The sequence below is a fragment of the Nymphaea colorata genome, chromosome 1 (genome assembly GCF_008831285.2).
Source record: "Nymphaea colorata isolate Beijing-Zhang1983 chromosome 1, ASM883128v2, whole genome shotgun sequence".
Classification (NCBI taxonomy): domain Eukaryota; kingdom Viridiplantae; phylum Streptophyta; class Magnoliopsida; order Nymphaeales; family Nymphaeaceae; genus Nymphaea; species Nymphaea colorata.
The window spans coordinates 31,073,543-31,215,897 of NC_045138.2; the positions used below are offsets into that span (position 1 = coordinate 31,073,543).

At 38.1% G+C, this 142,355-nt stretch overlaps 11 protein-coding genes, 1 long non-coding RNA gene and 1 pseudogene across 22 annotated transcripts; 6 read left to right on the top strand and 7 right to left on the bottom strand.

Moving 5' to 3' along the window:
• The first annotated feature begins 7,194 nt into the window (after positions 1–7,194).
• LOC116259278 (transcriptional corepressor LEUNIG) lies at positions 7,195–17,081 on the top strand. Of its 3 annotated transcripts, none has more exons than XM_031637013.2 (18): positions 7,195–7,723; positions 7,838–7,935; positions 8,039–8,148; positions 8,465–8,881; positions 8,977–9,065; positions 9,414–9,501; positions 9,574–9,649; positions 9,938–9,987; positions 11,711–12,019; positions 14,258–14,470; positions 14,782–15,012; positions 15,134–15,275; positions 15,418–15,527; positions 15,681–15,830; positions 16,137–16,292; positions 16,381–16,497; positions 16,595–16,801; positions 16,877–17,081. In XM_031637013.2, exons 1-18 carry the CDS (start codon positions 7,692–7,694, stop codon positions 17,018–17,020), a joined length of 2,739 nt encoding a protein of 912 aa, XP_031492873.1. In that variant the 5' UTR covers positions 7,195–7,691; the 3' UTR covers positions 17,021–17,081. The 3 variants fall into 3 exon arrangements, with proteins under 3 accessions (XP_031492873.1, XP_031492890.1, XP_031492883.1); XM_031637023.2 differs by having other exon boundaries at positions 7,196–7,723; positions 15,158–15,275; XM_031637030.2 differs by lacking the exon at positions 14,782–15,012 and having other exon boundaries at positions 15,158–15,275.
• Positions 17,082–22,736: 5,655 nt separating this feature from the next.
• On the top strand, positions 22,737–26,854 carry LOC116252186 (probable 2-oxoglutarate-dependent dioxygenase AOP1). Its single transcript, XM_031626300.2, has 3 exons — positions 22,737–23,266; positions 23,456–23,792; positions 26,228–26,854. Exons 1-3 carry the CDS (start codon positions 22,896–22,898, stop codon positions 26,477–26,479), a joined length of 960 nt encoding a protein of 319 aa, XP_031482160.1. The 5' UTR covers positions 22,737–22,895; the 3' UTR covers positions 26,480–26,854.
• Positions 26,855–27,650: 796 nt separating this feature from the next.
• On the top strand, positions 27,651–42,328 carry LOC116262428 (uncharacterized). 4 transcript variants are annotated; one of them, XM_050075586.1, is made up of 10 exons: positions 27,657–28,119; positions 28,508–28,667; positions 29,578–29,754; positions 31,501–31,580; positions 34,629–34,668; positions 35,536–35,607; positions 38,642–38,749; positions 40,769–40,849; positions 41,614–41,736; positions 41,809–42,328. In XM_050075586.1, the coding sequence occupies exons 1-10, from the start codon at positions 27,926–27,928 to the stop codon at positions 41,857–41,859; spliced, it is 1,086 nt and encodes a 361-aa protein (XP_049931543.1). In that variant the 5' UTR covers positions 27,657–27,925; the 3' UTR covers positions 41,860–42,328. The 4 variants fall into 4 exon arrangements, with proteins under 4 accessions (XP_049931545.1, XP_049931543.1, XP_031497649.1 ...); XM_050075587.1 differs by having other exon boundaries at positions 27,662–28,119; positions 29,623–29,754; XM_050075588.1 differs by lacking the exon at positions 41,809–42,328 and having other exon boundaries at positions 27,651–28,119; positions 41,578–41,708.
• A 3,627-nt stretch (positions 42,329–45,955) lies between these two features.
• On the bottom strand, positions 45,956–47,327 carry LOC116262422 (gibberellin 3-beta-dioxygenase 1-like). Its single transcript, XM_031641775.2, has 2 exons — positions 46,789–47,327; positions 45,956–46,652 (listed from the first exon to the last, which is right to left on the bottom strand). Exons 1-2 carry the CDS (start codon positions 47,265–47,267, stop codon positions 46,076–46,078), a joined length of 1,056 nt encoding a protein of 351 aa, XP_031497635.1. The 5' UTR covers positions 47,268–47,327; the 3' UTR covers positions 45,956–46,075.
• A 22,834-nt stretch (positions 47,328–70,161) lies between these two features.
• LOC116258529 (protein TIFY 8) lies at positions 70,162–79,018 on the bottom strand. Of its 2 annotated transcripts, none has more exons than XM_031635715.2 (6): positions 78,385–79,018; positions 77,772–77,950; positions 77,067–77,530; positions 76,850–76,937; positions 70,597–70,843; positions 70,162–70,506 (listed from the first exon to the last, which is right to left on the bottom strand). In XM_031635715.2, the coding sequence occupies exons 1-6, from the start codon at positions 78,608–78,610 to the stop codon at positions 70,418–70,420; spliced, it is 1,293 nt and encodes a 430-aa protein (XP_031491575.1). In that variant the 5' UTR covers positions 78,611–79,018; the 3' UTR covers positions 70,162–70,417. The 2 variants fall into 2 exon arrangements, with proteins under 2 accessions (XP_031491575.1, XP_031491567.1); XM_031635707.2 differs by having other exon boundaries at positions 77,772–77,953.
• Positions 79,019–90,277: 11,259 nt separating this feature from the next.
• LOC116257090 (peroxidase P7-like) lies at positions 90,278–91,735 on the bottom strand. The gene is made up of 3 exons (XM_031633709.1): positions 91,474–91,735; positions 91,119–91,313; positions 90,278–90,947 (listed from the first exon to the last, which is right to left on the bottom strand). The coding sequence occupies exons 1-3, from the start codon at positions 91,687–91,689 to the stop codon at positions 90,396–90,398; spliced, it is 963 nt and encodes a 320-aa protein (XP_031489569.1). The 5' UTR covers positions 91,690–91,735; the 3' UTR covers positions 90,278–90,395.
• A 3,489-nt stretch (positions 91,736–95,224) lies between these two features.
• On the top strand, positions 95,225–96,691 carry LOC116257101 (peroxidase P7-like). Its single transcript, XM_031633721.2, has 3 exons — positions 95,225–95,514; positions 95,615–95,809; positions 95,966–96,691. Exons 1-3 carry the CDS (start codon positions 95,299–95,301, stop codon positions 96,515–96,517), a joined length of 963 nt encoding a protein of 320 aa, XP_031489581.1. The 5' UTR covers positions 95,225–95,298; the 3' UTR covers positions 96,518–96,691.
• Positions 96,692–99,178: 2,487 nt separating this feature from the next.
• Positions 99,179–100,679, bottom strand: LOC116257080 (peroxidase P7-like). Its single transcript, XM_031633699.2, has 3 exons — positions 100,398–100,679; positions 100,086–100,280; positions 99,179–99,963 (listed from the first exon to the last, which is right to left on the bottom strand). The coding sequence occupies exons 1-3, from the start codon at positions 100,611–100,613 to the stop codon at positions 99,412–99,414; spliced, it is 963 nt and encodes a 320-aa protein (XP_031489559.1). The 5' UTR covers positions 100,614–100,679; the 3' UTR covers positions 99,179–99,411.
• Positions 100,680–103,466: 2,787 nt separating this feature from the next.
• On the top strand, positions 103,467–104,822 carry LOC116257110 (peroxidase P7-like; annotated as a pseudogene).
• A 2,758-nt stretch (positions 104,823–107,580) lies between these two features.
• LOC116248302 (photosynthetic NDH subunit of subcomplex B 3, chloroplastic) lies at positions 107,581–111,772 on the top strand. Of its 4 annotated transcripts, none has more exons than XM_031621029.2 (7): positions 107,581–108,009; positions 108,109–108,222; positions 108,868–108,921; positions 109,478–109,540; positions 109,684–109,746; positions 111,350–111,418; positions 111,569–111,772. In XM_031621029.2, exons 1-6 carry the CDS (start codon positions 107,791–107,793, stop codon positions 111,383–111,385), a joined length of 549 nt encoding a protein of 182 aa, XP_031476889.1. In that variant the 5' UTR covers positions 107,581–107,790; the 3' UTR covers positions 111,386–111,418; positions 111,569–111,772. The 4 variants fall into 4 exon arrangements, with proteins under 4 accessions (XP_031476889.1, XP_031476897.1, XP_049931902.1 ...); XM_031621037.2 differs by having other exon boundaries at positions 111,350–111,404; XM_050075945.1 differs by having other exon boundaries at positions 111,350–111,399; positions 111,568–111,772.
• Positions 111,773–116,498: 4,726 nt separating this feature from the next.
• Positions 116,499–123,473, bottom strand: LOC116251082 (protein PGR). Its single transcript, XM_031625157.2, has 5 exons — positions 123,211–123,473; positions 122,976–123,089; positions 121,107–121,329; positions 119,544–119,792; positions 116,499–116,766 (listed from the first exon to the last, which is right to left on the bottom strand). Exons 1-5 carry the CDS (start codon positions 123,423–123,425, stop codon positions 116,635–116,637), a joined length of 933 nt encoding a protein of 310 aa, XP_031481017.1. The 5' UTR covers positions 123,426–123,473; the 3' UTR covers positions 116,499–116,634.
• A 2,179-nt stretch (positions 123,474–125,652) lies between these two features.
• Positions 125,653–133,057, bottom strand: LOC116246048 (uncharacterized). 2 transcript variants are annotated; one of them, XM_031617735.2, is made up of 6 exons: positions 132,759–133,057; positions 131,075–131,236; positions 128,657–128,894; positions 127,374–127,583; positions 126,429–126,709; positions 125,653–126,350 (listed from the first exon to the last, which is right to left on the bottom strand). In XM_031617735.2, exons 1-6 carry the CDS (start codon positions 133,002–133,004, stop codon positions 126,213–126,215), a joined length of 1,275 nt encoding a protein of 424 aa, XP_031473595.1. In that variant the 5' UTR covers positions 133,005–133,057; the 3' UTR covers positions 125,653–126,212. The 2 variants fall into 2 exon arrangements, with proteins under 2 accessions (XP_031473595.1, XP_049931622.1); XM_050075665.1 differs by lacking the exon at positions 131,075–131,236.
• A 3,547-nt stretch (positions 133,058–136,604) lies between these two features.
• On the bottom strand, positions 136,605–137,411 carry LOC116265659 (uncharacterized). Its single transcript, XR_004175156.2, has 2 exons — positions 136,972–137,411; positions 136,605–136,886 (listed from the first exon to the last, which is right to left on the bottom strand). It is a non-coding gene; the product is annotated as an uncharacterized LOC116265659 (long non-coding RNA).
• Positions 137,412–142,355: the final 4,944 nt, after the last annotated feature.

Genomic DNA, 142,355 nt, shown 5'->3' on the forward strand with positions numbered 1-142,355 from the left:
CCGCTCGACCGCGCGAGCGGTCGCAGGCGTCGCCTCCACCGCTCGCCTGTCGAACGGCAGGCGGGCGGTGAACCTCCATATCATCTAAAAATTCAACGATTTAACGAAGAACATAGGCTCTGATACCAAATATTGGGATTTCTCCCCATAACGCATATACAAAACCAAACGTATATACCCTAAACAGGATCATGCTCATGCTAAATCATTGAAATAAACGAAACCTTAAACTGAAGCGGAAGCGTACCTGAATCCATCTGATCTGGTGCACGGGAAAATCGCAGCAGGGTCTTCCAAGGTACGTGCGGTGCGCGTGAGGTCTCTCTCAGATGGGGAAGAGAAAACCCTAGAAACCAAAAGCAACTGTTCGCACGACCCCAGGGACCACTACCATTATATAATGAGGACAATTACGGATTCAACCCATCAAAGAGTCCGTAATTACGTACTGGTATCTATACATTTCAAAATTACCCCATACTATCTAAAATGACGTAATATCCCAAAATGCAATCACTTAAGCGGATATTTACGTTAAGACAGCCATAATGTCTGAAATTCCTCATAGACATATGCCGGCCCACCAAATGATCTTACAATTTCCACTACAAATCTTCCTTCCCTGGATCACACCCGATAGAGATTACCATCCTTCCCTTCCCTCTTCTTATGGGAACTAGCTGGATCACATTGAGGTCGGTTTCTATTTGCTCATTCACGTTACAGATCACGCATATGTTCACCCAAATATTCATCAGCAGTCATTCATTTGACTTCTACTTGATACTTTTGAAGCTGTCAATGCATGTTTTCCACATTGAGTGTTTTATCCCTCTCATTGGAAGTGCCTCAACAAATTCCTTGTTCTCCATAGTTGTCATGCTACCAGTTGGAAAGCTATTGACCAACATCTACGATCGGCCACCTTAAATTCGAAGACGACTTCTGCACCATAGATTTGGATCTCAAAAAAAAGCAGCAATTGGACAGGGAACCAAGATTTGTCCAGCTCAAACAAATCTGTAACTACCAAGGATAAAATAAGTGAGAAAATCAATGTAGATACTATCAACTACAATGAGAAAAAATCAAGGGAAGGAGGTTACGCACCTTCCCCAACTCTTGTAACCCATTTCAAATAGGAGACTGGGACCTCCTATCAGTGAGAGTTGAAATGGGAGAGAACACCATGGATGTAGGGGTAAAGTCTGAACCACGTTAAAATATTTCTGTTCCCTTTTTCGTTTTTATCACGTCACAACATGGTATCGGAGCTGGTCTCACAACATTGGTGTATGGAACCTCCTATCTCCGTTTTTCTCATTTGCTCGTAGATTCCCATGGCTACCAATCCTGGGTGGAGCTTCTACTGGACAGCTGAGTGCTCTTCTCCAAGCGCATAGTAATCTGCCATATTTTCTCTGTGTCGAACTTACCGTAGAAAGCTATATACTTTGGGAATCTCAGTTCACGCCTCTTCTCATGTCATATGATTTATATGGTTTCATTCATGGATCTAAGGAATGTCCTCAAAAATATTTATCTGATGGTGATAGATAGCACAAAAAATAAATCTTATGTACTACGGTTTCGGCAAGACTAGCTTCTATTAAGCTGGATTATTTCTTCTCTAACGGAACCCTTACATACTCGGATTGTTGGTCTAAAAACATCTCGTGAAGTCTAGACAAATTTGAAAAATATATATGCTGCTCTTCCTCGTTCTAAGGTTCTTCAACTTAAAGAGCAACTTCAGAAACTTAGAAAAGAAAATTTGTCTGTTGATTATTATTTTCAGAAAGCACGCATGATTGGCTATCAGCATGCAGTGGCAACTAAGCCGGTTGACCACGATGACATGGTATAATGCATAGTCTTAAGAGGTTTGCCATTTGAATATGAATCTTTCAAAACTTCTGTTACCACCAGAAATGAAAGCACCTCACTTACGGAACTCCACAGCCTATTGCTTATCCAAGAAGCCCAGTTGCAAGACCAAGAGAAAATATCCGAAAGTCTATCACCCGCTTCTCACTTTTCACCTGTTCAATCTTATGACAATAGAGATAGGAACAACAACAGTTTTTCTTGTTGTCTTCACAAAAAAAAAGTTTTTTTCATCACTAACTATAATTTTCATGCACGAGCAGCGTCAATAACCTAGTTCAATGGAGCGTTTAAAGTGTGCCGAGTGGTCAAACTCAAGGAAGGAAGAGTGAAAAATGCTACGAAACCTAATTTATCTATAGTACGTGCAGTAAATTCTTTTCTTCTGCATCTCCCCCCACTTCCCAAATAAAGATTTCACATCTGCAGGAAAGTATAGATGCATCTCGAATTCAGATGTCATGTCGCCATTCATGCATCCTTAGGTCCAAATTTTCTTTAGCTGACAGGCACGCCCCTCCATGACCCGTTCAAAATCGAAAGCTTAAAGTTTCAGATTCTTTTACGTACCCAAGAGCTCCCATGGCTTCCATCGAGAGTTACTAATTTTAATAAAAAAGGCCACGGACGAAAGACCCTGCATCATCCATACTGCATTCCAGACCCTAGCTAGCTTGTCTTTCTCTATCCAGGTAGTCGCAGCTTGGCCGCTTCCGGCCACGAGAGAAGCAGTGGGGTTCACTGGCGTGAAAAGTTCTTCGACTGGTCACAGTCAGTCCTAAACTGGTGCAGGCGATTGACGCATCTGCACGCGTCAGTGGCAGAGGCCTTGCATGCATGCACGCAATGGGGGCGTCAGCGCCGGAAGTGAAAGGCATACGTTCAAAATAGTACGATGGGGAATCGAAAAGAGACGCCGGCCAAGATGCCAACCATCCTGCAAACGTTTTCGGACTCTGTGTTCTTGAGTTGGTGACGTCCACACTCAGAGCAGAAGAAAGGGGCAGATAGAGAGGGAGGCAAGAAGATGACCCAGATGAGAGAGAATTTTCTTGGGGAAGATGCCTAGCTCCTGGCCAGGGATCGATCGACTGGCCCTTGCACGAGATAGGATCGATGAGGGCGCCTCTGCACTCTGCAGCAGAGGGTCCGCACCGCGCTCAGAGTCTGAATCGTGAAAATTGCCTGTGAATCCCGTTCTGGGGAAGGGGATGTAGGTGCAGAGATGTGGACTGCACTACATAATCCACCCGTGGAATGAACCAGTCGACCGCTTCTTCCCATTGATCTCCATTTCCTTTTTCTTGTATCAATTTTTTTCCAATTTTACATGAAAAGAAGCAGGTAACTGAGATGGGTACTGGGGATTGGTCTCTTTGATACCTTGGAGGATCCCTTTTCTTGCTCGATGAAAGAGACTTTTCACAGCCTACTGCTTAAGTTTTAGCAGGGAATGGCCATTGGTAGCCACATGCGTGCACGCCTTAGGGGCAACCTCTCTTGTTGAAAGAGCAGTTTATGGAAAAGAGGTCATTAAATGTGCACCGCCACCCTTATTCAACAGCTGCGCCTACCTTCGCATTAATGGCTTTCATGAAAAGAAACTTACGTATTTTAACAATGTATGAAACTTTCAATAAGGACATTATTCTCAAAAAAGAGACAATAGTTTGTACGGGACATTCTTCGTTTCTGTAAGCTTACTTCAAAATTCATGGAAATTTTAAAAATCTGGTTTTAGATTGGATATCCGGGCTGTGCTGATCCTTCAAAAAAATCGGATATGAAAAATTTTTGCCATTTACTTAAGTAATCAGACCATTGGTTCCGACTAGGAAATAACAGTTTATCAGTGTTGGATTTGGATTTAATTTTAAGTAGATATCCCATTTCCAAAATTAGTTTAACATATTGTAGTGAGGTTCGAATTTGGTTTAAAAGTCAGATTGAGGGCACATTTGTTTTTTCCTTTTCTTTTTATTCAAACAGACTTATGTAACAGTTTCTTTCGTTTTTTTCTTTCCTCTTGAATCCAATTTCCTTCTCTCTTTTTTTCTTTTCATCTATTAAAATAATTTCTTTTCCTAAGCCGAGAAGTTTCGCTTAACCATCTAATCTAAACCATTCATCTCCATCTAAAGCAAATACATGATTGAAAAAAAAATGAAAAGAAAAAAAATGTAAATTATTATTAAACGACAAAAACGTGTATCAACTTTTTTTTCTTATTTTAAAAAATATAATTCAAACCTATAAAAAAGAAAAAAAAAATCTACCTTCATCACTAGCTACCAATTGCATGGTTCTACTAATTCCCAGTCATGTTGGATATCAATTGACTCCAAGGCAAGTTGGATTTAAGGAGTTCATAAATCTTGCCTTAACACTACCAAATGTCGTAATTCACGGCCTATTTTCCATACAAGTCTGGAATCCTGAAGAAAAATCTCCCAGCCACAAGTCGAAGCAGCATTCTTTTTCCATTTGACACATATGCCCTTGAAAATTGTACTTGGGACAAAAAAAGAGGCTAAGGGTAAAAATGTCAAATCCTCAACGGAATACTATTTGAGGCTTGAGGGTTTATCTAAATGGGGCTTACCTAATTCCATCAAATTTCGGTTTTTTTAAATACATTAATCGAGTCCAATTTAATTTTTTGGCGTCCCAAACACTGGGAGAACAAAAGTGTCCAGCAAAAGACGATCCACAATAACGGAAAGCGCCTTGTCTCGGTTGTCCAGCGCTACGGGAACAGCAAAGCAAACATCATCGCCGTCACGTTGGTTGGTAACTGCTTGTTGCCGTTGCCCTGTCAAGATCAAATTGGGATAGACCATTAGACCCTAGGTAAAACCCTAAATTGGATCCACCTGACTTCATATAACCCAAAAGACATTACTACCCTTTTGGCCGACCCAGCTAACCTCGAGCCACCTAGCTCTCTCGAGGCTCGAACCTTGGTCACTGGACCCAGAACAAGTTAGAAGCGTAGGCTTGTTTCCTAGCACGTCCGGTTAGGACGCAAGCTGGTAATATATCAAAAACGTTTTATTGTTAATAATGTTTACCTCATATTTTTATATCTTATTATGAATTTAAGAAAAATGTAAAGTTTTACCACTTTGTCAATGTTCAACAGTATGATTTTCCTTTTTGTTTGGATTATGAAACTCGTTCTGCATGTCTCGAGACATGTATAGTTTTTATAAAGTACATTATTGGTTTATGTGGCTTTAAACGGAGAGATCACGTTTACAAAATTTTTTATATATAAAAAACTCTTAAACATGAAAGCATCTATTGAAATTAACGAATAATCTTGTTTTTTTGAGGCTAGGTTCAAATTTTTTGAATAGATTCATGGATACTGACAAAGCGCTTCTGTTGTCAAACAACCCCGAAAAATCTACAATTCTTTTAATTACTGCCTCTCAGCTTAAAATTTCTAACTCCACACTGCTATTGTATACCTCTCATTCATATTCATAATAACTTTGTTTTATTGTTTTGGTGGGTCTGTTTTGAGATCTGCTACCTAATTTTCAATTAATGCCTCAATGCCGACAAAAAATACTTTAATTTAAGTATAGCTATCACTCGAAATAAATGGTTGGTAGTCAAAGCAAGTCTTAATTTGTTTTGAAGGATATCCTAACTAAGTTTTTAACTAATGTTTTTATCTTGAGTATTGCATTTTTTTTTAAGTGTATTATCATTTTTATTAGTAAAGGTCCAACGCCTTCCGTAAGAAACTTTTTGTTTGAGGTTGTGCTTGATTGCCTTGGATTTTAGATCTAGGGCAGATTTTTCGGATATGAGATCAGATAAGCCATTTTTGATGCACTCACTTAGCCTTTTTTGTTTTGTTTTTTCTCGTCTACTCTTTACCTTGTTGCAAGGACAAGTCAAACACTCATTGGATTTGAGATCCATGGATTACAACATTCCCATCAACCTTAAATGTATGATTTTTAAATTTACAGTCAAACTTTTCAACAAACCTTAAATGAAGTTTAATTGATTCTTCAAAAAAAAAAAAATTGTCTCTTTTATATTGCTTGAACAAGCCCCGGTTCGGCCCATGGACTGCTGAAAAGATGCATCTGGCCACTTTTTTGTTTTTAAATACCCATAATAAACTTTCGAAATAATTGAAATTCCCAAAACACCCTTGATGGGCAATCTGGTCAAAGCACCACAACCCAATTTTGGACAAGTCGTAATTAAACCTTTTGTGGTAAAGTGTGGTAATTTAATCGAAAAAGGAGTGCTGTTTCCTTTTTTTTTTTTTTTTTTTTTTGCTTTCTGGAAAAGAAAAGACTAGCTTTTGAGAAAAAAGGGCGTCTTTCTTTTTCCATCCCTCGGTTGACCAACTTGCCCGATGGGGGCCGAGTCGAGTGACTTCTTGGAAAATTTTTTCGTTGGACATAAATCGCCTAAAAAATTTTATTCTTTGACTTGAAAACGCCATTGAACAGTTACATAGTACATAGATGGATTCTCTAAAGCAGGAGAAAAATTAGATGCATTCGGAATTCTCATGAACATTTGAAGTTCAAAGAGGCTCAATCTTAAATCCTGAACCTTACATAACAATGAAAGCAAGTGTTTCCATAAAGCGTCCCGTTGCTTTGATTACGAAGTCAATCAAACACGAGAAAAAAAATCTCCGTCAATCGAGCATGGCCACATTTAAGTATTCGAACCACATTGAAGTATTCGAATAACTTCCTAACTAAATATGCCATGGTATTCGAACCACATTGAAGTATTCGAATAACTTCCTAACTAAATATGCCATGGCATATTGCTAAGGTTGCAAGTAGACCCGGCGCATTTTTTCTATTTATATCGAAATCAATTCCGACCTAACCTCCAATATATTGTGATTTTCACCGATACATTCCAATGGTAAAATTTACCATAAGTCGAATCTTTCCACAAACCAAGAAGCATGGACTTCATTGGCAAGAGTGAATGTCTTAAAGGCAGATCGATAACTCCTCAAACTGGCATAATTTTTCTTTTCTCAAGTTGTGTTAGGTAGAACTTGACATGTCTATATTAAGAGAGTCTTGAATCTTTAACCCCTTGGGCACGATGAATTTGAAATGTTTAATCTTATGGTAAATCACCAACTGTTGCTGCAGAATCCTCGGCTTGGTGGTCTAGACGGATTCACAGACCGATCTTTACGACATTGTTCTTGACTGAGAGAAGGGATGTCTTGGTCATTGACTTGGAAAGTCAGTAGATTTTGTGGATGCCATGGTGCTGATCACTACCCAATTGAGACCAAAAAAGGAAAAAGATGATGGAGGAGGAAATGGAGAATTTGGGTTAGCTCCTTGTGCTCTTCTCTGTTGGTGCCCTTCTGCTCTCTTTCTCTCTCATCTTTTCTTCTTCTGTAGAGAGAAAGCGAGTGAGAGCCCCAATCCCAATCCCATCCCCACCACTACCAAGCCTAAATTCCTCAATCATCAGCATCATATTCTTTATTACCCAACCAAAGGAGAGGCGAAAATTGAGGGAGAGGGTGAGAGAAAGAGGGAGGCCACTGAAGGCTCGTTGTCTAGCTCTCTGCTGCCATGTGCAAAGTCGAGCCTTTCCCCCCGCCGCTCTTCACTGTAGATGTCTTCGTCCATGCAATATCTTGAAAAGAGTACAACCGAACTCAAATCCATGGCTCCTCTTTTGTACTTTCCCTGAGAGCATCATTCTTTTGTTCTCCCCCGCCCTCTTTCTCCTGTCTGTCTGCGACTCTCTCACGCTACCTCTCTGGTTATATTTGTTTTGTTATCATGTCTCAGACTAACTGGGAAGCAGATAAAATGTGAGCATCTCTCTTTCTCTGTTTCCTTCTTTAGGGTTTCTCTTCTTTGAGGTTTATTCGGTATTTGTTCTGCTTTTCTGACGTTGGTTGTTTCTGTTTCTTGTCGATGGATAGGTTGGATGTGTATATCTATGACTATTTGGTTAAAAGGAATTTGCAGGCATCAGCCAAGGCCTTTCTGGCCGAGGGCAAAGTCTCCTCTGACCCCGTTGGTAAGCAGATTCAGGGTAACCAATTGAATACATGTTAAAAAAACAAAAAGCTCCTTTTTTAGAGTTTCTTTGATGTAAAATTTGGGGACTTTTCCTATTTCAGCCATTGATGCACCTGGAGGTTTTCTTTTTGAATGGTGGTCGGTCTTTTGGGACATCTTCATTGCCCGAACGAACGAAAAACATTCCGATGTCGCTGCTTCCTACATAGAGGTGATAACTTCTTCGACAGTCTGCCACTTTATGCTTCGTCTTCTTCATCATCTATTCGGTGGCATTTGATAATTGATACATTACAATTGATTATTCTAGAAGTGGTCGTAATAAGTTATACGTGCAGTTATGATTGTTAACAATATTTAGCATCTAGTTGCTTCATTCTGTTCATATGAAAGATGTAGACGTGCTGAAATGAGGATACCATCTTCAAAAGTATTTTCGTGTATCATGTTGATGAAAGACTTTTGTGTGCGTAAACAAAGAGGACATGTTCTGCGGTCGGTCGTCTAAAGTTTGGTGCTGATGGCAGACACAGCTGATAAAGGCGCGTGAGCAGCAGCAGCAGCAACAGCAGGCACAACCGCAACAACAGCCTCAGCTCCAGCAGCAACAGCAGCAGCAGCAACAACAACAACAACAGCAGCAACAACAACAGCAACAGCAGCTGCAAATGCAGCTTCTAATGCAGAGGCAGCAGCAACAACAGCAGCAGCAGCAGCAACAACAGCAGCAGCAGCAGCAGCAGCAACAACAACAACAACAACAACAACAACAACAACAGAGAAGAGAAGGTACCCATATTCTAAATGGTACTCCAAATGGTCTTGTTTCTGCTGAACCTCTCCTGAAGCAAGCGCAAGGTGCAAATGCTTTAGCGACAAAAATGTATGAAGAACGGTTAAAGTTGCCGATGCAAAGAGATCCCCTTGATGATGTATCCGTGAAGGTTTTGTTTGAATTTTTCCTTTTTTCCTTCCGCTCTTTGGTGCCTGCATTAATCTATTGCTTGTCATTTATCAATGTCATCTATTTTCTCTACAGCAAAGGTTCGGCGATAATGTGAATCAGTTATCCGATCCTAATCATGCTACGATGTTGAAGCCGACTGGAACACCTCCACAACCCACAGGGTATGACATATCATATTTTCATAACTTATGTATTTCGTTTTTCGCCCTTCTCATTAATATTAAATTGGTCTAATGTTGGAGCGTTCGTGCTTGTTTTTGTACCCAATGCCAATAATTTAGAATTTTGGATGAATCTATTAAAGTTGTATTTACAACTCCATGCTGCGAGCTCTTAAGATTATTTGATCATATTACTTTCGTTGCTCTTTCCAGTTTCCTATTTTTTTCGTCCATTTATTTTTTGGCTTTTCCCTATTTCTTTTGGTTTTCTGAATATAAATGTGAGTGCAAGTTGTTGAACTTAATCGTGTTATCTAATTGGTGCTGCTTTCTTTTAATAATTTTCAGGCAAGTACTACATGGGACAGCTGGTGGGATGTCAGCTGCTCTTCAGCAAGTCCAACTACGGAATCAGCAACTCCCAGTTCCCACACCGGTGTGTAAGATATAGTCAACGATTGTCTCTTCTTGGTCTTCTTGTTTTGTTTCTAACAAAAATGTTATATAGGACATAAAGGGTGAAATGAATGCCATACTGAGCTCAAGAGCTGCAGGCCCTGATGGCTCATTGATTGGAGTTTCCGGTAAATTATTTTAAGTTCAACTTTTCTCTTTACATAGTGTTATGAGAGTATGTTAACTAAAGTCTCTGCAGCAGTTATGTTTCAAATTCTTCAGTTATCATTCGATACATCCTGCTCTCACATTGGACCCACTTTGCTTTAGCTTGACTTGACTGTCTTTATATTTTTCTCTTTTAGTTCCTTATTACAACGTGTTGCACATGTGCAACTTCAGACCTAATGCGTACAATTCCATATAAAGCATACTCATGAATTTGAACTTTCTAATGGTGGCCTTACTTGTGACAGGTGCTAACCAGGGCAGTAACAATTTGACATTAAAAGGGTGGCCTCTCACGGTTAGTGTTCTCTAGCATGAAATTTCTTAGATTATTGTCTCCTATACACATTTACTTTTGCAATTAATTTTGCAGCTGAGAATTCTATACTTGGGGTATTTGATAACTGATATGGGTCCTCTACTTTTGGTCTATGTTCTCTTCTTTCCAAGCTTGAACCGAAGTTGTTTTTCTTGAAAGAAATGACACTCATTCTCAAAATCCAATCTTTTCATCAATGGAATTTAGTTCAATTATATGTTTTGATATTTTCCAGTTTAGGCTTTGATCTTGTGATTGGTCCACTCTCACATCCAAATCAGGGAACTGATGCGGCTTCATGAAGATCATTGCTGGTTGGCATGGAATAAAAAGTTTTATTGATTTATGCTTCATTTATCTCATGATAATTTTTTTCCTATTGGTGCCCCCTTGCTGTCTATGCCTATTTTGGAAAAGCATTAAGCCATTGTTTCATCAATTCTCTGGCCACTTAGGAAAACATATTGGATTTTTTTTAACAATCTGCAATTCTTATTAATACCTTTAATTTCCAAGAATGCTTTGTTTCTTGTTCAGTTATCCAAATCCATGCCTATGGTGCTTTACCAACCTTTAGTGCTTTAATCATAAAGAAACTACAGAAATTCCATGTATATTCTGTAGTTTCTTTATGCTTTATGATTCTCTACTGATGATATGATAAACTTGATGGACGTCCATGCATGGAATCTACTATTAAAAAAAAAATGAAATGCGAAAACAATAAATACAGTGTTCTTGTGCAGAATTGAATTTTTTCCCTCATCCTTGTTGGTAATTAACTAGAGTAGAATAAAATTTGTGGGAAATGTTCACTGTTTGAAAATTAGAGATGGAAAATATCACATTTTTTATATTATAAAATAATACAGATAAATTGATAAAGTATGGGTGAACTATCTTGTCTGACTGTGGTGACTGAATTTTTATGTTATAGTGAAAGTCAATCTGAAGCCAGTTACTTTGGTTGGCTTGATACTGGCTTTGGGCTGCAAGTAGGTCTCTGAATAAACTAGAGCTACATGTAGGCCCTTGCCTGTAGAGAATGAAAGTGAGGCAGGTCAGTCTGACTTGTCAGGAGTCCACATGATCAAGTCATTTACAGCAAATTTGTTTCACTTTGTCTCGTGATTTCTTGATAGAAGTGACACACACACACACACACACACACATATATATGGCACACTAATATTTTAGAAACTATTGTCAATAAATAGTCTGTACACAAAGAGTAGCAAGTGCTGATTTGCTTTATATTCATTGATCAATGAGAGTAGCTTGATCAGTGGATTAATGAGGTCAATAAGACATGAGGCGCTGGTAAGCTAGTTTGTTTTCTTTCTTACGTGCGAGAATTTGTTCTTGCATTGCAATTGAGAACTACTCCTATATGGCCATTTCCATTTTCCCAGTTCATCTAGGTCAATATGTTTTCCTTGCATCCTCAGGCACCGCTAATTTGCACACTGACACTTAGTTTTTCTGCAAAGAGATTTTATGTCATGCTTTAAAATGACAAGTAGGAAAGCCTGTCTTTGATTTAGTGTGATATACGTCTCAACTTGTTGTTTGTTGAACTTTAAGTTTGTTCAGGCGTCATCTTTAAGCTGCACAATTGCAATTCTTCTGTTCTCTATTTTGTCCATGTTTGGTCATGTTATATCTTCTATAGTCAATTTGCTAGTCCTATCATGCATGACAGGGCTATGACCACAGCCGACCGGGTCTTCTACAATCACAAAAGCCATTTATACAGTCATCACAACAATATCAACAACTTCAGATGATGAATCCTCAACACCAGCACTTTCTAATGCAACAACAGAATATTGCTTCACCTTCAGCATCTGATCTTGAGAACAGAAGGCTGCGGATGCTTATGAGTAATAGGACTGCTGCCATAGCAAAGGATGGTCAGTCAAATTCTGTTGGTGATATGGTTCAGGGTGTTGGATCTCCAATGCAAGCAGCATCTCCTTTTCAACGAGGAGATCCAGATGCCTTGCTTAAGGTGCCTCATTTTCTCTCTCTTTCTCTCTCTGCCACTGACACACATAACACACTATTCCATTTCCCTGTTTGACCTCTCATTGGTAAGATCATGGCTGTTTTCCAGTTTGAATGTTTAGATTCTACTTTTGTTTTTTTTAATCATCAAATGATATTAATTGTTCCCTTCGTTCCCTTTATGTTGTGGGTTCCATTTCTTTGAGCAATGTTATGCAGCAATAATTAAAAGTTTTGGTGATGGCTACTCTATGTTGTGCACTGATAATGGTTGTTTAAAGCTTCTCTTTGACTTGTAATGAAGTTGATATATTCACTACTTGTGCTCTCACACATTTGTTAGATCACCTGATGAACCCCGTGTTTCTGGCTATCATACGATCAACATTTCATAGAATTCCATCTTTTAGGGCTTTATGCCTTTTTTAGATGCAGTACATTCCAATCACTTCAAACTTTATCCTTCTACTGCTACTGATTAAAGTTTTTGTGTTCTGATCCTAGTGAATGTTAGGAGGGATTTTTTATTCTAATAATAAATATAATGGTGGATCCCACATTTATTCTTTCACAACTAAACTTGTTTTATTTGCCTTGAGATTTGAATTTGCCATGAGATTGAAATTGGAGATTAAGGTTAATGCATATTGTTGTTTTGGTTACTGACCATTCTTACAAATTTTTGTTCATCAAACGACTAGTCAATTATTTATGAAACAGGTACCTGAAGATATAATTATGAAAATGTGTGGTTGTTTTAGGAGTTGCCGAGGCAATGTGTTTTTTTCCTTTTCCATGCATCTTTTATGAGTCCCTGCCTGTGCTATCTGCATAACAATGTCCCAGTTAGCCCTTCAGCTGGTGAGCAGCAATTTCTTTTGAAATCAGTTTGCCCTTTAGTGGTGTCTGCATAAACGCAACCTTTCTGTAGATCAAATACTACTATTTCTTTGTTGTTATTTGGTCTCAGGAATGTGATTTCAATCATGATGACAGAGACGTTTAAGGGGGGATGCTAATTTATTTTCTTCAGTATTCTTTCTCTTTCTTGCTTAAATTTTTTGAGCCTATTTACCTTTGAGTGACATTTTTGACCAAGTCACGTGGGTACTTTAATAAGGTCGCCGTACACGTACACAAAGTGGGTACTTGGGTACTTTTTAGTTTCGAAATTGATCCAAACTGTTTAATTTTATCTGATTTAATTTTTTCCAACTCAGTTTTCATTATATTTTTAAAGTTATTGTTCATGAACATGTAATGTTTTTATTTGAAAGCACTTGTTTATTTAAATGTAGTGTTCATTTTGATTTTTCTGTGTTATTTGTTATTTTAGGGGTGTGTGTGTGTGTGTGTGTATATATATATATATATATATATATATATATATCCTGCCATACACCGGTACCTACATTTTCTAAAGTTGCCATGCCCATACCCATGTGACTTAGCATTTTGATGTAAGTGTATGTAGTATGCAAGTTGACCAAAGGATCAAGTGCTTCTGGGCTATCAGTTCATGGTAGAAGTGGGAATAAGTTGTATTTGTAGGCTTATAGCTATTGTATTTTACTATTATTTAGTACAATCATGAAATTCTCTAATGCACTGGAGGATTTTGATGTGTTTCATGTACCTTTCAGAATTTTCAAAATTCATTTCCACTACAAAGTGACCATTAAGACTTTCTAATTTTTCTGCTGCTTATTGTATTCAAAACGGTGTTTTCCAATTATATGTACAAATTCTCTATCTGATCAATGAAATAGCTGCTTAGAGCTTGCATATTCCTCACCTTGAGGAGTTTTTTCTTTCCACCTCGTAAGTTTTCTAATGAGTTTCTGGAAGTTATAACCCAAACCCTTGTGTCTGATTCTATAGTTGAGATCTGCAGGATTATTCTTTATGCTAAATTGCAAATGGTTTCTAGTCTTCGTTTGAATGCTTGTTTGAATAGTGGATGCAAGACTTGCAAGTGAATGAAAATTGTTGTCTGATGCTCGTTAAGGTGACCTAAGTTTTAAATTTGCATATTAATGAGCTTATCTCAATGTGTCCTTCTTAGTCTTAATAGTTAGTCTAGATCAAATTCTTTTATCAGGTCATGAAATAGACGTTGCTGACATTTGACGTATTCACATTAAATGAAATTGCTTCTAACGATTGTGAATCTCTTCACTGTTATAATGTTTCCCTTAAAATTTATAATTTTTAACCCATATGGTTATTATGTTATCTGTAGATGAAGCTTGCACAATTACAGCAGCAGCAGCAGCAGCAACAACAGCAGCAGCAACAACAACAAAATAACACTCAACAACAGCTTCAACAGCACTTGCTTACAAGTCAGCAGTCTCAGAATAGCAATCATCAACTTCATCAACAAGATAAAGCTGTCAGTGGTGGTGTTGCCATGGATAGCAGCATGTCGAATTCCTTTCGAGGAACTGATCAGGTTTTATACTTGTTTTTCATGATAGCAAATTGTAGATTGACCATATTGGTAGGTTGGATTCTATTAGGCAACTTAATTGTAATTTCCCTTGATTTTCTGCCCCTGGCCCCTTAGGGGCTCTGTCTCCATTAGAGTCACAAATAGGACCAATATGCTGCAAGAGTTTTGCCGCTTCTCTCACGGAACATATTCACCTATACATTTCTCAGGCTAATCAGCCTATTTGTATCCTATCCGGTTGTAAGCTGACTTGCTCTCAGTTTAATCTCACTAATATTTAAAAAGCTTATTTTTCCCTTATGTGGATGAAGGCGGCTTCCAAGAATCAGAGTACAAGGAAAAGGAAGCAGCCTGGTTCCTCATCAGGTCCTGCTAATAGCTCAGGAACAGCCAACACTACCGGACCAAGCTCTGCACCTTCTACCCCATCAACTCATACACCAGGTGATGTAATATTGCAGCATAGTGCAAGCTCATCTAAGCCTCTAATAATGTTTGGTTCAGATGGAGCTGGAACGCTTACATCTCCATCAAATCAACTTGTAAGTAGCTTTTTGCCAAAAGGTTGGAGCTTGATGTTTATTAGAAATAGGCAACCTTTTTCTTTTCCAATCATGGCGTGGGTACCTCATACGCATTCTCATTAGCACTCCATTTTGTCAGTGGGATGACAAAGATATTGTGCAGGCTGATATTGAAAGATTTGTGGATGATGGCTCATTGGATGACAATGTGGAGTCATTCTTGTCTCATGATGATATAGATCAAAGGGACACAGTTGGGCCTTGCATGGAAGGCACCAAAGGTAAGCAAATTTCAATTGTTTGTTCAATTTCTTGCTGTGCCAGTCACATTGTCGCTGTTGTTGCATTCTTGTCTTATATTATTGACTGGTGACAAATGAGCTAACATGCTTTCTTCAATTTGTGAAACATTTATCCTGTCAGGCTGTACATTTAGTGAGATTAACCATGTTCGTGCAAGTTCAAGCAAAGTCACCTGTTGTCATTTTTCTTCGGATGGAAAACTTCTAGCAAGTGCTGGCCATGAGAAGAAGGTCTAGTCTGAAACTTTATGGTATTTAACTGTAGTAGGGATGATAAATATGGTCTTTAATTGGTCAACGAAGTTTTACATGAATGCAAGTGAAAATTATGAACCTGGAACAGTTGACCAATTTATTTTCTACCTTGCTTAACTTGCTATTCAGGCTGTCCTGTGGTATGCGGATACTTTGAAGCAGAAGAGTTCGTTAGAGGAGCATTCCTTGTTAATTACTGATGTTCGCTTTAGTCCAAGCATTCCACGTTTGGCAACCTCATCTTTTGATAAGACTGTCAGGGTCTGGGATGCAGATAAGGTATATATGCTATTCTTTTAACCTCCATTTGTCTTTTCTTTTTTGTTCTTGATGATTGCTGTCATTGAGGTGCAATATGGTTAGTATTTATTAGTTTGATCATGTTGCCTCGAGATGCTTGCCCTGCAATCATGTGGTTGCATATGGCATCTGTTTCCAAATCCTTCATTAGACTAAACACTACGCACGTGTGTGTGTGTGTGTGTGTGAGAGAGAGAGAGAGAGAGAGAGAGAGAGAGAGAGAGAGAGGTTCACCATTGCAAATTATCGATGCTTCAGTTAATTGTCTGACTTTCATATGTGCAGCCTTCCTACTCGCTCCGAACTTTTACAGGCCATACCATGTCTGTCTCATCCGTGGATTTTCATCCGAATAGAGAGGATCTCATCTGCTCCTGTGATGGAGATAGGGAAATTCGTTACTGGAGCATAAACAATGGCAGCTGCACAAGAATATTCAAGGTCTCATTTCTTCTTTTTTGGGGACATAATTTTACTCGGTAATATTTTGTTCTTTATCATCCCCATCAAATGTTGTGCTTTGCTCCAGGGTGGCTCAAGCCAACTTAGGTTTCAACCTCGCATTGGAAAGTATCTTGCTGCAGCTTCTGAGACTGTAATATCAGTTCTTGATGTTGAGACACAAGCTTGCCGCCAGACTCTGCAGGTTTGATTATCTGACCTTGTATTCTTTTTTTGAAGACAATTTGAAAACAGCGTTGTTGAATGAATTATTCTTTTTCCACCTGTGATCATGATCGCAGGGGCATACGAAAACAATTCATTCTGTTTGCTGGGACACTATGGGTGACTTACTGGCATCTGTGAGTGAAGACTCTGTGCGGGTGTGGAGTCTTGGTTCTGGAAGTGAAGGGGAATGCATTCATGAGCTAAACTGTACTGGCAATAAGTTTCATTCCTGTGTCTTCCACCCAAGTTATCCGTCATTGCTAGTGATCGGATGTTATCAGGCATGTGTCGCTATCACCAATTTATTTCCTTTTTTGGTAGTCTCTATTGTGTCTGACATAGTTGTATTTCTTCAGTCCCTGGAGCTTTGGAACATGGTAGAGAACAAGCGCATGACACTTAATGCTCATGAGGGCTTGATTGCAGCCCTGGCAGCATCGAGTGTCACAGGGGTGGTTGCTTCTGGAAGTCATGATAAGTCTGTGAAACTCTGGAAATAACAACTTTCTCATGTATCTCGTTCTTATAATCTATAAAAGTATATCTATTTACAGTCTCTAACCTCTTAGTTGCAGTTCTGGTTGCATGGTTTCTTGCAGGAATTTACTTAACATGTTGATTGGCTTTTCAATGGAGTTGGTCAATGCTATTCCCAGTTTAATACATATAGCTGTTGTATATTTTGAATCGTGCATGGAATGAATTATTTTTGTAGCAAACTCTTTTGCAACATTTTCTTTTCTTCTTTAACATTTTCTCAATCAATGCAGTGCTAAGGGGTTATGATTTTTTGCCACTCCACTCAACATCAGGATGATGCGTTATGTACTCTTCTGTCCGTTTGATTGTATCCCTTACAACTAACCTCAATGTTGCGTTATATCCATTTCTTTCGTATCTACGTAGCTCCATTACTGTGTCATGAACTTTTGTTTTGAGCAACATTTTCTTCTTTCCCCCGAAAGTCGGCCAAGGACGCAATCTCACTTAGTTTACTGCTAAACTCTGTTCTTCGAAACGCGATGATTCACGGAATCTGCTCTCTGTTCAGGAAAGACAGGTAGCAAACTGGGTTTGGCATCTGTCATTTATGCCTAGTGATGCATTCTGGGTATTAAGCTCTTGTACCCTTTTTAAGCTTAAAAGGTCTAAATGGGATTCCTCGGCTGGATGAAGCTCCGTTGGCAAGTGGGTCGTGATTTTATAATAGAAGAGACCTGCTAATAAGACTTGTGTCCACTTCAATGCTGGAAAACCGGAAAATTGAATCAAGTTGGCAAGGCTTTAGCAAATCAGTCGAAAAGAAAATATTGCAGAAAAATATAAAAAATTTTGTAGTACTTTAAAAATAATAAAAATGAATAATGGACGCGTGCTATCTCTTGGCTGATTATTTTAGTCAAGTTGCCAATTCAGAACAATTTTATTTCGACAACATGCATCCGCTTATCTAAGGTTGGCGGGCCTTCAAACTCAATCAGGTTAACAGATTAGCCACTTGGGTATAAACTAGAATTGGTCTGCCTAACACAATCTTGCCTAATCCTGCCATATCTGAAAAAAAAAAGGAAAGGCGACAAGGGAAGGACAAATATAATAATATAATAACGTTTCTCGCTAACCCCACAGACCAAAATAAATGTGGGTCAATATCTATAAAAGGGCAAATTGAGAAGGTGTAACTTCAAAAAGGACAAAGCTTTCTCTCTGTGTAACCCAACAAAAATGCACTCTCTTGAAAAATTCTTACATTGAGATGCTTGCATTAAATATGAAAGGGAGGGGTAAATGAAAGATTTTTTGTAGCTTCTTTTTCTATTCATGCACCACCATGCCAGCAAAGCATCTCTCATTATTATTCTCTACCATCATAAAGCAGCCTCCCCCTTTTTTTAGCTTGTTTTAGAAGCCAAAGAAAACTGTATTTTGTATTCACCATGCATGGCACACAGAGAGAGAACAAAGGAAAGGGAAGCCTCTCACAAGGCCTTCTGAAATCATGCATGCCTCCAGCTTGACATGCTGGAATCTGGACGACCCATGTCAAGTCACCAACTTAAGGGACAGTTGAAGCGTGTGAAGTTTGTCAACTATAACCTAATCTCTGTTTTCTTTTTCTAAAAAAAACCTTTGTTGAGAATCTAGAAGAGCCATCGAATGGGAAGATGCATTAAATAAAAAAGTTGGGTGATAAGTTTTCATCGGTTTTAGAAAGTTCAGCAAAAGAAAACAAAAAAAGCAGGAGAGAAGGGAGAGACAGAAAGAGGCTAGTTGGCAGCATGGCCACAGGGGTGGGCGTCACTCTATTATAGATAACGGAAGGAAATGGACAAAAAAAGGGCAGGTTTCATTTCTTCCTTTCACATGGATCATGTGTCCGATAAACTTGGAACTTACTGAACCCAGTCATTTTCTTGAATCCGTTTTATCTGATCTGGATGGAGAACTCGGGCAACGATCGGTTCAGGTAGAAGCTGAACCTCGGCAAACACTACCCACGACAGGAAATGAAAAAAGACAAAAGAAAATTGAAAATTTATCCTTCTAATTTCTGTTTTTATTGTTACTGCTGTATCCATTGTTGTTTTTACAGAAAGAGTTTGAAGAAATTGGTCAAGAATCTTCTTCGGAATCAATAATACTATGTTCTTGTTATAGAAACATAATGTAATCACAGATATGATTCTCAGATTCGACAAGCAAACACTGTTTCTTATTAGATGGTCAGTTTGAAACATGTCTCCCAGGAACATAATGTCATAGATTCGACTTGTTCAAAATAATACCGACACAATTTGAACCATGACTACCCACATGGCGGCGACGACCTTTATCGATTTCCATCACATACATAACACTACATGACGAAGATCTACAAATTTCTTTCCTATATTGTGTTGATAGGTCGGTCATGCATCGAAACGAAGTAATGGACAGACAACCAGAAACAATTCAATCCCTTTCATTTACTGAAAATGATAAATCCACCTTATCTTGAATATTGGAATTTCCAAAGGTAGCTGCAGATTTTACAAAATTTCATGAACTTAAAAGGTTGATCTACTGTCTTTCCGAGCAGGTCTGCTTTTAGTTATTTTAATTGTATGTCGGCCGTCCTTGTAAAAGTAGTTGTTGTGGATCATATCACAATAAATGAAGCAAAACTTGCATAGTGAATTTGTATCATGCTGCCTACATGGCCGAATCTATTCATAGATTCTTGTCCGGTTTGTCAACAGTGTGTAGCATATTTTCAACTTGGCAAGATAAACTCATTTGAAAAATTTTAGCTGCTTTTCAAACATTAAGGAAGCCCAATAATGTGCTCAAGAGTTATGTTTATTCTTATTATTCATGTATTATATTGACTTCCTAATTCGAAGGATGGATTTATTGGCTACAACCACAGCTAGGCAAGAAAAAATTAAATTTAGGAACCCAAAAGAGGGAAAATGAAAGGGTTTACTTCTGCTAACATATTTATGAAAGAAATGGATGGACATGAGAAGAAGTATGTACCCCTTTAAGAGATAGATAGGTTTGAAAAATGGAAGGACAACTGTAATGACCACTTATGACCATGCACTACTAATACCAATTCATATAGGCCATTAGGAACGTTAGGGGACAAATGCCAACTAAGTCAAGTACCCTGCAGGGAAACTGCCAACCCAAGAAGGTTGTATCAAGGTTCTTGACTTCTTGTGGCTGTCAAATTTATGAGGGGTGGCCTTTTTCTCATGAACATGAATTGGAAAATGTAAACGCTCCGCAAAATGTATGAAATTTAATTTCTTGTTTTTGTAGAGTTTTAATTTTTGCCTTTGAGAACCTTGTGTATGAAATTCAACCCCTCGTCCCTCTTCTTCATGAGGAAAAAAAATGCGTAAAATTATTCAGATGCATGTGTGCTGGTTTTGGCTTGCATTTTCTGCCAGATTCTATATATATATATATGTGTGTGTGTGTGTGTGTGTTGAAGGTCACATATTTCAGTATTATCACTATCTGCGAGAGCTTGATATCTAAAGCATGAACTCATTGAAATTAACCTTTTGGGTACATCACATTCGGTTGTGCTTGGGAGGACACCAATATTGCTGACAATTTGTGATATTCACTGGTGAATACGTGGGTTCATGCTTGTGGATTCTTTTCCCTTCGTCTTGCTTTTCTATCAAGAAAGGTAAAAGTGCTGCCATGTTGTATAGATTTAATGTACAGCTTTTTGGGAGGTTAAGGCAATCAATCTGGTTTCCAGCATCAATCCTCAATTGTTATTCTTCATCTCATCACCTCTAGAAAGGATCTAGTACTCTAGACTTGGACGACCCCAGCCATCTTCATGATCTCCTGATCTGCAGATAGCTTTACTGCTAGCTGGATCAAAAATTCCACTTTCGAAGTCATCAAAGTTCCAGCTGCCAAGCCAGAACCCGTACCATTGCCAGATGTTCGAAGCACCTTCTTGACTGATCATCCCAATTAATCCATCTCATGAAACTTTCACAACACAAGCTCTAAATGCCATCGACATCTCCCAACCTTCAGAAGCTTTCCTCCATGCCTAAAACCTGTTCCTCTACGGGGTTGTTTGGTAGCAAAAATACTTGGGGAGTATTCAATAGATCTGCGTTAAATATTAGAACAGATTTATAGAATACTAATTCCATGAAGTGTCCTTACTGCCAAACAACCCCTATGCACTACATTACAAAAGAAAATCAAGATGCGATCACCGACACCTTGTATCGCTTCAATGTTATTGAGAGTTTTAACATCATTGAGAGTTTTGTTAACAAAAGCAAGATCATAAATCTCCCTTCCCAAAGAACAGTTTTTCTATAATAATCCGAAAAGAGGAATGGCAATATTTCTTCAAGAAGATACATGACAACCAGTCCAAATCATAAAACATTGAATTGCCAACTGCTACCTACTCAAGATAAGATCATGGTTTCGAGGGAGGACCCATCTAATTTATTAGCAAGTCCAGCAGTTTTCACCCTGTCGGTCCTTTGTCTGATACATCTTTTTCTTAGTGTTGTCCTCGTCAGGGCTGACGTCTGGCCGTATAAAAGAAAGATCAGCAATCTATTTTTAATACCTATCTAGCAGAACCACATTACGCACGTTTTAATTTAGAATTTCTTGAGAGACCTGTATGTCATGGTTAGAAGAGAGTAAACATGAATCTGAGAAATAAAAGAAGACGCATAAGAGAGTTTCTATTGAAATGAACTTTGAAGAAAAGCCAAGTCCAAGTGTAAAAACCACCAAATTCAGTTGCTTAAAAGGAAATGTAGGATCATATGCGTTACAAACGAAGGAAGCCTAGAGCAGTAATTGTTGTACAATTTTTTTAAGGCTCATCTAGGACATTAAGACAGCTATTAGTGGTGCTTAGCAGCTGTTCATCGGTGCGGATGAGCTGCGTCCGGTGAATTTCTGACCTGACCACCTTATAAAATATTGTTCACTAACTTTAATACCTTTTGCGCGAAGAACGAAGCATTGTAAATTAATCTGATCTCTTGAATTTAATGGTTTGTTTTCTTTTTTCTTGCTGAAAATCGTGTCAACATTGGTCTAACTTTTTCTACAAGAAATTTTAGGCACCTAATGCATGCATTTTAATATGACACTCAAGGCACTATTGTGAAAATCAAATCGAATCCGCATTAACTGGCCGCCTGTCTGGACCAGCTCACTAGAAACATGATACAGGCGAACATCATTTAAACTTTTTTAATTAGCTTACAACTTTGTAGTTGTTTGACAACTCAAATTGCTTCTTTTTATATTGGTTCAAACTTATAATCCTTACTCACTTCACTTCCATCATTTTTTTACAAAGTAAACCTTTTGATTAATTTTATATCCATAATGACTTTGATTAATAATTCAAGATTTTAAACCGCTTAGATTAAAGTAACTTGAATCCCATATGAATTTAGATCGTTTTGAAAAAAGAATGCAATTGAAAAAAGGGTTTGCACAACACTTGGACCGAAAACGGAAACCTTGCCTCACACAAAAAAGGCGGGAAGACCCCTCCAAGGTAGCTTTACGTGCTCGGGATTAAACCACAACTACCTTTCTCAGAAATTTACGTATTTCAGGAATCGCCCTTTCTCTCTCTAAAAAACACTGGTTGGTTTGTGAATGGTATATATTCACATGATACAGATACATATAGAGCAGACGCATTATATGTGTGTGTGTGTGTGTGTGTGAGAGAGAGAGAGAGAGAGAGGGAGAGAGAGAGAGAGAGAGCAACAATATATTACACTTCAACGTCCAACAGAGAGTTGAAACAAAACTCAGTACCGCAGAACACAGAAGCAGAAGGGAAGATCCGGGAGAAAGAGAGAAATGGGTTCGTCAACATTATCATCCATCCCCTTGATAGATTTGAGCAAGAGCATGGTGCCTGGGACGGAGGCATGGCGGAGGACGTGTGAGAAGATGAGAGAGGCAGGGGAGAGGCTCGGTTGCTTCATGGTGGCGGGGTACGACATGCCGGCGGGATTGGTGGAGGACGCCTTCGGAGCTGCCAGGCAGCTCTTCGACCTCCCCACTGAGACCAAGAGGAGGAACACCTCCCACAAGCCATACTGCGGGTACGAGGGAAGGACAGAGGTCATTCCCCTGTTCGAGAGCCTGGGAATTGAGGACGTCGACCAACCCGAGGCTGCTCTCCGCTTCACCAACCTCATGTGGCCTGAAGGCAACCAGAGCTTCTGGTACACACATCACCATTCGCTCTGTCTCTCATAAAACTCTCTATTCTTACCGGAAACTTCCATCTAAACGGGAACTTCCCTTCTTCAAAAGCTAGCTTGTTAAAAGAGGCAGAAGATTAAGAAACCCATTTCATTTATGTGAACAGTGGACTAAGCATGTCGTTTATTTTCTTTATCATTTGTTGATAGTAAGGTTATCAACCGCTTCGGCCAAGAGCTGTTGACATTGGGGAACTTGATTCAGAGAATGATTTTGGAGAGCTACGGACTGGAGGCGCTCGTTAGATCACATATTGATGAGAGTCATTGTATAATGCGCTTAATGAACTATGAAGCAGCAGCGGCAGATGGCTCCAATAGTAGCCCCGCCGTCGGCCTCTGCAACCATACGGACAAGAACTGGCTTACGGTATTGTGTCAACAGGGGGTTGAGGGTCTTCAGGTGGAGTCCAAGCAACGCGGAGATTGGGCTCATGTTCCGTTCATTCCATCGACGTTCGTAGTGATTATTGGTGACTCTCTGATGGTACGCACTTCATCGCCTTTATAATTCAATAATTCTCTCTTTTCTGTTTGATCGTTGAGAGGCCCTTTTCTCAATTAATGAATGCTAATAATGTGCTATTAAAACAACATAATACTTGTTCTCAATGGTGTTCAAGGCGTGTTTGAGTAACAGTTAGAACTGATCAGTTTGTGAAAAACTTGTTTTGATAAATCGCTTTGAAGCAAATAGAGAGATGATTATGTGGATCACGGCACATTCTTAGGGGCATGTCATGCATATGTACTTGTGCACGGTATACAGACTTATGCATATAACCAACTTAGAAGTAAATAGTTTGCCCGTTGAGCTATTCATAGAAAAAGTCTTTTTTATTACCACCCATGCATACAAACCATGTTTTAGAACATGCTAAAAAATGACATTATCACATTACCTGGTTTCCTTATTTGGAAGGTGTGATCCAAACACAACATAAGCATATTTTGTTTCATTAAATGTTGTTGATTATAAAGTACCATAAATATCAAAACTCTTTTGGAACCCTGGCCTATGCAATTTATTGGCAAATAAACTTGATACCCATTAACCTATACACGCCATGATTAGAGTACATTATTTTACTTTTTAGCTTTTAGTGTATTGTTCAATAAATCACAAATTGGAGAGAGAGAGAGAGAGAGAGTGTGTGTCTCCTCTTTGCGCTTCCAACCCACCTTGTTCATGCCTTATTTCTCTCCATTTATTCAAAGGCTTTCCAAGATTATGAGATAAAAGACGAGCAAGCAATCTCCCTTCTCCCAATTCTTTTGCAAGGGGTCTTCTTCCTCGTTCTCTTTCCTTCTTTCAAGGTTATGAGGTTCCTAATTCTCCTTCATTTAAGTTGCTTCAGTTCTATACTAGAGCTAGCTAATCTGGTAGGATTAAGACACAAAAGAAGCCTTAGAACACAGCTGATAGAGTACTGTAACTACGTCCTGACCTCCGCCATTGATGGAGAGTTTTCTCGAACTGCTGCAAGACGCAGGAGAAATCGTGAGCAGCGATTGCTGTCAGTCATGAGGCCGCCATCATCTAGATCAGCCTACAACACATCTTGAAATATTCCTTCCTTAACCGCCACACCTCCATCTTTGGCAGTCCTTACAGTTGGACGCCTCCAATATCCCTTCTCAAAGGAAAGGAAGAAGGGCAACATGCCCATGACAGCGCAGTACAGGCGATACTGTCGGATATAACCTGGCAGTGCAACGTGTAATCAACCAGTATGAACCAATAATAAGACGATGCATGTAAAATGAACACTGGCTGATACTTAATGCGAAGAGAGTTAGATATATTAACAAGCACTCGATGAAGAGAGATATAAACTTATTTTTTTATGAGTGGGTTCTAGTAATGATTATATATTGTATTCTCTAATTAAGCGGCCCCAATAACTTTTGTTCATCCTCGAAGATGTAGGGCCTTCTTTGGTGTTTAAAGTGCCGCCTTTGCCACACTTCAAGTTGCACCTTGATGTCTCCTTTTCAAGTTGCACCTCGATGTCCCTTGTTTACAAGTTTACAACAAACAACACAATAAGTTCAATATTCAAAAGGATTACTGTTGTTTTGTTTTCACAAATTTTTGTTTTCACAAATTTTATCATATCCATGACGTGCACATCTCCACCATCGTAACACTAGAAAAAGAAAGGAAGAAGCGACTGATGTATACATCAAATTTGACGAGGATTTAAATTGTTGTTTTTTATTTTTTTAACTTACAATACTTAATTGTGGTTTTCCCCTAAATTTTTGACAACTTTGACAATATTTTTCTGCAATTGGATTTATAAAAGAAAAACATAAAAAAAAATATCATAGCACATGTGTGTAATGTATGCATAATATGTATATACTTCAGTTGGTTGATTCAACACTAGTTGCAATGAATCCAAAAACGAAATGTTTACAACCAACTGCGGAGACAACTCAAACAACTAACTCTGTTTCTTACTTCATGAAATTCTCAACTGAGCATTTCATAGCAGAAACTGAAAGCTATTTAAGTTATTAGTGGGATTACGTGAAGGTCTATATAGTTCAATAGCAATGTCGACTTAAAAGCAAAGTGCTACTTATATATAAGTTGAGTGGCATTTTCTTCAAAAGTCACCTTATAGATGCACATGATTTAATTTGTGATTTACCCAATCACATTAATTAGATAGCTGAGATTGGTAAGGGTGACTTGTAGGCGCTCATATTCTAAATGCACACTAATATGAGTTGTATGGGTGAATAAGATTGATAGCCACAAGTTGCAGCTTGTAAAACTAAATTTCTTAAAAATGGAGAGGGAAAATAGACTTCTACTTAAAAAATAGCTTCATATATGGCAACTCCTATAGTACTTACGAAAATTAAACAAAAATAAAAAATAATTTTGTTTACACCTGGTGATTGCTACAGGCATGGAGCAATGGCAGGCTTCACTCTCCCACACATCGAGTCATGGTGTTTGACAAGGAAAGGTTTTCCATTGGATTATTTTCCACCCCGAAGGACGGGGCGATCATCAAGGTACCAGAGCAGCTTGTCGATGATGGACATGCCTTGCTCTTCAACCCATTCAACTTCTCGGATTTCCTGTACTACTTCAGCACCACAGGCGTTAAACTTTCAGAGTCAGCTATCCACGTGTTTGCTGGGTCACACGACTAGAAGATCATGCGATGGTTGGAGTTTGCGGTGCCTTTCTCTTGAGATATGAACGACATGCATACAAATATATATAGCACATATTAGTGGAAAATAAGCGTTTGAGTACAAAGATATTGTACATTAAATTAATAAAGGGTGCTTTACGCTCCCAAAAACATTTGGACTGTTCTTCGACTTCGAAGTTCTAAGAGCATGTTTTGGTCTGTTTGATTGGTAAGTAAGCTAGATCGTATGTCAGAGTACCCTCACGGTAAAGAAATGGAAACCAATAAGTTACTTAACCTTCTTTCCTTTCTATGGGACAGTCCAGTCCACGCAAGTGTGCGTGTATGTGTATGTGTGAGAAAGAGAGCGAGTCTATAATCTTTAAGAGAAGTATAGCATAATTGGTTGAACTGAGAGACAGACTAATAAAAGTTCGGTCTTTAGTTTGACTCTCAAGTGCTACTCCTTTATACTGCACACAATGAACAGATGATGCCTAGTTGACAGATGTCTCACTCTCCACTCTAATCCTGAAGTAGCTCGGCAAAGACGAAACATTTCTTACGATCATTCTTAGGTGCATTTGTGCTCAATCGCCAATTAAAGGCTTAATTTGTCGCAGAAACGATCAATACAACACCAATTACCAAGCTAAGAAAGTCGAATTGCAATTAATCTTGAAGACACGATTGGCAACGAAAGTTTCTTTGTGTATTGGATCGTAAGCGAGGGCAACCACTAATGCACCTAAAAATGGCTCAATCTTTGTAAACCTCAAAGCATCCAACCAGTGTTGTATGTATCATACGGTATGAGACCGTATAGTACGATATGTATCGTATCGTTTTAAATTTACCACACGATACACCACCTGTGTCACAAACATGTGCATCCAACACATTAGCAACCTTCGGCACAAGTGAAATGGTTGGAAGCAAAAAATTGTCTTTCTACGCACAACCAAAACATACATTATTCTTATTGCGATGGATTAAAAGAAAAAATAATGCAAATCAAGGAGCTGCAAACAACCATGCTAGTAGAAATGAATATCATGTGGTTCAGGAAAAAAAAAAATCGCCGGGCAAAGATCATCAACGAAGAGAATACAAACCCATAATCCTTGCCCATTAATACTACAGGAGCAATATAGGAAGAGATTTTTGAGATGAAGAAAGAAAAAGATACCGGTTACCTTATTCATGGTCTGCCAACATGCAGTCTGGTTGTAGTTCAAATTTTTCATTTGATTGATCCTTGGAATATCCATGTTGAACTACAAACGTAGCTCGGATGCAATCTGATTACAGTCGGATGCTTGGAAGCCGCCGTGGGATTAAGCATCACTATGATGGATTGATGGCCGTCCATGATCTGACCCGAAGTCCTCGCCTAAGGCGGTGTGATCCCCTTTGACCCAAGTCTAACACACACACACACACAGTCTCTCTCTCTCCCCCGATGGAGTTTGAATCCGATCTCCCGCAGAAAATTGTCGACCTGTTAGCTTCCGCGGGTTATTCGAGGGCATGCGACTCTTCTCTCTCAGTTCTTGACAAGGTTACCGGTGGTCTGGCTTGGTGCATTTCCCGCTGCAATACCAACTCCGATCTCTGCGTCGCTTCTGATGGCGCCGCCTGTCTGCAAGATCAATTGTGAATACTAATTTCATGTTTTCTCTGGTTTACTCACTGGGCATCTCTTGTTCCGACCCTCATAAATGTTTATTCTCTACTATCAAAACTATGACTCCTTTGAGGGAGGCGAAACTGTTTAGTGAGGACAGTTGAATTGATGATGTTATTGTGATGAATACTCGTCTTTAGGTTTAACGTCTATTCTCTGAATTATGGATGATGTCTATAACCGTATGGGGAGTTTTTAGGGTTCTTACTTTTGTAGCCAATGATAGCTTGTGGGCTTCTTTCTTGTACAACGAATCACGTGATTTAGATAGTTTAGTTTGTCGGCTTCTTACTCATACGACCAATACAGCGATTTAAATAGTTCTTCAGTGATTAAATTCAATATTTTTTGATGCAGAAAAGTCGGTGAGATTATTGGGGTTGCGCTGCGGTCCGTTGGGTGTCCACATCCTCTTGAAACTCACCAGATTCAAGGCCTGGATTACGATCACGTCTATCCTGTTCTAGAATGGATCGTCAATCGGATTACTTCGATGCGGGAGAATATGAGAGATGAGGTGAATTTCCTTCATGTTTGATTCATAAACTAGGATGATGGCTAATTTTGAGAAGTTGGACGCTCATTTACGTTGTAATTTCCAAGACTATTGTGTTAAAAAAGGTGCCAACGGATTTTAGGCATTTCTGGAGAACCTTCTGGTTATAAACGTTCCAAGCAATTCTTTTAGAGTGACGAGGGATATCCAATCTTTTAGAGTTGGGTTTCGTTTTAAAGAACAAGATGTTGACCGCTCAACGATGTTTCAAGCTTTCCTTCAAATAATTGTGGTTTTGGTGTTGATGTGAAACACCAGCTTCTCAGACATGAACCACAACTTCTGAGTTGGAGAATTGTGGAAGGATGCTATAAGTTTGCTTCTACTTCTGTCTGTATTCAATAAATTGCTTCATGAAGCTAATGGTTGACTCGTGGACCCTTTAGGACCGAGATCATATTTCCTGGGAACGTTGGGAACTTTTTAGCAGTTGTATGCATGACCCTTTACGCTATCTTTTCAACATGTACCATAAAAGTTTTAAAGTGTGGAGCCCTATGAATCCTATTTTCTTGATGAGTCAGGCTTCCTGTTGGCATTGGAGATCTTTGAAAACAACACTACTTGTTGAAAACAAGATCTCATCTAATTTTCTTTCTATTGATAACCTAATCCATTGAAAGCCTTTGTTTATCTCTATACGTGCAAAATGCCAAATGTTAGCATCAAGAAACATTTGTTTACACATTTAGGCGTAGTTACAAGTTAGTCAATTGGAATATAGTATTAGCCCTGGTGTCTCTTATCTGTTGCAGAATCTGGACTTCTCCACAAGCTACAAAAGATAGTCTAAATACTCAACTAAAAAACTACATTGTTTCCCTGCAACATTAGGGAGTCTGGGTCTGATGCCTGATTTCCACATTTTCAGAATCTAGTCAATGCAACTAATCTCAACTGGCATCTGCTTATGCAGAAAAATGCTGATCCACATGCACAATCGAATGAAGCAGGAGAAAAGCTTCATACAGATGAGCATTCCTCCGATTTTGAAGGTCTAGAACGTTTGTTCGGTGCTGCAACAGAAAAACGGGATAGAGCACAGCAAGTAATTGTTTTAATCATAGACCCTTGTTTATTGAGATTTGTTGCAGTACTTTGTGAATTATTTGGATGCTACTGTCACTTGAAGGTTGCTTATTGGGAAAAGAAAAATGTACTCATCAGTTGGAATTCCAGTTTTTTCTTGTCATTCATTTTGGTGCTGTACTTCTTCCATCTCATTCTGTTAGATAGATAGAAGGCTGGAAATGCATAATGCATGTAAAGCATGTTATCTATTTGTAAGGAAACTTTTTTCCGACAATACAAATTCTTTTGTTACCTGTTCCTAGTGACATTTCAAAGTTCAAATATATATGATGCTGGTTCTGTAAGTCAAGAGTAGAAAAGAGTTAGATGCATAAAAAGAGGTGCTTACAGGGAAGGCTTGGTAACAGTCAACCAATTTCATTTCATGATCCAGGGCTCAAGTGGTGTTTTGGTGTTTCCTTTGCATGCCTTGTTCTTGCCAAAATCTTGAGGTTACAAGTTTGGACAAATATGGAGAAACTACTTGCACTATGAAATGTTGCAGGAAGGAACAAAATATGCTAGATACAAGAGGATGATTGGCAATGTAAAATGGTCTTGTATGTAAGCAAGTGAATATATGCCATAGTATCTCCATGAGTACCCATAATGCATTTATGGGCTGAAAGAGGTCTGCTTCACATATATGGTTTCAGAAAGTAGATTAAAATAGCACAATGCTGCATCTCAACACCAACAGCTCTTTACTATAAAATGTTTTGTTGCTATATAGAATAGGAGACGGCAACAACAACAGCGAGAACATGGATGAAACCTAAAAACAGAGATGCTAAGGATGTCTCCTTCCAATAGTAGGAGCAAACTTTTCATGCTTTTTGCTTCCAAGAGTTGTCCATCAGCATGGTGAAAAGGAAGGAAAGGAGAGAAAAAGGAAAGCTAAAGGAGTGTCTGGAAAATGAAAACATTTCCGCTCAATTCAAAAGGAAAGTAAATATACAGGAGGGCAGCAGTGATCATGAGGACGAAGACAATGATAGTAGAAAAAGTAGATTCTGTTTGCCAATTGGAGAGGAAAAATAACTTTTGTCTTATGGTTCTTGAGGAACCTTTTTTTTTTCTTTTTCATCAATGGGAAGGAAAGGAAGGGAAGAGGAAGTAAATGTGCTCGAGGATAAAAAGAATATTTGCAGTAATATGCTAAAACAAGGCAATGGACATGAAAAGGAAAGGTGGCCTGATTTTATGGGTAAGGGTAAAAGAGTTGGACGAGGTTTCTTGTTAGGTCTCCTGGTTAGGATTTTTATATGGAAGTTCTTCCAAGATTGATCTGGGCAGATAGGAGAAGCTTGAAAACTTGATAAGGTAGTTTTCCTTTTGGTTAATTTTGCTTCTTCTCGGGTGCAGTCTCATAAGCAGCTTATGCTCTTTCTATTAAAAGTAATTTTGCTCAGAATATTTTAAAATGTTATTAAAGAAAATATATAGAGGCTTCATATGCATGCAGGAAAACTAGCTGTTGGTTGCATGTTATGTGCCATAGGTGGTCCTCTTTCCTCATCAATTATTTCATGAGCAGCTGAATTTGAGTAGGTGTTAGCTGCTTCAAGCATGATAGTGGTTCAATTACATATAAAAATGTTGTGGCTGTTGTTGCTCTGCCTTCTCTAATTTCTGCCATTGGTATGCTGTTCCAGTTCTTATATAGCATCTTATATTGTGTTGTAACCTTATGTAAATGATTTCCATAACCATCTGTATGCAGCTACTTACTTCCAGGTTAAGGAAAATACTACATTTGAAGCATCAGGTTGATGATATGCCTACCCAGATGGAACTTATCCAGTAAGTAAATCATTTGCTTAGTAGACAAAATGATCTGGCTCATTATAATTATTCTTTCGTGTTGTTAAGAATGTTCATCACTTTATATACCTCAAGCAATTGCCATACATCTCTAATCATTTGCTTAGTAGACAAAATGATCTGGCTCATTATAATTATTCTTTCGTGTTGTTAAGAATGGTCATCACTATATATACCTCAAGCAATTGCCATACATCTCTAATCATTTGCTTAGTAGACAAAATGATCTGGCTCATTATAATTATTCTTTCGTGTTGTTAAGAATGGTCATCACTTTATATACCTCAAGCAATTGCCATACATCTCTAATTAAAATTTTTGATGAATATTATATACTTCAAAATTTTGGTCGTGATGTTTGCGCATCACTTCACCTCGTTTCACATTGCCTCGTTTCATAAACTCTATGAATCGCCTCATCTCATTGCATTTAACAACATTGGTGTGGATTTCAATGTAAGGTAATATAATGATGGAGAATGATGACTGTCAAGGGTAGTGCTTGTGGGGAGAAGCACTTGCACAAGGAGAAGAGTGGGAAACACGCTGTGGAAATAAGAGAGGTGGACTTTGAAAATGTGGGAATGAAGCAATGACGAGGAACACACGGAAAGGAGGGAAAGTATAACATAGAAGGGAAGAGTGCAATGAGAATGCACATAGTTCAAGGTGGTGCTCCCTCCAACATCCTTAGGTTAACTTAATTGAGCACAAGGTGAATCATTATAGTGGCAGTCTCTTTTTAGAGAGGTAAATTCCATGAAACCACTTGAAAAACTTTGGTTTAGACAAAATCACTTTTTTTGTGGAAGGCACATCCATGTGCACCAGCATTGCAGGAATTTACTGTCTTACCAAAGAATGCCCTGTTGACTGGCCCTAAGGTTCATAGTAGCTATTTCACCAGAATGGTCCTCCCGTATACAAAACCTCTCTATTCGGTTATCAAAAGCGATGCCTCCCCCTGCCAGCCTAAAATGCTTGCTTGCCTCTGTGTCATCCTTTCAAGGGTCAGACTGGACCTGTCCTCAATGTGGCACCACCTTGGTGAATCGGGGCGTGCCATGGTAGCCCTGCATGTGTGACCTCCTCCAACAATAACCCCTTTCCAATGGTGTGTTCATTTTTCTGTGCAGGCCATTTCTCTTTTTTGTTTCACCAGGAATGATGATCATGCTCAGTCTGCCAACCCTTTTGTTCAGTCAGCCGGAATCAAGTCCTCCATGTCATTCTTTTCTGAAAATGTCCAATAGTAGATTGTTCCTAGTTGCCCCTTGACCACGTGCTCCCATTTCAGCAGCTCACATGGGCTTTCTCTGTCACTCTGATTGAAGGCCGTAGCACACACAGTCTTACCCACACTTTGCACCTTGTCTGACCTATGATGCACACTCCACAAATTGCTACTATCCTGGGAATTCGGCTCAGAAGCTTGTGGTTTATTGCATACCATAGCATTAGTCTGAGTAGCCTCAATGTGTAAGATGGGTCCTAGGTCCTAATTCTTGTTAAGACCAATTCTTTATCATGTTTACATTCATGTGAATATAAAAAACGGTTAAGTGCACATTGGGTAAAAATGGTTACTTGGTGTGGCCTGAATTGGCCTATACAAAGAGTAGAATTTCCATGAGTTGCCATGTAGTCACTGAATTTTGTATCAGATCTTTAATTAGATCCAAGCTGAATTGAGCATCATTCGAATGATTCTCCAACCATTATTTAGGTTTTTTGGATGATGAACTGACTGCCATCTATTTTATGGGATGCTGGGCCAACCATTATCCAAGTCGTTTGGATGATGCACTGGACGTCATTTAGAGAATTTGAGTGATGAAGCAGCTGTCAATTGCTGACTGTCACCTGTTATATTTGGTAAACACCAGCTGCCACATAATCCATTTGGTGTTGTTTCTTCCCTGGCTTAGCGCTTTCAGCGTCAGACTTTCTGTTAAGCCATTACTTAGCATATGTGAAACGGTTATGCTTGTTGGCCTTCTTCTGGTAGGGAAATGAGATAGTGCCTGCCAGATTCACTGATGACATGGTTGTTATCTGTCATGTTATGTTTCAGATGGTTGTAATTCAGGCTTTTCCAGGACACGTCAAGGCAATTCACCATATTTTTAACTTTTCAAGACTCGTTTTTCATTAAATTTTTCTGGGGTTGAAGGATTGCATCAACTTGTATTGTAGGTCCTCCCAACAATCACTTGTTCATAAAAGAATGTCCTTTTATGGAATAATTTCTGCAGCAACCACCCATGCAAAATTTTCATGTGGGTTGTCATGCAATATGTTTCATCAATAATCAAAAGATAGGTCAAGGGCACTTCTTTTGCTGAGAAAGATTAGTATTGTACTATAAACTGCGGTTACAAATATGGGCAATATTTTCAAAATATCAAGATATATTACTAAAAAGTAAAAACAACTTAAATAAGTAAAAATGGAAATATTTTGAAAATATTGCCAAAACGAAAATATCATAAGTCTTCTAATGTATTATAAACTTTCTTGGTTTTTATTAGCATTGTAATAATTATTTAGAATTTTTTGTTTGTGTTCATGTAAGAAAATTAGTAAAATTCTCATAAAAATTTCATAATTTTTATTTTATTTTATATGTATTATTTTTTGAATCACTGAAAATTTTCTGACGAAAACAAGCTTTTTGGTTATTGCCTGATATAGCCTTGCTGATAAAAAGCTGAGAACTGTACTTATGACTATGCAATGAACCATGACATAAGCAACTGTATGTTTATGGTATTACTTGTGAAAGATGGTTGAAATGTTAAATTTCTCTTGTTTTTCTTCTTAACATTTCCCCCAAAATGCTCTGCCTTTGCGTGGGTGTATAACTGCCTCTATTTTGTTCTTTCTGATAATAGCATTCAAACGGATTGCTATTACATTGTTGTTGTTGTCATCATCATCATTTTTATTTGGATAAATGGTTAGAGATGTGATATTTTAGGAGGCTAGATGGTGCTTAAGGACTTTCTTTCAAATTGATATTCCCAGGTATGAACGGCGGTTTGCTGAATTGTACATGCAAATCCAGGTAAAGGAAATTACTCGATAATTTGAGTTATATGTGCATTTCCACATGCATATGTGGAGCACTGTCACATTGGTTTCCACTTTTTCAGCATATTGCATTAAAATTCAGAAGGAAGAAGAAGAAAAAGAAGAATCATGATATTTTGAAAATATTGCCAAAATGAAAATATCACATTTTTGTTGTGATATTTTTCATTTGAAAACAAAATTTTAAGTGTTTTTTTTATAACTATTTTGAATTTCTATGAATGTTTTTGTAAGAAAATTAACCAAAATTTGATAATTTTTAATTGTTACTTATAGTTTTATTTTTTTAAATCGCAAGAAAAGACCAACTATCCAATTAATGTTTGAAAAATTGTCGCCTATAAAAACTTGGGAATGATATTGTGAGTCGGTGACAATGGTGTAGAGAGAGAGAGAGAGAGAGAGAGAGAGAGAGGCATTATTTTAGAGTCGAACCCAATGCACCTTAGTTGTGTATCTCAGCTTTGAGTGCACTTTTGGCAAAAAAATACCTGGATGTGCTCTCCATGTTTAAAATCCTTAAAATTAACATAAGATTATGGTTTTACATCTGATGTTCTTGATCAAAAGGAGGTAGTATTACAGTTTTACTTCACTCAATGTGATGCTATATAGTTTAAGAAAGCTTTCGTTTGCAGCAACATTGACCTGGAGGGAAGATTGGTCAGTCACTGAGCAAGGCAAAATAACTCATTGTATAAGTCTTTGATATGCTCTAACTAGCCAATCTATTGCCACTTGCAAACAGCTTTTGCATTTGCCTACTACCTTATGGATTGCAATTCCGCATTTTATATTACTTGACAAGTGAAAAGTGGGTGAGTTACCTCATGGATTGCAGAAAATGGATGAGTTACCTCATGGTGGGATCCCACACTTCGGAAATACTCCTAATGGTCCTGAAGGGGATAGGGTAAAAAAAGCATCTTACCTTTTCCATAGAAGTATGCCACATGCTTAGTGGAATCCACATTAACACTGTCCTCAATTTTAACTTGATATGGAGTGTATTTTGTAGGATTTAGGGTCTTTTAAGAATCTTTAAGCTTCCTGATGTGGAAAAAATTTTTAAAAACTAGTCTAAAATGTGATCCTGCACATGAATTTCAAAGGAAAGATAGCATGTGATTGTTTGATTCTGGATAAATGTACTTGTATGGTGGCAATAAGATAAAAATAGTGGATACCTGTAGGTGAACAGAGAGCTAGTGTAGTGATGTTTCGATATCTGGTGGATTCAAGCAGGAGAATGAAGTTGAGTTGACAATATCTGCTGCTCCCAAATGCAAGAAGCTAGATATGAGTGCTTAGCCAAGTAGAAAGTCTAATGGACGACGATTGGGGCTACACACCACACTGATGTTTTGGCAAGTGACTTGGCGGGCCATGAGTTCGAACCATCCTACAGCTCAACTAAGAAGAAAAAGAAAAGAAGTGCAAATAAAGAAAAAGGGAAAGAGAAAAGAAAAAAATTTCTGCTCAAAAAGAAAAAAAAAAAGTGAAAAGTCCATGCATAATTGTGTGAGAAAGATTGAAGGAAGAGAATGAGATAGTGCTTGGTTTTGAGAATGAAGTATGAAAAGTCCATGCATAATTTTCACAAGTCCTCATTCATCTACTAAAGTGAAACCTACGGTTTAAAGAGCTTATTGCATACACTAAATGCCACCACAATTCCTATGAAAGTGAGTTAGGATAGTTAGGATGTTGATAATAGTTTGTGTGCATTATCTTTGCTTTCTTGCCTTATAGTTTGCTTAGTTAAGTTGTTTATTCTTTTATATAAGCTTAGTGTTGCTCAAGGACTAGCAACATTTAAGCATAGAGGATTTTGATGATGCACACAATGCATTACATATTACACTTAATTGCAAACATTTATTATTGTTTTAGTGTTTTTACACCAATATTTATGTTGTTTTAGGTTTCATGGAGTTGTTGTTCAAATTGCATCAGACTTAGGGTTAAAATGATTGAGTTCGTGCCAAAATAGTGTATTTTGAAGGTTTAGGGGCAAAATCATCTTTTTACAAATGAAACAAAACATATAGAGTAACCCAAACTTTAATTTACCCTTAATTTACAATGTAAATTAAGTGAAATTATCCTAAAAGTCCTTGGTTGTGGCTGAAACCTAGTTCATAAATAGAAAATAACGTAGAGGTCGATTGTAAATAATTCCTAGGTATGTTTCTTTTAGGAATTTCATGAAATTTTAATTCCTAAGGCATTTATTAGAAATAGTAATATTAGCTACAAATTTTGCATCTCATTTGGTAATGTTGCAGCCTTCATCCATCTTTTCGCATACTTTGGTGATGCATCTTCGAGAAGATCTCCCTCAACCATGCTGCCCTTCTTTGTTCCTTATTCTCTATACTCTGAGACCTATTGTTGTGCTTGGAGGATGCAACCTTTGAAAATTTAAAATTTTGAAGATGATTTCATTGGATTCTGGCAGCAGCTGGCCCTTTCTGACCATGGGCAAACACCTAAGACACCAATCTGCACAATCCATATGATTTTTAGATGAAATAAAAATTGAAACATGAATGGAAAATCGATTTTGAACAAGAACATGCACATCATGTTCTTATGTTCTTGTCCCTTCTACACAAAGCATAATTAAGATAATCAAATCCTAATTCTAAATCAAATCAAAACTAAGCCAGGCTAACAATGCTGCCAAATTAGAGGATGTATTGTTCTACACTAAACACCACAGAAAATATGCAGAGGTGCAGCAATTTAAAAAAAAGGAAAAAACCTACCTATCAATGCATAATGAAAGCAAATATGCATGCATGAATTTTAAAATCTAAAGGTGAGAGGACTTGCCTACAATTGGGGGTTTGATCTCGACAAGCGGCTGCCACTCTCACCATCCAGCCACTACTAAACATCCGTCTTTAAGGGCTGCACTCCTCCACGCACTATCAATAGGTTTTGTGTGTAGAAAATGAGGAAGAAGGGACTCCATGGTTGAAAGTGCTCTTCTCGAAGATGCATCACCAAGGTGTATAAAAGGATGAATAGGGATTTTAGCATCACCAAGTGAGATGCAGAATTCGTAGATAACATTACCATTCTTAGTAAAATACCTAAGGAATTGAAATTTTAAGAAATTTTAAAAAGAAACCTATTTAAGAATTATTTAGTATTTACGATTAACCTCTGCTTTATTTTATAACTAGAACTAGGTTTCAGCCACAATCAAGTACTTTTAGGACAAATTCACTAACTTTACATTATAAATCAAGGATTGGATTGTTCTGGGTGTTTTAATCTACTTGTAAAAAGATGATTTTGCCCTTGAACATCTAAAGTACACTATTTTGACTTAAACTCAACCATTTTAACCTTCATCTCGGTGTAATTCAAACTGGAGATCCATGAAACCTAAAACAATATAAACATAGGTGTAAAAACACTAAAACAATGACAAATGCATGCAAATTATGTGTAAAATTTAATGCATTTCATGCATCATCAAACACCTCAGCCCACAAAGTAGTAAACATCAATTTTCCTCTGGGACCCCATTCTATTTTTTCCCAATGTGTAGTGTGGAACTATTCATTTTTGAAAGCTTACAAAGTTTTTATCTCACATCTAAGCAGTAAATTTACAAAAATGCACTCAAAGCAGAGACACTCAACTAGGTTGCGTTTATGACCTAAAATTGGATTTTTATCAAGTTTGGTTTGCTGGTCTTGCTTTTTTTTTTTAATCAAATTATTTGTGGCCTTCATAGATGCATATATATTGAAAGATCAATGTGAACTTCAAATGAAAGAAAGAGAAAATTCCAATAAATATGCATTTTATGTCTGTTATAAACATTTTGGGTCTAACTAACTGCCAAATTTAAGTCATAGCTTCATTAACTAGTTTTGACAGAATATATGTAACCCGGACTCATTTTTCTGCACCTATACTTTTTGCAGGAAAAACTTCAACATACGCGAAGACTCTATGATACTTATAATGCTCTGCTAGAGACCAAGGAATTGGCATCAAAAGAAATTTCATTGTTGAATTCAATAAATCAACAGGTTTGTCGAATGTGATCTCTTTACTTTTCTTGAGGGTTGAACTTGCTCAAATTTTTGCTTCAGCAAGTTTCACGACATCTGCAACAGTCTTGTAAAATTTGACGAAGTGCACAAACCGACTTATAATGTATTTCATGCCTAAACTAAGAGGCTACACTTTCTTTAGCTACAGTTGTGCACATTTCTGGCCTTGATGGTTCAGTTCGATGTGTTTTCAGATTTCACTTCATGAGTTTCAAAGAATCATCACATAATGCACTTGGAAGTACACATGACTGCAATTCATAAGAAATGGTGAATCTTGTACAATAGCAATTACATGGAGATATGTAAACTTGGAGGTGGTGATTGTAAAGTGTAAGGACAAATAAGTGAAACAGAAAAAGTGATGTGTAAAGATAAAAATGAACTCTCTATGTTGTTTACAAAATTATTCCAATAATTACATGGGGATATATAACTGTGGATATGGTGATTATGAAGTGTAAGGGCAAATAAGTAAAATATGAAAGCAGAAAAAAAAATGTGTAAATGAAAAAAATTAACTCACTATGTTGTTTACAACATTATTCCAATAACTAGCAAGTTCATAATATAAACTTGTAGAATTGATAAGGCTATTTTATTTTCAAAAATAATTTTATTAATTTATGCAAATACGTCCACTTCAACTAACCTTTGTCAAATGTAATCAGCTAGTGACATGGGGTTCACTCATCCAATATCACTAATCACTTATTTTTTTGGGGATCTAAGTGATTCACTTTTAGTGAGAACTTTTACTAACATAGCAGGCCACAACAAAGACTTCTGAATGCAGAATAGTTGATTTTAAGAAAATTGACAACTAATGACAACCTAAGTCACGTGGGTTCGAGTACGATTCGGGTATGAGTATAGAGATATGGGTACAGACACAGTAACTTTAGAAAATGTGGGTACGGGGACACAACATGATATATATATATATATATATAACTAAGTTAGAAAAAATTAAATCAAGTAAAATTAAGTAGTTTGGATCAGCTTCAAGCAAAAAAGTACCCAAGTATGTCCAAGTACCTATTTTAGGCATGGGTAGATACCTTTATTCCCATGTCTTCCAGCTACTTTATCGCCCACTTTGATTTTACGTTTCTGTGAGATATATACACGAATCATTTCTGGATTATAAATGGAACCCCCCTTTTTCTGGCCCCACCTGACATCAATAACTCGACCTCTTCCGCCTATAGGCAACTTTAGACAAGTTTCTTTTGCAGTGGATACCTGAATGCCAAGTATGGCTCGTAATAATCTATCTTCTGGAGCATAGGATGATTCTTTCGCTGTCTGAGGCGTTAATTTACCTACTAAAACATCACCAGTTTCTACCCAAGATCCCAGCATCACAGTTTCGCTGTCTGACACGGGTACATGGACCTTACTGAAGTACCCATGTGGTTTAGATGATAACAATCTAGAGTAATTAATATAGAATGTACCTTGTGTTATAATAGGAGGGTCTACGTACATGCTTGTTGAACCGTATGGTGTCATATGATAAGAACAATGTCAAAATCTCAAAATCTTACTGCAATATCTTAGTCTCTTGTTAGTCTTTAGTTACATGGTTTATCACTATGTATATGTTTAATTGTTCATCCTTTAAAATAGTTGAAAATGCGTTTTTTGAATTTTTATTGCATTCTATGGGTTTTTCTTGTTCTCATGGGTTTTTTACTGTATGCGTGTGTGTGTTCGTATATATATGTCCATGAATTGCTTTTCCCATAGGTTCTTACATGCTTTTATTACAACATTAGTATTGCCATGAGAGAAAAAAATGCACCTAAGACAATGAGATGTTGGCCAATTTACATACTTTTTCTGTAGTTTTGAAGAGATTACTGACCTTGTCAAAGCTGTTGATTCCCTTTCGTTCTTTCATGGCCTAAGTGCCAACTTGATTTTTCATTTTTCATTATCTTGTCCATTATGCTATTTTCATGAACTTTCCAAATCACTTTTTGTATGCAGTTTCAAGATGCCATAACCAGTACAAGTGGCCGTATTAAGCTTATAAATTCCTTGGAGAGCATCTCAAATGGAACTCAGCAGGTGTCTCCTGTAACTTTTGATAGTGATGCCCACATGATTTAATATGCAAATTTATTAAAACCATGTAATTAATTCTATGTTTAACCGCAATTGCAACTCCGAAGTTCATTTTTCTGCATTTGTTTCATAGAATTTAGTCAATGACATGAAAACGGGCATGCAATGGTTCTGTAGTTCTGTCTTATTATTCACTTCTGTTTGTGTTTATTTGTTTGTCAAAAGGGCAGCTCTTCCTTTGTGTGGCCTACCATAGTGATATTCTTGAATTTCTGCTGTCTTTCTCATGAAATTCAGTTTATATTCTCTCTTAAGCAATTAAGATATCTTTTTGTAAATGAAAGTGTAATATTGAAACAAATGAAGACAGATGTGAAATTTGTTTTTTTAACCTTTTTCCTTTTATTTGATTTGATTTTATTTTATTTATGGCTGTGAATTTCAAACTTTTTTTCTTGCACTTACAAAATGGTGCTTATACTGCAGAAAATAGTTTTATTATGTTTGTTGATTCTCTGTAAAGCTAATGCTCATTTTTAGACCATACTTTAGCATTGGTTTGTCTGTTTGCTGTTCAAGGCCTTTTTGCCCATATGATTGAGAAGAATCTTCCCTCTCAAGGGGCACACTTCATTGACTGTCTTATATGCTGAACACTACAACTGACTAGTAGTAATGAGAATTTTGACTTGTATGCATGCTCTCTTGAACCCATTTGGATACGCATGCAGCCATGTGAATGCTGACTGATGCCCTCACATGACTAGAAATTGGACAAACTTCGGCTTAGTTTGGAAGAGGAACAAAAGATATGTTCAGGCCTCAAGGAGAAGTTAGCTGCAACAACTGAAGAGCAGCACCGTTTCTCTTCCCTTTTAAAATCTTTCCAGGTTAGTACAACTTTATTTCACCTTACAGTGTTATTCTGCTCGACTTTCTTAACCCTTATGCATCTTGGGTAGGATGAGTACGCCAAGAATGAAAGTTTAAGGACTGCAAGGGCACCAACGTAGAGAATTGTGAAGAATGAATGATTAAGAAATGCTAGGGAACAAATCCAACTTGCTACTGATCTATTCTTGGGGAGAAATATGATGTCTGGTTCAAGTGATGGACTGAGGATGCCGAGGTGATATTGGACTACCTATTAGCTTATCCTCTGCAGAGGGAGGCTGGCTTTGGGGAAAAAAAAATGCCTACTGCGTCCCAAAAAGTAAAGGAAAGAAGAGCTAATGGTCACCAACAGCCTGTTTATTCTATTCTTGTGAACATCAAGTTCTCTAGAAGCCATTCTTTGTAACTGTAATACCATTCACTTTTACGGCATGTAGCTCTAACTGTTGATTATGCCAATACCTCGGCATATCATAACTTTTTCATGCTGTTAGTATATTTTCCAATTTATCAAATCATGGGCTCATTAAACAAGCGTTTATGTATTGGAATTGTTTGAAAGTAGTTCGATATCGGAAGTTTCAACGAGATAGATGGTCCTGCATGTAACAGATAGCTTCTTGGCATCACAAAAGATTTATGAAATATAGTTTTAACCTTAAAAGTTCTTGAACTCTACCGTGTTTTTGTAAGTATTGCTAAGATATTACATCAGAATTTGCAACTGATAATACATGTAAAAAGTATACGACTTAGTCTTGCTCGTGTTTCAAATAAAACGAAAAATGGATGTCCGATGGTTACAAGATTCGTAGTCAAACTAAAAGTTTAAAATAGTTCAAGAACTAGTGAGATCAAGGTATTATGGTTATTGGCCAGTGGCAAGCTTATAATTTTCTTTCATGACCAGGGGTGGATTGAAATAAATTATGCCAACAGATTAACTTTAGCTAATGAGAGTTAAGGATTTTAAATACCCAATTAATGATGGATTAGAGCTCTTAAGCTAAAATTAGACATTAAACTAAGCCAGAATTGAAACTAATCATCTAAATCTAATTAATTGAATATACCTCCTCAAAATAATATATTATTGTTTTTCTAAACCTCCTCTCTTCAAGATAAAATAATAAAAAGTATAATAAGTAATAAAAAGATAATAGCTTTTGGCTATAAACAGGGGTTCCCCCCCTCTTGAGATCTAACGTAAGGAAGACAAGGAAGAGAGAGAAGAAAAAGAGAGGAGAGGGGAAGGAGGGAAGAGAGGCAGAAGAGAGAAAAGCAGAGAAAGAGGGAGAAGATGGAGGGGACGAGGAGAAAGAGAGAAAAGAGGGAGAAGAGAGGGTGGGGGGGGGGGAGCGAGGAGAGAAAGGGAGGGTAGATAGAGAAAATAGAGGATAAGGAAAGTGTCTATCAGCGATATTGGAGTAGAGATTTCACCAAAATATTAGGTATGATGGAAGTCATCGTAATTTTTTTAATCACATGTAAAATTTTAGATTGTTTATTGTAGAAATTTTAATTGCTTCTCTTACGCTGCACTTTGCAGCTCTTCTCTACGATAGACGAGATGCTGCTAAATTTTTGTTAGAAACCTTGAACCCTCTCGTTTTGCACGTAGCATATACAAGCAACGAACAAAACTGTGCAAACAGTGTTTACGTAGCTCTAGGTTGCATTGAAATTCATGTCAACCATGCATCAATTTACCACATCATGAAACTTGACAATGGGCTAGGCTAAGCCGTGAGACTTAGCTTTCCTTAATCAACCATGATTACTAGTAAATCTTGGTCAGCTACGATCCAACTTCAGTTAGACTACCTTGGCCATGCCTAGAATCGAGATGAAGCCAGGCGGGCGATTGACCATACAAAATTTTAGTTAAGATTTAATGTTAATAATACATAATTAAATTAATCATGTAGTTTATAAAAGTGCTTAGACCAGCAAAGTTGAGATTTAGTAGACTTGAACTAAGTTGCCAATTTAAGCAAATGACTTAAGTTAATTAAGTTCAGCTTGATTCTTTGAATACATGTTTATGCATGAATGCATGTATGTTATTTAGTTGTATCTGTTTTTAAAAGTACGTGCCACACTCAAATAGGGAACTTGAGCTTTGTATATGGCAGAGGCTCGATAATGAGTTTCAAGAGTGAATTGTTTAATGATAAACTCGTGCTTTAGCTTTGATATGGACATATTTGATAAGGCAAATAGGGTAGTGATGATAGATATAAAAGTATGCTCACACATTAGATTGATTGAGCATGATTTGTTGCTTATTTACTTTATTTACCTGCAGTGATAATACTCATTCATTATTATTTTAATAGTCAATACAATACATGAACTTTACACTCAAACGACATATAAAAAATCTTCTAATAATTTTCATTGTATTTAGCAGTAGTGTTGATGCCATGATTATCTGCCTTTATTTGGTTCTTCCTATGTAATAGATAATGCCCGATCAAATCTTCTAATAATTTTCATTGTATTTAGCAGTCGTGCTGATGCTATGATTATATGCCTTCATTTGGTTCTTATCATGTAATAGATAATGCTCGTTGATCGGGCGCCCGAAGGGATGAGAGATTGTTGCGAAGTAATGCGACAATGTCATATACGTTTTTCTTATTTATTTTTGTTGGTGTTTGAGACTAAGACTTGAGAGCTGTGGCTCTCCAACATATATATAAAAAGTAATGTGTTTTTTTTAATAAGTATTTTTCATTAGCAACATTAATTGCTAGGACAGATCATGTTGTGCGCTAATTACGCCCGACGCCAACTACATATGTGTGTGATTGTTTTGCTTTCGCTACCAAAAAAAAGAAAAAAAGAACTCTGTATGTATTTCTTTTACACTACATTTCGTCGCCATACGGTTGAGCCTAAGCTGGTTTTGGAGGTATATATATGGGGTTCAACCAGTCCCATTTGGGACTGTTTTAGTCAACCATTTTTTCTCTCACCTACTTTTTCTCCCACCTTTTTCTACTTTTTCATTTTTTCTTTCTGTAACCGCTTATCCACCCTAATTTTGCAGGATGCATTGCATTGGGCAGAATGGTAAATTGGAAAACTGCAAGGTTTAAAAGCGGTACGTGTAAAGATATTTTTTCAAAGTGTAGTTGTCTTTCATCTTTTTGAAAAATAACTTTTATTGGTCTCATCAGATGACTAATAAGCAATACATAGTCTTTATATTCACACTACTCAAGTTGGTTTTTGGTCAGGCCATTTTAGGACATAATAACCATCTTAATCTTATTTCCACTCAGGCTAACTTTATTGTGCAAATGCTAACCTTGAACTTTGCATACATGCATAATCTTCCATCACAAAAGTGGGGTTTACGACATCTACGTGCTCTTAATTCCTGAATTTTACAGTATAAATTATGGCAAGCTGTAGTACTAAATAGTTATGCCAAACTCGTGCCCGAATAAGCTTAAACCCGTCCCACTCACATTGCACTATCATTTATTGTGACTGGTAATATACGTTATTTCCGGAACTCTCTTGTATGTTCATAATTTTTTATATTTAGTGTTGGCTTGAGTGAACTTGCATCCAACTTATAACACTCAAAATCTGTGGCACAATAACGTTACATATATATATATATATATATATATAGTTCATATCAGCAACTCATAACTTGGGAGAAATTTTTTGCTTCTAAGTTAACCATGTGTTCATGGTCAGTGTCCTCAGGAAGGAAGTGTTTTCCATGGTAAAAGATTCTAAAAGAAGTAACACCAAATCAAGCGTTCACCATCAGTTTTTACTATCCCCCACCATGAGAGTAGATGAAGATTTAGCAGGCTGGGTTCGTGTCGTATGTGCAGAAGCCATGCCCGCATCTCTGCGCACATTTTTTTATTTGTTTCCTTGTTTTATATGGCCATTTATTTATTTTTGTCCTTGCTGATGATCTTAATCCTTGGCAAATATGCATGACATTGTCCGTTTCTGTGCCACCTTCCGAAATAATCAATTTGATATCTTTTTATGCTTCCCTTGGCCAAAGACAAGAAAAATGAACAGCAATCTTTTGTTTGCATGTGGATGCATGATTTGATGTAACTTAGAGGGATAGAGCCTTGCTTCTAGGAACTAACTCAATCTCTTACATTTTTATCCATCCACAACAATCCAAATGATGGGAGCCCCGCCCCACCACCACCCCCCCATCCTGAAAAAAAAAAAAAAAAAAAAAGGCAGCCATTTCCTTTTGTACTTCTTCCTCCATGACAAAACCAGCGTATTTACATCATCAAAACCCTCTAGCACATGAATTTTCTAGGAAAAAACAGATCCCTTCTACGCTGTTCCTGGTAGCAGCAATGACGGCAGTGCCTTGTTGAAGAGCTTGGCCTTGAGTTTGAGGTAGTCATGCCATGTAATGGACTGATAGAGAGGAGGATTGTTCAGGCTCAAGAGACGAGGGTGTGGGAAGACGTTGGTATCTGCCGGCGGCCCCCAGAAGTAGGCGAACGACAGGCGATGGTGGGTTTGGCTCACCAGAGCACGGTGCAGGGGGGCGGTGAAGCATGCATTGGAGAGGATGTGAAGGAGGTCGCCTAGGTTGATGACCATGGCGCCGGGGATTGGAGGGACTGTGATCCAGTGCCCGTCTTTCATGACCTGAAGGCCTGCGATGCTGGTCTGATAGAGAAGGGTCATCACTGATGAGTCAGTGTGTGCCGCTAGCCCCATGGCTGTTGTTGGTTGTGGGCACATGGGATATGAGTTCATCTGCAGTACGCCATTCGTGTGTTCGAAGCCGTTCTTTGCCCACTCGACGTCGTCTTTCCTCAGCCCCAGCGATGAAAGGATCAGCTCCATTAATCTCTCTGCAAAGTGCTTCATCTCCGTCTCGTACTCTTCAATTACAGCACTGAAAGAAGGCAGAAAATGTTAGTTAGATTCATAACTAGCGGTTTCCACAGCTCTGAATTAAGTTGGCACATTAACAAGAAATCAGGAAAGAAAGATCATAGCGAGGAGAAGAAAACTCTTAATCTTCACAGTACCAGAACCGATCATAATTGTCCGGCATAAGGCGGCGAGCGTGTTCTAGCGGTGATCCGACGACTGTGAAGCCTTCGTTCCACATCATCTTATCAAAGAAAGGCGATATGCGGGCGACGCCATAGCCGGAGATGCTATCAGGTGCGCGCAGGGCCTTAAGCTTCTGTTCCATGGGAAGTCCAAAAAGCTGGTGCCCCAGTGACTCTAGTTCTGCAAAAAGCCGCATAGGGATGCCATGGTTTACAACCTGGAACATGCCCCAAGTCTTACATGCACGTGAGACTTGATTCATGACAGCAAGTTTGGGCTCTGAGAGGCTGATCACAGGTATGATGCCATCCTTGGAGGGCACATCATCAAGGTAGTCTTCTAGGGGTGGCCATGCATGAGAGTCTGGGACCTTCTCCATTCTGGTGAGGTCCATGATAGGGTTAGGCAGGGTCAGAGGCTGATCTTTGTATACTTGGGAAAGGGAAGGCATGATGGGCAATGAGAAATAAAGAAGAAGAAGAAGAAGAAGAAGAAGAAGAAGAAGTTGGGTTTTGGTGGGAGGAAAGTAGAGGCAATGTATCCACTTATATACAAGTATGAAGTAAATACGGTGGTGGAGGCCAGATAAGATTAGGTTGGGAACCGTTACATATCTGATCCAATGTCTATAGTATTGGAGCGGATCGAGGATGGGTACAAATGGATTAAATTCAGACAGGTTCTGGAAATTTAAGATCCAATTTCATGCATATTTAGGTACAGAAGGAACTTGGTTTGAGATTTGATGTTTATTGGACGCTGTCCACATTTTCTTTCTGTATTGCACGCATAGATAAGGTGGTGAAGGTGCAATTTGGAGGGAAGTAGGCAGTGGGGAGAGCGTTGTTGGAAAGAAGACAAAGAATGAGAGGAAAGTGCAGGAAAAGAGATGGAACAAAAATAAGAAGAGCTAAGAGACATGCATGGCCCCCGTCACCCTCCTGTTTCTGGTTGGACGGTATATAGAGACAGAGAGAGAGAGAGAGAGAGGGAGAGGGAGAGAGATAGAGAGAGAGAAAGAGAGAGAGAGAGAGAGAGAGAGAGTGTTTCTTTATAGTTTCATTTAAAAAAAAATTCCCATGTGGCGATGTCTTGTCTTCAAGTAGGAAAGACTTCCAGTCCGTGCTTTGGATGGCCCTGTTCCTTTATACAAACTGGAGAAACACAACCTTCGTTTTTGCTTACAACCATATCCAGCTCCTCTCCCTCTCTTGCATGAGAAAATGACCTTGCTTCCTGGCATTTCCAAAAGACTACTAAAATTCTAGATTTTACCCTTTCCAGCTTTTCCTTTTTGTAGGCCACCAGATGAGTTTCAGGTTTCCTCATCGCCCAGTTAAAGAAACAATAGATTTTGTTTGCTTCTCAAACAAAACTTGTGGAAAACAATCTTCCTTGTTCCAAATATACATGTACCTAAAATAAAGGCTTTGAGTTGGCAGATTGCAAATAACGTAAACAAAATCGGGTTTTTCCTCTTATGAAACTCTAACACTGTGTTTGGATGGATGGATGGAAAGCAAAAGCAAATGATTGTAAAAGATGAAAAAGAAAAGGTAGAGATTAATGATAGGGAGGAAAAGGAAAGGAAAAAAATGAAATACAAAGAAACAAAGTTTGTATGGGGAAAAAATTGTCAAAAATCTTGCTTGTTTAACTATCATATATATTTTTATACTAATTAAATAAACGAGCCCTTTCTTTCCTATAAAAAAAGAAGAAGATTTTTTTCCTTTCCATTCCCTTCTTTTCCTTTTTCTTTCCATCCCAACACACTTTTCCATAATTCTTTCTTTTTCTTCCTCACTTCCTCTCGATCCAAACACCTTCACCTCTATCAATCAGTGGCTTAAGTGCTTATTTTTCTGTTTACCACAAACATGAAACCAAAAATTCGAACAGCTAGACTCCAACAACATGTGAAATAACCAAGTTCTATTTCGAGAATGAATCTTTTAGAACTGGGGACAAAATTGAAGTAGGTAGTGCCAAGATGCCAAGTTTACTTAACTTGATGTTTGACAAGTGTGTAAGCACATGGGAAGTGCATATATATGGCAGGGCATCCTTCTCATGCATCACAAGGGTTTTTCATGGCAAGGACCTTGATAGGAACCCCAATGTATCTCAAACACCAACTCATTGATTGTTGTTCTTTGTCCTGTAGAAGTTCTGTTGTTTTCCCCATGACACACACACACACACACATATATATATATATATATATATGTATGTATATATGTATGTATATATATATATATATATGTTTGTTTGTATGCATGTACTTGATACTTGTAGCAGGGCTTGGCCAGACAGCATTCTCACAGCATGTTCCCCTACCCCGATGAATGCATTAGGGCACATGCATGAAAGGAGGTTGTCTGATGAAAACCATGAGTGCAACAACAGATTAAACAATTGCAATCATCCATGGCTGTCTACTTCACCAAGTTAGTTAAGGGCTTGGGATCGACTAATGCAGTTTCTTAGTGACCTTAAAAAGAAAGTTATGTATAACCAACTTGGTAGCCATATATTACTTAACGGACCCCTGGGCCTCTTCTCTTTGTTCATGAAGATCGAGAGCCACGCAAGTAAGAGAGCTGACAGTCACCATCTGAATATCTTGTCCATTGTTTAGTCACACGAGCAAGAAGAAGAAGAAGAAGAAGGCCGACTAGAGGAAGGGGCAGACCCCGGGCTCGCTGCCATCAATGCATCAGAGTGGTGGAGCCAAAAATTTCTAGTTATTGACTACTTTAAATTTAAATTTCAAATTTTAAGAGGCATTTATTTATATGTACAAAAAACTAAAAATTAATGAAGTTTTCACTTGTAAATAAAGCAAATTTTGCATGCCGTTGTGAGCAATTACCCACAGGAGCGGCGACAACAAAGCTCGGCCACAGCCTGGACATGTGAAGGGACGGTGCTGTCAGCTTGTGGGCTACCCAAGTAGGGGCAATACTTCCAATGATCAGCAACTGCCCAAGGCAAATACGGCCAACATGGACTTGGTAAATCCGCCCAATGGGTCCATTCAACTCTCACTTAATCTCATTCAAAGGTTTGGCCGATCTTGTGATAAAAAATTCACGACATTCCATCAACAAGCCATGGCATACCTAGTGAACGCTTTTAGCGGGCATCTTTCATCGCTAGTGATGTGTGGGTCACTGATATTGGTGCAACATACCATCTCACTCATGTTTTTTCCCTTAGCCAATCTCCTCTTGTTTCTTGTCCACCAGTCAGCTGTTATGGTGCGAGGAAAAAAGTTAGGGGCCCTATAGACACATTTTACATATTTTAAGCTGGGGATTCTTTATATTTTCATGCATTTAGAAGATGTCAAAGAAAATCCTATTGCAAATATTGAGAATTTTTGTGTGCTGACAGGCTACCCACTTGGTGATTTTGATTGGGATGGATAGACTTAATCATCAACAACTTGCACGTCTTTCAGGAGGCTAACATCAGTGCCCACATCCTGATCAAGCAAATCTTTGGCATCTTTTATTGGGTGGAGATCTTAGGGTTGAAGCCATGTTTTGGCCTTTAAGACATGTTTAAGGCGCAGATTGAGTTGTCTGCTCATCTCTGTGCACACAATAAGTATGCACCAAAGGGATGTGGATATTGTTGAAATTTTTATAAAGTAAGTTGACATTTTAGACTTTTTCACAATCTTTTTTTTTTCCTTCTAAAAGTTTTTTTTTTAAATTTTTAATGGAGGCATTTTGGTCCATGCACACTCCTGTGCACAATTTTTTCTACACAAGAGTGTACACATAACTATATTTGGGTTACCTAAACGGGCTTTAAAAAAAAAAAACAAAAACAAATTTTTTTTTGACAAAATAACGTCTTCAAAAGGGCATAAGTACTCCTCTGGTTTTTTCATAGAAGACATCATTTTTTGTTCTTGTCACACAAACACAAAAAACCAAGTTTCAAAAATTTGTTAAAAAACCAGGTTGTCATGACACTTGGACTTCACAAATGTCCATGTTTGATGAAGTCATTCTAACACAACCTTACAAATATTTTAATATTTAATTTATTATCTTGCTAAAAAATCCATATTACTTTTGGGAAGAAAAGAGAGCTTAAATTGAAAAACATAGTTGTGCACAACTCCTGGGTTAATTCTAAATGCAAACATCGAGATGTTCTCAATATGGCCCATGCCAACTTTAACTTGCAAGCAAACCATCCGACTATACAATTTTGAGGTTGTTTTTAATGAAACTTTATCTTTTAAATTGTTTTTTACTCACGCCCAATTTCAGTCACCTTAAAAAAAAAAACATAATCAAGTATTTATGTTATGATAAAAATATACACGAGTCACATATTTGATAGACGGGCTATAAAGTGCGTGTTTGTCTTTGGTCCATATATTCAAGCTGCTTTCAAAGTTTATGATCTTGAAAATGGCAAGGTTTTCACTAAAAGGGATGTATTTCTACTAAACATGAATTTTCCTTTCAAAATATCAATCAGCATAGGGAGGAGAACGTCATTATTCCCCTTCTATCTCACGATCACGACATGATGGGTTTCCAAAGACCTCTCGCTATCATTGAACGCCTTCTTGCCATTCCTATGAGGCCATATACATAAGTTGATGTGACCTCACGACATAAACAATCACTTTGACCATTAGTTACTTTTATTTGACTAGCCCAATTTTAATTCAAATAATTAAGTTATGGAATTGCACACAGAAATGTTGCACATTATTTTGTGACTTATTGTCACGAATAAATTTCACTCTCGCAAGAGTTTCTTGGTTGGCTCAGTCCCAGGTTGAAAAGCCCAACACTTTTTACCAAACTATGCAACATGCAAGATGCCATGAAAGCTGAAGATGTCATTATGTATAAATTTGGCGAGTTTAAGAGGTATAATATAACTGGTCAGACATGAAAGCACATATGAGGCACATCGTCTGTTCAACTCCTGTGGGTGTTATTCATCAGAATTGTAAAATGTAGAAGCACGATACTCTAGTTGATGGGTGTATTGTACTTCATTAAAATCCGAATACAGCTCAAGACTTTAGAAGCAAGGGGAATGAAAAGGGAAATGAGATCTTTATATCTTTTTGGGTGGTTGGTTGTTAACCTCCTACTCATGGGTGGTTGGTTGTTAACCTCCTACTCACTCCGACTCACACGAAGAGTAAACGTAACTAGAACATATGCCTGATATGATGGTTCTATAAAACATTAAGGGTTGGATACAAATAAGAGTTGAGTACGACAAGACCTACACGACCAGGGTTTTCTCGATAGGACGACAAAGTCTGCTATTGAAATAAGTCTTTAACGGGTTAAAGCAGTCTTTGTGCAATTAGTTTTCAGAATCATTAGATTTTCAAATAAAAAGTTCCGTTTATTTAGCCAAACGCTGATTGCTCTTCTAGTATATCAATAATACTAGCAAAGTCTTTGTTATTGCCTATGTAGGTGGTACTTTTATTGCAAGGAACAACTATATATGTAAAGATTCACTTATGATCCATATACATAGGAATTGAATTGTACGCTCAAAAGGATATTCCTCTTTCAACAAAAATATGCACTTGAAATTTTACATGATGTAGGTTATATGTGCAGGACTTTGTGAGCTTCTAGCACATCTGCATAAAGCACGACAACCAAGTAGGAAAAATCCTAAAAAAGACAAAACCAATATGGAAGATTTGTTGGACAATTTATCTATTTTGACCAGGACCCGCCAGCTTGATATTGTTCACAGCGTCTACATGCTTAGTCAATTTATGCGTCAAGTTTGCATCAGGATCCAGCCATGCTCAAGTTACACTCTGTCGTACAAGTGAACAGTGAGTTCTGTTCTGTGCTCAAATTGGGCATCTTGGAACTCACTTGGTTTAGTTGCTCATTTGTGATTTAGGGATGTAGCGTGATAAAACCATGAAACTATATTGCGATAATCAAGCAACAATGTACCTCGCAGATCCAATGAACATTCCAGGCAGACCAGACACATTGAGATTGATCGTTACATCACTCAGGATAAGATCTAAAATGGAGAGATTAAAACACGTTTTATACCCTTTGCACAATAAATTGCAGATATTCTTACCAAACCAATCTTTGGGTTGTGAAGCTTTCGTCCAGTTACCTGGCAAGTTGGTGATATGATATGTCTTGAATCTGCCACTTGAGTACTGCAAAAAAGCTAAATTTACCTTCAAAAGCAACTTGATTTCATATAAGTGTATACACACATAACAAGGGCACATTTATTGGCAAGCAATATTCTTTGCACGGTAGGCATCCTCTTGCATGGCAAGAGTTTTCCGCGGTAAGGATCCTGTTGTATCCCAATCCATCTCCTTAGTTGGCCTTCCCCATCTAGTAGAAATCCTGTTGCTATCTTCATTTGATTGTATCATATACTGTAAAGTGAAAATGAACAGAAAAAGTTGTTGCCTTCACTTTTATTGTCTTCATCCCACTTCACTGTTAACAGTTAGTTCCACCGAAAAAACAGTACCATGAATAAAATATGGGCCACAACCATGGGAGTTCTCAGTTTTGAATATATAGGAGATTTGATAGAGCATAATTATGTGCCACGCCATGCAAGTTGAGTAAAGGACAGATTTCAACACAAATATGAGAAGGAAAATGACCAAAAGAAAAGGAACATTAAAGAACATGAATTTAGCAAAATCCGTGGCATTATTTGTCTCAGTTTACAGAAAATTTTCTTCAATTATTTGTTTTCAAAATTTATCAGGAGTGGAAAATGTTGGCGGGGAACGACAAGATGAAAAAATTGGAAGAGCACATACATATGTTTGGTTTCTTTCTCAGTGGCACTGCACCAGAAATTGTGCAATGATCATGACTGAAAGGAGCATACAAAATTATATTTTCTACCTTTTGGGCCTAACTTGATTGAGGAGAAACACCTGTTGGAAGGCACTTCTCTTCATCAGCTGATGAAGAAAGTGACCGTGCCTTGTTGGTATTCTAAGTAGCCACACAATGTGTTTAGTGTTAGTTCCACTAGTCACAAGATATGGGGATGATGCGTAGTTGGCGGCCGGCCTACATTATCTAAATACACCCCCATGATTTACCTTCCAAAACCAATTGTCGGCATCAACTTTGTAAAAGAAGAGATCTAATATGGGTTGACAAGAAGATGTTGGTACAATAAGATCCAAACCTGACCCACCCAGCTTGTACAACAATCTTAATGGGCCAAATTTGGTAGGACCAAGAGCATAAAATTGATCAATCATCGAGTTACAGTACACCATAGAGGTAAACCTCAATATACAAGAAGCAGGCAGCTTACCCAATTGAGCAGGCTCCATGCTGTACAGATGGACGAAATTCGGAGTTCGATATAATACGAACTCTGTTCGACCCGGTTCCAATCCCTATGGTCTGTGTGCCATCATGTTGGTTCTTGGTCTTTCCTGTCTTATTTATTTTGTTGGTTTTCAGAAGCCAAGCATGGAAATAAATGGCTACTTTGTCAGTTTATGATACGAAAAATTATTCTGTGCATGCGTTCATGTGTGCGCATGTGCTCATGTAGGCTTGCCCTCTAACGCCATGTACAAAAACTCAGTCTTCCATACTTGTTCGTTTCCTCCTCTGATTGATTGGTGACTATATGATTTTTTGTTCTATTCGGTAGAAAATATCGTTTTCCCTTGCCATCCAAGGTTTCTTACAGTTCCTTTGTCCTCACTAGCTTACATAAACAGTGACTGAAGCAGTAAAATCATTCGAACAACGTAAAAGGGAAGAAGTTGCAAATCAAAATATTGAAAACAGATCGTGAAAACAGCAAGTTAATAAAATCCTAAAACCTAGAACGTTGTCTTCACCATGCCGCTGGTCATAAAAATTTTTTGAGATCAAGATCTAAGATTCATCTCGAGTTTGATCCACATTGCAGTAAAATTGAATGTTATCTTGTGATTGATGGCTGGTCCTGTCACTGTCTCCAACCATGCAGAAGATTGTAAATGTAGTACCATTTACGTGTCCAATTCTGTGCGAAACTTATTTTATGCATATGTGGGTAGATGAATCCCAATCCACCATTTTCCTTGTGTCAAATGTATTCAACTTTGGCTCGTTCTACTATTTTCAAGGACAGCACCGGGATCAACCCAAACAACGTTGTCGTTTCATTTGCATGTGAACCATCATCCCTTTCATTAAGCCCATGATATCTCCTATTTAGTATGAAATCATTTCCGATCTCCATGAACAGACCACCATTTTTGGGAGACCATTGAATATTTTGTTCATGTGAGGTACAGTAGCAACTTGTTATTGTTGCCAAACGGGTCCTTGGATTCCCAAATTGATAGGTTGCATGTACTTATCAGTGTGGTTTCCGCTCTTAAAGGGAACAAATTTTTTGAAAGACCCTGGGTTGTGCTCTGGTGGGCTGGTATCCGAGATCCTCTCCACGACCTATGTTGAAGCGACATTTATATGATCTGACTGATTGCTAGCACCACAGTAGCAATGGGACTGAGCAAAGTATACAAAAAAAGACAGTCCTTTTTTATTACCTTAGTATTAGTCAGGATCCCGCCGCCATAAAAATTTAATTGACAGTAGCATTTTTTTTTTCCTTTCACCAGGGAAGACATACCTGAATATTGAACTCGCAACCTCATTCAAACAACCAACCCAGCCAGATATATAGGGCCTCTGCAATCATGGAATAGAACACTTGCAGTAGTAAAGTTCTAGATACAGATGTTTAATTCATATAGCATGTGCTCTTCTAGCAGGATTGCTTGGAATGTCCATAATCTAGTTACATTAGCCTAAACTCTTGGCCACAGACTAAAGGTTCAGTTGGCCAATGTACATCACAACATTTAAAGTTTCACATGATGATAGGCTTGTCCTAGAAGCATTACCATTCTAGACATATCAGGAGACTAGCTAGCTAGAGCTCCTCACAGCTACAGTCAAGATCCCGCAAAATCTGCAAAAGCTAAAAGAAGCCTAAGAAATAAACCTTAGTCTTATTCATTGATTGAACTCACTGTCAAACTGCTTGAACAATGACAGATCTTGCCTGAACTTGTTATCTGGGTCTAAAACTCAAACCCAATCATGCTCCTGATGGGTTGTCTTTCAATGTTTGAACTGAATTGCAACTTTTACCATGTTGAAGTTACATTTACTCAAGTAAAAAGACGAATAAAAGAAGTAAAAAAAAACTTGGAAAAGGAGAGACCAAGGCAGAGACGAAACAGGATGGTTGCATATAGCCGACAAAATTCAATCTATCGTCTGTTGTCGTGACTAGGGCACGAATCCAATAGTGAATTTTGGTATTATCAGACCAACTCAAGACAAACTCAAGCTCTGAGAATGAAGGCTTGGGTTCAGCTCAATATTCAATGAGACAGGAATCAGAAGAATATAATGATAATGCAGGCATCAAGCTCTTTTATGAAGAAATAATACAATTTTAGAGAAGAGTGCCCTCAACAAGTTGATTTGAGTTATTTTATCATGGAAATGATAAACAAATATATAACTAGAAACAGCAACAATCAGTTTCATGCATTACAATTACAGTGCTTTCTCAGAATTTTGAGTTTTTTTTTTCTCTCAATTTCAGCTAATTAAGTTTACAATATTCATACAACCAACCGTTTCACCAGATTTGGAAAAGGAAAATTAAAAACAAAATTTCCACGAATGCCCTTTCCTCTTGAACAAAGCTGAGATGAGGGAATGAGGATGAATGGATGATTGTCCAACTTGATCAACTGCGCCTGTGTTTCATGAAAGGAGCTTCCTACTGTTTGTTATCTGCTACAGAGAGTTGGAAATATACAATTAATTGCAGGACAAGAACGATGGGAGTAGGTCAAAATTCTTTGGTTAATGGTTTGGTGATTATTTGTCCGCACCTAACCATACTGTGATTATCATGATAAGATAAACTAGTACTTCAGCAATTCGTGAAGCACCTTGAACATAAACATATTTTCTTTGTCTTGAGCGATACTAGTTTTTCATGAGCTAATTCAGCATTCCATTCACTGTGAAGAGTTTTTTACTTCGATTTTGGAGTCTGAAGATCTTATGTTTCCATGAGAAGTTTGTTTTTCCAGGTTTGACTCACCTCATGCTATACACTATTCTGCTTTATCCCTTACGTTTCCAATTTTCAAGTTTATGCTAATTTTTCACATTTTTATTGCACTGCATTATCCTTGGTCTTTCGGTTTTTCTATCTTCTTTGTGCCCAAGTCATGGAGCTCGATCCAGTACATGGATTGCCTTCTTCGCTTACGTAATCAACATCTGCATGATTGTGTAATATTCTGGTAAAAATTTCATGCATATCTACTTCAGGATTTGTCAGTTTTGTCTTATATCTATAATTGGATGCCATTTTACTATTCTTTTTGGTTATGATGATATCAACCCCTTATGCACTGTGGTGATGATGCTTAAATGCATGCTTGTCCTATTCTTCCCTTGATGATTTTTATAATCTGCAGATTAAGGCCATTTTGTTTTATTGTCCTTTTTCATTGTGTCCTTTTTGATATAGCAAGTTATTGACTGATTACTCCTGGAAAGGACGCTACAGTTTAATCTCTAAAAGTTTTGGCATCATTAATGGCGTGATCAAAATGGAACCTTGACCGAAAGTACTTCTTTAGCATTTTGGTTTTATCTGATACAAGTTGGCGAGGAAAATTATATTTGTTTCAGCACTTTTAGTCCTTGTACCTATGTATTGAAGGGGATAGGTGAGGAAAGCCGATGTTTGATTTAGAGGACAACCACCAAACTAGTGAAAAGGCAAGATGGGAAAAGAACAGAAAAATAACGTTTTCCTACTGCGAGCAGGAAACTACATTCAGAATGGGCATATATATATATCAAATAATGGGAAGTCTGAGAAGTGAGAACATCTCTGCCTAGCTATTAATTAATGTGCCCAAATAATATGAGATTAATGGCCATGTTACATCATTTAGCACTTCATATTTCCACTGCGTGACCATAGAAATGCATATAAGTACAAGCACTTGTATTCATGCATCATCTATGCACATAAATACGTAGGTTTCCCTTCCATTCTCTTGAACATATAGTTTATTAAGATAGATTCTAAGAAGACTGTACTAGAATTCAGCAATATGCATATAAATACGTAGGTTTCCCTTCCATTCTCTTGAACATATATAGTTTATTAAGATAGATTCTCGGAAGACTATACTAGTATTCAGCAACAGGATGAGAAGAAAAAACCCCAAGTCTTGATTAAATCCTCTAAATTAATTTGTTGGCAGGCTGCGAACGAATGCTATTTCCTCGACATGAAGAGGGACCTCCCATTATCCAACTTTTCCGACCAAGGTACGATGTCTTCTAGCACGAAGTTGAAAGAAAAGTGGAGAAAAAACATACAGAAAATCGGAATCTCACCAATCTTTGAGATCTTCGTCTTGCTATATATCAAACTCAACGTGCGAAGCCAAAGTACGAAAGAAACAAAAGAAGGGCACCAATTGGCTGAATTCAGTGGAAGCTGCACTCCCCCTCTCCCTCCACTCTACTAACATAAAAGTTTGTCTACAAGTTGGTGCGGTAATTGCATTCCGGGCAGTGTTTGAGTCCAGATCGAGTGGTCCCCAGCTCCATGTTTTGGGGTGTTGAGTCATCGCTCAGACCTTCTTGATCCTGAGGTGCTCATGAGGCCTCAAAGTGCCTCAGCCCATGTCACTCATCCTGGTGTCAGGAGAATCTTGGGCAAGGACAATCCTGCACTATTTTTTATCAAAAAAGGTAAAGAAAAGAATACATGTAAATGCATAAAAATCCAAAAAGAAAAGGCATCGTGATAATCTTGAAATTTTAAAATGGGTACCTTGAAACTATTTGTGGCGCAGGAAATAGTATATGACGAATTCGAGACATGTTCATATGATTGCTGTTATTTGGTCTGCAGGGCCTGGAATTCATACCAAATGGGCCAAGTTGGTCTTTAACTTTTAGCGTTTCTTTCTCAGTGAGCCAGGTTTGGCAGATGTCAGTATGGGTAAGAATCTACGATCCCCAATCCCCACCCTCAGGTCACAGAATTGAGTGTGAAAGAGCAGAAGAATAGATACAGTAAGCTGGTAAAAATTATTGTTACTCGAAGCTAATTGCCTTCCATGAGGAAACTTATTTTGAAATGTGAAACTATGCTGTTCACGTTTTTAAGACTTTATAGCAATTTCACTACTGTGGTGAGCGTAAATGGCAACAGCAGATGTCAAGTCGAAGACTCTGGTTCAAGTCGAAATCCTGTCATTTTGCTACCTACGTTTTCGTATAATGTTGTGATTGTAAGGCTTAGTGGTCAGGCTTCATCCTTGTCATAAGAAAATGAACAAACTTTTACAACAAATTCGTCCTCAAAATATAAAGTTGGGTTTTCTAACAGTCATACTTCCCTTCTGTCTCGTGAAGAGAGTTCTCTCCTCTTTCTAAAAGCTTAAGTTATTATCATGAAACATGTGAATTCGGTATACATTTCTAATACGAATCCTCTTCCACTTAGAAAAGGACAAAGCTTTTCTATGTTATTCACATCCATTTTCTTTGTTAGTCGTATTATGGGTTTCCACTTGCGCTTCATATTCACACCAGCATTTCTTAAGCGCTTAGCTTTCTTTCTTCACTCATCACCATTTACTGGACAAAGCTTCTTCCAGTAGTAAACCATGTGAGCAAGACAATGTCCAGTTACGTCCCATCTCTTTTATTGTTCGGGAGTGATCAGGAATCTAGATGGACAAGAGTTTGCCAGGTTTTACAGTAACCAGCATACTGGTCGTGAAAATTCTTTTCATGGACCTTCTGCTTCCTTGGCTGATTGAATAGTGTTGAACAATGAAGCCAGGAAATGCTTGACCAAAAACAAGTTAGAAGTACGCATGAGGAGGGCTCGCCATGGATTCCTTGTCCTGATCTTTAGAAAGATGAATGCATTGTGTCCAAATAGTTTGTCATGTGTTTTAACTGATCATTTCCTTATGTTCATGTTATCATATATGTATTATATGGTTATATATACATATATATGTATAATATGTGTATGTGTATATATGTATTATGCATACAAATTTTTATATATACATACGTATATGTATATATACATTATATTATATGTTATATGCATATGTATAACATATACATATATATACAAAATATTATATATGTATGTGTACGTATATATCATATGTACTATTCAGTTACAAAGGGGGTTCGCACGGTGGGGCTGGCCGTGCCTGTCATGTGAGCAGATGACTCAAATTCTATGGGCGTCACTCTTTGTGCAAGCTGAAGCTACTGGCGTACAACCAAAGGGGAAGTAGGTAGGGCCATGATGTTTACCACTGTGCTCCAAAGAGGGTTCAATCCAGCTCTCTTCCGAATGTGTTTCAGAGGACAAGTAGATATTGTTGAAAATATGAATAAGCAAGAGAAGAGAGGAGGCTTAACGTGGTTTGTTGAAATGTTCACCTATGCCCATGGAAGGCACATGTGTTCCATGACATCTGGCATGATTTTTGAGGATCATGCTTTCTTGAATGATAGCACGGCTATCACTTTTAGGTATATCCAAGGGGTTTTTACCGCTGTACTCCAGCACTAAGTTTCCCTTACTAACGTGTACCTCGAAAAAGGAAAAATTGCCAATGTGACAAGAGAACCACCCACTGTGCCCCTCACTTACAGAGGTCCTCTGGTAGAATATTTAGGTGGTTAATATCCTTTTGGCTTTGACTTGAGAAATTCATATTTTTCCTTCATAATCCTGATCATAATTGTTTCACTGCAAGCTTCGGAGACTGCTGCAGGCACCTTGGTACTTGATTTCTCATTACTCATATCTGAAGGCGGGCTCGAAGAAGCGATATGTGAGGCAGAAGTGAGAAAGCTTAGCTTCAATATATGGTTCTTTCATCAAATTCAGTCCTGAACTATAGGCAGTTGACAAATACATTCTTGCTTAATCTTAGTTGACATATCCATCCATGAAATTTGCGATTTCGAAATAAATTCAGCCTTTCTCTAGTCGAATCATGATTAGAAACCTACTATGGTTCTGTTATAGATGTGCATATTTGTGTCATTTCTAATTTCCTAACATTCATCAAGGTGCATCATGGCCCTCCCTTTTTCTTCGAATATATTGGACGTCCACACATGAACCTCTTCTCAGAGCACACAGAGGACCTCTGGGGATGAGTGTCAAAACCTTTAGATTTACCACTTCAGCAGACTCAGAGAGCAGTGGTAAAACCTTTGGATTTACCTCCTCAACCGAAGTAAGGGGCAGCAATAAAGTCCCAGCATTTTACCTCTTCAACAATCCAAGTGAAGGAACAATGATGAAACCTTTAATTTACATCTTTAATGCAAGCAAGTAGGCTTGCTTCAACTTTTTAAAGACAACCCTCATGATTTTCCAATTATAACTGCCAGTTTGGCAGCCATAGTTTGCCCCACTGTCCCAACTCCTTTAGGTCTATCATGGGAAAAATAAGTGATCAAGAAACTAAAAGAACCGACTTAAAACCAGTTGAAAACTGACTTCCAGTTAATTTTGCTTTTACTTGCATACTGCGACAAAATTCTTGCATAATAGCACAATCAATCATAAAATGGTTGGCATGGAGGGGAGATCCATGATTGTTTTTGTTTCTGTTTTAGATATGGAGGAACTCTTCAAAAGGTAAAAACCTGAATGAGTTCAAGCCACTAAGCCTTACAAGGAAAACACCATGAAAAGATTCAACCAGTAGAATAGCAGGTTCATGGCCTGTAGTGGTAGGTGGGCCTTAAAAATTTGATGGGTGTACCTCTTGAGTTTATCACTCATAGAACTGCTTCCATAAGATCTGAAAACAGGGTTTCTCTTCCTGTCCTTTGCGATGATAAAACAAGTGTTCCAATTGATTCATCTTCTCCTCTTTTCCACTTTTGTGTCTACTGGACTTAAATATGGGTAAAAAGGATAAGGTTTTTGAATAAAATCAGACATGCATTTTGGTGAGAAAGTCCATGAAGGAGTAAGGGAAAGGCTTTGGCACAGCTGAGTGCATTATTGCAGAAACAAGTTGGCAACAAAATTCCTCCTTTGTTTGATGCTTCCTGTACACCTACTATTTGTATGTTACACATCTTATTATCCTCCATATATGCCGAAAGGTTTTACTGATCCACATTAAAAACACCTTTAGTTGGCAAGCTAGCTGGCACTTGTTCCACAGCCAAATTGCAACTGAATTACCAAGGAAAGAGAGAGAGAGAGAGAGAGAGAGAGAGAGAGCGAGAAAGAGAGATCTTGGCAATATCAAGTACCAAGTGGTAGGCCGAATGTCATAATTCCTCTAAAATATTAGCAATCACACATTCCTAAGAAAAAACAGAGCTAAGGGACCATTGGCATGATCATTAAGTAAAACATTTACTGTTAATGAAAAGTTCCCACGCCTAAATGAAGTGGTTAGACCCTAAGAGAAAAGGGGCCCTAGTGACTCAAAGCCATTGGGGGTCTGAGGGCCAAGGGCCCTAAAGGCATAGACTGGGAACAAGAGAATGCTTCCTACTTATCTACCTTGTCAAAAAGTCCTTAAGACTAGTCATTTCATATTGGTAGTTGCATGCATGAGGACAAAGGGTCCTGAGCTTGCCAAATCCAAGACAACTAATAATGATCACAAGCAAAATGTCGCTTTGGCCTTTCCTCTTCCAACCATTACAGTGGCTTCACATGCAGTTGGGCCTTTTATCTGCTTTCTCAGCTAAGTTCCTGCCCATGGATGTCTCCCTGATCAAGGCAATGAAGTTCCAATCAATTCCAGTGTGGGTTACACATGGCTTTGTCTCAATGTTTAGCTCTTTCTGGTTATCCATGTAAAGCCTGGCCTGCAAAGACCATACCACAACATTCACAGACACGATCCGCAACAAGATAAGAATTCGTGAATGCGCAAACATAATTTCGCAATACAAGATTTTCTTGGTTTACTGATTCTAGTTTATTGTTTATTGATTTAATTTCCAAGTAAATTCTATATTGTGGTCTACTCAGTAACCAATAAAACCAGTAAATGCTTGCCTATATGTGTCAAAAGCTTGCATTTCATTTATTTTGTCATGCGGTAAGTATGATGCTACTCTGATGACAAATCTTTACTTGGACAACGTTTATTTAACATGCAAGTGTGACAGCCTGGTTCTGAGCAGGTCCTAGTCTTTCCTTTTCTTTCCTTTCGCCAGGGAATCTGGGTTATGCCAGGCCCCTTCCGGATTCCGCCAATAGAGATGGAGACTAACTATTGAACTCTTTACCTTTTCCAACTTGAACGAGCACTCTAAAGTCTAACCCCTTAAGCCAAGACTGAGAATCTTTTTGACTGGACCATGCCTAGTTGTGAGAAATATGTAATGTTTTTCTAGATCAGGAATGTAGAAATGGCTGTGGCTTCACAAGGCTCTATAGTGTAAGCTTTTGTCAATCTCTTTGTGTTAGGTGTATGCTCTTTGGATGATACAATACTTGAAAAATTAAACAGGGCATAGATGCAATCTAATGAAACCTAAAACTCTAGAGAAGCATAAGAGAGGAAAAAATGTATATAACGTTTAGCAAAACAGAAGGCAGTATATGGTGTAAATTAATAGAGGATTAATAATTCTCAGAAATTTCAATATTATGATCGTTGATATAACAAGATGATAGAATTGATGAAAACATCATTAGAAGCATTCGACTCATCTTAGAATGAAGACGGGCAATCAGCATCCCATGTACCTGAGAAATTAAAAGGGAAAAAGAGATGTTGCCGCAATACTGCTCCTAGTGCTGCTTTTTAGATTATCGACACTATCAGATGAAGACAATATGAGCAATTAAGAAGCAACCTGAAGAATGAAGTTATGAGATTACCCTGATTAGCAATGAAGGTAATAGAAGTCATATAAAGACTTCACCGGTAACACAAAAGAAAAAATAATACCATTTAAGGTCGTTGGGAGATACGGTGCAAAGGCTGTGCAATTGGACCAACAAAAAAATTAAGATGAGATCAGTGGAAGGAAAGGGAAACAGCAGAAACGTTCGATGGCATGAATACTTCTAACAGAGCCAGCAAGAGAGAGAGAGATATTAAGGTTTAAAAACTTTGATCAGCCATAAAAAGTTTGTCTAGTCATCCAAACAAGTCAATTCAGACAAGTATTTGTAGGGTTTAGAGTCTCAGACTATGCAGATGATATCAGTATGATTAAAATTTTTGAAAATGGGTCTAAATATTTGACTTTTGAAATCTAGTTGTGCACTTTTTATATTCACATCGCACCTGATTCATGCTCAACTTTTATGGATTAATGTCTTCTCGTATTCTAACAGCTACAGCAATTTGCAGACTACCAAAGCATTCCTTTAAAGAATTGCAGCGTAAAATGGTATACCAAGAAGATGGTGCCCCTTTCTGTTACTGCATAGAGACGGATGCTTCTTCTGGTGGTCAGGGCCGGAGTTCGCTCGAAATGATATAGATCCCTTGCCAGTTACCCTAGCTCGAAATGGATTCACATGCCAAGAGCCTGACAAATGCTTGACTTGTTGTGCATCCCCGCAACATATTGTTGCAGATAAATTTCTCATGACCAAGGCACCCATAATCAGGTGTGAGTGAAGTTTCACTAACATGTTGAAACTTTGAATTCAAAGGGTGGGGCTCAGCACCTTTCAGACATTGGTTTCATTCAGCACTAGTGTGACTTGGTTTGGTGGGGCTTGGACTTGGGTCCAGGCTTTTGTTTTTATGTTTCCCCTTTTCTTTTCTGTACTGAATCTGGCTTAATCTAAATTTGAACAGATGACATCCATATTCACCACCTTTTTTTTTAAGGGCTGAAAGAATGGTACAACATGGATGCATTAACATAACAAAAGAATCGGACTGACCTGTTCATTTTGCCGCACCAATGCTTGTACAGTTCTTTCCAGGGGAGGATCCACATCTATAGGTGTCATCTCCTCCATGACAAGATCATGCATATACTGTTCATGACTTAGCCATGCCAAAGTCACGTCTGGAGATGTGATGAATCATATAATTTTGTCCTCTTGAAATCAGGACAAGAGCAGCAGAGCTTATTTGAGTGCTACCAAAGCTTATAGAATCCAGCAATCATATCGATCTTTCATCAGCCAACTGGATCAAATTGGTGCACATTTTACGAGTTTTCCCCTCCATTTGACTGTCTATTTGACATTGACAACGATATGAAGATTGATCCACCTAGTTGTTGTGATATTCTGCACAAACCAACACATCGTACCTAATTGACTAATTCAGGAGAAATACCAAAATCTGTAGTGTATTTTGGATATCTCCTTTAATACCACAAATTTCGAGAACATAGCTTGACGCCTTGACCAGAGGGAAAGTTGCTTTTTTCAACATTTTCACATGTTGATTTATGAAGTATTCGCCATGCAGCTTGTAAATTCTAGTTTTGATTCCAGAATCATGCTGGCTTCAATTTCTGTGTAGCTTCCGACATTCAGTTCCCAGAGTAATAACAGAGGACCAACTAGTTTCAGGCTTAGCACTTGGAATCCTGCTTGTCTGTAGTTTTTGTAGCCTGTTTGTCAATGCCAACTTGGATACATCTCCTTCAGTAAGTCTAGTAGCTGGTTAACTGGGTTAACTCGATAGTTGGCAGAAATGTTTCATTCAGAATAAGGTTTTTGTCCAGAACATAGCAAATTCAAGGTTTTTTTTTTTAAAAAAAAAAAGCAGAACTCAAATTTTTGACCTGAACATCTTCAAGATCCAAATAAATTTCTTCGATACCAGCGCTCTGAACACCTGGCTAGGACCGGTAGGTAGATCAGATTGAAGGAGGTGTAAACTTCAATCCTCGAGATATGCATCCTTGGACATAAGTCCTCAGTAATAAGGATCAAGTCTTTCCTGGTGGTCAAAAAAAGAAGTATCCGAGAGTTCTACAACGAAGGACAAAAGAGAAAACCTGGGTTGGTAAGCAAGGAGTTCCTGAATCATGCAGCATAAAATGTGGTGCTTTTGTTACTTTAAACCAGTTTTCCACTAGCTTTTATTGTGCAATAGCCAATGGAGCAACTAAAATCTACATTTAGTGCAACCTATGACTTGCAACGGCTGAAGAGCAGAAAAGAAATGAAAAACCACTACTGCCTGTCCAACTGAAGAAAAGGAAAAGAAATCAGTAGATGACGAAAAAAAGAAAGAAATAATATATGTCTCACTGAAGAGAAGGAAAAAGAAATGAAGAGATGTCCTAAACCTGAACTGTAGGAGCATGATGTAATACAGCAAATTTCCTGCATATCTATCATGTCTGATGCTCTATTCACTAGAGCTGTCGTTTCTTTAGCCCTCAGTTCACACATGAAAACAAAGGGGTTCACATGTTAACTACTGTTGCAAGAAATTACGTATGACAACAATGGTGAAGGTAAGATCTCTTGATTCACTTCTCCCTTAACGGTAAAAGCCATATTAACAAGTTCAAATGGAAATTGGTCCTTGCAGCCTTTTCTCAGTTAAGTGCTGCACACACTGGGTGTCCCACAGAAATGAGGCAACGAAATGCCAATCAATTTCTAGATGTAGGCCATCGTGGAACATGTCTGCACATCTGTCTCTTTGCATTGTTCAGGTTGGACAAGAAGATCATAAGTAATCGTTGCAATATCTGCTTGAATTGAAGGTCCAAAAATTCTGTGGTTGCAACATTGCAGTTGATTTGGTCCCCACTAGGTGCACATGTAATGGGTTAAACCTACCAAAATTTCCATCTTTGTCTGTTTCTAGATTCATGTAGAGATCGAAGTTGGCATACAATTTATTCAACCAGCACCATAATTGGCATCCAGGATGGTTTTCTTTTCGGAATATGGACATCCTAATAATACACCAAAGTTTTTTATGCATGCCGAACTTTTTGCTAACTAATAATAACCAATAATCGACACTAGCCCAACTTGAGTCTTGAGCTAACGAGTTAGAATATCCAAAATACTCCAAAAATCGGCGTTTCTCTTATCCATTGCTTTACGGCGTGTTTAACTACAGTACAGGTTTGGAAGGTGCTTTTTATATTGTATACACGTATCTTTGAATGTTTTCTCAAAATTTAGGTGCATTTTCTGTTATCGACAAAACTTAAAGGTGCATTCACGTGAATCTCCTTTTAGCTAGATTTAGTAACATCAATAGGGATATCACCTGAGGAATGTGTTCCTTGGTGTTCTTCTTTAATTCTTCCCTGCTGTAGTCATAGAACCAAGGCTCTTTCTTTGGTGGATGACACCCTCATAAGAAACTGTTTTGAAAAAATTGGTTTTGTGAAAAAATGGTTTTTTTTTCATTTTTTAAAAATTGGTCTGTGTGTATGGATCGCACACCTAAAACTTTTTTTCTTTTGTATATAACATGCGGGGAACAGGGTTATTCAATCCCTTTTGAAAACCAGGTTTTGTCAAAAAGCTCAAAAGTTTTTTGAGAAAAAATGCTTTTGGTGTCCTCCAAACGTTCCGAAAAAAAGCCGTTTTGGAGGCCAAAAGTTGGTTTGCCTTCAAAAATATGTTTTAGAGTGTCATCCAAGCACTAAAAGTTTTTCTAAATATTAGTATGTAAACACAGAACACAAATGTAATGCCTCTCATGGCCAGAAGCGTGCAGCAGAGCTCCTTGAGGGTCAAATTAGAACTTGGGCTCTTGCCTTCCACTAATGAGTAATGACCCATCTCTTCAGATCCCACCTAAATGTTTCTGGTCTATCCAAAGATTCAAAACCTTATTATGATGTGTCAGATCTGTAGAGCAAAATGCAGGTCAGTATATCTTGTGCTAATTACGATGCACTCTGCTAGTACTTTTTTCTGTCGCTCGATATTTTACTGGGACTCTGCTGTGCTGCAGTAAAGCGGAAGAAAGAGACGGATGGAGTTTCTCTCAGTTTTGGCGGCCTGCAGGACATGGCGGCATCAACTTGGAGCTTATCATCAATTTAATACACCAAGCAGTAGTTTTTATGTATGATTGATGGAGAGAAGGATAGAGGCGTAGGGATTCGAGGGATTGAGTAATGACCCATTAATTTACCATTGAAGGTGCTTTTGGTTACCGTTTGCTCACGTAGATGACCAGCGTCTGACCACCACCCACGAGGAGGTCCCTCATGCTTTAAAAGTTGCTGAAGCCTCCTTAATCATTACGTGGGAGCAGAGTGAGCAATCCTCTGCTTGCCTCTTCTTTCTCAACCAGCCATGGAACTGATGACCGGACTTTAACTGGCTGCCAGTCCGACCAGCTAAGCTACGACCGAACTATCCACTTAACATCTTTTAGCCATCAAACTGTGCTGGTTGGATTATCAGATTGCCCCATTGTTAACCTCATGTGTTCTGTCTTTATTGATAAGGCTAAACCTAGTCCTGCAAAGTTTGATACATCCATGTCCTGCCTTTTTGAGATTGAAAAATCCATATGCGACATTTGCTCTGTTAGACAAATTCGTCTTTCTGCTATCTTAACCATGATTAGCAGCTTACCATGGCCATGGAGTTACCACAATGAGTTCACGTCATTCAGTCAGTTACTCTGTTCTTTCATTGAAAGAATCTTAGTTTACAAATTTATTCTTAAGGGCTAACTATTTGAAACCTACAGGTAAAAGGCAGGAACCGTTTTGCCAGTAGAAATTAAGCATGAATGGATTTGTCAATAGCATATATGCATGGATAGAATTTGAAAACGAAACTAACATGTAACTTCTGTTTTGGGCAGGAGCGTAGTTCTTAATTATATAATCCCAATCTTGTTCTGGAGTTTGTCCAGACCCAAATTGTGGCAAGCCTTTTTCATTTCCAATCTTCCATGCTCCTTCGCACCTCATATGACAAACTAAATCAGGATTCGGCCAGATATTTTATTCTCAATTTCCCTCGTTCTTCATTATATCCGAGGCGATCAGAAATTCCAGTGGATTTGAAAACCCTGGATTTCAGACCCATGCACCTGAAATCCACTGGTTAAGCAGTGGATCTCTCTCAACAAGGATCTTAGATCAGTTTCTTATCTTAGACCCGAGACTATCAAACACCCCCTTTATTACATCGAGTTTCACAAGACCTGTATTAATACCCCCTTCAGCAACCAGATCTTATATGGCACAGTCCCTCCGTTAAAATTTCATCTCTACCATTTATCCAGAAGCTCAACCAAGAATAGAATCGATGAAGAATCTTCCTATGCATGGGAATATTTGGAAAGTAAATAAAGGGTAACCAGATGACCATTGCAGACTCCTAACAAATGCTTATCTTCTCTACATATTTCACAGTGTTTGACAGCCTATAATTGGATTTACGCCTATTCAGTGTCCATCAAGAAGGCACTGGGTTGTTTTTCAATAATATGCTACGCTTAAGAACCAGACCACTTGATAGGCATTTACTTCGTGAAAAAAAACGGTGGGGCGATCCCCAAAATATAAACAAGCACAACCCCATGGAAAGGTGAGACCAGCTGCAGATTCAAGCTCCCTTACGTTTCCATCTTAACTACTATCTTAGAAATGAGAATCCTGACTAGCTTTTTTTGACCCTTGAATCTTCCGGTGAATTTGACCCTTGAATCTTAGTTAGCTCTTCAGAGATAGCAAAAACATAGTTTCTATCCGAGGGATCACAGTGTCTAATTCATGCAAAAACTACATGTATATGGTTTATCAACTTCTTAGAATCTGAAGGAAAGCTTCAACTATCATACATCGAAAAAGGTTGAATATCATAGAAGCTGAGCTCCGAATATTATAAATAGATGGCAGAAGTTATGAACTTTAATAGTGGCACAAAAAGACTTTATCAAATGGACTCGAAATTCGTTTGACAAAATTGCTTTATGCCACTGTTTTCGAGATGGTTCAAGTCTTCAAGACAATAAGAACAATATAAACTGCAAACCTGCCTTTTATTGATCTATTACAACATTTTATTTCATGTTAAGGGGAAAAAAATCTCCTAAATTAATCATTTGTAAGCATACTTTGTGTATTTATTTAGTAAAATTTCAAGTTAAACCAAAATGTGTGAGCACTTAAATCTTCAGCTCTTGACTTTCATCTCTCTCTCTCTCTCTCTCTCTCTCTCTCTGTGCGTGTGTGTGCGTGTGTAAGCATGCCCCTGACTAAAGCAATGTGAAGCAGGATTATGATCACAAAAGAATTCCTTCATGAACCAAAAGAAAATCACATGAAGAAAGTGGATTAAATAAGACTCTAGATGCAGATCACTTGGAAGCCAAGGATCTGGGTGTGATTGAATCATTGCATGAAAAGAACTAAGAAAGCACGTAACTGATGGTGACAGTGGGTTCTGTCTCATCTCGCTTGCTGACTTGTTCAACTATTCTACACCATTCACAAAATTCATGTTACATCTGACCTAATGACATACAAAATCAGATTTTACTTTACAATGTATATCTTCTTACACTTCCTTTTTGTCCTGATTTGCAGGAGTGTCTGCTTGCACCATTGCGAGCTTCGCATCTTTGTCAGAAGCAACATCTTGAATCCCTAAGTTGCAACAAGTAAAATGAGAAAATGATAAGAGTAGAGGAGAAATGTCCAAGTAGTCATAATATTTGGTTAACTAGAAGATTATACCAGGTACAGCACTAGGAGCTGACAAAGATGAACCCTGGCCACCGTGGCTATAGCCACGGGTAACAGTGCTGGCCATAGAGGGCAGCCTCCCTTGAAGATCATGAGAAAGTGTCCTTCTACCACTTGTTTCACTATCACTGCCCATTTTACAAGCTTCACTTAAGGACACAGGCCTGCTACTTTTGGAAGAATATGTTGTAGACCACGATCGCCCATTAGATCCAGCTAAAGCCATGATAGCATCAGCCTAAAAGTGATCACATTAATTATTTTGTTAAGAACCTGAAAAGGCAGAAATCAAGCCAACAATGATAGAACTCCGACCACACATACAAGGAGTTGTTACCAGCTTATTTTTTAGTCTGTAACTGAGAAAACTGCATTCAGGAAAAAAAGCTTTGTCGCTTGCCAGGTGGTGCAAAACCTCAAGGCAAGCACCTCTACCCCCATGTCCGACACTTGCTTTAGCTTATGCAGGGCGCTGACACCCAGAGAAATTGAACTAGCAACTGGCCTTTTACCAGTCGCTGGTCCAACCAGCTATGTCAAATCAAACCCCTAGGGCCACTGGTTGTTTTAACACTTTACTATCCTGGCATGCACCATATCTACGAATGTGGACCGTGCCACTTTTTCTTCCCATTTCTACAAGAAAAACCACTCACAGGACATGAGACCTAGTCACACTCTTCCTATGTCACCTGGGTGTGGGGTGCAGGTGCGGGGTGCGACAAGTTCCAAAAAAAAATTGGGTGCGGGTGCGGTGAGAGCACATATATATATGTTATTTGTTATATAAGTAATTTTATTTGTCTATATTTTTAAACTTTTTTTATCATAATCTCATACAAAATTCAAAGTTTTATTAAATAAAATAAAGGAGAGAGAGAGAAGAGGGAAAGATAGGAGAAGGAAAAAAAAGAAAAAAAAGAAAAACAAGAGGAAAGAAGAACGGGTGCGGTCAGCAGCACCCAATTCGGTTTGACCGAGTCGGGCGCCGTGTCGCGATGCACCCACACCTATGTGACTTAGCACTTCTCACAGCGTGAAACCACATGGCTAGACCTACTTAGGCTTGTGAAAACTGTCGAGCCAGTGAAATTTTTACTTTGACTGCTTTCCTGAAAGTCAAAGCCCAATCTGCTGCACCAACACCCTTGATGTTTGACCACATCAGTTGTTTACTAATATGTTTTGGATCCTGGAATTGAGACTCGTAAATTAGCCTGAAATTTTGAAAACAACAGCCCCAAAGTAATGTGAAGAGAAAACAAGAAACTTGTATCAAAATAACAATTGAAAGTGTGCTTCCTGCTAAATTACATAGTGTCAACAACATTTATGGATTAGAACAAGAAAATAGTAATCATAACACTCATTTTCCTAACTAAATTTGTATTGGTGATGTGGCCAAAAACTAAAGTGTACACGTACCACCACTTAAGATGAATATAGAGGCCAATATTTCAGTTCGTATGTATAAAAACTAATGTTCACGGAAGAAAATAACCAACAAAAAGACCCAAAATGCATCGTCCAGACCTAATTATTCCAGTATCCTTTTCAAAAGTTGATTACCAAGTTAGATACGCCACCATTTTGGATGCCCATCAATCTAGTTTTCTTTACAGATCGGAGGAAGTGCCAGATTATACTTATGATACTGATACCTTTAAAATCCACCTTTTCAAATGTCCTATGCAAATGGAAGTGATAACGGATAACAAGCAAGAGCTAGAAAGATGAAATAAACTTCATCCAGTCTTCTTGGATAAGCAACATCACGTTGGTAGAGAGAAACTGATGTTTCAAGTTCTCACATGTTAGCAAATTGTTGGCCATTGAGTGGTTGCCAATCACTTTAGTACTTCAGTGTCAGCCACCAAAGCTATAAGAGATCAACCTCCTACACTTCAGCACTCTTTTTTCTGCCTTCAAGGTTTTCACCAACTCGTGGAACTATGAATATGAGCAAGAAAGTGTGACAAGAGAGAGAGAGAGAGAGAGAGAGAGCTCAATTACATGGGGGAGGCATTCATAATTCAAAAATATAACCTGCACATAACTGTATTCCTTGCAAAATTAGGCCTGTGCTAGATAAGGTGCAAACTGCAAAGCCTACAAAATTAGGCCTGTGCTTTGGTAGTTGGTGTTTTCTGTGAGCATTTACATCAAACTTGTCCACAACTGCAATTTCGTTGGGTTCTCCCAGGATTCTCTAAAGTTAAAATTCAAAAACCATTGCATAATCTAGTGAACATCTACTATGTGATAAGGTCTTAAAGATATTTGGAAATTAAGACCAAAAAAATCCTAAAATTGGTTAGCTAGATTAGCATTTCTTTTGCTAGTATCACCTTTCAATAAACCCTTTGGAAAAAGATAACCTGTGATACTAACCTGAACATGTCTCTCTAGAATTTTATTTCAGTCATTAGAGATGAAAATTGAGCTGACCATATGCTAAAGTACAATTCAATAGCTGGCATCGAGATACCATAACCAATATATGTGGGTGTATCGATCTACTATGTTATACGGAAATTGAAAATGACCAGGTTAAATCATTTACTTTTTAGTATTACTAGAGACTGCACAGAATACAGTAGGTCATGTGTCACCTTTGCTTCCTTAAAAATCACAATATGGCATGCCAAATATGCTAGGCAGGAGGATAAGCAACACCCCTTGTCTAAGACCTTTTTTCTCATAAGCAACTACTAGACAGGCTCTTAAACCATTTTCCGCATAGTGTTTGCTGATCATCTTAACTAAAACTGCAAGGTATAAACCTGTGCAATCAGCATCCCCTGCGCATTAGAAGTGTCCACCTTTTTTGACTAATGCAAACTCAGATGGTACAAAGAATGTCCTCATTACTGGTAGAAAAGCATCCCATTGAAGGAACTGAACATTTTCTCAAACCCGTTCATCAATAAGAATGTATATATGGAGCAATGCTTCTTGTGGTCCGTATCCAGCATTATATTAATTTCAATGTCTTGACTGTAGGATATGAACCAAAATTTTAGAGAGATGAAAAACAGTAAAAAATAGAAACAAACAGAGTTACATTAAAGCTTTTAGGTGGCCTGTTAAAAAAAATATGTGACAGTTAACATTTAGGTTCAGATGCAACATCTTTTGTCCAGCATCCATTGCAATTTCTATCTAAGGAAAGTAGGATAGGATCCCTAAAAATGAAGTATCCCTCTCATATATGTTTTTGAACAAAAAGTAAGTACTTTTGATCCTCCAAAATTTGATTCATTATTTAGCCGTTGATTTTGGACGTCCAAAAAGTCCTGCTGGTCCATAAACATTGGATCCTGGTAACTCAATCTCCACAAAGACCAACCCTATAGACAATATCTGTAGTGCTGGATATAGAAAAAAAAATATTGAGAAGGAAAACTATAATGCAAACTAGTTTTAAAACCTTTGTTCACAGCAAGGGCAAATAAACTTTTCCATGTCCACACCTCTTCTTATTTGACATAGCATAAGATCCACCTTCTATAGAGTGCATGATAAAAAACCAAGGGTATGAACAAGATTGAGGCCACGTACAGAGGTATCCATTTCATACTTGCAGAATTGAATTTGCTACCCAGTGTCTATTGGTCACATTGTGATGCATCCTTTAGCACAAATGTGATCCAAGAGATTGAATTTGATATCGACAATTTATTGGTCATACATCAAATTAGAAACTTAAAAGTCATAAAATAGTCAAAAATTTACAATTTCAGTGGCGCAGAGGTTTTATGTTAGAAGATTGCAGGATACTTCAATCTTTCTAATTACCAGATTATATTTCTTTCCACACAAACCTACATATTTGTGTTCCAATCCTCAAGACTGGGTTGTTCTTCATATCTTAGTGCATGCATCCCCCTTTTTTGGAGTGTCATGAACTGTTCTGCTTGGTCGTTTGTTTGGTGACGCGCTATCATTTTCCAACATGTATTGCATACCTTTCTATCAACTTTTTTGGTGACTTGTAGCATTCATTCATTTCTTACTCTAAGTTATGAACTGTTCTGCTTGGTGATTTGCTACCATTTTCCAACATGTATCACATACCTCTATCAATATATTTTTTTTGTGACTTGCAGCATTCATTCATTTCATGCTCTAATGCCTTCCTTTGCTTACATAATTTTTCATGTGGGCATTCAATATTCCTCTCTAACTGACCTACCTTCTCATGTGTGGTACCACTGTCAATTCTTTTACAGAAAAAACATCTCATCCATTTTACGTATCTACTTAGTACAAGAAAGAATATAGTGGACTTTTCAGATGTTTAAACATTAAACAAATTTATGATATGCTTGCTTGCATAAAGATATCTAAAATAAAGAATTCTAATGGCAGTAAAATAATTGCTCAAGGAAAAAAGTGAAGCAGTTAAAAAGAAAATAAAAGAGTGAAAAGATAAAGCATAACTGAACAGCTAGAGCACAAGCTTGAATCTCGACAGGCAACAACATGGTCTTCCCAAGAAGGTCCTGTGAACAGGTCCACCCCAGCTACATTGAAGTTAAGAGGCCAAATTTTGAAACTCAAATAGTAAAAACACTTTCCAGGGATCCTGTTAAAGAAATATTCTAAAGGCTAGCACCTTCTGAAGAATTATGGACTATGACCTTGAGACAAAAAGCATCTGTGTAAGCCCTATAAAGGTTCTAAGTCTTAGGCATGTACTGAAGATATTCAAGATCCAGGTTAGCAAGTTAAAACGAAGAAAAGAAAAAAGTTCAAGATTAGAATCTTTAGAAAAAGTAATGGCTTTGGTTCTATGTAAGCAGTTACAGATTCTTGTTTCTTCCATTGTTTAAAAACTCATCCAAGTGAGTAAATTGGGTTCACTCAGGCTGACCTGGTGACTTGGACCTCAACCTAGTCGAGAAAAGGAAAACCAGGAAATGGAAGAACGCCAAGTCATAGAATGATTACGTTGAGTACTCGAGTTTTTTCTGAGTCAAATGGCTTAATCAAATTATTTGTTTACATGATAATGTGTGTATACACAAGAAACTAGGTAAATGACTACATATATATAGGCACGCACGCACACACACACTCACACTACAAAATTTTCACTATAGTAGGGTGGGAATGAAAGGAATGCACCAGCTTCTGCCGATCCTCTCACAATAGACCCAGATGCAGACACATACACATATACTGATAACATAAGTATAGTAAATATATTACCAAATTTTGCATTTATATGTGCATATGCATTATTATATGTAATATATCAAGGTTACAGTAAATTAAGAAATTATACATATATACATATATACATATATACATATATATATATATATATATATATATATATATATGTGCAGATATACTTTCTGTGAGAAAATAAGTTGTCAAAGCCAGGACGAGCCACTGAGTTGACCAAGTGAATCACAAGCCAATTCACTCCTAATGGAATCTTGAACCACTGGATTTTAAAACTTTGGTTTCTTTTCCTTATTGACAGAAATCGTCAAATAATCGAAGAAAAAATTTGTAGAGGTATAAAACATCTTTGAGCATCTTCAGATACCAGTCATCAGCTCGTCAGAGAGCCACTGACATGTTGCCTACAGTTTCACATAAAGTAACTAGCAGTTGCGAACAAAAGTAGTGATTTCTGTCTAGGCCCTATTAACCAGGTGATGATGGACTTTAAATTGGCCAACATATCAAATATGCTTACTATATTGAATCCTGATGTTTCAAGTTAATTCAACAACTTACCCTAATTTCACAAAAGCTGCTGCATCTTGTTTCATATGGGTATCCCTTTCATATGGGTAATCCCTTCATATGGGTATCCCTTCATTTAGCATCATAATAGCCTATTATAATTCAGGGAAATAATGCCATGAGCAAAATTTCATGCAATAAACTTAGTTCAGCATGGAAAACTTACAGAATAAAAAGACACTAGAAACGGAATATCCACATAAAGATTATGACACATAATGCTGGAAAGAAATGTAGAAGCAGTGGCTGAGCCAGAGAAATTTTCTGGAGAGACACTGCTTCACAGGTTTTCATACTTGAAGGGGAACTTACATGTACAACAAAGTAAATATTAAACAATCTTAATGTAAAAATGAAAGAAAATTGAAAAGCTGGTGTGGGCAACTGCCCACACCAGCCTATATGTGGCTCCGCCACTGTGTAGAAGCGTTAATGGGACAACCAATAGCACAAAGAACATATAGAACTGGCAGCAAGATACCTTTTTTGGATGAACATCATCAAATACATGTGCTTGTCCAGCATAAAATATGGTCATTTGGCGATTAACTGATGATAGAACCTTGTGACTGTGACAATAAGAAACAGAAATCAGATGGAAAGTTTCCTTGGCCAACTCCTTCATTTTTTTCCACAGACCATAAAAATTACAAGCTTCAGACAAATCTTCAAAAGTTTTAAGTTCCACTAACACATACCTCGATGGACCAACATATTCAAGCTCAGTAGTTTGAGGTCCAAGCTTTTGTCTACTGCAGCTTGGTGTCATGCCTGTTGGAATCCGATCAGCTGCTCCACTAGCTGAGGTGACAATATTTGCAATCCCGGAACCCTTCATTCCAGTTCTTGAACCTTCATCTGCAGCAGGCTGTGTAACAAGTGAAGGACCTCCGCTGCTGTCCCCATAAACACTTGAGGAAATCTTATCAGCAAATGACCCATACTGGGTGTACTGACTAAGGCGAGGATGGAAGTTTGCTGCAGGCATTGCATTGGCCGGCATGATTCTATCCAAGTTTGACGCAACAAAGTCTCTCACATTCATTGGTGGCTGAGAAAGAGAAGAACCACCAGAAACAGTTTTTGGTGGTTGCATAGAAAGGAGAACTTCTTCATGATGTTGCCTAACTAATCTGTCGTTTCTTGCATCATTGTGGGCGATCTGTTAAACAACATGAGCGTTACCACAAAAATAAATTATCAGTTTCATTCAAGCTCACAACGGTTTCCAAACCTAAACAAGGAAGCCGCTGAGTTGATGTTTATGCCCTGTAAAACCACGAACCGTTCCCAAACATCTCTAAAGCTCTATAATAGTTAACGATGACATACAGAAATGGAAGAAGCCAGAAAAGGATGAAAGGCCGGCCAAGTTAAATTGACCGTGTTTTAGTCAGCTCTACCTTCATAAAATGCGCCCCTTCTAATGAATCTGCTCCGATTGGTAACTTTCTGCCGCCCACTGATCCGATGAAGCCCGAGTCCGAATTGCTCCTCTTCCTTCCGGAATATCGGTCGAGCATTGAAGAGCTACTCATTTGTCCTTGTAACTGAACTCCAATGTTACTTACACCTTGCCTCTCTGCTAAGAATAGAGAACCAAAGAGAGGAACAGTAATCAGATACCATCAATAAAAAGGTAAATGACAATAGACACTTCCGATAGGCATGTACAATTGAGAGCCACAAGTATGAGCTAGAAGAGGCCTACATAATTCTCTGTGCATGACAAATACAAAAGGCCCCAATCATGAAAAACAGAGCGATAACAAACAAAAATACGGATACCACGCTCTCAACCCAAAAACTAAAGGGAAATTTTTTAGGTACCCATCAGAAAATAACACTTAAAACAGAAAATTTGAGGTTAAGAGAAAACCAATTCTCACGCACCAACAATCTCTCTAGAACGAAAGGGTCCAAAGGGGGCATGAAAACCAATTTGCCCAGCACCAATGAAAAACTTGAACTCAAAGAAACAAAAAGATCAGAAGAAGAGGCAGGAAAAGGTGGTACCGGGAGAAAAGCCGGAGGGAGGGCAAGCAAGAGGATGGCTAGAAGATGCTCCAACTGACGAGGCCTCCGGCGGATCCCCAACAATGTTCTTACTTGTGGCCCGCAGCGCTGCCGAGGAGTCTGTACAGCTCATGCCAAGGAAGTCGTGGAAAACCGGCTGCTGCTGTTGTTGCTGTTGCTGCTGCTGCTGCTGCCCGTCGCTCGCCATTATCACACTGCTCGCCATCGGCCACACATACGCAGTCCGCCTAGCACGCCAACACCATCCTTCTCTGTCTCTCTGTCTCTCTCTCTCTCTCCTACCACGCTAACACTATTCTTCCTTCCTCCCTCTTCTTCCTCTCTCTCTCTCTCTCAATCAAAGGAGAGAGGATGAAAGGAAGGTTTCTGCAATCAAAGTAATTTAAAAGGAAAAAGCACAGGAAGGGATTCAGAAACAGAGACAGACCTTTCCTTTCCCTCAGAGCGCCATTGCCATTCGCCAATAGCGGTGTTTCATCCTCTGCACCTCTTCCCGTTTCTATTCTTTTTCTTTTTCTCCTTTCCTCTCAAAATATTTTCTTTTTCCACCTATTCCACGTCGCCGGCGAGAGAAAGCGGAGCTACTGGCGTGTCGCGTCTGATCGTCTTAGCAAAATTACGGGTCTTTACCGCAATCATTGACTAGGATCTCGTTTCTTTAGTCTCCCGAATCTGATACGAGCGGCAGAAAAGAAAAATCAGGAAGCGTCCATAAGCGATAATAAGACTCGGTCGACTTGCCTGTTACCGTTAACTGCAACCAATGTACTTTGGAAACATACATGCCGCTTAAACCAGTGCTACTTAAACCAGCAACCAACCATCCACCAGATAGGTACACTCAACCTTTTAAACTCTTAACCCTTTCCAGCATTGGTTTATGAATCTACTCCAAAGATTGAGATACATTTATATGTCCAGGTAATATAATGTTCTAAAAAATTTTGAAACAATAACAAGTTATTACTATTGCTAGATGGGCCCTTAAGGGCTATACACTCACTTGGTAGTAGAAAACTTAGCACTTGAGACTGGTTTGTGTTTGGACCAAAATAAAGAATTTGAGCCACGATGGGCACATAAGCATAATTTGTTGAGATAAATAATTCTTTGCCGGGATTTTGTTTGTGACACACAATGGGCGGAGTTGAAACCCATGTGTTAGCTTTGGAACACCAAGGTTTTCATGAATGAGATGATGAAGTGGTGCTAGTGCTTGGGTAGTGTTGGTGAAATCAGAAATTTGTAGTTGAGAGACAAATCCTTTGAAATATCGCAAGAGCATCAATATATGAATAAATAAATGAGATTATCATACATCAATGCATACAAATTGTGTGAGTCAATATGGACATGCCCATGCAAGCCCACCACTCAAAACATTTGACTCAAGCATGAGAGACCTGATGTCACTTTATTCGGGTGAGTAGGAGGTTAACAACTTATTGCCTAAATAAAACTCGAAAACTCTTTCATTTTTCATGTTTTTGAAGTCTTAGATTGTGTCGGGATCTAGGTGAGGTACGGTACATCCTTCAACTTGAGTGTCACAATCCCACCTTTTACGGTGTAAGATAATAGTACCCATTAGAATTTAATAGGAGATGTGCCTTGTACACGTCTACCTACCTGACCAACTACACTCCTTAAGGCAAAAGACCCCGTACCACTTAAAAGTGAATATGCTTGGAACATGCTTGTTCTTGTATCTAAAACAGCGTATCCTACCCTCAAGTAATAAGCTCTAGTGCTTAACTCTCTAATATAAAGACCTAAAAGAAACTCGATTTGGGACTTCAATGTCCACCGTTTGTATCTTCTATTCTGTTTGTACACCAAAACGACGAACCGAACATATTCTATAGAGTTGAGCTTTACACCTCAAAGGAATGCACCATGTTGTGTTTGTCTTCCAACCTTCTTTCTTAACTTGATTTGAAAAAGTCACTTTTAAGGTGGATTGAGAAGTTAATCTAACCAGGCACTTAGGTTAGCGTTAATTTTTTTGCTAAAAAAAATATTTTGAAGAACATATAAACATCCTAATGTGTTTATAAAACCTATTTTAATATAAAACATGCTTTGAATCAAGTTGTTTCTTTGAAAAATGTTGATATTTCTATGATCAAAATATAGATGTTACGAGAGCCCTTCATTTCTGTTTAATATAAAAATACTATTAAAACCCAAAAATGATAAACTTAATATACATTTTGCATCAAGATCATATTGGTAAAGGTTAGATTTTCAGAAACAAATATTTTAAATGGCATATTTGATGGGTTTGGTTTTTGTCCTTGACACAAGTCGAATAATCCGACCTGTATCGGGGGGTCCGAATCGGGCAAGAAACATAGGATATGTGGGCCGCCCTTCCCCTCGCGCCGGACCACAGATTTGTATGTGATTGTGAAAGTCTACCGCTTGCTTCCGCCACGAAACGAACGTAGAGCGGACGGTACGGTGAAGGGGAAGTTTCGTCGCTATAGTATGAAATCTACAGAGCCGTTGCCGTTGCCGTTGCCGTTGCCGTTACTTTTGAGACAGAGAACCCTTTTAGTCCTTGACCAGAAAAAGTAAGGGTATTTTAGTCAAGCGAGCTAAGACCGGCGGGGAGGAGAAGAAGTTGGTGAAATTTTGCACGCGATCCTCATGCACTTCTGCTTCGCCGCTATGGCCGCGCATTAATTCTGGATCCGAGATTCGGATTAGCTCTGGAAGAACCGAACCTGCTCGTTAACTAGTCTCCTTCTTAGGCTTTTCTTTTTCTTTCTCCTTGTTCTTAACTTGGGCTACAACTACAATACAAGCAGCTAAAAGCTGCAAAACTTTGCTCCAAGATCCGATCCATTTGCATCCTTAGTTAGAACATGATTAAGTACCAAAGATTATATTAACCATGTGTACAATACAAGTTGACTAAAGCAATATGACAAAGCTTAAGCTTTGAAATGATGATTAAGGTAAGACTAGCAGATGAACAAAATAAATATAGTTTTCTTTCCCTGTTTCTATTGCTTTTTTGTGTCTTCCAGGCCCTAATCATATTGTTTTCTTCTTCTTGTTTCAGTTTCCTATGGACATCTTGATTCGTGTGCAGCTTATGTTAGATGATCAACAAGGTTCTGACTTTTGCGAATTGGCTTCTTCCCATCGTTGTTGCTTATCCACCAGTTAACTCCTAAACACTTTTCAATAACGGAGAGACAATTAGAAAGCAACCATCTTGTCTCATATATATATATATATATATATATATATATATATATATATATATATATATATATATATATATATATAGCTAAATGTAAATCTATTCAAACGTAAGTGCATTTTAGTTGTTTCGTCAAATTGCTGAAATATGTTCTGCTGGTAAAATTTCTCTTAAATATAAAAGTTAGGTGGCTGTAAATTACTTTACATAAACCAGTCGTGTTCCTTTTCAGGCATTATGAATCTACTAGAGTCAAATTCCTAGAAGGTGTTTTGTCATTGCCTCTTCACATTTGCAAAAAAGTTAAATGAATTTTCATCAGATTCACATGTGAATCCTAGTTACGTGTAGTTCCAAGAAACTCACCCTTTGTCTACGAGAGGTAGACACAATGGTGGGGGTGGGGGTTGGTAGGCGGTTATTTTCTGATTTTCTTACATTAGTGCCTGTCGGCCGCAAATTTTGGTCACGTTTTCATGTTTCAATTGAACACCTTCCATTTTGAATTATGATCGAGGGAGAAGATTATTCTTTTTACCAAACAAGCATATGCGGATCAAATCACGATCTTACCGAATAGGTTAACCTTTTGAACTGCTTCTGAATCCATGGGCAGGCAAGAAACAACCTGGCGAACTAAAACATCTTAGTAGCCAGAGGAAAAGAAAGCAAAAGCGATTATTCCCGTAGTAGCGGCGAGCGAAATGGGATGAAGGTATGTTTCCGCAAACTTCTCAATGTTTAGCATGATCAATTCTTATATTTTGAGCCTGCCTGAGGGAACAGTCCCCACCTTTTTTTATTTCTGGCTTCACTGTTAAGAGCTGTACATGACAATAGAAGGCATATACGGTCAAAGATATGGGGAAAAGCATCGCCAAAACTTTAGTTACTGTCTCAAGTGGAAAATCAATGCCTCGCAACTAGTAATAAACTACAATATCGTTCCTTATTAAATTCCCCACTCCACTGGAATTCAATGTGCAAGTGAGTGGCTGCGCATTCCTACAAATTAAAAAATATGGAAGAAAGGAATTAGGCAACCAAAAGGCGATCAGCTTTTGTATTAACATATGAAAGGGAGAGGAATGCTTGTCATTTTCACAACTTGGAATTTGGAAGATGATGATTGCTCGAAGCATTAATCTATGTGATTTGTTTTTTTTATTTGGGGCCTCCAACGAGTTTGTCGTTGCTATATATATATATATATATATATATTATAATTAGATGCTGTTGGTCTGTGAGAATAATGGGGAGGAAGGTTTTAATTAAGCTGTTGTGAAGAATATAAAACAAAATGGGGTCGGATTGTCCGGATTCGGTTCGATGATCACTTCTCCTTTTTCAAACATTCCACCATGAAACTCATCCGGCATATCGCCTTTTCTTCAACAAGAGAAGTCAGTTTTCAGAAACGCACTTATGATTCGGTGATATTAAAAAGTAGACCTTACTGTTAAATATTTTGCGGCTTACACTTAATTTTTCCCCAAGTATAAATTGATCCATAAACTAAAAAACTTTTGCTTTGTATTTAGATCGTTTTATGATATCAATCTGAGGTGACCTAAACAGGCCCCGTTTGCCTGTTTGAATGCATGGAACTAAATACCCAAGCTTAAAACTGTTGGGTATTTAGTACCAGGCTCCTTCAGTTTACCTCATTTGTTTGATTTCATAGAGTTTTTATTTCGGGTATTTGGGAGTTGACAAACAAAAGATTTCTTACAGTATTAAAGTTAAAAGTTTTAAAAATGACTCCAAAACTCTCTACACTAAAGTTCCATGCTTGCTTGTAGCTGGCGCTTTTTATCGGATTTGAACTAAAGTTTCAAGTATGTAGTAAACTTCCATGCATTCAAACGGGCCATCAGGGAAATCGAACCAACAACTGACCTAATACCAACCACCGGCCTAACCAGCTATCCTAAACTCCTTGGGTTTGTTATTGAATGATGATCACGTCAGAGCTATTATTTGAAGAGAAGATTTCATTTCAGTGTGGGCAGGATGGAGCCAAGGGAGGCCGCAGGGGCCCCGGCATCTCCCTCAAAAAAAAAAAAAATTTACATGTAAATATTAGTAAATTTCACTTGTCCTACATAAAAATTTTGAAAAATGATATTTCAGCCCCTGTTAAAATTTAGAAACTTTTATTCGACTCCCTTCATGACTTCAAACCCTTCGCATTTTTCCTCAAAGAAGCGGTGAATATATCCACAAGTTGAAGAAGAAAAAGCAAGAGGATGAGCTTCAATTATTTAAAAGGCAGAGAACCAATTTGGAATCGCTAATGCGGCGGAAACTATCCAAGAACAATACGATTAATTAATTACGGAAAGAAGACCTTGTTTATCGACGTTTTGTTAGGTTAAACAAGGTCTGTTTTGAATTGAAGTAGATAACAACAATCTCGAGGGATTTGTCTGACATGAGATTGGACTTCAGGCTTTCAAGATTTGCATATTCCAAGTATGTCTTTATCGGGGTCTTCTTAGACTATATAATTTAACTTTGAAGGTTTTTTTATTTTACTATGCTCAAGAAATCCACGAGTAGAGAAAATATTCAATACATGTACAAGAGCCAACGTCATGTATAGAAAATAATGCTATTCAATTATCTTGGAAGCTGATCAGCATACCACAAAACTCTAGGAGTCCAAACTAAAAGTATAATTATAATTATACGCATGCAATGAGTGTGGATTTGGAAAAGATATCGTTGCTGCTGTCGCCCGTGAAATGATGTGAGGGTTTCGTTCGGCGCGTGCTTGTAATTTTTCTTGGTTACATGCGCTTATTAAAATATGATACTGCCGATCTAAGAGGTACCTTTGTAATCGTCACTCACTATATTTCATTACACAATACCTATATATACATCAAAATCACCTTGACTCAGAGTGGCGAATCGCTTTCATTCATTGGCCGGCCGATTCCAAAGTGCCTCGTGCATGCATGTATTACTATTATTATTAGCATTATATATATATATATATATATATATATATATATATATATATATATATATATATATATAGAGAGAGAGAGAGAGAGGGAGAGAGAGAGATTGGCGGATCCCAGACCATTAGGTCAGGGGTAAAAAAAAAAATCAGGCCCTTCAAAGTTTTGCTAAAAAAGTATTTCAAACAAAAATTCTTTTGGTATAAAAAGTGCTTTGATGTAAGTTGTTTCTATGAAACATGTGGATCTTTTTACTATCAAAATGTTGATGCTATAGGAGCCATTTATTTGTGCTTATTATAAAAATACTATTAAACTACAACAAATGTTTAACTTAATAGAAGTTTTGTCAATATATTCTTAAGATTGTACAGTAAAATTAGATTACAAGAAAAACACTTTAATCATCACATTTAAGCGATTTGGGTTTTGTCTTCGACCTAACCTACCAATCTTTATACACACATATATATATATATATATATATATGAGAAGAGTGCCTTGTGGGGTCGGGCGCGTGCTACTTCTTTTGTGTTTTGTAAATCACCGTTCATGATTGTCATATGGAATGGATGAGGATATTGGCATTGACAGGAAGTCCACTAGAGAATGACCTTATCATATATATATATATATATAAGGCCAACCTATCATTATGTCACAGCCTCTATGTACCTGGAGTGCTCTGGAGACCTTTTAGCGGCACTTTCTTGTCCGTTGTGCCGCTGGAAATATGTGAATTTGCACATCATTATGTAAGCCACAGTTAATTAATGAGCCTCCCAGGAAATTTATCTTGCTTTTTGAGTCTCTTGATTAGTTCACAGTAATTGTAATCTTATTCTTTTACAAATTAACCATATAAGCGAATGTAAACTTACCAAATTTATATGACAACAAAATCATAAAGTGCATAAATGATATTTTATGAGGTCTCAAACATTGAAGTTCTCAACTTTCTTGGACCATAAAATCCAATCTAGACATTGAATTTCATGATTCATGTTATTAATTTCTACATTTCAATATATTTTTATATTCGGAGTGCCCAATTCAATGCATTTTTTGTTAAACTTTGATGGCTAGAGCAGATTTTGCAAGGGTGCAAGAAAATTGACTAGCCTTAGATTCAGTAAGACATAAAATCTGAATTACATATTTGATTTCTGTGATAATTTTGAACCTATATATAGTTATATATGGGTTGTCAGCCTTTTGAAAAACAATATGAATTATACTTTTGTGACTAGCCTAACTAAACCTTGTTTTTATTGGCTTCTGAAAATTAATTAGTAGTGTGTACTGATCATTTGCATATTCAAAAACATATAAGCTAATGACATAAATATTATGTTTTTAAATAAAAACAAGATGAGCCTTAGAAGATTAAGAAAACAACAGTTTCTTTTAAGAATTGTAAACTCTTATCTACTTACATTTTGAACAGCATCATTTTTTTATTGACGATAATCATCTAATTTAGTGAAAAACACACTAGTTAAATGTAAATACTACATGAATTGATAATTAACCGTATGTTAATCAGTATTCCGTTGATGATTTTCAAAATGCCACGTTATTTTCAAAAAAAAAAGGATGACATACTTATATTTCACACCTTTAAATTTATCAGTCAACTATTGTCTATTGCAAATATCTAGATCTGGTATCCGACTGAACCTCTCATAAACGAAATAGGAGACGAAACTAATTTTTACATCCGGTTAAAAATTAGATCGGATTCAGATATATGTAAGAACCGATATCCAATCAGATTTGAATTCACATTCGAATTTAAGTAAATTGACTAGGTTCAAATTCAAATTCAGATTCAATGTAGTTTTAAATAAATATACTACACACAATGCCTATAATACGGCTTGAATTCAGCTTAAAAACCAGACTCTAATTCAAATGTTAATCTTAAAATCAGATTCATATTATGAATTTGGATGTCGGATTCTGATATGGTATAGATTTTTCTTTAATAGAGTTTGAATATGAATTCAAATCCTGATTCATAGATATATTTAATTAAAAACAAATATCATAAAGTATATATCTGATTCGAGTCCAACATCTATCGATATCTCTAATCAACATGAAAAATTTATATGAACATAGATTTATTATATTTACTTAGTTCATGTATGTCATTAACAAGATATAAACAGAAAATTATTTATGTTAAAACAAATTCATATCTTGGTAGATGTCGATTCAGCACTTCTAAATTAAAGAGAATATTGTGCTCAACTTTAGAAATTATTTGAACAAATTTTCTTCCTTTTTTCATGCAGTATAATTACAATACGTCACACGTAGAAATGGACTGAGGTGGAGCCTACGCCAAAGCAAAGGCGGGACAACATTAAATCATTGTAGCATTGAAAGTTATCTCGAAATTAAAGTACATATCTTTTGTTACAGCAACCCCAATCTCTTCTTATCTCCAACAGCTTAATATGTCACAATAGTCAACAACAGTGTTCGATGAGTATGAAGCAACTTTCCCTTACCATACATTTACTTTTTGGCTGCATTTTATGCCATTATTTGGGAGGTCGACTCGGCAATGTTCGAGATTGACTCGATTAAGACTCGACAAACTCGTTTGAAAAAAATTGATGTTCATCATTACGTGCTGAGCTCGAACTCGACTCAATTAAAGCACGACAAACTCGTTTGAATAGAATTGATATTCATCATTATGTGTTGAGCTCGAACTCGACTCGATTAAGGCACGACAAAATCGTAAACTTGTTTGAATATATTGATTTCGCTCGACTCGGCAGTTACGTGTTGAGCTCAAACTCAACTCAATTATTTGAACGAGTCAACTCATGAACTCGAGTTTGACTCGTTAAGCAAATGACTTGGCTCGAACTCGTTCATGAGCGAAGCTTTAACGAGTCAAGCTCCTTGTTCATCCCTAGTTATGAACCTATGCCACTCATATCAGTGACACAACCGCCTACCAATCACAGGTCCAAACAAGTGCACCTAAGGGCAAACTTATTACCAACTAAGTTGGAAGGGGATCTCCCAGATGTGTGATTGCCTAGTAACTAATATTGTAATTCTTCATTCAAATGGTTTGGACAATATGGCTTTTCTTCGTGCCAGAAAAAAGTAAAAAGGCAAGAATTTATCTGGATCCAACACAACACGTGAGCGCAAATCCAGATAAAGCACACATGGATGGATCCAAACACTAAAATAGGCCAGAAACTATATGCTGAATTCAGGTCGTGTCGGCCGGTAAAATATCCAAGCCAATTGACATGAAAGTGGCAATTAAGTATGATTTTTAGGGGCATATCTATAATTTTCGTTCGGAAAACCACGTCTTTATGTGCCAAGCTTGTATCTTGTTCTTAAAAGAAAAAAAAAAGAAGTCTGAGGGACGGTGGCCATATTATGGTTAATTTTCTGTGAACCATGCAAAATTGATCTCTGTAATCGGTATTAGATCAGTGTTCTTGGCCATATTAGCTCCAATGCTTCCTGAGTCAGAAGCCAAAGAAGCTTCCATCTTACCAAGTTCCTTGACCATTATTACTGCAACTCTATACATATCCTAGTCCAAATTTGACTAAAACTTAACCTACCAAATTTGAAAGTGAGATTTTTTTTATGAGAGCCACTGGGCACCCATTTTGGTGGATGGTGCTTCGAGTTCAACTTCACAATGAGCAAAATCAAGTTGAAGAAAAAGGAAAAGGATAGCCACCATTTATTTTAGGTGAGCATAGGAGTATTTCATCCTATAGCTTAAAAGTGAGTCAAAATTTCTCACCTAACTGCTTGTCCTTGTCCTTTTAGGGTAAAGAACATGCTTTCGGTGCTTTGAGATGCTGCTTCTACTGCGTTTCAGCTTTCACGTCGGTGGCCTTCCTTTTACAGTATAAGAGTGTGAACATTCTTGGGATATGAATCCAAACTCATTACAAAATGTTAAAAGCTGGCTTTCAAAATGTACAAGCTTTGGATTTAGGATATCCATTTGAAGCTAAATCTGATCTGAATCTGAATCAGAATATGAAACTGATTGGCAATTTGTAATCTAAATTTGAATTGGAATTTTAATAAGATTAGAAGCCAGCTCTTAAATCTCAATCCGATTTCTTAATTGGATCATATCTGATTTTCTTGGAGCAACATAGTTTGATGTTGGACCAAAATCGGATGTATTGACAACCCTAAGTGTGTGTTTCTCCACTTTGAACCTTCTCCTAGATAAAGCGAATAATGGCAATCGGTTTCAATGTATTCTGTTTGCTCATGAAGACAAGACACAAAATTAGCTGAGACGTGTATTTTTGCACTATGATCACAAAATAACTTGTTTGTTTAACAATATGAAAGCACATTTTAGTGAGAATCTCCCTAGCAAAAATGATTTCACTTGCAGTAGTAGCCCAAGGCATAGCATTCAGCATCTACACTTGATCAAAAAACATCTTCATGTTTTTTTTTTTTTTTTCGTATAATCCATTGTAGAAGAAATAAGACTTTCTTGGGTTGAGAAATTTTAATTGACAGAAGATATACCTTGGAGCTATTTAACATCTTTCATATCGAACATCTTTTTTCCAATATGTTTGCGTGTCTGAAATGATTGCCTGTAATCACAATTCCATTAACATAAACTAAGATCATAATAACACATTGTTGTTCTCCCCAACAAGTCAATGACCTTTGCTCTGCCTCATTCACTAGCACTCGAGGTTGACTAATGCAACTCCTTCTCCTTTTGCTTGTTACACAAATTTGGCTCTTGTTCCTAATGTCTGTGATTCTTGTGGATTTTCAGTGTATTTAGGTGCAACATTCTGACCACAATACAGTTCTCCGGATTTTTACATAGCAAGAGAGAATAAAGTTAGCCATTGCATTATGTATGATGAATAGGCATCCGATTTGGATTGGATATCCGACTGAACTGTTTAGAAAAAATCAGAGAAACAAAAAAAAATAATATCTGATTAAGAAGTCCGATTGGACTTGAATTCAACAGATGACATCTAATCACATATGGATACACATAAATATCTGATCAGATTTGGATTTGGATCGGATTTAAATTTAAATGTCATATAACCAATGCTTGTACATTCAGAAGATTGGCCAGATTCAGTTCAAAATTGGGAGTTTGATATGAATATAAAATATCAAATTCAGATTGGACTCAGATTGTGAAATTGGATTTCAGATTCGGATTTGAATATGACATTTCTTTCTTTGTATTTGAATTCGAATTCCAATTTCAATCCGAAAAATAGATATAGTCAAAATATATCCAATTCAAATGAAATCCATTGACATTCTTAATGATAAATATAGAGATGCTCACATTCTACAATTCGGGATGGCCACCGTGACAGATTTTTTTTTTCTGAGACCTGTTTTCGTCGTTTTTCGTCGGAATTGGGCTCATTGCAAGATTCTCTTGGCTAGGATTCTCTCCGTCACTGCAATTATCTCCATGCGTTTGTCCTATGGAACCTCAATTTAATCTTGTATGAGTTGTAGATTGGCCAAAATAGTTTTAAATCTATTAGCCATCTTACTTTTAACTAATTAAATCATTGATTGTAAAAAATACCTCGAAAATCAAATACATTTGAAGTTGAAACAACCGGAAAAAATATAGTATTTTTGCCTTTGATATTGTTAGAAAGGACAATGATAGAATAGATAAAAAAAATACAGAACTCCAAGACAAGGGGCACAATAGAAAACGTCTACAAAGAAAGTGATTGAGGCGAGGGATCCACAATCTTGGAATGTTCTCCCCCACCATCTCAGTTGACCCTCCTGCAGTTTTGTCGAATCTGGCCATTGGTCCCAGTGAGGGGGCTTAGGTTTCCCATCTTAACCATCGCACTAGCAAAATCTGCAGAGAAAAGACGAGGGTTGAAGCTGTAGCCTCTCACTATCTGATCCGTCGTTCCATTGTTGAAGAGCTCCTGATCTGAATGCAGCAACCCTCTCCTTGACATCAAGTTCCCAAAGTATGCCCCGTCAAATCTCGCGGGCGTCAAGCGATCCAAGGGAGAGAGGTTGTTGTCTCCGCCAGAGGCAGGACACGACGCTTGCAGCGAGCTTGCGAACTGAGGATCAATGTTGGTGTCGTTGTAGATGCGGGTTCTGAAGACCCTGCACTGTGCTTGGCCAATGGTGTGAGCTCCAGAGAGTGCAACCAGGTCTCTGGCGTTCAGGCCTTTGCTCTGGAAGCTGGAGATGAGGGTGGCGAGGCTGGAGAAGGGAGACGGAAGGTTGGTGTCTGCAGCATCTTTGCTGGCAGTGGTGGAGTCTCTCCTTCCCAGTTGCACCCGCCATGATGGTCCTCCTAGCTGCACATATATTCACGTGTATATAAGTTAGTTTAGACTCTAGAGACCAAGACTTTCTCAAGTCAAGTGGTTTAGTGTACATTTTCCTCATGGAATCAAGTGGACGCTCATGATCAAAATGCTCCACCATGATAATTAATAAGTTTGTAAGGGCGAGGAAGGAGTACTCACAGCGACGACGGAATCACGGGCAGCAACGGCCAATATATCAGCACAGGAGACGACGCTGCCACCACAAGCACGGTCGACAGCCGACTTGATGCTGTCGATGACCTCAAACCCCCTGGCCGAATTGGCGTTGGCCAGGGAGTTCTTCTCCCCTGTCATGGTCGGCGTGTCGTCCAAGAGGACGGAACCATCGCAGCCCTGTAAACACGGAGGCAACCTGTTAAAGTCATGTCCGACTACTTTTCCGGCAAAAGTGAACCATTAAAACAATATTCTACGCAGGATTTGCAGTAAAGGAAATGGGATTTTGGTGTTCAGTTTATGGTTGAGAAATGAGAGCGTGTGTGAGTAGAAGTACATTGACAAAGCAGTCGTGGAAGTGAAGGCGCAGCAACGAGGCTCCCATCCTTGGCTCCTTTGCGACGGCAGAAAAAACTTCTCTCCTTATGACAGGCAGAGCCTGTGGGCAAGTTCTGAAGTAGAAGAAGGGGGAGAGCTGTTGACAAGTAACCCCTGAATCAAACACCAAAGCCATCACCACCACTAACACTGATAATAGAGAAAACTTGGCCATGGTTGCCAATTAAACTCACAGAGAGGGAGGGAGAGAGCGAGAGAGATGTTGGCTATGGGAGTTTGTTGTACTCCTTGGATGTGGTGAGTATTTATAGACTGAAGATTACAGTACTCTTGACTTGCTTTCTTGAGTAAAACAAAGATAGGTCAGCTCGGAGGCATTTATTGTTCGACAGTTAGCCGACAAAGTGACGCTTTGATCGTATTCACGGGAGTACTCGGCCGCCACACAAATTTTCGTTCGGTCAAACTTTGAAATGTTCAACCCTTCACTCGATCATCTACTCGTTTGTCCGCGGCATGCATGAACCACAAACTGTCAGTTCCTGGAATTGTTCATCATCGGCCGGTGCTCTCCGCGGCCGTCAACACACCAGGTCGGTGCACCGTCTGAGTGCTCCACACTGTCAACGAAACGGAGCAAGTTGGTAGGCATTTCCTAGCAGCTGGCTACTCACTTGCTAACGGACAGTTGTTCGTAACAAGGCAAAGAATTCGACGTTACTGACATTATCAGGTTAAAGTATATTTTCACTTGTAACGTAGAGTCTACGAAAATTATGATGAGCATGACGGTATCGCGTCCCTCTACACATTAGATACATATATGCCTTTATACAAAGATCTTTAGCTGCTTTGCATGCCAGAAAAACATTTGCATATGAATCATGGAGTGGGGCGAACCCAGTAAATTCTGACTAAAGGGTAATACACATAAAATTTTATATTTTTAAGGGGCACCAACATGTAGATGATAAAATTTTGTTCAGAAATAACAATATAAAATAATAAGTTTTTATAGTCTGCGTGGGAAATTGCCCACACATAATCCACACCTACCCGAGAGAGAGAGAGAGAGAGAGAGAGAGAGAGAGAGAGAGAGAGAGAGAGACGATAAAATGAAAATATATAGTAAAATTGAGGGACAAGAAGTCCCCTAAGTATATAAGCAAACTGCAGAAACGAAATATAAGAAGAGAATATACAAGTTAGTATCACAATAAAATGTAATAAGAGAGGTGGAGAGAGAGTGGACAGACGGAACAACAGAATCACCCAGCAGTAGACGAAGGACGGCGCCATAGCCGAATAGCAAAGTGAACATCTCCCTGCACAAGGCGTGTCACAGACTCCGACGTTGGAGAGAGAGAGAGATGTTACTCTTAAACTTCTCAAAACAAAGTTAAAAGTTAGAAAATGCATCTCCAGTTTAGAATAAGAACATTACTTTTGTTTAAGCATTTTATGTGTTGAAAGTGGGGCTCCTTATTTCTTAGCAGCCCACTTCAAAGTCTTATTCTGATCAGCCATACAAGTATATGTATTAGAAAGGACAGTAATCCAGAATCATGGTTATCGTTATTTATTTTTTCTATGTATTAGAAAGTTTTCTTCTGATCCGCACCATTCTTTTTGCTTCCACACAAGTGGGGATCCAGTGAATGTCAAATAAAGTCGGAAATTATATCTGCTCGCCCAGAAAAGTCGACAGAAAACGTTATATAGAAATCTGTATATATTGATAATATATTGTATATAAATTACATGAAGAACAAAATGTTCGGTTGTCAGTGCACGGTAAGTGTTGCTAGCCAGCTACGCCAGCTAGAAATTAAAAAGTCACACACACACATATATATATATATATATATATATATATATATATAATATATATATATATATATATATATATATATATATATATATATATATATATATCATTTCTCAGTAATAAAGGACCAAATCGATAGTCACTTGGATAAGCAGGTCATTTAGTGTCCGCTACTTTACTTGGACATGAAAAAAAAAAATTAACATTCAATTAAGAAATTGGATTGGATTAAGTTTTATGAAATGACATCTGAATGCATTTAGATTTAGATTTGGATTATATTTACCATAAGTAAATAAATCTTATATCCAATGTTCATACATTTTGAAAATTGTTCCTTAAAATATGTAATGGGGTTTTAATTTTCAGATTGAAATATCCATTTAAGAATCATATTTGAATCGAATTCAGATCGTGCATTCAAATTTGGATTTAGTTATGGTATTGGTCTTTTCTTCGTTCGTATTCGAAGCCAAGTATATGAACATTTGAAAAAGTAAGATATATAACATGTAACTTAAGCCAACCTCCTGATTGTCATAGGTGGCCTAATTTTTTTCCCTAATGTTTGAATGCTAGGTTTTTTTTTCAAAGCTGGGTTACATGCAAATGCATATGTACTTGTATAATGTATATTTTTATAACTTATATGCATGACATATACCCCAAAAAGTAGGTCAAGGAACACATGTCATGCACTAAAGGCTGTGTATTCCAAAACTTTAAGTTAAAGCTTTCTCACTCTAAAGTCTAAACTACAACTGGCACGAGAAGTTCTTCCACAAAAGGCATTTCTCATTTTGAGTACTAACAGGATGAGAGGTCTCCTTCACAAGATTAGTCAGCAGCTACGACGGTCAAACTTTGAAACTTCAACTCCCTCCTCTCCTCGAGATCTCGTGAAAATTTTTACTTCACGTTGATCGGCTACCACTTACAGTTACAAGCGATGACTTTAATAGTATTTTTGGGGTTTTCCGTCCAAGGGCTCCAGTTTTGCTAATGTTACTGACGAGGTACGTCCCGAATTTCTGATTTTCGAAATGCATTTCTCACTTGGGTTGTCGTCAAATTAACAAAACCAAAACTCTTAGTGTGGGATTAAGTGGTTCCGAGTCAGGTCGGAGTCGTTGGATCCATTTCTTACCGGATTCAATTCAAACGAACCTTATGTAATGGGATCGAGTTGAACATAGATTCATATCCTGGTTCAAAAAAATTAACATCTTAAGCATGCTTTGGAATTTAATTAGAAGTAGAAAGTGAGACTTTAAATGGAAGTTGCACTTTTAATTAATTTTCATAAGAGGCTCATGAAGTTCAATTCAACATATGACCCACTAAGAGCTTAGAGCTCCCTTCAAAAGTCTAGGGTCTTGAGTTTGCTTTGGTGTTCCAGCGGGGTCTCACTCTTTACGGATTATTGACTAGGCAGGCAAGTGGTACTAGGGCCAACTTTTAAAATGTTATGGATGAAAAGAACAGTGTAAAATTAACTTCATGTGACACATAAAAACAAAACATATATGCAATAAGAAGAAGCAACTATATAGTAAATATTCGGATGTTGCGTAGAAACTTGTCCATCTAAGTCGGTGGACGGAGGCGCCAACTGACTTGGTTGGCCCTACCTACAAGAAGTCAGAATCGGCTTTTCGGCCGGCGATGATGAGAAGTTCTTCAAAAGTCGGACCACAAATTGTGGGTTCAAGCGACTCTCGTCCTCTTACAGTCACGGGCCTTTAATAAATGGCGTCTCTTCGTCAACACACTCTTTAAGGAGTCCAGGTGATGAAGTCAACAAAGTTGTGCCATAATGTTCAAACCTCAAGGTCATGCTCTCGTGAAGCATGAACGTGGCTTAGATTTTCCTATAAATATCGATTCCTTCATCTACTGAACCGCATCACCATCACAACTACAATCTCAATCTCCCTCTCTCTCCGTCTACTACATTCTCTGTCTATCGGTTGCTCCTTCTGTTAAGCATTTAGCATGGCCAAGATTGCAGTAGTAACGATGATGGTGGTGGTGATGGGATTAGTGCTTGCTGCTGGAGTTAACTGTCAGCAGCTCTCTCCTTTCTTCTACTTTAGAACCTGCCCGGAGGCACTCCCTGCCATAAGGGCAGCAGTTTTCGCCGCTGTTGCTCAGGAGCAACGAATGGGAGCCTCGCTGTTGCGTCTTCACTTCCACGACTGCTTCGTCAATGTACCTCATCTTCTATCCAGAGTCAAACTCCTACCGTAGATCAAGTTACGCTTGATCTTATACTAACATGGTTGCAATTTTCTGCTGTGTGCATCTACAGGGATGCGATGGTTCCGTCCTTCTGGATGACACGCCGGCTATGACTGGGGAAAAAGGCTCCCTGGCAAACGCCAATTCTGCCAGGGGGTTTGAGGTCATCGACAGCATCAAGTCGGCCGTCGACCGTGCTTGTGGAGGCAGCGTTGTCTCCTGTGCTGATATATTGGCCGTTGCCGCTCGTGATTCCGTCGTCGCTGTGAGTACTTCTTCCTCGCCCTTACCATCTTATTAATTATCATGGTGGAGCATTTTGATCATTTTCCACTTGGTTCCACTAGCAAAATGCGGGAGTAAACCACTTAGAAAGTCTTAATCCTTAGACTGAACTATGTACACGTGAATATGTATGCAGCTAGGAGGACCATCATGGCCGGTGCAACTGGGAAGGAGGGACTCCACCACTGCCAGTAAAGATGCTGCAGATACCAACCTGCCGTCTCCCTTCTCCAGCCTCGCCACCCTCATCTCCAGCTTCCAGAGCAAAGGCCTGAACGCCAGAGACCTGGTTGCACTCTCTGGAGCTCACACCATTGGCCAAGCACAGTGCAGGGTCTTCAGAACCCGCATCTACAACGACACCAACATCGATCCTCAGTTCGCAAGCTCGCTGCAGGGGTCATGCCCTGCCTCTGGTGGAGACAACAACCTCTCTCCCTTGGATCGCTTCACGCCCACGAGATTTGACGGGGCTTACTTTGGCAACTTGATGTCAAGGAGAGGGTTGCTGCATTCAGATCAGGAGCTCTTCAACAATGGAACGACGGATCAGATAGTGAGAGGCTACAGCTTCAACCCTCGCCTTTTCTCTGCAGACTTTGCTAGTGCGATGGTTAAAATGGGAAACCTAAGCCCCCTCACTGGGACCAATGGCCAGATTCGCCAAAACTGCAGGAGGGTGAACTAATTACAGAGAGAAAGAGATCGGAGAGTTTTTGACTTGTTTCGACAAAATACATCCCTCTTCGACTGAGTGTTGACACTGTGTCTAAGCTCATAGTAAGCGTGGTTTGTTATTGTGAAAGCAAGTGCTGTGCATGTTCACATGAACATTTTGTTCCGTTGTAGTTCTAATTAATGGCAGAGTGTTTGTGGACTATAATCATGAAATCAAGGAACTTTGTGTTTATCACCTTGTTGCTTCTTTTGGAATTGTATGAATCAACGTATCTCAATATGATGTTATATAATTTTGTCCAGTACTCTTTATCAATCTTCTTGAATTGCATGCCAACACTTGACCATCATTTGTTTCGGATTTAGATCAGCTACATGGTATATTTTCTTAGTAATTTTAGACATGAAACAAAATAAACCTCGGGGTTATTAGATGCTTAAGCTTGCCTTGAGAAACAAAGGAGTTGTTTGGGGGACATATAATAAGAAGAAAACAGAAGATAAAGAATGACTCTGGCTGTTGTGAAAATGATTGATTATGCGAAGGTTCAAGCGTATCATGTGCCGAAACGGATTCAATCCACCGAGTCGATCCGCAGAGGCCCCTCCCACCTAAAAGACACAACGTCCAACGAAGGCGCCGTGTCATGCAGTGCGCCGGTCGACGACGCATCGACATCTGCAGATCAACAGCACACTGATCATGTGTTTGGCCAGAGCTTTCATTAGGTCTGAACCGCATGTTCAATCTCAGCCTGATTCTAATTAAGCAAAATTTGGTTAGGCTCAAGCTTGGCTCATTTTTGGGATCAACTGATTTACAGAAAGATTTTTCGTTTGTTTTTTCTTCTTTGGTAAGAAGATGACAACTAAAAGATAGTAACTACTGTTTGAAGAAAACGATACTGTCATGCGTTTGTAGGTAAACAATCTTGTGATCTCTATAAGAGCGTGGGTTAAAGCTTTTCGAGCTCTCTCTTTTGGTCCTTCACATCAACCCAATGAAAGTGTTTTACAAGGTGCATGATGCGATGAATTGATTCAAACTAGAAGAAAAAAGAAGCACCGTTTGTTAATATATATTTGAGCGGATACTCTTCAAATATAGACGCAGATCCTAGATGAGCAATAGAGGGCAGTACATATTTCGACATTTGTTCTAAAAAAAAAAAAGAATGCCTAATCCGTTCTTCGTAAAGAACACCCTTTTAACGTGTGATATTTATATTTGGAAAATGCATCATTCTCGTAAAGGTATAATCGTGAAGGGAAGAAACCTAATTGGCTTAATGGGGGTAAAAACGAACCTGGTGTGACTGACCTGATAGAGCACCAGCCATATGATGGAGGAACTTTTCAAAGTTGGACATATTCACTTGTTACTGTATTACAACAGAAAATCTGATCAGTTTTTATTCTAGTTTTTTGTTGGTGGATTCTAAGAACAACTATCAATGTGTGCATGTCGCGCAATAAATCCCGACTCTTGTGAAGAGGGCAATGCAAGCACAATTTGTGGATAGAGAGACTGCACGCCGTCGTCGGCAATAAATGCCTCGAGAACTGACTCTGCCGCTAAACGCGGAGTTGACTGTCCATTTGGCCGGTCACTTCAGCATGTCTAAATCATTGAACAGTATGATATTATATTAGTTTTCTATTCAACATTGCATTGGTCAACCATTGCTAATTAATTGCAACATTTCTTCCAATGCAAAAGGTGGTCGACGGACTTACTCGAAGATAATTCCGGCCGCTTCATCTTCCTTCATCGGCAGTCAAATCGTTAAGCAAGCTTGTTGAGGTATAGCGTTTCACTGGTTGTTGTCGATACAACCATGCAGGATATATATGCCAACAGTGTGAGTGAAAGATTGTTTCGCGTATTAACATAACCCCTTCATGATGACGTGCACAATTGAATGTATTCCTATTACTGTTTTATATAATATAGTGATGTTGACTAAAGACATCTTAGTTAATTAAAGACATCTTAATTTTCTCTCTGTGGTAGGTAATTCATAAACCAAATCGTCAAAATTATATAGTAACTAGAAGTTAGTAAAGAGACACTATTACAAAGGGAAGCAAGATGACATGCATCAGGCGCTTGGGTACTAGTGCAAAGTGGATATGTTGCTCCAAAAATTAAAGTTGACCTTTTCTGGAGCATTTTCTTTTTGTTTCATGATACTTTTTGCATTGCAAAGGTAGCTTTGTCTTTTGCAAAAAGGCCACTTTTCCATTTTTCCGATTGTCTTTATAGGGAGGATCTTATTTCTCAAAAAAGGCAACGAAAATCAGTTTAATATTAGAAAATGACCCAAGATTGAGCGTAATTATAACAAGGCTTTGCTTAATTAGGACATTTAAACAGGCTGATATTTGATATGAGATTCGAAGGAGCTTCTAAAAGCCTGGCAAGAACACCGTGATATATATATATATATGCCTGCTGATAATAAACCAATTGTTCGACAGCCATCTCCTGCTCCTAAAGAAAGCCTGAATCGTAATTCCATGTTCCTTTTTTCTATATTAATTATATATCTGCTAGCTAGATTCACGCCTAATATGCGCTAGCTACTTAACTCATACAATTCAAAAACCACCAATGAGGTGATGATCGAACACAAACTTCCTTGATTTCATAAGTATAGTCCACAAACAATTTCCCATTAATTAGAACTGCAACAGAACAAAATGTTCATCTGAACATGCATCGCACTTGTTTTCACAATAACAAACAACGCTCAATAAACTTAATTAACACAGTGTCTACACTCACTCAAAGAGCATATGTCTAACTTTTCCTTTCATTGAAGAAAATGTACGTAAAACCTTTTGTGGGGAAAGCTAAGAGTTGTATTTTATCGAACTCAGAAACTCCCTCTCTCTCTCCAATTAGTTCACCCTCCTGCAGTTTTGGCGAATCTGGCCATTGGTCCCAGTGAGGGGGCTTAGGTTTCCCATCTTAACCATCGCAGTAGCAAAGTCTGCAGAGAAAAGGCGAGGGTTGAAGCTGTAGGCTCTCACTATCTGATCCGTCGTTCCATTGTTGAAGAGCTCCTGATCTGAATGCAGCAACCCTCTCCTTGACAGCAAGTTGCCAAAGTATGATCCGTCAAATCTCGTGGGCGTGAAGCGATCCAAGGGAGAGAGGTTGTTGTCTCCACCAGAGGCAGGGCATGACCCCTGCAGCGAGCTTGCGAACTGAGGATCGATGTTGGTGTCGTTGTAGATGCGGGTTCTGAAGAACCTGCACTGTGCTTGGCCAATGGTGTGAGCTCCAGAGAGTGCAACCAGGTCTCTGGCATTCAGGCCTTTGCTCTGGAAGCTGGAGATGAGGGTGGCGAGGCTAGAGAAGGGAGACGGCAGGTTGGTGTCTGCAGCATCTTTACTGGCTGTGGTGGAGTCCCTCCTTCCCAGTTGCACCGGCCATGATGGTCCTCCTAGCTGCATATATATTCATGTATGTAATGGTTAGTCTAGAGACTAGTACTTTCTCAATGAATAATGATCAAAATGCTCCACCATGGCAATAAAATCGTATGGGCGCGCGAGGAGGGGGTACTCACGGCGACGACGGAATCACGGGCCGCGACGGCAAGTATGTCGGCACAGGAGACGACGCTGCCACCACAAGAACGGTCGACGGCCGACTTGATGCTGTCGATGACCTCAAACCCCCTGGCCGAATTGGCGTTGGCCAAGGAGCCCTTTTCCCCTGTCATGGTTGCCGTGTCGTCCAAAAGGACGGAACCATCACAACCCTGTGGATCATCCATACAGCAAAAAATGCAGTCATGTTAATATAAGTTCTAGTGTGACTTAAGTTACAGTAGCAGAGGGCTATGAGAATGGCAGTCTGTGAGCAGAAGATGAAGTACATTGACGAAGCAGTCGTGGAAGTGAAGACGCAACAGCGAGGCTCCCATTCGTGGCTCCCTGGCGACAGCGGAGAAGACTGCACTCCTTATGGCGGGAAGTGCCTGAGGGCAACTTCTAAAGTAGAAGGAAGGAGAGAGCTGTTGACAAGTAACTCCAGTAGCAAGCACTAATCCCATCACCACCACCATCATGGTTAACACTGAAATCTTGGCCATGATTGCTTAATTAACACAGAGATCGAGATCGAGAGATTGCAGTAGAGAAAAAGAAAGAGATTGAGATTGTAGTAGTGTTGGTGGTGTGGTGGAGACGATGAATGAGTGGATATATATAGGCAAATCATGGGAAGCTATGTAACCGACACCATCTTCTCCGAAGCTTGACTTCCAGGTCTGAATACGATGGCACAACTTTGTTGACTTGTTCATAATTGGGACTCCTTGTGTAGAGAGAGAGAGAGAGAGAGAGAGAGATTCATTAAATGCACAAGAATACTCGCTTGATCCCTCAAATTATGGTCAACTTTTTGGAGAACTTCTCATCATCCATTCGTTCCGCTCTACTGAACTTTGAAGAGATTCTCATCATCATCCACTCCAGTTAACTGGCCTCCACCCGAAAAGCAGATTCTGACTTCCCTTATACAGGGCCGACGATCAACACCTAAGTTATGGCGGACTTGGTTAGGTTTCTCGTTGAGCACCATCCGGGTGATGGAACAATATTTAATTACTATATATGTTCTTCCTGCCTAATATATATATTGTTGTTATGTGTTGCATGCGTTTTTACACTGTTTTCATCATTTATATCATTTTCCTCTGTACCAATATCTTTTGGCCAAAAAAAAAAAAAAAGAAAGAAAGACTAATCTGCTCCCCTGTCAAGGTCAGAAAGATGGTGTATCAGAGAGAAATCGAAACTCAAAACAACAAATTTAGTGGTGCACTTTTTTAAACTTCTTTTGTTTTAGGGGAGCGCAACATACTCTGCCTCCTATTCCGTACTTATAATGTGGAAGCAAGGAAAAGCTTTGCCGTATAATTACAAATAGCCAGGAAACAATATTGCTCACTTGATTTAATAAGTTACAGAAGAAGAACTAAAAGCTCAAAAGGCAACCGGATCCATTGCTCGTGGCCGATAGGGATGTCAACTGGTTAGATTCAGTCAGACAAAATATAGTCCTTACTATATCCAGTTTTTGTCATGTTCATACATTCATATTTGGATTTGGATTTGAATACAAACGAAGAAAATCTATGCCATATCTGAATCTGAATATAATTTTTGAAATTTGAATTCCGATTTTTTTATTAGTATCCGAATCCAACGTATTTAAATTAAATACAAACAACATAACGTATGTCAAATACACAAGGTTTAGTATTTAAAACTACATTCAATCTGAATTTGAATCTAATCAGAAATGTACAAATTTTGAATCCGATTGGACGTCATTTTTGAAGTCCAAATTCGATCCAATGTCTCAACCAAAGATTGAATTTTGTTCCATATCCATTTCTTGTTGAAACAATTTGGTTTATTAGATATTGAATCTGAATTGAATGTACAATTGACATCGCTAGTGAACGATCAAGTACCCAATTAATGTTCAGCCGGTGCTGTAACATTAGTCTGCCGATCCGTGAGTCGGACAGGCAACTTTAATTAAGGTTTGGTCGGTCGGCAGGAGGTCAAACATAAATTGGAAGTCAAAATTTGAAGAGCTGGCTAGCTCCTCACGGTTCACTCTCAAGCTTGCAAGTTCTCTTGAGTTCGTTTGAACGTGAGCACGGTCAAAACGCCAAGTTACTTGGGGCCGACATGATCTGACTTTGTTGGTCGGTCTAATTTAATTCTAGTTGTGCCCACCTTGCAAGACTCAACCCGCATTGACAGCAGAACATTTTCTAGACATATAATATATTACCTACTTCTTCCTTAGCTCTCTCTCTCTCTCTCTCTATATATATATATATATATATATATATATATATATATATATATATATAATATGTCATCAACATACATATTATGCCTAATATTGCGTAGATTCAGTTCTATGCAACCCTTTGCCTTGTTAACAACAATTGCCATTGACTAGGCTATTCTCAAGTTCAAGCTGAGTCGGGTCAATAAATGGAACCCGATCAAATGCCTTAAGCAACAACTCAAGCTTGAGTTGACTAACTAGAACTAGGTTTGGTTAAGCTTGGATATAGATTTGCCTTGAGGTTAGCCGATCTTTTTATTAAAAAAAATTTTTTTTTAACATGAACAGCTACAAAAAGAATTGAACCTGCAAACTCGGGTTTTGCTAGCTACAGTCAAACCCATTGAACCTGTTAGCTTTTTGTAATTATGTAGATATTATCTTACCACATGCTTAACCAAGTATAATGAGACGACTTTGTGAGTTTGACTCGTTTATTTGTTCGAGTCTATTTCTTAGCTTGAACTTGACCCATTTTTTAAATGAGTAGGACTCGAGCCAAGTTTAGCCAAGCGAGTTGAAGTCGAAAATGAGTTGAGCATGAGTTGTGTTTAGCTAAGTAAATTCAAGGCGAAGCTAAGTTGGCTTGACTTGTTGAACATCTCTACCATTCATCCACAAGTTAGTACCTAGCGAGTTATCTTTTTTTTTCAAAAAAATAACAATGTAAAAAGAAAAAGCGACTACCAACTTGCTTCGTTGACCTAAACAACAGTCAGAGCGCGCCAACATGGTGTGTTGACCGCCGCATGAAGCACCGACGGATCATGAACAGTGCGCGTAATTGAGACGAGTAAATGACGGAGTGAAATATGGTTGAACTTTTCAAAGTTTGAGGGCGAAGAATCATTTGGCGGCCGACTCTTGCGAAGAAGATCAAGCGTCAGCAGAAGGTAGTAGCAGCAAGTAGATCGTTGTCAATCAATAAATGCCTCGAGTGCTGACTTAGCCGTTTTCTTTTTACTGAATAAATTAAGGGAAAAGCAAAACTCAGGGTATCGTAAATTTTCAGTCTATAAATACTCACCACGTCCAAGGAGTTCTACAACAAACCCCCACAGCCAACATCTCTCTCTCTCTGTGTGTGAGTTGTGAGTTTAATTGGCAACCATGGCCAAGATTTCTGTATTATCAGTGTTAGTGGTGGTGATGGGTTTGGTGTTTGCTTCAGGGGTTACTTGCCAACAGCTCTCCCCCTCCTTCTACTTCAGAACTTGCCCACGGGCTCTGCCTGTCATAAGGAGAGAAGTTTTTTCTGCCGTCGCAAAGGAGCCAAGGATGGGAGCCTCGTTGCTGCGCCTTCACTTCCACGACTGCTTTGTCAATGTACTTCTACTCACACACACTCTCATTTCTCAACCATAAACTGAACACCAAAATCCCATTTCCCTTACTGCAAATCCTGCGTAGAATATTGTTTTAATGGTTCACTTTTGCCGGAAAAGTAGTCGGACATTACTTAACTGGTTGCCTCCGTGTTTACAGGGCTGCGATGGTTCCGTCCTCTTGGACGACACGCCGACCATGACAGGGGAGAAGAACTCCCTGGCCAACGCCAATTCGGCCAGGGGGTTTGAGGTCATCGACAGCATCAAGTCGGCTGTCGACCGTGCTTGTGGTGGCAGCGTCGTCTCCTCCCCGTGATTCCGTGGTCGCTGTGAGTACTCCTTCCTCGCCCTTACAAACTTATTAATTATCATGGTGGAGCATTTTGATCATGAGTGTCCACTTGATTCCATGAGGAAAATGTACACTAAACCACTTGACCTGAGAAAGTCTTGGTCTCTAGAGTCTAAACTAACTTATATATACGTGAATATATGTGCAGCTAGGAGGACCATCATGGCGGGTGCAACTGGGAAGGAGAGACTCCACCACTGCCAGCAAAGATGCTGCAGACACCAACCTTCCGTCTCCCTTCTCCAGCCTCGCCACCCTCATCTCCAGCTTCCAGAGCAAAGGCCTGAATGCCAGAGACCTGGTTGCACTCTCTGGAGCTCACACCATTGGCCAAGCACAGTGCAGGTTCTTCAGAGCCCGCATCTACAACGACACCAACATCGATCCTCAGTTCGCAAGCTCGCTGCAGGGGTCATGTCCTGCCTCTGGTGGAGACAACAACCTCTCTCCTTTGGATCGCTTCACGCCCACGAGATTTGATGGGGCTTACTTTGGCAACTTGATGTCAAGGAGAGGGTTGCTGCATTCAGATCAGGAGCTCTTCAACAATGGAACGACGGATCAGATAGTGAGAGCCTACAGCTTCAACCCTCGCCTTTTCTCTGCAGACTTTGCTCGTGCCATGGTTAAGATGGGGAACTTAAGCCCCCTCACTGGGACCAATGGCCAGATTCGACAAAACTGCAGGAGGGTCAACTGAGAAAGGGAAAAAGATTCAAAGCTTTTTGAGCCACACCTCAATCATTTTCTCCATGTTAAAGTGTATTTTCTTTTTCAATAATGAAAGGAAGAAAGTATTATATATTTCCCGTTGTTTCAATTTCAAGTGTATAACTTGAAGTAAAGTCATCCCTAAACCATCTAGAGCAAAATAATTGAGAGAGAGAGAGAGAGAAAAAAGAATTGGCAGGTGCTAAACACTTAAATGCTTGACTGATAAAGAACAATCCCAGTTATTTTTTTTTTGTATAAATAGTTGAAAAAAGAACAAGGAGAAAAAAATGGTAATGAGGTACTTTTTTCATATAATATTATTAGTTCATATTTTTTATTTTTTTCTCTTCATTGCGAATTTAAGAAAGATCAAGAGCTGATATTCGTTAGCAGGGTAGCATTTAAGCGTTATATATATATATATATATTGTAATGAATGGTTGAAAGAAAAATACGTAAAAATGTGTGAACTAATATTAAATGATGAAAATGTATATCATTTTTTCTCATTATTTTTCTTTCAACTATCTATCTACTAAGATAACTCATACATCTCTTAGGGGCGAACTATGTGACTCTTATGGCTACTGTTCAATTCTCTCATTCTCGTATATATACCAAATAGTGAATATTTTTTGACAACAAACTTTTAAGGCTACTCATGTAGCATCTAGCCGGATTGAATTGTGTGTGTGTCTATATATAGCCACACACACACACACACACACACGATTCAATCTTTTCAGATTTTAGATGAGTAACATATAAAATTGTGTTGTTAAAAAACAGTTATTACACTGGCATATATTACTTATGTGATTCACCTCTCTTAAGTGAACTTAATTGTGTAGGACAAGAATGAACGCACAATCATATAGTATATAGACATGCCCATGAGTTGAACGTTAACCCCTCAGATGAGGACTGACCACAAAATCTTATGAGGACAATAGACCATGAGCAATCTGAGAATGCAGTGTACCGAGGAAACGAATTAACGCAATCTTAAGTACGTCTACAATGCTCTCTACAGTACTGCAGCTCTCTTATTTACATGCAATTAAAAGTGGGCTGACTACTGAGATAACGTCCCAGCCATAAAGACAGAGCTCATCCCCAGCATGGCTTCCTGCTCAACCATTTGCACGGCTGAATTTATCTGGAAAATCAAGTAGGTGGTGATCAATTAAGCGCAAAGCATAATCAAGCAGCATACTGCTGCATATTGAGTTAATGTGAGTTGAAGCATATATTCAAACACAACATTTTGTTACTGTCTTACGAATCTGTTCCAAAAAGTGGAGCACATTTATAAACACTTGTTGCCATGTTTTATGAATCTGCCTTACTTGTTAGGGCAGGTTCATAAGACAGTAATTGAGTGTTACTATTACCAAACAGCCATAAAATATATATGAAGATCTTTTATGTATGCTTTAATACCATAGAGGTGTAAGTTTTTTAACATAAGTTCTGATCATTCAAAATGGGGCCTATCTTAAATTTATAGTTCTAACAAATTATGGATTTAGGACCGTGGATTTAAGATCTTCATTAGGGATCTCATGGAACCCAAGGATCTAAAATCAAAGAAAGGGATGTTTGACTTGGCATGTATGAATTTCATGGTGCAAGGTTTACAAATTGAACAATATCGGCCGCATTAGATCTCCAAGTAAATCCGCGTTGTCATTAATCAGGGGAGGACAATCACAATCTATGTCTATTAGTGAGCATTATCTATTAATTATGTTTCTATTCGTTTCGTGACCTTGCCGTATATTATTACAGTTTAATTTGTTATTTTTAGTAGTTATTTTAAATGTAATTACTAGATCTTTTATTGTCAAATGCTGTTCTTAAAACAAGTACTCAACACAAATTAGTTTTACCAGGCCGGTGCAACATGAGCACCGCACGAAACATATTTCCTGCAGTATCAAAAGTCTATTTCAGTGTTTCTTTGCCACTTACAACCAATTCGGCTGATCATTGAGTTGAAACATTGACTGAAATGGGAGACCTGACTGATTTGATTTTCAAACTCTTTTCATCAAAGAGAAGATTATATATATATATATATATATATATATATATATAACAAAAACTTGTAAAGAACATTACACCAGTCATTTTCCAAATTGTAATTATAAAAATTTTGCGTAATGGCAGTTTATCCATCCCAGCTCTAATTTTTTGTGAGCAGGTCCAGTTCATGGATTCTAAAAATTTACACTAGATGGCAGTACAGAACAGTGTCGCTTTCATTTTTTTATTAGCTTTATCCGATATCTGGCACACAAAAAAATTGTGTTTTATGTTAAAAATATATATATCAACGTAGTAAATAGATCTTTAATTAGAAATACTTTCGCTTCTACAGTTAAGTTAATTATGTTGTTGTGTGTCGAATGTTATCGAATAGTTAAAAATTAAAAATCTATCACTAAAGAACAATATTAGCCAAAGGTTTATGATGTATGTAATAACGGATCATGATGTTTGAGCAACCATTCCTTGTGATTTTAACTATCAATTTCAAATTTTTAACCATCCGATGGTACGAAATTCTCCGCGTAACTGTGAACTATGCTTTGAGAAGCATTTACCGTGTGTAAATAATCATACAAATCTTTCGTTAAACAATATTGCAAACCATAGTTTTTTTCTTTCACTCAGTCCACGTGTTTACTGCTTTAGTAGCCGCCACTCATCAACGGCGGATCGAGCTCTTCGTGAGCGTATCCATATCTTGGGTATGGAGACTTCCACGGTTCCCCGTTCTCTGTGGCAGAGCATCTGCGGTGGACCTGAATTGCCTTTACTGCCAGTTCTCGAGACTTCCTTCCAGAGGACCACAGCCACACACGCACATGGAAGGCGAGAGTCTACGGCCAACCATTTTCAGTGTCACACCATCACCCAAGAGAAGGAAGACAAAGAAACGGCTTACAACAGAAAAATAACCAAAAGAAGGAGTGCAGTAGAAGAACGGGAAGAAAATGGCTTCTTTGATTACTCAATCTCCATCTTCCGTTCTGCAGGGAAAAGTAAGCCTCAAAATCCCACCTGCCCATAGTCCTGCAACCATACTCACTCCCACCACCAGCAGCAGAAGAAGAAGGAACGGATGCCCCATGAGACTCGCAGTCAATGCCTCCTCAGTTTCTGCTTCTCCTGAAACAGCAGAGAAACCAATCGTCGATCTCGAATTCATTGGGGTCTCTCTCTCTCTTTCTTTCTCTCAATAGAATACTTTTATGTTCTAATTCTTGGTTAATGTGGTGGTGACGGTGGTTGATGTGATGACCAAAGAGCAGGAGCAGGCAGGGGCAGATGGTTCGTATCCGGTGACGAAGGCGTCGGCAGTGAGCGGCGAGAAGGTGCTCAGGAACCTCATGCTCGAGCACAAGATCGACCTCTACGCCGCCTATGTGAGTTATTTATCTCTGCTCCCCTCCTCCCATTTTCGGTTTTCTAAATCGCTCCACTTGATTTGGGCTCCCGTATTACGCTGAACCAGGGGCTCTCGTTAACAGCCCCTTCCGACCTTTCTCACCTTTCCCTTCGTTGTTGGATTTAGTAGTAAATATAGTTATCAGGGGGTCGGGGTCTGATCCCAGTTCTTCGTCGGACCTTCTTTATCACTACCAACCCTCTGGTCTTATGGGATTTAGGACGGCCCGTGTTTAAGTTGAGAAAACGATTCCTCTTCCATGGGAAAATCCTTACATTTTCCTGCGACACCAATTCAGATTAAACATGGAAATGGACGATAGTGTGATGGTGATTCAAGCTCGGACCATTTGAATGTAGCAGATGATAGAGAAGGGACTCGGCAAATTTTAGTTGGCGTTTCTACCGATTATCGTGTACGTCCTATCACCCACAGTCGGATTCTCTTTCACAGGCCTATCTTCACTCTGCATGTCCTGTATCATGCAGTGTTTTGGCTAAGGTCGCCGATTCCTGATTTCATGGTTCTGTGTTATTCGTTAATTCACAGAGTTCATGAGCATGCTTTCATCGGTTCAATTATCTTTGTTTCAGTCGTCAAACAAGCTGCAATGGCTTTGCAGGGAAAAGTGATGAACTGCGGGGGTGGTGGAAGCTGCGGCACTTGTATTGTTGAGGTAATGTGGCCTGTTCCCCATCTGCATCATATTGCTTTCTCTCTTTCTCTGATACATACACGCGGACAGGCATATTGCCATAAAGCCCCTGTCAATAAGTTGCTTTTCTTTCTTGGTATTACGAAAATGGCCGATGAGTTCTCGAATTTTCTTGAGCTGTTCTAATTATAGGTGAAAAGCTCTTAAAAATGTGAGGAGAGCATGGGAAAGAAAGAATAAATTTGGTTTATTGCATGCCCTGATCGTGATAGCTTCATTTTAATTGTTTTACCACGTCAGGACTGATGTTGATAAGCAACATCAGGTAGTTACTTTAACCTGCAGTTGTGGTGACAGCAATTGCAGAAATGGAAAAATGGCATTCTTGGATAGACTATTGTTAGTTTGGTCTGCAGATGCTTTGAGGAAAAAAAAACAATTATCTTGTAGTCACAGAAAATGTGTTCTAGTTTATTATTTTCTGTACTTATTCAAACCCTTTTGTTTTTGTTTAGTATGAAATTTCCTGTATTAGATTTTCTGCCGTGCTGACTTGGCTGATTTTTATTGATCCCAGATCCTTGATGGCAAGGACCTCCTAAGTGAAAGAACAAATGCTGAGTTGCGGTATCTTAAGAAGGTACTACCTTGAATTCTTATAATAATCTGAAGAAACCGAAAACCATCTCTATTTTTCTTTCTCATGTGAATCCATGATTTTAATGAAATTGTGGACATCAGCAAGAGTTTCATTCGTGTTTTCCACTCCAAATTAATTTTCAGAAACCGGATTCCTGGAGGCTGGCTTGTCAAACGATTGTTGGGAATAAAACTAATTCTGGAAAGGTATGCATTTCTGATTTTCCTACTGAATTGAGGTGTTTATTCTTTGTATTTATGAAGCTATCATGCAAAGAAATATGAACTTGGTCATGTACTCTGTAGCTTACGCATACACCAGGGCTGGTCAGGTTGAAGTATTAATTATTATTTTGACGATTATAACAAATCTTACCTGCTCAAGAGACTATGTATCCACCCAAAATCTGATGTAAACTATGGACTCTTAAGCACACCACAAGTGACAATCCCAAAGATGAAGATTACCCTATTTAGACACATGAGAGATATAAAAAAAGCCCTGATGCTTTTGTAAAGTAGTCTGAAGCACTTGAACTTGTTAGGACTCATTTTTTTCTTTTTCTCCATTGCTTTTCTCTCACTTGGTTGCTAATCTAAATTCAACACAAGTTACCTTGTCAGCCAGCCCTGTGTGCCTAACTGCCTATACTTTCACTAATCTTTGACATGCCAGAACCCTGCCTGGGACCTGTGTTTCTCAGAGGAAAAACAGATGAACTTCTGTCTAAACCCCATGTATCTTTTCTCATGTGGTAATGATAAAGGAAAAAGTAAAAATAAAAAATCTTTAAACTATGTTCTTGCTAAAAGTGTAGGGAATACCGAGTTTCCTTTTCAACTCTTTTGTCAGAAATGGTACTATCGAATAGAGATGTTGACACAAGCATGTAACAGCAATAGACACAGTGATGAATAATTCTGATTCCTTGTGATCTAATACAAGTTATTTCAGCAGTTATCTCTGATTCTTTGTTATTTAATACGATTTATTTTGGCAGTTGAGCAAGTAATGATTGCCAATTATTTGTGGAGTTAGTAAGGCAGTAAAGCATTGTCCAATACTCTGTTTTCTGTTAGACCTTCCCATGGCTTATTGCCTTTATTACTCTTTGGCACTACTTACCTAAAGTACATTATTAAGTGGATTGTAATGGCATCCAGTCTCCTAGTGGCTATGCTTTTGTGTGGTTGTGAAATTGAACTTAAACATATACCTAACCATTATCTTGGAGCATCTTTCCTGGAATTCATGCCCCTCTTGATTCCCATCCACACCGGGTGGACAATGCTTTAGGAGTCATTGTTTTATGGTGGCACCATTGTAGTGGTTTCCAGCCTATAGTGGTTATCCTGCACGTCGTGTACTGGTTTTCAACCTTTTAGCAGTTTGAAATAGGAAACATGTCTACTGGTTTTCAACCTTTTAGCAGTTTGAAATAGGAAACATGTCTAAGGGTCAACACCGTCTCATGTATACATCATTCTCTTATTGAACTTGTGGGAATTTTACTGTCAAGAATCAAGAACAGGCACCTATGGAGTACCATTTGCAAATTCAACTGCTCTGTTTGTTTGTAGGTCATGTATAAGTAGTCAATTTTGTGGTGTTTGTAGATTTTTAGAAACTAATAATGCTCAAGACACAAAGTTTTATTGATAGAGACCTAGAGGGCCTTGTCTTTTCAATGGCAATGACTTGTTGCAAAAAGCAGGATAACTTTTGAAGCAGTTTAGCTTAGTGAACTATTGTTACTGTGGCACTTGATTTTCTGTCAAAAATAGAACTAATCTTTCTTTTTTGATGTAGGTTATTGTCCAATGCAAACCACAGTGGAAGAAGTAATTACAAGAAAAAATGATGAGTATGCTACAATAAGTAATGGTTAATCTTAAAGAACTATGTCATTAATCTTTCCTTTTTTATGCTATATGGAACTATAAGGAAAAACAAATCTTGTGCATTCTTATATGGCACTGACCTTTCCAACTGCCTAATTAGTAGTTATATGATCTGTTGCTATTCTAGGTTGGCACCCATGATCCTCTACGGATGAAGTAATATAAGAGCTCGTGGCACATTCGTTGGCATTCTTATGAGAATGAAAAGAAGATAATCACTTACCGAGCTGAATGTATTTAGTATCCTTAAATATCTTTAGTTCATTTGGTTTTCTCCTCCTTTTTTATCTCTTCTTCTACTTAAGGTGACTGAAGTACATTATCATATCCATTCTTTGATTCATTTGTGTTGTTTATGCTTGCTATGTCAACATTTACATATCGTGGTGGTCAAGAGATTTCCTTTCGGATTGAAATACTTGAAGTTCTTGAAACCTTTATTTTGGTGTCTCAGTTTGGAAGTGGCTACTTTGGGAAAATCTGGCTCTGGTGGTGTAGCTGGTTAGGAGCCCCTTGTTATTCACTCAATAATTGGCTGCTTTTATATTAAGCCGGTCATGAAGAGCATGAAAAGGCGGCAAAGAATAAGCAAAAGAAACCGCCATGCATCGTCGCCATTCCAAGTACAAAGAAACAAGTGAGGAAATAAAAAATAACAACCACACCTTCATCTTAGAATTCCGAAAGCGATGACCATTGAGAATATTGATTCCTTTCAGTTTGCTCTTAAATGGTGCCATTCCCGTCTCTCCTCCCGAAAGTTTAGCTATTATACATTATTATTTATCAACAGCATAAAATGATTCAAGCAGGATGTCGGAAGGGAAAGGGCCATGATAAAATTATTAATGTCATCAACGAATTGTATACATAGAAATGAAAAACGAAAGGAAAATTTGTAATAATCATAAAACCCCTTTAACTGGAATTACTTTAAAAGAAGGACACTAAGGAGAGTAAAGAGAATTCAAATAACAGTAGCTAGCTAAACTCTAAGTGCCAGTTTGTTTGGGGTTAGGCCTCTACCTTTATTCCAACAAAATGGTTATGTATAATATGGTTATGTATAAGGGAAGACTAAAACACGAACAACAAAATGGTTATGTATAATATGGTTATGAATAAGGGAAGACTAAAACACAAACGAATTGACACAACCTTTTTACCAAAAAAAAATTATAAAAAACATAGCTTACAAGCTATGCATATATATATTCAAGTAAGCAAAATAATAAGGAGGATCATTGGTATGATCCATGATCAAACGTCCTATGTTAACTGTGCACTTTACTCCACAAAAATTCTCATTTGAATTTGGTGAAGGCACTCAGTCTAGCCTGCATGTGGCAGACGTTCTTTCAGTCTTTGTCTAGTTTTTCACACCCAATCTTGGATAAGGAAAACAATTACATAGTCACTACCATATTTCTTATGAAATCTGAGAATGCACTCCAAGACTTTTATTTCTCCTTCATGAATCCTTTCACAATCCTTGATAATGACCACACAACCTAGTTGGCCATTATCCACATAGTTCAATCCAACTATTTTCGGTCCATGCTTGGTTCTACACTGTAGAGCTCAATTTCAATTTCCATCCAAATTATCAGTTTAATTTTTGTCTCATAATGCCACTTGATAATGCCACTTGATAAGATGTAAAACTATCCATGTTGCTCCTCCAAACTTCTCTTTTGAACCTGCTAACTTGGAGTTCAAGACTGTTACAAAAACATCTTACTTTTGAGGCACCACATATTTCAGCAAACAACTCAGAAGGCCATCCTGCAGCGCCAACGCCTTTACTTTTCTGGTATCCTAGCTTGTAGTCATCTCTTGAACTCATCTGCAATTTCTCCTTGAAAAAACTTCACTCTACCAAACTTTGCAGCAATATACCTTCAAACTTCCTTTACTACCTTATATTTTATTAAGACATGAGAATTTGTCTCCTCTCTGCATAATGACAAAAAGAATAATGCTTTGTTAGCTGAATCCGAGCCTTTTGAATCCTATCAAGGGTTGGTAGTTTGCCTTCACAAGCAATGTAGGAGTGCGAACAGCTCTTGGCCGGGGCCTGGCCTAGCGTGTCCAAATCTTCTTCTGCCACCAATCTTTAGCACCCTCAATTCGATACTTCTTGATAATCTCTCCTGCCTTCAAGCCCACCTTACCATCATTACTTCAAACTAAACTATCCTCAGTATTCCTTAGCCTAATGTTAGCAATGGACATTCCAATACTGATATTAAATTCACTTCAAAGTGCGAGATCCAGAGACCGAAATACCACGAACAAATTGCAGTACTTCATCGCATAGGTTGCGTGAGTGAAATGAAGAAGAAGAGGCGGACGTCGTGGCCGAGGTGGAGATGCTCCATTCGGAAGGGAGGCAAGGAAGATGGTGGTGGTGGCAGAAGGTGCTCAAACCCACCATGCCTTCTTCAACTAAACAAAAGAAACCAAAAAGAGGGAATTCGCAGATTTTTCATGAGAGAGGTGGAGAGTGCGGCGGCGATGACAGATCCAAGCGGAGTGTATCCAGTCGGTCTTTGGAGGGAGGTTTTACATTTCAGTACTTCTGGTCTAAGTAACTACAGATTGAAGCTTAAGTACCAGAAAAAGTTGGAGTTAAGTTCTTAAGCAAGACAATGTTGAAAATGGATTTCGCATTGCACTCCACTCAACCCGCAAGGAAGGATTAGCTACCACCTTATTGAAATTTATAGTACGTTGCGTGCACAAACATCAGAGGTAAGTGAATAAATTTTAAAATAACATCGAAAAATCAAGGAGCAAAGAGAATTGAGTTCCTCAGATCTGAAAGGAATTTTGAGTTGCCCGTCTGAGAAATAGCTTCACAAGAAACCAGTTCTTATCTGTACGTAAATTTCTGGTTAAAAAACTCACAAATATTCAGTTCTTCAAGAATACCAATCGTAGCAACACTGAACTCAATCATGCAAGTCTTTCGATCTAACTGATTACCAAATTGAGCTAAAGACCTTCAGGTCAAGAAAGATCAAGAGCTTAATACTCGAACGTAATTGATAGTGGTACGCCAAATATCAGGTTCCTAATAAAATAAAATAAATAACTCAATCCAATATGATTTTGTATCGTCAGAGAGAAAACGATGAGAATTAAGAACCACAGTTAACACGGTCTCCGTAATTTATGCAGACCAGACTGACAGTTGTGGTTAAGGCTTTCAAGTTGAAGAAGGTTGACGAATTTAACATGTGAGGTTGAACCAGTCTCACCAATTACAATCTAAACGCCAAAAAAAAATGGTTTCCAACAGTGCTCTTTTAGATTTTTGAACACCAAGCCCACACTATGCGCCGTTGCACGTAAACTATGACGGTTTTAGAAGTTTCGGCTTCACAGATTCAATTCTGACCTGAATCAGACCAGGAGTTGACCTATTCTTTAGCTATAATGCCATTCCATCTAGGAAGGTTGATTATGACTTCATACAGTTCGCAAGAAAAAATATTTGTAGGTGCTTGCGACCCTTTTCTGGAGAGGATGCCTGAAACAGAGGTTGCGTTTGATCCCAGGGTATATTAAAAGGTGTATTTTGGCTGTGTTTTGAAAAGATCCTTAATTTAAATCTCCGCAACATAGATTTTAAATTTACGATGCATGTTAAAAACTGTGGACTTAAAATTTGATAAGAGAGGTTCAATCTTAACTCTGTGGATCTGAAATCCTAGCATATTTGATGATGTCAGACAAATACAAACTAAAGGTGAGCATATGGTTATAGGGCCCCGCTCAGGCTTCGGCTTTAAATTTGTCTGTCGAGCTGGCCCAATGAATTATTTAAAACATTATATTATTTAAAATATATATATGTTATTATAATTAATTATGTTTATATATTATATTAATATACAATTTTTATTATTACCCATTTTTAGTCCTTAGCCAGGCTGAAAGAAACAGGTTTACAAATGGCAAAAAGAAAGGCATGTTCTGACTGACCATTGGTAAACCGTAAATCTGTTTCGTCCATTATTTCTGTCCACTGCTTGGCCAACAGTATCATCCACAAGCGTGTCGAGCCAGAAACTGACTTTTAGCTCTATGGTGGCAACACCTGGCTTTGAAAAATTCGATTTAGGGGAAACCAAGACAAATTCAGCTAAATCTAGTTTTACATGTTTAACCAGGTTTCAAGACGAATAAAGGTCCAAATACAAAGGCCTCTTAACAAAATCAGATTCGGATTGCGATTGAGATAGAGTCAACCAAAACGAATCCTGATCCACTTAACATAGGGTTTGACATTTGAGTGACATTTATATCTTAGTTATGGATTCAAAACTAGGAGACATATACAAAAACCACACATTAGATCTGAATCTGTACATAAGCTGCATCTGACTTTGACATCTGAGTCCAACTAACTACACTTATCTGTAACAAACAGAAATTTAAAAAGCATTTTTACCAACGTCATTCATTAGAGACGGGGTAAAATGCCACTATCATGTTAAATAGACCCATCCAACCATCAACAAAAATTTGGCCTTGCAGGCACGGGCTCCGCATAATTTTTCTGGCCAAAATCTTAGCTTACCCCCATAGTCTACCATGACTGAGGAAACAGACAAAAAGTTGGAGGATTCATCACCAATTTATTGTTGTTGTAGAGTTGTAAACAATACAAAACACAAACACAACCATGAAATGGCAGAGAGAGAGAGAGAGAGAGAGAGAGAGAGATCCCAGCCAATTAAACAGCAATATCGCTTGTAGAGACTGGAAACTTATCTGCAGAGACCAGAAAGAATAATTTCTGAATTATCAAGATTTTCCTAATATTTGAAAAAGGTGGCATCTTTAGACCCTTAACAAGCTTTGGTGGTTCCACAAAATATAGGAAAATAATCAGGATCTGCTTTGCTCAAGTGATTCCATAGCGCCAGAAGATGATAATCCAGTATGCTATTTGATATTGGAAACCAGTGTCCATCTAAAACTGAAGAATCCTAGTGAAAAACTTGAGTTACAGAATAAACGCTTGCTTAAAAACATCACCCACTTAATAGAAACCTAAATCTCAAAGTATATCAATTGAAACTGAAAACATAATATTTCCAACGCTCAATGTTCATGCCCAGACCTATAAATATGGTCGGCCTGCCCACTTAGTGGTACAATTTCAAAGATTACAATGGTATTTCAGAAAATATAGAGACAGGCAATGGACGTGAGAAGAGTTGACAGTAAAATAGATACAAGGTTAACACCATTGTTATCGAGTATATGTACACCCGCTATCTTCTTCACTGTAGGACCAGGCTTTCCAACAACCTACAACACAAAAACCATAAATTTCAAAAGTTGTATACTGGAAATGGTAATGAAAATAAGTGGGAATTATGTGAATGCTAGTTGTGAAGTTTATACAAGATTTGTTAATCTTGCCATGACAATTTCTTCCTTTCCATTTGACTAATCAAATATCAGGCATATCAAATTAGACACTATAATAACCAACCAACCAATATAAATCACTTCAAAGACACACAGACATGCACAGATTATTTGTCACAATTGTTTGCACATGCGATCTAGTTTACTTTTAAGATTTTTCAAAATATTTTATTAAATCTGACCACAGAAGTGTCTGGATCTAAGGAACCCAACAAGTACCAAGGACTTTTTGTTGACCCATGATCAGTGGCTGAAAATGCATAAATGTTAGGCTCAAGAATCACAATGTTTTTGGTCGTAAAAACACAAGGATTCTTAACTTCAATCCTGAACACACTTATGTCAACAGAATTGGACTAGAATGGTTTGGACCACAAAGTGTAAACTAGACCTTATGCACAAACCATTATAGCTTAATGATTTTACCAGGAAAATCTGAGGTATTTAGCAGCCCTCAGAAGTCTTCAAAGTTCTATTTTTATCAGGGAAACATCCCCTAAGCACCATTTTATTTGCATGAGCAAGTCCAAAGATGTTCAATGCATTTTAGACAGTGAGGCTCACAATTCTCCAACACTAAAAAGAAGTCTGGACATTTGTGTATGTGCAACTGCAATAGTCCCAGCTAGCTAAGCATGTCAAAGACCACACACTAGAACAGTGACAATAAAGACCCAATTTATCTAGTCCAAAGAGCTTCAGTTGAATCAATTTAAATATAATCAACCAGACCCAATATTTGAGTTAATCTGGTTGAACATAGTCAATCATAATTCATAACCATCAACAGGTATGCATGATAATTGACCATAAACACGATTCTGCTGAAAAAGGAACATAGTTATTGCTCATATGTTTGTCTAATTCAGAGTTGTCATTTGTAAGATGCGACTCAGACATAGTAACAGCAAACTTATTAAAAAGACATCATGCAAGATAATTTTGCTCAAGCCACTACTCCAGCTTGACCAGGAGAATGCAGCAAAATTGGTTGTTGGAACCCATGATCAACGCAAGGAAGGAAAATCTAACCCTGGTAATATCAACCCGAAATGAGTCCATTATTCACCTATTACTGGTTGAGAGCTTTTAACATGATTAAAGACAACCTAAAGCTTCTCAAAGATCAACGACCTACAAGCAGGTCAAATATAATGATTTACTAATTACCCACCATAGCATACCGGAGTACACTTAACTTATAAAAAAGATTTAACCTTCTTTATATCATGTTTAGCTCAGTTCATTTTACCAACAAATATTAAGCATATTTCATAAACTAGTTCAAATTACTTCTGGTATGGGTGTTCCAAATATTGTCAAGCCCACCTTGTTTTCAAGAACTGTAAGCTTTTGATCTTCACTACCTTGAAAGTTGAAAATCATGATCTACAAAGGCAATAAATGTTTAGCTAAGCATGCCTTTGCGCTCGGATCTAAATTCATGATGAGACTTATACAAACAGGACCATGTAGACCACCAACCATATTGCACGAAACTACAAGTCTCTACTTGACATGCCTTTGTAATGCCATTTGCTCTCAACCAATATTACAAATATCATTTTCGGGTATTAAACGGCAAGGTTGTTCTTAGGCATAATGTGGCAGAGTTGTTTTTCTAGGGAAAATCTCCAGAAAATCTCAGCAAGTTTTTAAAAAATAAAAAAAAATCCTAAAAATAACATGTATAAAATGTGAAAATAAAAATCTGGTGACTAAAAAAATGTAAAATAACGCACAAAAAAATGCAACAAAATGGAAAAACAGAAAAAAAGAGTTTTTTTCATTTTGATGTTTCTTCAAAAAATGTATTTTTTTCCCTTTTTTCGGCTTGAGATGAGCTTGGGCAACTTAAGCTTGATTCGAGTCTTGAAAAGCAGCTCGAGCTTCATTTCACCAACTTGACTCAACCTGCTCAAACTTGAGCCTAGCTGGAGCCTGGCTCAGCTAAGCACAAATTTGAGCCCACCTCGGCTAAACCAGAACCAACTAAGCATTACAAAAAAAAAAAAAGTTTTCGAAGAGAAGGACAAATACCACTTTGAAATGGAGGCCTCCTTTTGAAAAGCAAATCAGATGACCAGTACACCAATGGAGTCGATTACTTTTGATTCGAACTCAACTCACTGTACACCCTTTCGCACAGTTGATTTCAGTAAAGAATAGGTTTTGAGCACATGGATGTGATTTTAAAATGACTATCAAAGACATAAAAAATTAATGGAAACACTAAAATCACCAAAACTCCATGTCGAGAAAATTTGTAACTTTATTTTTTGAAAAACAAGATACAAAGTAAAATTCCTAGCAAAGAAAACCATGCTTCTGCATCCCTAACATCAGGCCGAGTGAGAAGTGGCAAAGAGATGTAGAATAAAATCTCATGCAACGCCCCACTCCTGCCAGCACCCAAAGAGATTCAGCTGAGCACCTATGAACCATCATTGGGTGAAAGAATTTGGACAGTGAAGTCAAATTAAAATTCCAGACACACTAAAGCTTGTGAAAAATGTAGGCAGCTCTTTTACATACAATCATGGGCAAATGAACCCATTTGGTGAAAACTCAGGACAGCAAGCATGAGGAACATACAGCTGGTCTATTTAACTTTTAACAGCTGTAGACAGAAAAAACATGGATAAATACTTTACCTTCTTGCGGACATAACAGAAGCCACTAAACTGCATAGTCGCACCCAAGAGAGAATCAATAAGGCTACCAATAACCCCAGCCAACATACTGAGAGGCAAAACCAACAGCTGCTTCAGAGCCACATCCACATTACAACTTGCTGTAAGAAGTCCAACAAGAATGAATGTCAAGCCAACAACACTTCCAGCTGCTGCTGCAGCAATAAGACCTGATACAGTCACAGCCCCATTTGTACCCTTTGGGACCGTCTGAAAAGAAAGCATCAATAGGTTCAGAAAAGACCGACGTAGGGAAAAATAAACAGAAAAGCATATAATGTTACAGTGTTTTACTAAAAATTGTAGTTAGGTCATGTCACTTCAAGAACTAAGTGCCATTGATAAGAAGTGCTGTTTCTGCAAGCAGGAATTGAATGAAAGCAGTCTTTCCAAGCATGACATAAGTCAGATGTGTAGATGAATTTGGAGCATCAGCAACAAGCTTACATTGAATGTGTAACTGGATACACATTTCATCCAACTAAACAAATTCTTCGCAGCAGTATAGGTTAATAGATTCGGTGATTTCTACAACACCAGAGAACAAATCCAGAATACTAGAATATGTGCACTTCTTTTTCTTTTTTCTTAACTTTGTCTTTGTCTTTTGCTTCCCTTTTATCTTTTACAATATGTTCATGCATATTTGTATTTTTTATTCATCTTTATATATGTCAGATGCAGAAAAATTAGTTTGTAAACTTCCATAGGGACATGACCAATGATTATGTGGTAAAGAATCATTTAAACAATTGTTAAAAATATTATTCTTAGGTTGTTACTGGCAAAGTTTTCCTGGATACTAATCAGAAATTTTCTTGTCCTCAGGAAAATCTTGGGAATTCAAAAATTGAAAAATACAAGAATAATGAATTTTGAGTTTCTGGAGATATTGTTACAAAGATATTCTTAAAAAATCAAAATAGTTATTACAATGTTAAAAGAGGCCTTAAAATATTAAAATTTATTAAAAAAAATTGGAATAAAACATGACAATGCCGCAACAAAACTGCTATATTTTCAAAATATCATGCATTTTTCACCTTTTTCTTTCGTCTTCCCTCATTTTCAGTTTTTAATGCAATGTTTTAGGAAAAAATGGCAAGGTTTGTGACAATGATTTACACCAATATTATCTCATGTACAAGAACCTGAAAATTCATAAGTCATAACACATCTCATAAATCTGCTGAAATGCATCCATCTTTGTTTTAACATGATAACACTTGCTTGTTAATAAAAGCTACTTTACACATGCTATTCTTGAGAAACAAAAAACAGATGGCAGCAACTAGACATAATTTGAGGCAGTTCACAACTAAACCAAAAGAAAATCTGTGAATATCATGCTTACTAACTCTTCCTACATATAACCAATTTTTTAGTGAAGAAATGTGCCAAATTGGTAGAAAAAGCGGGAAAATCAGAACTACAATAGGAATTTATTAAAATATAGTGCTGCCCAGCTAAGTTATACATAAATCGATTTAACTTATCTGACCAATGTAAGAGACTATATGGTACCTTAAATGTTGTTATAAGACGAGGCTGCGCATCACTAAGCATCCCCAACTCTGATGACCAAGTATCTCCATTGCAACAGGCGTAGTGTCCAATTATACCACCCATTAAACATGTTACCAAGGATGATTCTTTAGAATCTAAGCAAACATCTTTCCAACCCGTCAAATATCCAACTGCAACCAACAGAATGGTTGCAATTCCACTGTTTGATAGAACCTGAATCCTGAAAGATTAAGAGATTTTGAAGAGAACATGATATGATGCTGAAGATAAATGAAGCCATTATTATTGCTCAATCTTAAACATATAGCTGAGCTTTGAAGAAAGCTCAGGATTTGCTAGATCAAAATGACTAGGAAGGATTGAGAAGGCCACTGCATCACGACAAACTTTCTGAAAGTGACATGATGCAGTACAGATGCAGGCCAGCTGACAATGCAGGAACATCTGCTGTGCCAGAAAGAGCAGGATAGTTGAATTCCCTTAATCATTGGCCCTTGTTATCTTTCAATATAAGATGATGGACAGAGCAAATTTTCAGAAGTCTGATTAATACTGAATCCTTGGGCCTTAACATAATCCTTTTCAAAAAAGAGAAGGGAGAACTAGAATAATCTGAAAATTTTAAACCACATTCAGTTACTTTTCATAAATGAGATCAAACTGATGGGAGCTCATCCTGATAAAATCTCCATTCTTCAGCTTATGTTTAACATGCATGTGTGCATGTAAAAGATACAGTGATGATATTGGTAGTTACACAATAAAGTACAATATGAGACAGTTTGGCAACCTCTGCAAGGATTTCATTTTTCATGTTGACTTGTTTACAAGAATGCTTCTGAACCCTGCACCAACTAGCAGAATTCTAGTGGTTGTAAAGCCTGCTGTAGACTGTGCAGTTTCTATCAGGTAAGGGAGGTTGGCTGGAAGAAGCAAGCTAGATAAACTCCCTGACTATTAGCATGATTCTTTTCTCTAGGAGAGAAATGCATTCTCATGAATTTAAAGAAGAGGTGGCAAAGCAATATCAACTAGCAAAGAATGCAATCGAGTCCAAATCATTATGGATGTGGATTTGTCAAATTTGTTAAATTGGATGTACCCTAATTGTATAGTGGCTTTCAGAGATTTGATGAAAAACAAAATTTCATAACAAATTCATGGTGCAGTCTGCCGCTTTTTTTGTGTAAATAAATCCTATCAGAAAATTGTTGATTCAAAAGGTCTGAAGTTTGAACATTTTGTCTATATCTACAGACTGAAAAGAAGAACACTCAGTTCTTCTAGCAAGTTTCTTACTCTGGTGACACCTGTCATTAGTTCCAAAATTAGTAGTATCTCAACTACATTTGCCATTTTTTCAGCTCTATCATCACCATACTCGGCATAAATATTGTGGCTGATTCACGGTCATCATCTGCACTAAAACTATTCCCTTTCTGGACAATCATTTCATCCATGATTATAGGATACCTTTAGTTGTCCATTTACGAGATAATAATGAAAGGTAAAACAATGAAGGCGTATTGGGCCTTTATCCGATGCCTTTCTTTCCCCAGTAAGGATATCACCATGTGGTCACTGGGCGGATTGAGAAACCGTTCCTGAAATCTTCCTTCACCTTATCCCCTGGTCTAGACCTTACGCAGAATTGTACCATAAATATGTAACTATGAAGTACTATAAGCTTCATCTAGAGCTAACTATACCCGGCAAGGCCAGCCAGCACATTCTCATTCTCTGTCACACTTATTTAAAGTAGGCCAAAATATTGATTCATTGATCTAGTCACATACTAGGAAGAGGAAAACAGAACAAGAACAAAAACAAGAAAGCATAAAAATAGAAAAGAGACGAGGGATATACCAATTACGCTGCCCTCCCACTTTGAATGAGTCATCAGCCCCGCGCTTCTTATCCTCTCCCATCTTCGTCAACTTCGAAGAGGTGAAAAAGAACGCCAATATAATCGCCCCAAATCTTATGAAACAAGAAACCAAAGGTAGGAATACTTCAATTCTCGACGATAACGAGACCCCAAAAAGTATAACTAAGAACAAAGGAGGAATACAACCAGAAGAAGCAGAAGACGCTCTCTCACCTGTAACTCGCCGCTATGTGGATCGACAGCACGAGAAACCCCATGAATGCGCCTGATTTGCTCAAGGACCCATGCTTGAACGCCCTGATAGCTACCAACAAGGAGACGACGACAGCTATGGCTCCTCTGATCGCTAATCCCTCCATCCCCTCTCTCTTCTTCCTCGTTCCTCCTTCTCTGCAAGTTGCAACAGACCCTGGTGACGGATTTAGCATAGGAGAAGACCTCCCGCCATTTTCTTGTCAGCTTTCTTTTTTTCTAATTAATTTTCAATTAAATTTCTTTTTCAGTTATTTGGGATTCACAGTAACAGCTACCGGTTTTGGTAGTATGAATGCCAGGAAAAAATCGTCAGTGTCACTCTCAAGTGCATCCTTGAATCAAGCCCCGGAGCTCGGATCCAAACCAAGAATTTCTTGGGTCCGTCTTGTTCTGGCCTGCCTGTTTGGATCCGGGCTCGGATTTGGAGAATCTAAACCGGACCATCTCATTGTACCAAGATCCTAGATTTACTTGAATCGGTGAACTTTGTGGTCAGCATTTTATCTGGATTGGATTTGGACTGAAATTCAAATTTCCTCACATGTTGGAATCTTTGTGTACCTTATTTTTAAAAACATTTATTTACATACCTAATTTCAAAAACTATAATTTTTCTTCTTCTTTTTTTTTCCTGCTCTTGATATCAACTTGAGATCAAGTAAAGCTTGTCTATTTGTCCAACCGAGCCTAGATTGAAGGACCTGGACTTGGCCCTGACCCGGTTTGTCTATGTCTCCAAACCACATATTTACATATGGCAAACTAGAGAGGTGAGGGCTTCATATTTGGGTGTTGGCTTAATTTTTCTAAACTTATTTCTCTCAACTTAATCCGTTTCGAATGGACTCTCTCTCCTAGAATTGACTGGGAACATGCAAGAAGCATGTGCCTCCGTTTCTTCTTGGCCAAATATCTTGCTCACCAAAGCAGTGGTGATCCCAACAACTTCGGTCCAAGTCTTTTCCCTCGTTAAAAATGCCGTTGGTTGTAGGGATGTTAATATATTTGATCTGGATCTAATATCTGATCGAATTGTTCTGAAAAAAAAAATCGGATATGAAGAAAAAACCTTAATATTCGATTAAGAAGTCAGACCGGGTTCGATTTAAGAAAGGACATCAGATCAAATTCGGATTGGATTTAGTTTTAAATAAATATCTTGTATCCACTGCTCTTACGTTTTGAAAAAAATCTATTCAAAATAATGTGAAATCGGACTTGTTTTGTGTCCAATACCCGCCTGTTCTAGTTTGGTTTAGTTTTGGGTCGAGCTGGTGTGAGTCAGGTCCGCCTGGCTGCGCCTATTTGAAAACTATAAAACCTATAATGTGTATTGCAAGTTAGAGTAATGCAATATAAATCACATATTAACAAATTTATCTTGGTAACAAGAATATAACTGCATGAACATGAGAAGGTAAAGAAGAAAATGAATGCATATTAAATGGGTGACAACAATTTAACAACAAAGATAAAACAAACTCTCAAATCCGGCCCCTCGCCCACAGGCAGCAAACTACGTGACCGGGTCCTACCAGATATTATATCCAGCTGAGCCAAACCCAGAAAACAACAGCCCGTGTGTCAAATTGTGGATCAGTAACTGCTTCCAAAGGAGCATTAGTGACGGTTTATAGTATAACAACGGTTTACAGTATTTTTATCAACGGTTTATAATGGCATCAAAGACATATTTTTAATTTTTAATCATCCGACGATTATTCAGAATATATTCAATTGTTACAAATTTTATTCTCAGGTTTTGAGATTTGAAGGGAAGAACAAGCATGTCTGAGCATCGGATTCAGTCAACGTTGACAGCACACGTCTTTCCTAGAACCAAGAAGCTTCCTTACCCGAACATCACAAGTTTCTTTCACTTTGAAGATGCCTTCTCAACTCAAGGATCATCATGCCTGGCTAAGCCAGAGAATCATCAGCAAGCGTTCTCTAGTTTCTAGAAAGAAATGAAGGCCAACTAAACAAGATCATTCGCTTACACTTGCTAAAATATATAATCACCCGGAGGAACAGCAGTCTTCAGTATTTCTCTGGTCTAGCAGTTAAATACAGCTACCCGTGAGAAGTTAAAATACTGAATTCCAGGGCAAATGATTTTCAGAAGTTTTTGATACCTCATCTTGCTTGGAATTAATAATAATTCCTTCAACAATTCAAACTTAATAAATGCTTGAAATTATTTATTTTGTCCAAAGTTTTAGATCAGATGTTTTGCAGTCAGATCCACATACAGTTTAGATTTGAATACGAATTCCAATAGAAGTTGCACAGTAATAATAATCCCTTCAACAATTCAAACTGGGCAATTAACTGAAACACCATTCTCTAGCATATTTTAAAATAATAAACTTAAAAAGCATTAGATCAAACTAGCCCCCATGACAGACAATAAGCCAATTTATAATGTACAGCATACTGAAGATTTAAAACTTGAAAACAAGAAAAAGGGTTTACATACAAGGGAACACAGAGAAACAAGCAAAACCAAACTACCAAAGCTCAGAAGGATTAAAAGTGGTATGGTTCCCCCAAGCTTGCATCCGAAAAGTGGTATGGCTTTTTTCTATCCCGAAAAAAAAGCCTAGTGTACAACCGAAGCACTAAGTCTCCTTTTAGATATGATATGAGGACGGTACCTGTTTGCTCTCTTACCAATGAATAAATGCAGTATATGTTATATGTGTGTGTGTGTGTGTGAGAGAGAGAGAGAGAGAGAGAGAGAGAGATCTCGAAATATTTCAAAACAAGTGGAAGATACCACCTTGCTGGAAAGAGTAGGAAGAGAGGAAACATGGGGTTATAGAGCCTAGAGGACCTACTCAAAAATTGCTACAAGGACAGGAGGGTCCAGCAAGGACAAGTGCTGCCGGTGCCCTTGCAACTCTTGCGACATACTTCCCAAATGCAACCTAAAAAAATATCAATCACATGTTGTTCTGTCAACCGAATCTCCGTCTACCTCTTCCTCTACCTCTACCTCTGCCCACACGTCCACCTTCAGCTTGTATTCCTTCTCTTCCAAAGTTGAACATACTCATGCGTATTTTGTCTGCTTCAGATTCATGACACCCTGCAAACTGAACATAATCAAGCAGCAAAGAATGATCAGGAAAAAGAAAAGCTCATTGAGAAATATAAAAAAAGAAGATGCTCACATTTTGATCTTCCAAATTTAATTGTCTCTGTAGCTGCCTAGCAATTTCTTCATCACTTCTTACATCTAAACCAGTCTCAAGTTTGCCTGAGATCCCGGTGGTGGATTTTCTTTTCTCCCATTCATCCAGCGTAAAAACTGCTGGTTCTTCAGCTTTTCCTTTACCACGCTGCCTTGTGCCTCTCCCACGCATAGGTTGCCTGCCATCCTTGTCTGGTTTGTTCATTCTTCCAAATAGTTTTTGGGCAGCAGCTTGATTTTGAATAGGGACAGCATCTGAAACTGCAGCAGATAGAGAGACATAAGCAACAGAATAGTTGCCACAAGGCCATGAAGTGAACAGGCAAATAGAGAAGGGTGGTCTCAACAGGTCAATCCAATATTCTGAGTGCTACAGAGGGACTCTACAATGCTCAAGCAGTCCAACTTGATCATTAACCTACTTTGGCGAGCAAATTTGTATCAAGATTAGCATCTTGTACCCCATTAGACCCAGGCAAGTGCAAAGAAAAATATACAGAAAGCACACTCCCATATACACACACAAAAGCCTGACCAAGATCACTTGAAGAAAAGATTCCACGGTGACTGTCACAGTATCCAACTAAATCTGGTCTAGATCTGATGCTGATCCATAGAGGTATCCATTAAACTACTATATTAGGCTTTCTGGAAGCTTTGGATCAAACCCTAAGCAACCCCTGTAACGCCTCCTAAACATAACTAATAAGTTGACGTTAGACAGTTACATGTGCAGTGCTTAATCAGGTGATGACTTTGAAACAAATTGACTGTTATGTGGCTGATGTTGCTCATCAGGGTCGAAGGCAACCTTGACAGCTTCCCACCACAATAACATGCATTGGTCAAATTCCTGCTTTTTGAAAGGCTAGATAAGGTTGACATCCTATATTACTGGAGTTAATGCTAGGAATCAAAAACATACTTTCTTTTGGCCTGGAACTGGAGGAAGCAGACTTCTCCTCGTCTCTCTCTGAAGTTGACTCTGTTATGCAAGAGCGACCTTGAACAGTAGCATCAGAAACATGAGTTTCATGGGCACCACGATAACCCTCAGTGCCCCTAGCCCTTATTGCATCAGAACATCGTTCCAGATGAGGTTGAACCATATTCTTTGCAATAAACTCTGATGAACCTGTAAAAACAACATCAACTTCAGACACTGTATACAAGAAATCATTTACCATGTGACCACAGTGACTCACTGTTCAGGAATACAGGAAAAGTTGTGGCGACCTAACTTCCTATCATACCAATATGCTTTTCGTAAAACCCTTTCCTTGAACAAATTTGCTAGCTTTGCAAGCATAGTCTGTGGAATGAAGTACATGATATACTGATCAAGCATCCTTCACCCTTCGATTTATGACACAAAAAGAGCAAATTTTCTTGTGATCTTTATTCTAATCTTTCCAAGTCAATAGGCAATCTACTAATTTTAATCAGATTTGTTTAATCCAAAGAGCTCTGGAGCAGCTATCTAGAATGTTGCTTCATGTGCATCAAGAATCAACACATCCCCAAACTGAAAATTTTACCTGGATGGAAATTCAATTTTAGCATTTTCTTGACATGCAAACAACTTTTGACGGAGATATTAAAATCATCAAACTAAACAACTGGACTCTCAATATGCTCAAACATGGAAAAGGACCTGAAGCCCAGAAAGATTCACAAAGCAATGCTACATAATGAGCAGAATCCACGTCTCAATTGCAAGTTCCATTACTTAATTTTGATGACTGTCATAACAGAAGGGATACTTGGGACGAAGTTGCCTTGGAGTCTTTAATGCAGCTGATGCATGGGCATGGCTGATTAACATGTAGGAGACACAACATAGGATATCCATTTAAAAATTCAAAACTGACATTTTTTTATAAACATGACTATTAGAAAATGGTAACTTCAAAAAATAATTCAGTGGTAACTCTACATCTCCACAATACTTGTGAATTGGTAATTTGTTGGTGTGTGACTCCATATAAAGACCCAGTCACAAAAAAATGAGAGACAGATCCAATTCTTTATTTCTTCTAGCTGTAAGTTGATGATGGATGGGAGTTTATTCCAACTCCGAACATATTTACATGCGTTGGTAAGCTGAGAAGCGTATGCATCAAAGGTCAAAAGATAACCAATAGTTTTTCAAGAAACTTGAAAATGGATAATACAGGAAACAGAAAGAGGCTATGCATATGACATAACTGCTCTGTGGCTTGCACCCTTGAAGGTGAGAACTGACTTGCAACTTCTCAAATGGTGGAGGACCTACAGAGTCCGTATTTTGAGACAGCTTCAAATGAGAACGAGAAAATCCAGAATACTTCCGACTAATCTGCCACTCTTCATAAAGAGATTGCACCAGACCACCTAGCACGGTGATCATTTTGGATTCCAGGCATAATATGCCACTGTGTATTGGTATTTTGTTCTCCAACCGAACCTACATAATAACATTTATTAAAAAACATAAAGACCAGAGCAAAAAGAAGTTTAGATCAGTTTAATGTAAGTATTAGAATACAGATCTTTTAAAGGCATGCCACACAGATGGCATCAATAAAAGAGCAAACTCAACATGTGTGAGAAACGATATCTGGATATATAATTGAAAAATAGTAGCCCAAACTTCACTTCTGACATCTTTAACTAGATGGCCTTTAGATTATTAATAAGAAATAAATTGCCAATGCAAAAAAAAAAAAGGGAAAAAGAGAAAACCACAGACATTAAAATAGTGGAGGCAATGAAGCATAATACAAAATCCCAGGGAAGACTCAAAAAGATGCAGACAGGGACATCCATTTGACGAATTCCATCAAATAAATCAGGAACATTGATGATCATTCTAAAAATTACAACGCACATGCCCTAGACCTACGGCACATGGACACATCAAACAGCTGCCACATCAACTCAACTCAGGTGTGGATGTGGGTGCAGTGTGTGTTGGTCTGGATGTTCATACATATGCTATATATATTTTGAGTATTGAGAAATATGAGCACTAATATGCACTACCTTCAAATATCTGATTTTATTTAATTATATGGTTATCAGCACCACCAACTGAAAAAGAGAGAGTTAACCAGCTTCCATCTCAAGAAGCTAACTGTCACTTTGTCAAAAAGATACTTTACAGGTCTCCATTTGTGGACCACCTCAATGCTGTTACTTAGACAGTTCATGGGGTTGCAAACAAGTACTTCTATTCTAAAAACCCTGTATACATAGACACACACAGAGACATGCACACACACATGTGCCACATCTGCAAAATTTTTCAGAAGTGTGCTGCATGTGCATTTAAGATTTACTGAAAACACCACACTCACATCAGCATTCGTGAGACACAGCTATCAACGTCTTCCAAGACCTATGAGGGGAACTAATGACCTTTCCAAGATCTATGATCAGAACCAGTGGAATCACCAAATCAGTCACCTTTTACTTTAGTATGTGTTTCATAATGGAGCAGATTCCTGACTTATATGATGATCAATATGACAAACTAACTTTTTCTACTTCCTTCGCCTGCAGTGGTCGATGCAAATAGGTGGAAACCAGGCTCGAGTTGAAAACTATTCATAAGGAAGAGAATTTGCCTTTTTTGCAAGGTCTGACTTCTCATAGCAAGCCTCTGTCTGGAAATGCCAACTACCAAGAGGAAGGTAGAGAAACCATCATTCCTTGCAAATGATGCACTAAAAAGAATATATCAACATGGAGAAAGAATAACCAGTTTGGGAGCCGTGGTTGCCTGTTTTATGTGCGACATACATGAACAAAGCTTGGATTTATCTGGCCTTGCCTTTCATTCTCATGTCAAAAACTGTATGAATTCAAGCGATAAAAGAAATCTTAGTCCACATTTCTCCAAATTAGAAGGCAACTGAATTTGTCATCCACCTTCCTGAAAGCATGGACATGCCATGTGATCACCTCAGATTTGAGGCTCTGCCATTCTGTGTTGTTCTTCATTCAATGGTGAGACAAGGATGACATCTTATGGTCAAAATCAAGGATAACAGATCCATCCACCAGGACACTTCAAATAAAATTTTGGTAACCTGGAAGCTTATTAGTTAGAGAACTAATTCAAGTGAGCAGCTTAGCAACTATAGACCTGGAATCTTAGTAGCTAGAGAATTAATCCAAGTGAGCAACTTAACCACTCATGCCTTCCATGCATCTAGAAGAAGCCTAGAACACCTTATGGCACTATTCTTTACATTAATGAATGCTCTACAGTCAACACACTTAAGAATAGCAATAACATAAAGAAGATGCTCCAAATTAAGTTAATTACAGAGAAACTTACATAAGAATAAATAAACAAATAATCTATGTGAATTATTAGTGTTCCTGCAGAGGCATAGTAGGAACTTGATCCACCAATGCTATTTGTTGCAATTGCAATCTAGAAAACTAGAACTTCCAATGTGAAGCTTGGGGGAAATCATAAAAATTGAAAATTTTTCATGACCAACATATCCTAAAATAGAATGTAATGACAAAAATAACCTAAAACAGAAGGCCACATCATCTTTGTTTGCATTCAGAAATAGGAACTAGCCATTTGATTTAAATAGACGATATGTAACGATATGTAGCATTATCAACCTTTGTGCCAGGAATAATTTCTTCTGTGATTGATAATAATGGAGTATACTCTATGGCGGTTACTTCTGAATAACCATCAGTAAGACAAAACATCAGAAGCCTTTTAGAGTTTTTGAATGATACTTCAGTGCTACTTTGATGAACATCTCTGACAGACATAACCTGCTTCAAAAGAAAAACACAAATTACAATTACAGAGAAGCAGACCTGTTTAAGATAAATTATATTTTATGTACGAACACAACCAGCACATCATTGCTCAGGTTGTCACAAAATGACTTCCATCATGTAAAAATATGGGGGAAAAAATAAAAAGTTATAACTAACAGAACTCTAAAACTGTTGCCTAAGGCCCTAAACATGATTTACAGAACTAAGTACGCCAAAGAATGTACTTCCACAGAGTATTCTGGACTACAATAGTTCTTCACTTGTGGGTCTGTGTGTGCTATTCTTAGTTTCTGATGTCGCTAACCCTTATGTGACTAAGGTTAACCATTATAAGCTCTGTTGTCCTTTTGTCTCTTGTGGTTGATTTATGCACTGGGAAAGAGATTTGTAAGAGAGTTGTGAGACGAGAAGTTCGACATTCCCCTGAGGAATGTCTCACTGGAGCGAGGATGCCTTAAGGAGTGAAGGTGTAAGCATAGTCCCCTGAAGCCGAGGATTCTAATGGCCGAGCTGAGTTTCACAAAGGCAACTTCGATTGGTTATCGCCTAGCAAAAGAGGAGGACGAGTTAGACAGGTGAGCATTATGATGAACTCAGGAATCCCCAGAAGGGCTAAGCCACAATGATTAGACTTCACTTCACAAGTTGTGTGAAGAATAGTAGCCTAGTAGGTGGAGCTCAAAGGGAGAAAAGTGCTTCAGTTGTTGCATGACATTGACAGTGAGCATTCTAATGCAAGTTGATCGCAATGAGGAGATCACAGCAACCTAATCCGGTGACCCTGCACGCCCTTCGCTTGATGTCTTCAAAAGATACATATAGCCCATACAAACTAAGCATAAAATGGTACGCTCCTGACCATAAATTCTTAGTGTGCCAATTGAAAGGGGTAGACGAAGAGGATGAATCAGCATGGGAGGTCGTGATTGTAGTCATTCAAGTGGTGATGAGGATACAGTTGGAAGCACACACTGTAGTAAGAAAAGCAAACCGAGCAACAGTCTTGAATCAAAGGGAAAGGCATAACGGAAGGTGGTACAGGACAATTCAGCTATATAACCTCTTCCGGTAATCTAGGGTAAGAGAGGCAAAGAAAAAATTACCACAAAAGAGGTCGAATCGAGATCGGACAGACCATCCACATCCTCTACAACTTCATACCGTGCATGAAAGAACACTAACTTCTGAACTTTACAAACTAATAGATATACCATGGCTTCTGCAACTTCTTGCCTTCGGCAAATATCGTTTTTTTCACTCAACAGAATAGAGATGTAAACAAAAAAGAATAACAAAAAACCCATTGAATGACAGACTTACCACAAGAACGTCTCTTTCAGAAACTAGGAATTGGCCAAAAATATCAAATGATTAAATTGGAACTGAAAGGGAAGAGCTATCCAAATTCCAGTAAATCTTCAGCGTTTGGCAGAAACTCGTTCACGAATATAAAATCCTTACAGGGAAAAAAGAAGCAAACGCAAAAACCGAAAGCAGGTGGACGTGGGCATGCCTGCAAGACTTTAGGGCCTTGAAGATGAGATGATTTCTTCAAAAGGGAAGGGTCGGGCAGTGATCTCCCACCGATTTCTCTCAGATCCATGTTGAGCAACTCTGCCTCCATCGTTTTCTCATCAACGACACCGGTGGTCGTGGCAAAAGCAGATAACGCGCCGATGGTTTCGTCGGCGTCCCTGAAGCACCATCCCGCCGACGTAAGGGATCTCAAAATGGCCTCCATTCGAGCTCTTCCGTCCATCTTCCCGGGGCTCTCTCCCTCTCCCGCTCTCTGCACAAAAGAAATTAAACACAGTTCCAAAACCGGTAAATATCGTGCAAAATATCTCCATATTTAAAATAAAATTTGCCTTTTCGTTGAAAATATAAAATAAAGGTGCAATCACCCGTTTTTTTTTCAAATCCAAAGATCACATGAAAGGCCATAAAAAGAAAAATATAGAAAAGCTCTTATACATATAAGAAATCAAAAGCCGTGTCGCATATTCTTTAAAATGAAGGATCGTCAAATTATCTCATGCACATTTAGTTTGGACAATTTATCTTTATGCAAGTAAATTTGGACAACAGTTCAGTATCATCGATGAGATCAAATATATAAAACACTTTCTACGCAGGACTCCATAGTTATAGTAGCAATATATCAAATGCTTTCCAAGTGAACTCAGATATATTCACCTCGAACCTCTGCATAAATAACTTTACATTCAATAATACTTCAGGTCGAGCAGTACTCAATTGTAGCAGTTTTATGGTATTTGTCAAACACATAATAAGGTGTTTTGATGATTCCCTTCTGAGCGTCCTCCACCAGAAACCATGGTTAGCAACTAAATTGAATGCATGTCTCTTTTATTTAAGAACTTAAATGTTGTCATTCTTAATTACTTTTATGTTAAGAAAAGGTGCCATGCTAATTCTCCTTCCTGTCATATAAACTAAATATCATAAGAAGCATTTGACTGGAGGGAGGCTCATATATATAGTCTGGACGTCCGGTGTATCTAAGGCTGGGCACCGGGCCGAGGCCGCTGTCGGGTACATGATACCTGGTCCGACTCGTGCCCCGGCCCGGGAAAAAGGAACCCAGACCGGCCTGACTCGTTATCAGGCCAATTCGAGTGAGCCCGATTTAGGCCTGATAATTTATTTTTTAATTATTTTATTAATATATATTTATAATATTTTATATTAAAAAATACATTTTTAGCTGGACCCAAACCGGGCTCGGCCCGATTTTTGGATGTTGGGCCGGTCCGAGTCTTACTCGTTATCGAGTCAAGCCGACCCGATGCCCAGGCTTAAGCGTATCTAATGGATTGCAGTTCCCTTCTCCGAGGGGGCGGCCATGAAAAGAGAAAGGGGAGATTTTCCGACGTGGGTGACGGAACACCTCACTGACGCAGCTCCCTTCTCCCTCATGCGGGCATTCTGATGGGGCTTTCAACCAATTCTTTGATGTAGCGATGACAAATTTCAATATCCTTTGATCAACCATGAACTGTGGATTCTTAGTCATGGCAATTTTTCTAGATCTCATTTTGAATAACTTGTTCAAAATTTTGTGGTTGACAAAATAACAATGTAAAATCACATTTTTATAAATTTCATAAAATTTTCTCATACTTTTAGAAGGACAATCTGCTTCACTGCTCAAGTTTTTCATGCTTTTATTGCTTGATCCTGACCTTGTAGATATGATTTTGTTGATTTTGAGTCTTAACTCCATTCACTTGATTCATCAAAGAATTAGGTCTCTTTAAGTTACAAGGATGAATTTTTGGATTAAAGAGATGAAAAGTGTTAGAAATATCACCTAATAAAAAAAATACTCATTTTCCTTCTCATCAAACTTTATCAGTCATGAGATAAGATTTTCTTTTTTAATATACGCAATGCAGCCAAAGACTTTCAGATAATTTTCCCTTAGCTTTTGCATGGTTATGCTTCATAAGAAGTTACAAATGGGCTTTGTAAAAAATATGATCAAGACGTGCACTGCAGTATGAACAACTCCAACCCAAAAAATTATTTGGAAGGTTTTTAAATTTTGGCATGCTTCTTGTCATTTTAACAATTATTCTACTATCACTTTCAATGACTCTATTCTACTCCAAGTTTTTTTTTTTTTTTTCCAGTTGTTAACAATCTTTTAACGTCATACTCGTTGCAGTAGTCTCAGAATTCATTTGATATAAACTGCCAACCTCAATCTGTTCTCAAAATTTTTAAGTTGAACTTGCTTTCATTTTCTAATATGCTTTGCACTATTTGAACATTTCTGACTCGAGATGAAAAAAATAAACTCACATCATTCAGCTTACATTGAAATGCTTATTCTAAATTGTTTGGCTTAGACCTAGATATGTGCTTTTTATGTGCCTGTAAAGAAATCATTAGTTTGTATAACAATAAAGGCCGAAATACGCTTTGGTTTTTAATTGCCGCAACAATATAAATATTTTTAGACGAAAAGCTCCGTAGAACTTTTTTCAACAATCTTTTTATCTTTAAAGAGAATTTTTTTTTGTTCTCCTGCTTAAATAGCATGTCAAACTCTCTCCAAAGATATTGGAGTTTGATCCATATGACTTCCCCAGAACTTCAGAAACTTTTTTTCAAGATATTTCATATTTATTTTGATTTTGAATCAAAGGCATTGGAGTTTGATTGATAAGACTTTCTCAGAGCCTTCATTTTTCTTTAAGATATTTCATATTTATTTTGCTTTTGAATAATTCACAATAAGATGAAATCTTGACTTATTTAGCCCTTGTTGAATAAAGAGGAATAAAGAGAGACTCCCCAAAATTTAAAGCGTTCACCGTCATATATTGCTACTTGATTTTTGAGAAAAGTTGAAATCATTATTCATTATAGTTGGTGGAACTTGATACCATGGAATTGTTGAAAGCATTTCTTTCTCAAGCCAAGCTTTTATACCAAACTCGTTGGACCAAAGTAAGCATATAAAGCAAACATTTCGATACAAAAATATTCAAGAAATGTTGAAATACAATCATCATATTCAAGAAATGTTTACAATTTTCAAGGTATTTTTGGAAGATCAAGAGGCCTTCTTTCATTCAACCCTACATATTTTTTCTTTTGTTTGGATTTGGATCTCAAAATTTTGGAGGATGCCAAAGTTGAAGAATGAAGACCAGGAATCAAAAGTCTCTTAAAACTTTTTCCACGACTCTTTAAGTCATGAGTACAGCTTGTCACACGGGAAATTTTTCCACGAACACGAAAGGCATAACTTTTTCTTCGGAAAAAAGAGTCGTGCCGTTCGGGGAAACACCGGGAGCCCCATAAATTTCCTCATTGCTTTGTGGGCATATTCCTCAACGATAAGATTCCACCAAATCCATTTTCGAAGGCTGTGACATCCCTGTCAAAAATCGATCAGATGATATTTTTCTGGTGTTGGCGGTATCTGGGTAAGTGGAAAAAATAAATTTTTTTTTGGCAAAATATCATAAAATATATATTTTTTTAGTTTTTGTAAATTATTTTAAAATACTTTTTGTTTTCTTGTGGATGCCGTCTCCCATCACGTAGTGCCAATTTATGATCGAAACTAATCGCACGGATTTCCAAAGGCGATAAAGTCGGAGACGACTACCACCGGTAAAAGAATTTTACTTAGCATCTGGTGAAGGCTTATGTGAAAGACTTGCAGTCGCCAATCGAATCAGCCAACGAAATCCATCGAAGGAACCGACGAGAATAACGCATAGATTCAAAGCTTTAATCAACCAACAATAATTTTCTTCCTTCTTTTTGTTCATGTAATTGGGCATCATGAGAGGACGGAGATCATCGACGATCGATCGGATTTTCAAGAAAGACGCTGGTGTTTATTCAAGAACAAGGTCAACGCTTCACATCAAATCACACGACTTGCCTTACACAGAATGCACCCATCACACCCACAGGCAAACAACAACAAGAAGACGATCCACTACAGGAAGAACGACAAGGGAGCAAGATCATGGCGGAAGGAAGAAGGCCACGATGGTGGCCTACGAACAGAATCGGCTAGCAGCAGCAACAGAGGACGTCTAAGCAACACTCGCACGTCTCAGCGCAGCAGAAGCAGCAGCAGGCGGCGAACAAGCTGCACCCACAAAACAAAATGGAAGAAAACCATCAGATTCTCTGAAAACAGGGAGAGATAGAAACAGGGAGGGAGAGAGACGAACCAGGCATAAAGGCAGCCCTTCTCTTCACGGCGGCGCTGGACATGATCGTAGTAAGACATGTCCTGGTTCCCTGGTGGATACATCCTTGTCCTCTGTCTGGATCACCGGATGGATAGAACGAAGAGACGAAGCAGAGGAAGAGAGAGAGAGGGAGTGACTGTGGAAAGTGGGAAGGAGAAGGGGAGAGGGGAGGGCTTTTTAATGGATAGGGAGGCGGCTCCACGGTCTCGAACCGACAGCTGGGAGTCTGAGATCATTGGCGTGGGAACACGCTGGCTGAGAAAGAGAGAGAATCCAATTCTACCACTTCTTCTCTCTCATCTCGCTTTCCTGCTCAGGCTTCACCAAAGTAAAGGCCCCATCAATAATGAACTCACTTAACTTTTTCGCAGTATGGAGATAAGATCGTCATGGCGCCATGGATTTGAAGCTGAGGACACTCGAACCCTATTAGCTTTAAAGATGTTTGATGCATAATTTTAACGAATATCATGAGCTGAATCCAGTCTTTAGAGCAATGTTCAAACCCCCATTACACTGATTTTTATATATATAAAAGAAAGAGAAAACGAGATAAAAGGTTTATAAAACTAGTATTTATAACAAAATTTAGGAACAAGAAATTTCTTAAATATAAAAATCATCCGCAAAAACAAAAGCAAAAAACTGCAATATACAATACAATGCATAGTAAAATAAGGGAGACATAAAAAGAGAGGAAAGATAGAGCGGCACAGTCATCCAACCACATATGGACAGTGGTGCCTTAACCGAATGACAAACTGAGCATACTCCTGCACAAGACGAACTACAGAATCTGGCGAAGATAATGTGCCCCTGAAGACCCTGTTGTTACGCTCCTCCTAAATGTGCCACCAAGGTGAAATGAGTCACGACCTCCAAACACGACCACAAGAAGCAGACAGGTAGGGGGAATGACAAAAGAGGAGAAAAAGACGAATGGATGGTGAGTTTGAAAGACTACTAACAAGGAAATGCCAGACAGAAGCAATGACACTAGAGAAGTAAAAAGGTGGACTCGATATTCAACCGCGACAAGAAAGAGGGGACACTGGTTAATCAAACTGATGCCAAGGCGCTGTAAGTGGTCAAAAATGTTGATGTGGTCAGTAAGAAGAAGCCAAACAAAAGCAATGGCACGAGGAGATGGGCCAGTAGACCAAAAGGATCCGGGTGGGAATGACGCAACAGAAGGACCAAAGGAGGCTAGGTAGCAAGAAGAAAAAGTGAACTCACGGATAGGTAAGAGAGGCCAAGATGAGGATGTAGACGATGAGCAGTCAGCAAGGTGGAGAAAAAAAAGAATGGTAGAAAGCATGTCGCATCAAAAGTGAGAGGGATATGTGTGAGAGATAGAACTATTCCAAACACTAGGGGAAGACAGGTTGAGTTTGGAACAAATGAATTGGGTGATAGGAGAATTCTCAGTTGCCAGATGCCACCACCAAGAACACAAAGAAGACTCGCATGCTTGACTAAGGTTAGTAATCTCAACACCCCCAAAAAGATGTGGAAAGACAACTACATCCCAATGCGCAAGGCGATCCGAAGGTCAATTACCATTCCAGATAAACTTACGAATAATCTTATCAAACTTACTCAGAACAACCACACATGCCGATAGACAGCCAGAGAGAGAAAGAGATAAAGGGAGAGGACCCATATGCCGAGTTGGGATGCACTTTTTCTGCCAGCCCAAGTGTATGTTCACTTATACATGTATTTGTTGTGAGAAGTTATTGTAAGAATCTCATTATTATATATATATATATATATATATATATATTTCTCTAATCATTTGGTGTGCCAGTAGGCTGTATGTGTGAAGACGCCATATATATATATAAAGAAAAGAAAGGGATTGATAGATTCTAAATCAAGCTACAGATGAACCCTTTAACTTTCTTCAAAATACAAACATTTTAAATATTTATGAAACTAAATTAATAGGGAACATGCATTCATTTATGTTATTTTATTAAAAATATTAATTTTTTATTATTAAAATCAAAATTCTGACGTTATATTCACTGTTGTTAAGTACTTTGGTTTCCTCATTATTATTATTATTATTTTGGAGGGTGGTTGGGGGTTGAGGAGGTCGGTTTGGTTGAAAGGACAGTGACCGATGGTTATATGTAGCCTGGGATTGGTAGTCCCAGCTGTCACATGAACATTTTGGAAGAAAAAAAATTTCTCTTTTTCTATTGTTTGCGTGCGATTACCACAACATGCAAGGGATGTGTGGAAAATTAACCATGATATAATTGACATATGCAAAGAAATGAAATTCTGATTTCCACCAAATATCCCAAGATTGAAGTTAGGTGGGAATATGGGTAAAACAAGTTCTGGACAAACTGTGTATGGCTAGTAGAGGCCATGGTTCCTGCAACGTAAATTTATGTTAAATAAAATAATACATTTTATTTTGGCTACCGTGACTATTGACTATTTACATATAATTCCATTTAATTAACTATGTCCCTATCAATATGCATTTTTGGTTAGCTATTCATATATGTATTCTCTAAGTGATTTAGTTCGAAGGTACTTATTGATTAATTAAATTGGTTAGGTGAAAGGAAAGTTGTAATGAAAAACGTGCTGAGAGATAGGCTCCCTACCTTATTTCAAAAACTTAATATTTGCATAAAAAAGAAATCATCAGCACATGGCTCTTATCATAACATCAGATCAGAATTTTTTTTAAAAAAAAAGCAACTGTAAACACAGCAGCCCAAGAAACTTAAATCCCAAAAACAGAATAATTGAGCACAAGAAAGGATTCATAAACTTCAAAATCGATCTTCAAGGGGATTGAATCCATACATGAATATTATGTAAGGCCAAGAATATTGCACATCGATAAGATTTGGCATCAAAACCTGTTGATGAGGAGGATTTAATTATCATTTATGCTTGCTGATCTGCATGGTGCCCAGTATGGGTCCTTATGAACTGCATTAACTGCCCATATTGAAACGATTATAGTCTTGAAGATTTGCATGCTTGATTCATGAAGCACGAATTCAAGAAACAGATACGAATGTTAATCAAGTTTCCAACTCCAATGGCAAACTTAACTTTCGAACTGCAGCAGTTTGGTCAGAGGAATCAATTCAATAATTACAGAAAGAGAACTATCAACAACCGTAGAAGCTGGAGCGTCAGCACTCTGAACACCTCTTCGTATGACTCAACTATTCGTTTGGCTTGTGCAAATTGTGGTCAAATGTCGAGCATGTACGCAACAGAGGCTCTCAAATGCAAAACTTATCGCTTTCAAAAAGAGGGGACACAAACCGAACGTGTGGTTGTCGAACTTCGGTAATGTTTCGCCGCAGAAATTGTTATAACAACGCGAGGATGGTCGGTCACACGCCGAAAGGCTGTCAATTTTTAGCGACGACCACAGCTGAACGCCGTGATTTTCACTTCATTGACGCGACAATAATAATGTGTTGGTAAAACTGACTTTCTGTCAGTACTTTTAGAAAAACGCATTTTTTCAAAAACAAAAAAAGCAAAAATATTTAATGACCGTTTAAAACTTAAAAAAACGTAATTTTTGAAAAAAAAACGTTAAAAACGAAAAAGACGTGTTTTTTTGCTTTTTTTTTTACTTTTTTTTTTCTTTCAGTTTTTTTTAACGTCAAACAGTTTTTTTCATTTTTTATTTCTTATTTATTACAAATCTACTTATCTTTTCTCACTTATTTTTTTTTTTTTTTAGTTTTTTAAGATTTTTAAAAATTTACCATATTTTTTCATTTTTTTAAGTTCATCATATTATACCAAAAAAAACCCTCACAGTTTAAAACTTCGAAACATTATTTGTGATTATGAACTTTTTATCCATGTCCTTTAATAATAAAAATTGGTAAAAATCAATTATTAGCGATGTTTGAGTTTTGGTAAAAGTATAAATTCACGTTTGTCTCTCAATGTCAATGAATGTTGTCTTTTATGGGCCAGTGAATCTTTTTTTTTTTTTTTTTTTTTTTTTTTTTTTTTAAAGTGTTACATCCCTAATGCGACAAACGTGAATTTATTCTTTTACCAAAACTCAAACATCGCTCAAACATCAGTGAGCTTCATTCTATCAAGAGTGAGTTGGTGCACCCAACACATATATCCAACAAAGAGAAGAAACATTTTTGAAATTATTGAAAAAGAAATGTACCTTTGAGTCTTTTCACTTTTATTTATTTATTTTTTTTGTCTTTATGAAATTTTTTTTTATTAACCTGGCCCATTTCCAACATTCTAGCTTACAAGATTCTCCCTTCTCCTCCAATCCCCACCTAAGCTCCCCCAAGCCCATGAGCCTGCCCTAGGCTTTGGCTTGAATCTATTTAAGGCCTGCCACTAGGTTTAAGCCCCTCATTGGGCCTGCAAGAATCCTTCCATTTCTGTAAATGAATGAATTCTATTCTCACCTCCTTGGGTATCTTCCTGCATTGTCACAAATATCGTTTTCGAGAAAATCTTATCGTGGTTTTTCTCGGGTATTTTTTTGGTGAAATTGTTCTTCATAGGTAAATTTTGGGTTAAAAAATTAAAATAATAAGAAACCTTCAAAAATAAAAATATATTACAATCCTATGTAAAAATGACAAGATTTTCATTTTGGTGAGATTTTCAAAATCTTTTCTCAAATTTCTCATTTTATTTCATTTTTTGTAAATATCGTGAAATTTTGAAAAGCTCACGATATATGTGACACTGGACTCTTACCATCCTCATCTAAAAATTGGTTATCGATAGGGATGGAGTCAGAAATTTTTCATAAGGTGGGCCGAATTAAAGTTTCTAAATTTTGACTAAGACAAAAATATCATTTTTCAAAATTTTTATATACAAGGTTTACATGTAAATTTTTTAATTTTTTTGTGAGCTGGGGCAGGCCCATGCAAGCCCTATCTTGGCTCTGTCCTTGGTCATCTATGGCAGGCCGAATTAAATGAACAGTCGCATATCCCCAAAAGAGAGGAGAATGGTTCTCCACCTTCAACACTTTCTTATGGACTTAAAGTAACTATGGAGAACTTTTTAGAATTAATCAGCAAAACCTGCCGACGATTTTTCTCGGAATAGCTTAACCCTTCAACAGGCTTACTTGACACCTGCTAAACAAGATGAATCATTTGAAAAAATAAGTGCGCCGCAACCATATCAAAATGAGGCACTTTAGGGGCCGTTTGGTAATAATACTATATTGTTACTATCCAATGAATCTGCCCGGTAAAATGAGGTAAATCTATGAAATAGTGTATATTTCACATGCCAAGAATGTAACCATATTTTAGGGTAAATTTATAAGACAATAACAATGCATTACTGTTCTTTTAAATAAAATC

Coding starts and splice junctions, on each gene's coding strand:
- LOC116259278 (XM_031637013.2), top strand. CDS start 7,692: ATGTCTCAGACTAACTGGGAAGCAGATAAAAT. Junction 9,066..9,413: donor ACACCTCCACAACCCACAGG/GTATGACATATC, acceptor AATAATTTTCAG/GCAAGTACTACATGGGACAG. Junction 16,498..16,594: donor CTTGCCGCCAGACTCTGCAG/GTTTGATTATCT, acceptor TCATGATCGCAG/GGGCATACGAAAACAATTCA.
- LOC116262422 (XM_031641775.2), bottom strand. CDS start 47,267: ATGCCTTCCCTTTCCCAAGTATACAAAGATCAGCCTCTGACCCTGCCT. Junction 46,653..46,788: donor GACAATTATGATCGGTTCTG/GTACTGTGAAGA, acceptor GCCTTCTTTCAG/TGCTGTAATTGAAGAGTACG.
- LOC116258529 (XM_031635707.2), bottom strand. CDS start 78,610: ATGGCGAGCAGTGTGATAATGGCGAGCGACGGGCAGCAGCAGCAGCAG. Junction 70,844..76,849: donor ATGATGTTCATCCAAAAAAG/GTATCTTGCTGC, acceptor GATCACTTTTAG/GCTGATGCTATCATGGCTTT. Junction 70,507..70,596: donor AGCTCCTAGTGCTGTACCTG/GTATAATCTTCT, acceptor GTTGCAACTTAG/GGATTCAAGATGTTGCTTCT.
- LOC116248302 (XM_031621029.2), top strand. CDS start 107,791: ATGGCTTCTTTGATTACTCAATCTCCATCTTCCGTTCTGCAGGGAAAA. Junction 108,223..108,867: donor TCGACCTCTACGCCGCCTAT/GTGAGTTATTTA, acceptor ATGGCTTTGCAG/GGAAAAGTGATGAACTGCGG. Junction 109,541..109,683: donor AGTTGCGGTATCTTAAGAAG/GTACTACCTTGA, acceptor ATTAATTTTCAG/AAACCGGATTCCTGGAGGCT.
- LOC116257101 (XM_031633721.2), top strand. CDS start 95,299: ATGGCCAAGATTGCAGTAGTAACGATGATGGTGGTGGTGATGGGATTA. Junction 95,515..95,614: donor TCCACGACTGCTTCGTCAAT/GTACCTCATCTT, acceptor GTGCATCTACAG/GGATGCGATGGTTCCGTCCT. Junction 95,810..95,965: donor CTCGTGATTCCGTCGTCGCT/GTGAGTACTTCT, acceptor ATATGTATGCAG/CTAGGAGGACCATCATGGCC.
- LOC116262428 (XM_050075586.1), top strand. CDS start 27,926: ATGGAGTTTGAATCCGATCTCCCGCAGAAAATTGTCGACCTGTTAGCT. Junction 34,669..35,535: donor AATTGTACATGCAAATCCAG/GTAAAGGAAATT, acceptor CATGGATTGCAG/AAAATGGATGAGTTACCTCA. Junction 38,750..40,768: donor TGAATTCAATAAATCAACAG/GTTTGTCGAATG, acceptor TTTTGTATGCAG/TTTCAAGATGCCATAACCAG.
- LOC116252186 (XM_031626300.2), top strand. CDS start 22,896: ATGGGTTCGTCAACATTATCATCCATCCCCTTGATAGATTTGAGCAAG. Junction 23,267..23,455: donor GAAGGCAACCAGAGCTTCTG/GTACACACATCA, acceptor ATTTGTTGATAG/TAAGGTTATCAACCGCTTCG. Junction 23,793..26,227: donor TTATTGGTGACTCTCTGATG/GTACGCACTTCA, acceptor TGATTGCTACAG/GCATGGAGCAATGGCAGGCT.
- LOC116246048 (XM_031617735.2), bottom strand. CDS start 133,004: ATGGACGGAAGAGCTCGAATGGAGGCCATTTTGAGATCCCTTACGTCG. Junction 127,584..128,656: donor AGGGTGCAAGCCACAGAGCA/GTTATGTCATAT, acceptor TTGTTTTTACAG/GTTCATCAGAGTTTATTGCA. Junction 126,710..127,373: donor CAGTTCCAGGCCAAAAGAAA/GTATGTTTTTGA, acceptor TATCTGCTGCAG/TTTCAGATGCTGTCCCTATT.
- LOC116251082 (XM_031625157.2), bottom strand. CDS start 123,425: ATGCTAAATCCGTCACCAGGGTCTGTTGCAACTTGCAGAGAAGGAGGA. Junction 119,793..121,106: donor GTCTTATAACAACATTTAAG/GTACCATATAGT, acceptor CTTTCTTTTCAG/ACGGTCCCAAAGGGTACAAA. Junction 116,767..119,543: donor TCTGTTATGTCCGCAAGAAG/GTAAAGTATTTA, acceptor TTTGTGTTGTAG/GTTGTTGGAAAGCCTGGTCC.
- LOC116257080 (XM_031633699.2), bottom strand. CDS start 100,613: ATGGCCAAGATTTCAGTGTTAACCATGATGGTGGTGGTGATGGGATTA. Junction 100,281..100,397: donor TCCACGACTGCTTCGTCAAT/GTACTTCATCTT, acceptor GATGATCCACAG/GGTTGTGATGGTTCCGTCCT. Junction 99,964..100,085: donor CCCGTGATTCCGTCGTCGCC/GTGAGTACCCCC, acceptor ATATATATGCAG/CTAGGAGGACCATCATGGCC.
- LOC116257090 (XM_031633709.1), bottom strand. CDS start 91,689: ATGGCCAAGTTTTCTCTATTATCAGTGTTAGTGGTGGTGATGGCTTTG. Junction 91,314..91,473: donor TCCACGACTGCTTTGTCAAT/GTACTTCTACTC, acceptor CCGTGTTTACAG/GGCTGCGATGGTTCCGTCCT. Junction 90,948..91,118: donor CCCGTGATTCCGTCGTCGCT/GTGAGTACTCCT, acceptor ATATATGTGCAG/CTAGGAGGACCATCATGGCG.